This window comes from Medicago sativa, chromosome 7 (genome assembly GCF_051527215.1).
Source record: "Medicago sativa cultivar Bolivia chromosome 7, Bolivia_mono, whole genome shotgun sequence".
Taxonomy (NCBI): Eukaryota; Viridiplantae; Streptophyta; class Magnoliopsida; order Fabales; family Fabaceae; genus Medicago; species Medicago sativa.
Window position 1 is genome coordinate 33,730,475 of NC_140755.1, and position 144,179 is coordinate 33,874,653.

At 35.1% G+C, this 144,179-nt stretch overlaps 9 protein-coding genes, 5 long non-coding RNA genes and 4 pseudogenes across 25 annotated transcripts; 9 read left to right on the forward strand and 9 right to left on the reverse strand.

The window, feature by feature from the left end:
* Positions 1-14,569: 14,569 nt before the first annotated feature.
* Positions 14,570-16,994, reverse strand: LOC146905792 (uncharacterized). Of its 2 annotated transcripts, XR_015018674.1 has the most exons (4): positions 16,937-16,985; positions 16,784-16,835; positions 16,050-16,218; positions 14,570-14,757 (listed from the first exon to the last, which is right to left on the reverse strand). It is a non-coding gene; the product is annotated as an uncharacterized LOC146905792 (long non-coding RNA). The 2 variants fall into 2 exon arrangements; XR_015018673.1 differs by having other exon boundaries at positions 16,784-16,994.
* Positions 16,995-20,755: 3,761 nt separating this feature from the next.
* On the reverse strand, positions 20,756-23,529 carry LOC146905793 (uncharacterized). Of its 2 annotated transcripts, none has more exons than XR_015018675.1 (4): positions 23,135-23,529; positions 22,982-23,033; positions 22,248-22,368; positions 20,756-20,955 (listed from the first exon to the last, which is right to left on the reverse strand). It is a non-coding gene; the product is annotated as an uncharacterized LOC146905793 (long non-coding RNA). The 2 variants fall into 2 exon arrangements; XR_015018676.1 differs by having other exon boundaries at positions 22,248-22,416.
* An 8,070-nt stretch (positions 23,530-31,599) lies between these two features.
* Positions 31,600-47,163, forward strand: LOC146905794 (nuclear pore complex protein NUP1-like). Of its 2 annotated transcripts, none has more exons than XM_085731054.1 (8): positions 31,600-31,929; positions 33,391-33,449; positions 33,987-34,153; positions 35,117-35,327; positions 36,568-36,873; positions 36,963-37,040; positions 37,828-38,499; positions 46,470-47,163. In XM_085731054.1, the coding sequence occupies exons 1-8, from the start codon at positions 31,677-31,679 to the stop codon at positions 46,911-46,913; spliced, it is 2,190 nt and encodes a 729-aa protein (XP_085587180.1). In that variant the 5' UTR covers positions 31,600-31,676; the 3' UTR covers positions 46,914-47,163. The 2 variants fall into 2 exon arrangements, with proteins under 2 accessions (XP_085587180.1, XP_085587179.1); XM_085731053.1 differs by lacking the exon at positions 46,470-47,163 and adding an exon at positions 39,363-39,961.
* LOC146905795 (FBD-associated F-box protein At5g56370-like) lies at positions 41,329-47,163 on the forward strand. Of its 5 annotated transcripts, none has more exons than XR_015020692.1 (5): positions 41,329-42,083; positions 42,176-42,316; positions 42,400-42,681; positions 45,650-45,729; positions 46,470-46,558. XR_015020692.1 is itself a non-coding variant. In XM_085731058.1 (5 exons), the coding sequence occupies exons 1-3, from the start codon at positions 41,379-41,381 to the stop codon at positions 42,670-42,672; spliced, it is 1,119 nt and encodes a 372-aa protein (XP_085587184.1). In that variant the 5' UTR covers positions 41,329-41,378; the 3' UTR covers positions 42,673-42,681; positions 45,226-45,253; positions 45,650-45,730. The 5 variants fall into 5 exon arrangements, 4 of the variants coding, with proteins under 4 accessions (XP_085587184.1, XP_085587181.1, XP_085587183.1 ...); XM_085731058.1 differs by lacking the exon at positions 46,470-46,558 and adding an exon at positions 45,226-45,253 and having other exon boundaries at positions 45,650-45,730; XM_085731055.1 differs by lacking the exon at positions 45,650-45,729 and having other exon boundaries at positions 46,470-47,163.
* A 1,324-nt stretch (positions 47,164-48,487) lies between these two features.
* LOC146905796 (FBD-associated F-box protein At5g56370-like) lies at positions 48,488-52,882 on the forward strand. The gene is made up of 4 exons (XM_085726371.1): positions 48,488-49,304; positions 49,391-49,531; positions 49,615-49,896; positions 52,659-52,882. Exons 1-3 carry the CDS (start codon positions 48,570-48,572, stop codon positions 49,885-49,887), a joined length of 1,149 nt encoding a protein of 382 aa, XP_085582497.1. The 5' UTR covers positions 48,488-48,569; the 3' UTR covers positions 49,888-49,896; positions 52,659-52,882.
* A 2,364-nt stretch (positions 52,883-55,246) lies between these two features.
* LOC146905797 (uncharacterized) lies at positions 55,247-59,720 on the reverse strand (annotated as a pseudogene).
* Positions 59,721-59,952: 232 nt separating this feature from the next.
* LOC146905798 (uncharacterized) lies at positions 59,953-61,528 on the forward strand (annotated as a pseudogene).
* A 4,734-nt stretch (positions 61,529-66,262) lies between these two features.
* Positions 66,263-68,911, reverse strand: LOC146905799 (uncharacterized). The gene is made up of 2 exons (XR_015018718.1): positions 68,174-68,911; positions 66,263-66,504 (listed from the first exon to the last, which is right to left on the reverse strand). It is a non-coding gene; the product is annotated as an uncharacterized LOC146905799 (long non-coding RNA).
* A 6,790-nt stretch (positions 68,912-75,701) lies between these two features.
* Positions 75,702-77,875, reverse strand: LOC146905800 (uncharacterized). Its single transcript, XR_015019242.1, has 2 exons — positions 77,637-77,875; positions 75,702-75,943 (listed from the first exon to the last, which is right to left on the reverse strand). It is a non-coding gene; the product is annotated as an uncharacterized LOC146905800 (long non-coding RNA).
* Positions 77,876-89,337: 11,462 nt separating this feature from the next.
* LOC146905801 (uncharacterized) lies at positions 89,338-90,285 on the reverse strand. Its single transcript, XM_085728643.1, has one exon. The coding sequence runs from the start codon at positions 90,283-90,285 to the stop codon at positions 89,338-89,340; it is 948 nt and encodes a 315-aa protein (XP_085584769.1).
* A 3,379-nt stretch (positions 90,286-93,664) lies between these two features.
* Positions 93,665-95,567, forward strand: LOC146905802 (uncharacterized). The gene is made up of 4 exons (XM_085730032.1): positions 93,665-93,803; positions 94,801-94,866; positions 94,981-95,091; positions 95,229-95,567. Exons 1-4 carry the CDS (start codon positions 93,669-93,671, stop codon positions 95,376-95,378), a joined length of 462 nt encoding a protein of 153 aa, XP_085586158.1. The 5' UTR covers positions 93,665-93,668; the 3' UTR covers positions 95,379-95,567.
* A 3,341-nt stretch (positions 95,568-98,908) lies between these two features.
* LOC146905803 (uncharacterized) lies at positions 98,909-100,017 on the forward strand (annotated as a pseudogene).
* Positions 100,018-117,969: 17,952 nt separating this feature from the next.
* Positions 117,970-120,693, reverse strand: LOC146905804 (FBD-associated F-box protein At5g56370-like; annotated as a pseudogene). The gene is made up of 4 exons (XR_015020138.1): positions 120,688-120,693; positions 118,955-119,535; positions 118,673-118,810; positions 117,970-118,495 (listed from the first exon to the last, which is right to left on the reverse strand). The product of XR_015020138.1 is annotated as an FBD-associated F-box protein At5g56370-like (transcript).
* A 78-nt stretch (positions 120,694-120,771) lies between these two features.
* On the forward strand, positions 120,772-123,245 carry LOC146905805 (DENN domain and WD repeat-containing protein SCD1-like). Its single transcript, XM_085726056.1, has 3 exons — positions 120,772-121,412; positions 121,488-121,581; positions 122,300-123,245. The coding sequence occupies exons 1-3, from the start codon at positions 121,239-121,241 to the stop codon at positions 122,311-122,313; spliced, it is 282 nt and encodes a 93-aa protein (XP_085582182.1). The 5' UTR covers positions 120,772-121,238; the 3' UTR covers positions 122,314-123,245.
* Positions 123,246-125,073: 1,828 nt separating this feature from the next.
* Positions 125,074-126,414, reverse strand: LOC146905806 (uncharacterized). The gene is made up of 2 exons (XR_015018810.1): positions 126,315-126,414; positions 125,074-126,121 (listed from the first exon to the last, which is right to left on the reverse strand). It is a non-coding gene; the product is annotated as an uncharacterized LOC146905806 (long non-coding RNA).
* A 6,119-nt stretch (positions 126,415-132,533) lies between these two features.
* Positions 132,534-134,826, reverse strand: LOC146905807 (putative magnesium transporter NIPA8). The gene is made up of 6 exons (XM_085728644.1): positions 134,808-134,826; positions 133,667-133,728; positions 133,232-133,317; positions 133,051-133,124; positions 132,747-132,824; positions 132,534-132,666 (listed from the first exon to the last, which is right to left on the reverse strand). The coding sequence occupies exons 1-5, from the start codon at positions 134,824-134,826 to the stop codon at positions 132,769-132,771; spliced, it is 297 nt and encodes a 98-aa protein (XP_085584770.1). The 3' UTR covers positions 132,534-132,666; positions 132,747-132,768.
* On the forward strand, positions 134,661-142,171 carry LOC146905808 (F-box/FBD/LRR-repeat protein At4g26340-like). 4 transcript variants are annotated; one of them, XR_015020693.1, is made up of 5 exons: positions 134,661-135,563; positions 135,651-135,797; positions 135,894-136,177; positions 139,646-139,710; positions 142,034-142,094. XR_015020693.1 is itself a non-coding variant. In XM_085731062.1 (4 exons), exons 1-3 carry the CDS (start codon positions 134,841-134,843, stop codon positions 136,170-136,172), a joined length of 1,149 nt encoding a protein of 382 aa, XP_085587188.1. In that variant the 5' UTR covers positions 134,661-134,840; the 3' UTR covers positions 136,173-136,177; positions 142,034-142,171. The 4 variants fall into 4 exon arrangements, 3 of the variants coding, with proteins under 3 accessions (XP_085587188.1, XP_085587186.1, XP_085587187.1); XM_085731062.1 differs by lacking the exon at positions 139,646-139,710 and having other exon boundaries at positions 142,034-142,171; XM_085731060.1 differs by lacking the exon at positions 142,034-142,094 and having other exon boundaries at positions 139,576-140,001.
* LOC146905809 (F-box/FBD/LRR-repeat protein At4g26340-like) lies at positions 140,976-143,953 on the forward strand. The gene is made up of 4 exons (XM_085731063.1): positions 140,976-141,948; positions 142,034-142,174; positions 142,262-142,543; positions 143,669-143,953. Exons 1-3 carry the CDS (start codon positions 141,232-141,234, stop codon positions 142,532-142,534), a joined length of 1,131 nt encoding a protein of 376 aa, XP_085587189.1. The 5' UTR covers positions 140,976-141,231; the 3' UTR covers positions 142,535-142,543; positions 143,669-143,953.
* Positions 143,954-144,179: the final 226 nt, after the last annotated feature.

A 144,179-nucleotide genomic window follows, 5' to 3' on the forward strand; every position in this document is an offset into this window, starting at 1 on the left:
ACTGTGGGCATATAGGACAGCCTTTAAGACTCATCTTGGGTTTTCACCCTATCAGTTAGTCTATGGGAAGGCATGTCATCTTCCAGTCGACCTAGAACATAAAGCTTATTGGGCCATTAAGGCCTTAAATTTTGATCAAGTAGCCGCTGGTAAGAAAAGAATTTTGAAACTTAATGAACTTGAGGAGATGAGGCTTAGAGCGTATGAAAATGCGCTCATCTATAAAGCCAGGACAAAAAGGTATCATGACAAAAACTTAGTGCCTAGGGATATTAACTGTGGACAACTAGTTTTGTTGTATAATTCCAGGTTGAAGTTGTTTCCTGGGAAGCTCAAGTCAAAATGGTCTGGACCATTCTTGGTCAAAAGCGTGTCACCATATGGAGCTGTTGAACTAATGACACCTGAAGGAGATCGAAGTTTCAAAGTGAATGGACAAAGAGTTAAACCATACATAGGTGGCGACATACCAAAAGAAAGGGTGGGACTCATTCTTAAGGACCTCTAAAGAGCCTTAGCAGTCAAGCTAGTGACGATAAAGAAGCGCTGAGTGGGAGGCAACCCACTAGATTTACGTTGTTTTCTTTTGATGTATTTTCTTTATTTCCTTTTTATGTCGAAGTCCATTGAACTTATTTCCCTATTGTAATTGCTCCTGCACTTGTTTATTATTAATGAATTTGTTTTGTTTCATGTGACCTATTCCAGTTTAGTAACAGTTGTTTGATGAAATGGTATTCCAAAAGTTCTAAAGGAGGGGTGACTTGATTCAAAGGCGAAGTGTACGGCGTTGCTAGGTAGTCACATACTCCCAGAAATCTCAGCCATAAGGTTCATTGCCAAATTTTGTTTTTCAATTTACTTATATTTAGATTAGTTTTCCATGCAACTACATTTCTAGAACTTGCATTGTTTCTCTATTATTGATTGGTCTTTGTCAATTACACACTGAGGCAAAAGTGCTTGGTCCTGTGCGCCTTTTTGAAGCCTACCCTGTTTTAATTTGTTGAATTTATCCTTTCTTAACCAATTGTGAGCCGGTAGGATTAAAACTTTTTGTTCGGTGACAAACTACATTACAAGCCTAGAGACTTTTAGGACTTGTCCCTTAATGTATTTTCTGAGTTAAGGCATTGTAGAATGTTGCTAAAGATTAAGTTTGTGGTTGCTATTGGAATTTGCAACCAACTAAGTTTGGGGTGGGGGTACTAGAGAATAAGAGAACAAAAATGAAAGAAATATGAAATTGCCATGCAAAATATACACAAAAATGGTGTATGAAAAAAAAAATGAAAATGAATGCTGAAAAAAGGGACAAAACATTGAAAATCCGAGTAACTTCAAACTCGATTGTCCCTAAATGTTAAAAATATTCTCTAGTACCTTTGCATTGATTGTATTTCCACAAGGTGAATGATTAAAGGATTGAATTTTGTGCTTTAACTTCCGTAGGAATGCCTAACTCAAATTTTGTGTAGCCTACTTATCCAAATATATCCCACCTTTCACCTAAGCCCCGTTATAACCCTAAAGACCTCAAAAGTGTGTAATGATATTGACTTTGATTGATGTTTAGAAACTTTTCAAGCGTATGGTAATATGTAGACCTGCATGTCGACTGGTAGAACCCTGTTTCAATTTGATGCGAGGAGTTGTGAATTGATGGATGCGAACAAGTCAAACTAGCTCATCTTTAGCTAGAAGGAGAATGAACTTTTGGGTACTATCGTTTTGTCAGGTAACTGTTATTTTACTGTCGTTTGTCACTGTTGCAAGCAAATTCCTTGAGGACAAGGAATGGTTTAAGTTTGGGGTTGTGATGACATGCTGTCATTACGTAATATTTAGGACTTATTGTGACATTTTGATAGAGTTCTCATGCAATTTATACTGTTCTTGAGTGCAAAAAGCTGAAATATTGAAGTCTATTTGAAGCAATCGTGCCACGCCAATTTCAAGCCGTGCTGCGATTTTTGAAGCGAAATTACAACCTCCCTGTTTGAGGGAAATCACGGCACGCCTATATACATGGCGCGGCGCGATTTTGATGGGTCAGGCCCATGACTTCTATAAATACTGCACTAATCCTGAAGAACAAGAGGACGATTTTTGGAGAGCAAAGTGCGATTTTGAGACATCGGAGACGGCTAGAAGGGCGATTTCTTCAACCTTTTACCAATTCATGTATGTTTTAATTATTTCATTGATTATGCTATTTGTAAACTCGATTATAAGTAGCTAAATCTCTTAGAGATTAGATCCGAGATGAATCTTTGTAACCCTAATTGACACATGTTGCTGTGAAACTCTATTTTGTTTATGAATTCAATTCTAGTTTATTCAATTCAATTGTTCTTAATGCTTTTTATATCTTGATCACATATAACTTGATTTCGTGAGAATGAATGACCACTGACCATGGCTTTCGACTTAGACCTAATTGAATTGTTCTAATAAACAGGGTTAGTCTAGGAATAGATAATCGTTTGTTAGTGATAATAGGTTAACGTTCGGTAAAACCTTCAAGAATTATTAGACCACCTAAGGAATTAGGGGCTGTAGTTTAAGAAGAGGGTCCTAACTCAAGGGATTGATTAGGGCTATTTTGTTAATCATCGTAAATTAGAGGAGGATTCATAACAAATAGGTGCAGTAGACCAATTAGGGGAACTTAGAGGATTCGACGGATCTGATCTCATCTCTCTCCATATTTTCTTAACAAATCTTTATTTTCTGTTTCTTGATTTAATTAAAATCAAACCAAATCTACTGCCTAGTGGCAAAACAAAATAAATTTTATACATCCTATTTTTATAACGCAATTGAATTATTGAAGTTAAAAACAGTCCTCGTGGGATCGATATTTTTACTACTTCGATAGTATTTGGTGCACTTGCCAAACGTCTATCAAAACCTTCAAAGATTATTAGACCACCTAAGGGATAAGGGGCTGTAGTTTGAGAAGAGGGTCCTAACTCAAGGGATTGATTAAGACTATTTTGTTAACTATCGTGGAACTAGAAAATCATTCATAAGAATAGGTGCGATATACAAATTAGGGGAACATAGATGATTCGAAAGACCTGATCTCATCTCTCTCTTATTCTTTACAACCAATCTTTGTTTTCTGTCATTAATTTAATGCAATCAAACCAATCAACTCCCTAGTGGCATAACAAAATAACCTTTATTCATCCTATTTAATAACGTACTAGAATTGTTGAGATTAAAAACAGTCCTTGTGGGAATGATAATTTTACTACTTCGATATTTTTGGTACACTTGCCAATTGTCTATCAAGTTTTTGGAGCCGTTGTCGGGGGGGACTGTTGATCTATTTCAAGAAGGCAATTGCGTAATAATTTAGGATTTCTGCAATTTATTTTCTGTTAAAAAAATTCTTTTATTGTTTCAGTATTCATTAATTACTTTGTATCGAGCAGTGCTTCTAAGGTATTTTGTTGTTTATGCGAGGTAGACGGAGTTCAGACGATCTAGAATAAGATCCTGAAATTGAAAGGACTGCAAGAGCCAATTGGAAAGTTTTCTGGTTGTCGAAGTCAGTTCCACCGAGTGCACAAGAACCGATACAAAGTCCGACATTTACTGAAGCTGAAACAATCTCTTCTCCTAAATCTAGCACTATGGGAGAACCACAAGAAAGACCGAAGTTGGGAGACTATGGGTTAGCTAATCCCTGTGGTCGCCAAACTCATATTTTTCAACCTGCTAATCTTGTGGCTTTTGATAACAAGACATCTATTCAGAATGGGTTGAAGGAGAGACAGTTTGACGGGACCGATGCTATAAGTCCTTATGAGCACTTGAATCATTCTTGCATACATCATACTCAGATATTTCATAGAACTTTGTTTTCCTTGTTATCTATTTTTCAAACTACTTTGTATAACTAACATGAAAAAACTAACAAGAGATGGACGATCCCAACGACAATGTGGAATGTTGGTTTAGGTGTGACTGGCGGCTAGTGTTCTTTGTTAGTATAAATAAAATAGAGTGTGAGTTATGAGATGAGATGATGATGGGAGAAAGTAATACATCAAGGAGTATTTTGTGTTGGACTTCAATTTGTAGCATAATCATAAATGTGTGTGAGAGGGGATAATATTACTTAAATGAAGAGTGAGGCTAGCATTGGTTCGGTTCATCGGTTCACTAGATATCAAAATTAAAATCCGAGAACCGAACAAAACTAGATCAGTTTAAGTTGGTTTGGTTTGGTTTTGAACCGAACCAAACAAGGTCGGATACTTTTTTGGTTTTGTTCGGTTTGAATTTTCAGTTTCATCGGTTTTGTCCGAACCACTTAAACCCCTAAGAGTGTATATTTTCATTAAAAGACGAGGCAGTCCCTGTTAGCACAGTTGATATGGTCCAAAACGTGTCACGATTTGAGGAAACCCTAATTCAGCTGTTTAATATTCAAAGGAAAACGTGTCACAATTTACTTAAAACGTGACGTGATTTTGGACGAATTTATGTGCCTATTTCAGCTGAAGTTTATTCTAAAGACAAGGGTTAATAATTTAGAAGAGCAAAGTGCAATTTTGAGACTACAAGACGGCTAGAAGAGCGATTTCTTCAACCTTTTACCAGTTCATGTATGTATTGATTCCTATATTGATTATGCTATTTGTAAACTCGATTATGAGTAGCTAAATCTCTTAGAGATTAGGTTTGAGATGATTCTTTGTAACCCAAATTGATCCATGTTGATGTGAAACTCTATTTATTGTGAATGACAATCTAGTTTTTATTCAATTCAATTGTTCTTTATGCTTTTTATATCCTGATCAAATATAAATATGATTTAGTGAGAACGAATGACTACTGACCATAGCTTTCGACTTAGACCTAATTGAATTGTTCTAATAAACATGGTTACTTTAGGAATGGATAATCGTTTGTTAGTGATATTAGGTTAACGTGCTTAAACCTTCAAAGATTATTAGACCACCTAAGGGATTAGGGGTTGTAATTTGAGAAGAGCGTTCTAACTCAAGGGATTGTTTAGGACTATTTTGTTAACTATCGTGGAACTAGAAAATCATTCTTAAGAATAGGTGCGATATACAAATTAGGGGAACATAGATGATTCGAAAGACCTGATCTCATCTCTCTCTTATTCTTTACAACCAATCTTTGTTTTCTGTCCTTACTTTTATGCAATCAAACCAATCAACTCCCTAGTGGCAAAACAAAATAACCTTTATACATCCTATTTAATAACGTACTAGAATTGTTGAGATTTAAAACAGTCCTTGTGGGAACAATAATTTTACTACTTCGATATTTTTGGTACACTTGCCAATTGTCTATCAAGTTTTTGGAGCCGTTGTCGGGGGGGACTGTTGATCTATTTCAAGAAGGCAATTGCGTAATAATTTAGGATTTCTGCAATTTATTTTCTGTTAAAAAAATTCTTTTATTGTTTCAGTATTCATTAATTACTTTGTATCGAGCAGTGCTTCTAAGGTATTTTGTTGTTTATGCGAGGTAGACGGAGTTCAGACGATCTAGAATACGATCCTGAAATTGAAAGGACTGCAAGAGCCAATTGGAAATTTTTCCGGTTGTCGAAGTCAGTTCCACCGAGTGCATGAGAACCGATACCAAGTCCGACATTTACTGAAGCTGAAACAATCTCTTCTCCTAAATCTAGCACTATGGGATAACCACAAGAAAGACCGAAGTTGGGAAACTATGGGTTAGCTAATCCCCGTGGTCGCCTAACTCATACTTTCAACCTGCTAATCTTGTGGCTTTTGATATCAAGACATCTATTCAGAATGGGTTGAAGGAGAGACAGTTTGATGGGACCGATGCTATAAGTCCTTATGAGCACTTGAGTCATTCTTGCATACACCATACTCAAATATTTCATAGAACTTTGTTTTCCTTGTTACCTATTTTTCAAACTACTTTGTATAACTAACATGAAAAAACAAACAAGAGATGGACGATCTCAACGACAATGTGGAACTAGATGGTTATCGTGGAACTAGAAAATCATTCTTAAGAATAGGTGCGATATACAAATTAGGGGAACATAGATGATTCGAAAGACCTAATCTCATCTCTCTCTTATTCTTTACAACCAATCTTTGTTTTCTGTCCTTACTTTTATGCAATCAAACCAATCAACTCCCTAGTGGCAAAACAAAATAACCTTTATACATCCTATTTAATAACGTACTAGAATTGTTGAGATTAAAAACAGTCCTTGTGGGAACGATAATTTTACTACTTCGATATTTTTGGTACACTTGCCAATTGTCTATCAAGTTTTTGGAGCCGTTCTCGGCTCGGGGACTGTTGATCTATTTCAACAAGGCAATTACGTCATAATTTAGGATTTCTACAATTTATTTTTTGTTAAAATAAATTCTTTTATTGTTTCAGTATTCATTAATTACTTAGTATCGTGCAGTGCTACTAAGGTATTTTGTTGTTATGCGAGGTAGACGGAGTTCAGACGATCTAGAATACGATGCTGAAATTGAAAGGACTGCAAGATCCAATTGGAAAGTTTTTCGGTTGTCAAAGTCAGTTCCACCGAGTGCACGAGAACCGATACCAAGTCCGACATTTACTGAATTTGATACAATCTCTTCTCCTAAATCTAGCACTATGGGAGAACCACAAGAAAGACCGAAGTTGGGAGACTATGGGTTAGCTAATCCCCGTGGTCGCCTAACTCATACTTTTCAACCTGTTAATCTTGTGGCTTTTGATATCAAGACATCTATTCAGAATGAGTTGAAGGAGAGACAGTTTGACGGGACCGATGCTATAAGTCCTTATGAGCACTTGAGTCATTCTTGCTTACACCATACTCAAATATTTCAAAGAACTTTGTTTTCCTTGTTATCTATTTTTCAAACTACTTTGTATAACTAACATGAAAAAACTAACAAGAGATGGACGATCCCAACGACAATGTGGAATGTTGGTTTAGGTGTGACTGGCGGCTAGTGTTCTTTGTTAGTATAAATAAAATAGAGTGTGAGTTATGAGATGAGATGATGATGGGAGAAAGTAATACATCAAGGAGTATTTTGTGTTGGACTTCAATTTGTAGCATAATCATAAATGTGTGTGAGAGGGGATAATATTACTTAAATGAAGAGTGAGGCTAGCATTGGTTCGGTTCATCGGTTCACTAGATATCAAAATTAAAATCCGAGAACCGAACAAAACTAGATCAGTTTAAGTTGGTTTGGTTTGGTTTTGAACCGAACCAAACAAGGTCGGATACTTTTTTGGTTTTGTTCGGTTTGAATTTTCAGTTTCATCGGTTTTGTCCGAACCACTTAAACCCCTAAGAGTGTATATTTTCATTAAAAGACGAGGCAGTCCCTGTTAGCACAGTTGATATGGTCCAAAACGTGTCACGATTTGAGGAAACCCTAATTCAGCTGTTTAATATTCAAAGGAAAACGTGTCACAATTTACTTAAAACGTGACGTGATTTTGGGCGAATTTATGTGCCTATTTCAGCTGAAGTTTATTCTAAAGACAAGGGTTACGATTTTAGAAGAGCAAAGTGCGATTTTGAGACTACAAGACGGCTAGAAGAGCGATTTCTTCAACCTTTTACCAGTTCATGTATGTATTGATTCCTATATTGATTATGCTATTTGTAAACTCGATTATGAGTAGCTAAATCTCTTAGAGATTAGGTCTGAGATGATTCTTTGTAACCCAAATTGATCCATGTTGATGTGAAACTCTATTTATTGTGAATGACAATCTAGTTTTTATTCAATTCAATTGTTTTTATGCTTTTTATATCCTGATCAAATATAAATATGATTTATTGAGAACGAATGACTACTGACCATAGCTTTCGACTTAGACCTAATTGAATTGTTCTAATAAACATGGTTACTTTAGGAATGGATAATCGTTTGTTAGTGATATTAGGTTAACGTGCTTAAACCTTCAAAGATTATTAGACCACCTAAGGGATTAGGGGTTGTAATTTGAGAAGAGGGTTCTAACTCAAGGGATTGTTTAGGACTATTTTGTTAACTATCGTGGAACTAGAAAATCATTCTTAAGAATAGGTGCGATATACAAATTAGGGGAACATAGATGATTCGAAAGACCTGATCTCATCTCTCTCTTATTCTTTACAACCAATCTTTGTTTTCTGTCCTTACTTTTATGCAATCAAACCAATCAACTCCCTAGTGGCAAAACAAAATAACCTTTATACATCCTATTTAATAACGTACTAGAATTGTTGAGATTAAAAACAGTCCTTGTGGGAACAATAATTTTACTACTTCGATATTTTTGGTACACTTGCCAATTGTCTATCAAGTTTTTGGAGCCGTTGTCGGTGGGGACTGTTGATCTATTTCAAGAAGGCAATTGCGTAATAATTTAGGATTTCTGCAATTTATTTTCTGTTAAAAAAATTCTTTTATTGTTTCAGTATTCATTAATTACTTTGTATCGAGCAGTGCTTCTAAGGTATTTTGTTGTTTATGCGAGGTAGACGGAGTTCAGACGATCTAGAATACGATCCTGAAATTGAAAGGACTGCAAGAGCCAATTGGAAATTTTTCCGGTTGTCGAAGTCAGTTCCACCGAGTGCACGAGAACCGATACCAAGTCCGACATTTACTGAAGCTGAAACAATCTCTTCTCTTAAATCTAGCACTATGGGATAACCACAAGAAAGACCGAAGTTGGGAAACTATGGGTTAGCTAATCCCCGTGGTCGCCTAACTCATACTTTTCAACCTGCTAATCTTGTGGCTTTTGATATCAAGACATCTATTCAGAATGGGTTGAAGGAGAGACAGTTTGACGGGACCGATGCTATAAGTCCTTATGAGCACTTGAGTCATTCTTGCATACACCATACTCAAATATTTCATAGAACTTTGTTTTCCTTGTTACCTATTTTTCAAACTACTTTGTATAACTAACATGAAAAAACAAACAAGAGATGGACGATCTCAACGACAATGTGGAACTAGATGGTTATCGTGGAACTAGAAAATCATTCTTAAGAATAGGTGCGATATACAAATTAGGGGAACATAGATGATTCGAAAGACCTAATCTCATCTCTCTCTTATTCTTTACAACCAATCTTTGTTTTCTGTCCTTACTTTTATGCAATCAAACCAATCAACTCCCTAGTGGCAAAACAAAATAACCTTTATACATCCTATTTAATAACGTACTAGAATTGTTGAGATTAAAAACAGTCCTTGTGGGAACGATAATTTTACTACTTCGATATTTTTGGTACACTTGCCAATTGTCTATCAAGTTTTTGGAGCCGTTCTCGGCTCGGGGACTGTTGATCTATTTCAACAAGGCAATTACGTCATAATTTAGGATTTCTGCAATTTATTTTTTGTTAAAATAAATTCTTTTATTGTTTCAGTATTCATTAATTACTTAGTATCGTGCAGTGCTACTAAGGTATTTTATTGTTATGCGAGGTAGACGGAGTTCAGACGATCTAGAATACGATGCTGAAATTGAAAGGACTGCAAGATCCAATTGGAAAGTTTTTCGGTTGTCAAAGTCAGTTCCACCGAGTGCACGAGAACCGATACCAAGTCCGACATTTACTGAATTTGATACAATCTCTTCTCCTAAATCTAGCACTATGGGAGAACCACAAGAAAGACCGAAGTTGGGAGACTATGGGTTAGCTAATCCCCTTGGTCGCCTAACTCATACTTTTCAACCTGTTAATCTTGTGGCTTTTGATATGAAGACATCTATTCAGAATGAGTTGAAGGAGAGACAGTTTGACGGGACCGATGCTATAAGTCCTTATGAGCACTTGAGTCATTCTTGCTTACACCATACTCAAATATTTCAAAGAACTTTGTTTTCCTTGTTATCTATTTTTCAAACTACTTTGTATAACTAACATGAAAAAACTAACAAGAGATGGACGATCCCAACGACAATGTGGAATGTTGGTTTAGGTGTGACTGGCGGCTAGTGTTCTTTGTTAGTATAAATAAAATAGAGTGTGAGTTATGAGATGAGATGATGATGGGAGAAAGTAATACATCAAGGAGTATTTTGTGTTGGACTTCAATTTGTAGCATAATCATAAATGTGTGTGAGAGGGGATAATATTACTTAAATGAAGAGTGAGGCTAGCATTGGTTCGGTTCATCGGTTCACTAGATATCAAAATTAAAATCCGAGAACCGAACAAAACTAGATCAGTTTAAGTTGGTTTGGTTTGGTTTTGAACCGAACCAAACAAGGTCGGATACTTTTTCGATTTTGTTCGGTTTGAATTTTCAGTTTCATCGGTTTTGTCCGAACCATTTAAACCCCTAAGAGTGTATATTTTAATTAAAAGACGAGGCAATCCCTATTAGCACAGTTGATATGGTCCAAAACATGTCACGATTTGAGGAAACCCTAATTCAACTGTTTAATATTCAAAGGAAAACTTGTCACAATTTACTTAAAAAGTGACACGATTTTGGGTGAATTTATGTGCCTATTTAAGCTGAAGTTTATTCCAACGACGAGGGTTGCGATTTCAGAAGAGCAAAGTGCGATTTTGAGACTACAAGACAGCTAGAACAGCGATTTCTTCAACCATTTACCAGTTCATGTATGTATTGATTCCTATATTGATTATGCTATTTGTAAACTCGATTATGAGTAGCTAAATCTCTTAGAGATTAGGTCTGAGATGATTCTTTGTAACCCGAATTGATCCATGTTGTTGTGAAACTCTATTTATTGTGTATGACAATCTAGTTTTTATTTAATTCAATTGTTCTTTATGCTTTTTATATCCTGATCAAATATAAATATGATTTAGTGAGAACGAATGACTACTGACCATAACTTTTGACTTAGACCTAATTGAATTGTTCTAATAAACATGATTAGTCTAGGAATGGATAATCGTTTGTTAGTGATATTAGGTTAACGTGCTTACACCTTCAAAGATTATTAGGCCACCTAAGGGATTATGGGCTGTAGTTTGAGAAGAGGGTCCTAACTTTAGGGATTGATTAGAACTATTTTGTTAACTATCGTGGAACTAGAAAATCATTCATAAGAATAGGTGCAGTATACCAATTAGGGGAACATTGATGATTCGAAAGACCTAATCCCATCTCTATCTTATTATTTACAACCAATCTTTATTTTCTGTCATTAATTTTAAGCAATCAAATCAATCAACTACATAGTGGCAAAACAAAATAACCTTTATACATCCTATTCAATAATGTACTAGAATTGTTGAGATTAAAAACAGTCCTTGTGGGAACGATAATTATACTACTTCGATACTGTTGATCTATTTCAACAAGGCAATTACGTCATAATTTAGGATTTCTGCAATTTATTTTCTGTTAAAATAAATTCTTTTATTGTTTCAGTATTCATTAATTACTTAGTATCATGCAGTGCTACTAAGGTATTTTGTCGTTATGCGAGGTAGACGGAGTTCAGAAGATCTAGAATACGATGCTGAAATTGAAAGGACTGCAAGAGCCAATTGGAAAGTTTTTCGGTTGTCAAAGTCAGTTCCACCGAGTGCACGAGAACCGATACCATGTCCTACATTTACTGAAACTGAAACAATCTCTTCTCCTAAATCTAGCACTATGGGAGAACCACAAGAAAGACCGAAGTTGGGAGACTATGGGTTAGCTAATCCCCTTGGTCGCCTAACTCATACTTTTCAACCTGCTAATCTTGTGGCTTTTGATATCAAGACATCTATTCAGAATGGGTTGAAGGAGAGACAGTTTGACGGGACCGATGCTATAAGTCCTAATGAGCACTTGAGTCATTCTTGCATACACCATACTCAAATATTTCATAGAACTTTGTTTTCCTTGTTACCTATTTTTCAAACTACTTTGTATAACTAACATGAAAAAACTAACAAGAGATGGATGATCCCATCGACAATGTGGAATGTTAGTTTAGGTGTGACTGGCGGCTAGTGTTCTTTTTTAGTATAAATAAAATAGAGTGTGAGTTATGAGATGAGATGATGATGGGAGAAAGTAATATATTAAGGACTATTTTATGTTGGACTTTAATTTTTAGCATAATCATAACTGTGTGTGAGAAGGGATAATATTACTTAAATGAAAAGTGAGGCTAGCATTGGTTCGGTTCATCGGTTCACTGGATATCAAAATTAAAATCCGAGAACCGAACAAAACTAGATCAGTTTAAGTTGGTTTGGTTTGGTTTTGAACCGATCCAAACAAGGTCGGATACTTTTTCGATTTGGTTCGGTTTGAATTTTCAGTTTCATAGGTTTTGTCCGAACCACTTAAACCCCTAAGAGTGTATATTTTAATTAAAAGAGGAGGCAGTCCCTGTTAGCACAGTTGATATGGTCCAAAACGTGTCACGATTTGAGGAAACCCTAATTCAACTGTTTAATATTCAAAGGAAAACGTGTCACAATTTACTTAAAACATGACGTGATTTTGGGCGAATTTATGTGCCTATATCAGCTGAAGATTATTCCAAAGACAAGGGTTACGATTTTAGAAGAGCAAAGTGCGATTTTAAGACTACAAGACGGCTAGAAGAGCGATTTCTTCAACCTTTTACCAGTTCATGTATGTATTGATTCCTATATTGATTATGCTATTTGTAAACTCGATTATGAGTAGCTAAATCTCTTAGAGATTAGGTCTGAGATGATTCTTTGTAACCCGAATTGATCCATGTTGCTGTGAAACTCTATTTATTGTGTATGACAATCTAGTTTTTATTCAATTCAATTGTTCTTTATGCTTTTTATATCCTGATCAAATATAAATATGATTTAGTGAGAACGAATGACTACTGACCATAACTTTCGACTTAGACCTAATTGAATTGTTCTAATAAACATGATTAGTCTAGGAATGGATAATCGTTTGTTAGTGATATTAGGTTAAGGTGCTTACACATTCAAAGATTATTAGGCCACCTAAGGGATTAGGGGCTGTAGTTTGAGAAGAGGGTCCTAACTTTAAGGATTGATTAGAACTATTTTGTTAACTATCGTGGAACTAGAAAATCATTCATAAGAACAGGTGCAGTATACCAATTAGGGGAACATTGATGATTCGAAAGACCTAATCCCATCTCTATCTTATTCTTTACAACCAATCTTTATTTTCTGTCATTACTTTTAAGCAATCAAATCAATCAACTGCATAGTGGCAAAACAAAATAACCTTTATACATCCTATTCAATAAGGTACTAGAATTGTTGAGATTAAAAACAGTCCTTGTGGGAACGATAATTTTTCTACTTCGATAGTTTTGGTACACTTGCCAATTGTCTATCAAGTTTTTGGAGCCGTTCTCGGGGACTGTTGATCTATTTCAACAAGGCAATTACGTCATAATTTAGGATTTCTGCAATTTATTTTCTGTTAAAATAAATTCTTTTATTGTTTCAGTATTCATTAATTACTTAGTATCGTGCGGTGCTACTAAGGTATTTTGTCGTTATGCGAGGTAGACAGAGTTCAGACGATCTAGAATACGATGCTGAAATTGAAAGGACTGCAAGAGCCAATTGGAAAGTTTTTCGGTTATCAAAGTCAGTTCCACCGAGTGCACGAGAACCGATACCAAGTCCGACATTTACTGAAGCTGAAACAATCTCTTCTCCTAAATCTAGCACTATGGGAGAACCACAAGAAATACCGAAGTTGGGAGACTATGGGTTAGCTAATCCCCGTGGTCGCCTAACTCATACTTTTCAACCTGCTAATCTTGTGGCTTTTGATATCATGACATCTATTCTGAATGGGTTGAAGGAGAGACAGTTTGACGGGACCGATGCTATAAGTCCTAATGAGCACTTGAGTCATTCTTGCATACACCATACTCAAATATTTCATAGAACTTTGTTTTCCTTGTTACCTATTTTTCAAACTACTTTGTATAACTAACATGAAAAAACTAACAAGAGATGGACGATCCCAGCGACAATGTGGAATGTTAGTTTAGGTGTGACTGGCGGCTAGTGTTCTTTTTTAGTATAAATAAAATGGAGTGTGAGTTATGAGATGAGATGATGATGGGAGAAAGTAATATATTAAGGAGTATTTTATGTTGGACTTTAATTTTTAGCATAATCATAACTGTGTGTGAGAAGGGATAATATTACTAAAATGAAGAGTGAGGCTAGCATTGGTTCGGTTCATCGGTTCACTGGATATCAAAATTAAAATCCGAGAACCGAACAAAACTAGATCAGTTTAAGTTGGTTTGGTTTGGTTTTGAACCGATCCAAACAAGGTCGGATACTTTTTCGATTTGGTTCGGTTTGAATTTTCAGTTTCATAGGTTTTGTCCGAACCACTTAAACCCCTAAGAGTGTATATTTTAATTAAAAGAGGAGGCAGTCCCTGTTAGCACAGTTGATATGGTCCAAAACGTGTCACGATTTGAGGAAACCCTAATTCAACTGTTTAATATTCAAAGGAAAACGTGTCACAATTTACTTAAAACATGTAACACCCATACTAGAAATTACCTAGGATATCTAGTATGCTCATTAAACTTGGCATTGGATACATTAAAATTACAATAATAAAATTTCTTCCGAACATATCATAAAACTACTTGTCTATACATTTAAAATAATACCACTGACGTGTACAACATACATGCAATGAAAAGTAAACATAATTGTCCAGCTTCTTTCTCTACTTCATCACGAACTGCCTTGCTTGCGATCCACCTGTGTCTCTGAAATAAAATAAAAGGGATTGGGGTGAGACGGGATGTCTCAGTGAGTTCCACCTATCCTAGACTGTAGGCAATCTCAGGGAACCTAGGATCGCCATCTGTCTCTAAACTCAACCATTTTTGGGTTTATGCAATTTATCATGCATAACTGAGCGATCGGGGAATAACTAGGATCGCTGTCTAAAAGACTGATATAATCCTGATACTAATACTCAACTCATAATCATAATTATAATCATAATGTCTGTCATATTATGTTAGAAATGTTAGCGTTGAACAAACAATATTATCTGAGTTGATTTTACGGAATAAACCCAGGTGGAGTAACCCCGGAATTTATTCCACTCTGACCGGTAATAATTTCCAACTGGCGGGAACCCAACTGACGGGGATACCGGACTCCTCTTATTGTCATGGGGTCATCCTTACGGATAGTGCCCGTTCCAACTGGCGGGAACCTTTCGTATCCAACTGGCGGGAATAGCGAAAGCCATGACTTATAAATTATTTAATATTATAAACTGAACTGATTCTCTGATAACTGAGTTAATCCTCAACTCCACTACTGACGGGGAGCTAAAGAGGAATAACTTATCTTAACTGATTTTCTTATAATGATAACATCCTGAATCTGATAATAAAGACGTAGTGATTCCGTCTTTATTCTGAAATTAATTCTGATACTAACCTATTCAGGTTCTAGGCATATCGTTGTCATATGCCATTCCTAAAAGGTTATAAGATTTCCCCATATCCTGATAAATTAAATTCGACTAATTAAGTCGAACTTCCATACTTAGAATTCTACCCATGAATAATTTGTTTCAATGGCTATTTTACTCTAAACATTCCTTTACACAAATAAATATACACTATGGTAGTGTATGATTAGAGGATATGCATAATACAATTTCGGCTACATATTCGGCAATAATGAGAATTGGAGTCTTAGCCAAACCAAACCATCATATCACTTTAAAAGTATAATTTATATTAGCTAAGAGTCGAAATAAAGTAATAAAATTCAACAATTCTCACTTTCCGGAATGTTAGCCGAAATTGCATATTTATTCATACTCACGTAAAACTTATCATAATAATTTTCCTCTAACTCCTACATTACCATAAGCATATTTATCAACATAAAAACTATTTTAGAGTACACTAGCAAGGGTGTGAACCTTAATCAAAATGTCACTAAATTATGTTCTAATGTACCAAATTATGTTCTATTATTCTAAAGTCATAATTTTAACTACCCAAAGGGAAGTTTCTAACTAAAAGGAACTCACCGTGAATCATTCCTGCAAATTGCAAGCAACTTATCCCAAAATCTGCAGCTCTGCTATCTCCAAAACTCTATAATCACTTTCCCAAAATAGCTTATGCCTTAGCTTATAGGTCTTGCCCCTTCTGAAACAATTCAAACCACTCGTGACATAGCCTTACTTCATCAACCAGCTTACATCCGATAAAATTTCATTTCAGTCCCTGTACCAGAAGTTCGCCGTTTGGCTACTTAAGCACTTCGAAAACAGCTTAATTATCATTTAAGCACTTTCAACATTACTAAAACATCTTATCATTTTTCCATTACTCATATGTCAATCAAACATATATCTCATAAGCTGTTCTTCAGAAAATAATACTTGAAACAACTTAACTTCCAACTTAAGTTATTCTTCAACGGCTTAACTAGCAACTTATAACTTCTATCACATATATTTCGACCCAACCTTTAACACAGAAGTTCCAACATGTATTATTAGCCCTATGAACCACTTATACAGTAATTTGAACTCACAACTTAGTCATTTAAGGCATTTTGCTCAAAACAGCTTAACTGACAGCTTATGACCTCTAAACAATTCAATTTCTGCTCAAATTTTCCAGAATCAAATCAAACATGTATACACATCTCCTATCCCATTTCTACAGCAATCCTAACATGTTTATCCCAAAAATCAGTTATGGAAGCTTTTGGAAAACTTGGTCACAATTCAAGCCATTAATCACTTGTACTTACACTCAATTTCAACTTTCAGCCCTTTCCTCAATCTTGACACTTCTCTTTGCATCTACACATCAACAAGAACCATGTTCAAGATCTATGGCAACATACAAGCATTACAACCCAAGATTGTAAGAAAAGCTCCAAAGTTAACACAACCATACATACCTATCCCATTCAAGCTTGGATGTTGTTTTTGTAATGGATTTGCATTGAAAAATGGAGGAATGGATGAGAGAACCGTGAGAGAGCTAGAAGGTGGGAGTAGAAAAATTATGATATTTTTAGGGAAAGAAGAATGTAGAAAGTGTGAGAAAATATTGACCTTTAGCCAATTTTAAAAAAAATCTTGAGTGACAAGATTACCAAAATACCCTTCAAGTGAAAAAGACATAATTATCCTCCGTTAATTCGTAACCATTTAATTTCTCATGTCCGTTGAAATAGTAATACGAGAAACTTACCAAATATCGTCGATTTCTCAATAAGTAATTAATCCTTTGAAAATTATTTCCGTTCGGACATGTAACTGATACAACAATTTATTTAAAATTACGTGGGATATTACACTCTACCCCCCTTAAAGAAATTTCGTCCTCGAAATTTAGAGTTTACCTGATAATAAGTACATATAATTCCTCTATACTTTCGATCTTAGACTTCCACATACGTCTGTTACCAACTGATTCTCTTTATCCGACTAAATTATCGGTTTCCCTTGTTACATAAAGTCTTCCGACTACCTAGCCATAGATACAACTGACTTGAATTAATATGTTAAATCGATTTCAGGACATATTTGCCGATCTCATATGTCGAAAAGATTCGATAATAACCTTCTTATCTGTGATTTGTGGAATACATTATACACATTCCGAACATAGTGGATTGTAAAGCTAACCAATGCATCTGATATCTTTCGAGTAAATTCCTTGTTCCACATACTCTTTATAAATTGTCTTAGGTTACTCCTACTTGTTTACCTTTACTGAATTCTTGAAAAATCTCATACGTTTACTAAAGTAACACTTCTATCGACTTCGTCAACTTTTATCTTGTCTTGGACGAATATGACCTTTGAGTGATCTTTCATGCTATGTCTGATCCCAATAAAATTTTATGTCTGAACTATGCCCCAAATAACGAGGTCTTCTAATGATAATCATATCATACGCTGTATAAGATCGTCCTTACTCTGAGCAATATCTGACGTCAAGTTTATTTCATCGAAAGTAAGAATTGTTCCAACTTTCTCCGTTAATCAATACATAAATAGGTAAATGTTACTTCTGATGTCTGTTATGTTTTATATGAATAAACTCAACATTGTGCTACCTCTAACATCTGTTGGAAGTACTAACTGACGAGTACAATCCATAAATCAGATTTAAATACATAGTGTACTAACTGGCGAGTACATTAAATATATAAATCTTATATGAGAATGGTGCACTGACTGGCGAGTACACAATACACGAGGCAGTACAACTGATAGCTTAATACATAACATATATTTGTAGTCATTCAACTTTGCTTCTTCTATATCAGAATTTAAATCAATCACGATACACCTTGATCATATTAGGATGAGTAAAAAGTATCATCATAGATCTTCTCTTGAACTTATATGTTCAAAATATACATTTCATTCTTGAACAATATTGTTATAGCTGTTACTCTAGGGAATGTCTTATCATCTTTTTCTTAATTCCATACTCATAACCTGAACATGCGTAGTCCCATTTGTGTGATATCAATCTTTTCTTTACCTCAAAAATATGGAGTTGAGATTCCTAAACTTCAAGACTAAAATTGCATTCAAGCATTTGCATTCATATTCTGAGTAGTATCTGTTCCCTCAGATACATGTTAATATACCTGATATTCCATGATAGTATTTCAAACCAAAATAAAAATAAAATCTTCAAGATACAAAATTTATATCTTTGCCTCATACATGACTCCTTTTAACTAATCTGATACTTCTAAGTCATTCTTCAAAATCACGGCGTCGATTAACCGGGTTACATACTATAGGTGATTCCAATTTCTTATATTTAATAAGGTAGGAACACCTTCATCCTACTCTTACTACTTGAAATTTTCATATCTGTGAATTATGCGGTTTGGAAAATTGTTTAATTCGTCTCTTAAGATTTCCCATGAATATCTCATTCAAAGTCTTAAACTTTTGCACATTATGTTACTTCTTGCTGATTAATATCTCGTTGCGCTACTCTGATTTATTAGTTCACTTCGCTTAGGCGTACTGCTCCAACCATACTGTAAATTTCTCCATCTCATTACTACATGTTATGAACATGGGGCTAACTTTACACTTCTTGCTATTTCGAGCACCGACTTATAATCACTGACGAGTCATTTTCAAATACTGCAATTTTTTTTTCTTTAAACTTGCACTACATACTTGTTCTCGCAAAGTGTTCCTTGAATGATTCTCACATTCACATTATTTATGAACTAAAACATACTTGAATATTCGAGGCTTATTTCCATTTAGTTTGTTCTTGTATGTATTGACAGATACACTTACGATCTCCTCTGTAATAACTTCGACTCCCAAAATTCGATGTAGTTAACAAAATCATTCTTTTGGTTTTCAAGACATTTGCATCAGAAAAATCATCAGATAAAAATGTTTAATTCCTCAATACTTTACTTCATTCTTAACTCTTTTACACTAGCGACAATTTTTTCCTGTAGCAGAACCTTAAAATAATTTTCAAATTCAAAAATCTTGATTTAATCTTTAACACATCAACCTATTGTATTCATGCGTTAATACATTCTTGTCCTCGACATTCCGTTGAATGAGCTTGACATCATTCGTCCATTAGTTCACCGAACTTCCGCAATTTATTATTATTAAATCTTTATTTTCCGTTTAGATCGAAAATTTACATTTGTCTCTGACCATTACCTGGATCTCTTTCCACTTACTGTTATACTTGTATTTCTTAGTTCGAAGAACAACTTAATATCATTATAAATGCAAGAGGTCTTATTCAATTTCCTTAGCGTACAATCCTTATTAGTTTAACTTTTCTGCAATTCCTTGCTAAAAAATGCATCCAATTCGTGCTCTAATCCGTAAGGATCTTTCCACTACTATTTATTCATCTTTCTTGACTCTTATGCGGTATAGCATCTTCACTTTCTAATTCATAAATCTAGCACTTTAGATTCGGGAGGTTTGACTAATCCGACATAGTTTATCTAACTTACGTCGTCCATTCATTGCTCACATCGGGGTTTCCTTGTCTGCTCCAAAATAATTTACTTATTCCTTAATTAGTTCACCTAACAGTTCAAGCATCAAAATCCAGCTCGTTTCGGCATTCAAGTCTTTCACTTCTCACATACTCTACACCCACCGAGAGTTTCTGAATTCCATTGTTCATCAGATAATTTTCTCATATCAAGTTCATCTTCTGATCCTGCAGTTCTAGTTACGCCTTTAGAAATACTCATTTCTTCTATACCTTACTTATGCCTCTTATATTGCGGCTCCTGTCAAAGTTGCAATTATCCCTTAGTCACCCTGAATATCTTACTTCAAAGGTATCCACATAAAAAGTGTCGTTCAACAATACATAGTACTCCGTCTTAATCTTAACATTTCCCTTATGTGCTTGAAGAATCTTCAGCTTCAAAGTTTAGCAACCACCATTAGGCATCAAATACTTCCATAGCAAAATTCCCTATAAACCTGACACCCTGACTTTCCTTCTTCTTATGCTTCATTCCTCCTAGGTCCTATTCAGCTCTCAGACATTCGTTCTAACTGTCATATACTAGATTGAGTTGATCAGGCTCAGGTAGATATGACATTTAGAATAAACATCCGGAACCCAATGGTCCCACTGCATTTTATTGAATTCTAATGACCCAAGGCACGATCTGAATCGACCTGCTCTGATACCAAATTGTAACACCCATACTAGAAATTACCTAGGATATCTAGTATGCTCGTTAAACTTGGCATTGGATACATTAAAATTACAATAATAAAATTTCTTCCGAACATATCATAAAACTACTTGTCTATACATTTAAAATAATACCACTGACGTGTACAACATACATGCAATGAAAAGTCAACATAATTGTCCAGCTTCTTTCTCTACTTCATCACGAACTGCCTTGCTTGCGATCCACCTGTGTCTCTGAAATAAAATAAAAGGGATTGGGGTGAGACGGGATGTCTCAGTGAGTTCCACCTATCCTAGACTGTAGGCAATCTCAGGGAACCTAGGATCGCCATCTGTCTCTAAACTCAACCATTTTTGGGTTTATGCAATTTATCATGCATAACTGAGCGATCGGGGAATAACTAGGATCGCTGTCTAAAAGACTGATATAATCCTGATACTAATACTCAACTCATAATCATAATTATAATCATAATGTCTGTCATATTATGTTAGAAATGTTAGCGTTGAACAAACAATATTATCTGAGTTGATTTTACGGAATAAACCCAGGTGGAGTAACCCCGGAATTTATTCCACTCTGACCGGTAATAATTTCCAACTGGCGGGAACCCAACTGACGGGGATACCGGACTCCTCTTATTGTCATGGGGTCATCCTTACGGATAGTGCCCGTTCCAACTGGCGGGAACCTTTCGTATCCAACTGGCGGGAATAGCGAAAGCCATGACTTATAAATTATTTAATATTATAAACTGAACTGATTCTCTGATAACTGAGTTAATCCTCAACTCCACTACTGACGGGGAGCTAAAGAGGAATAACTTATCTTAACTGATTTTCTTATAATGATAACATCCTGAATCTGATAATAAAGACGTAGTGATTCCGTCTTTATTCTGAAATTAATTCTGATACTAACCTATTCAGGTTCTAGGCATATCGTTGTCATATGCCATTCCTAAAAGGTTATAAGATTTCCCCATATCCTGATAAATTAAATTCGACTAATTAAGTCGAACTTCCATACTTAGAATTCTACCCATGAATAATTTGTTTCAATGGCTATTTTACTCTAAACATTCCTTTACACAAATAAATATACACTATGGTAGTGTATGATTAGAGGATATGCATAATACAATTTCGGCTACATATTCGGCAATAATGAGAATTGGAGTCTTAGCCAAACCAAACCATCATATCACTTTAAAAGTATAATTTATATTAGCTAAGAGTCGAAATAAAGTAATAAAATTCAACAATTCTCACTTTCCGGAATGTTAGCCGAAATTGCATATTTATTCATACTCACGTAAAACTTATCATAATAATTTTCCTCTAACTCCTACATTACCATAAGCATATTTATCAACATAAAAACTATTTTAGAGTACACTAGCAAGGGTGTGAACCTTAATCAAAATGTCACTAAATTATGTTCTAATGTACCAAATTATGTTCTATTATTCTAAAGTCATAATTTTAACTACCCAAAGGGAAGTTTCTAACTAAAAGGAACTCACCGTGAATCATTCCTGCAAATTGCAAGCAACTTATCCCAAAATCTGCAGCTCTGCTATCTCCAAAACTCTATAATCACTTTCCCAAAATAGCTTATGCCTTAGCTTATAGGTCTTGCCCCTTCTGAAACAATTCAAACCACTCGTGACATAGCCTTACTTCATCAACCAGCTTACATCCGATAAAATTTCATTTCAGTCCCTGTACCAGAAGTTCGCCGTTTGGCTACTTAAGCACTTCGAAAACAGCTTAATTATCATTTAAGCACTTTCAACATTACTAAAACATCTTATCATTTTTCCATTACTCATATGTCAATCAAACATATATCTCATAAGCTGTTCTTCAGAAAATAATACTTGAAACAACTTAACTTCCAACTTAAGTTATTCTTCAACGGCTTAACTAGCAACTTATAACTTCTATCACATATATTTCGACCCAACCTTTAACACAGAAGTTCCAACATGTATTATTAGCCCTATGAACCACTTATACAGTAATTTGAACTCACAACTTAGTCATTTAAGGCATTTTGCTCAAAACAGCTTAACTGACAGCTTATGACCTCTAAACAATTCAATTTCTGCTCAAATTTTCCAGAATCAAATCAAACATGTATACACATCTCCTATCCCATTTCTACAGCAATCCTAACATGTTTATCCCAAAAATCAGTTATGGAAGCTTTTGGAAAACTTGGTCACAATTCAAGCCATTAATCACTTGTACTTACACTCAATTTCAACTTTCAGCCCTTTCCTCAATCTTGACACTTCTCTTTGCATCTACACATCAACAAGAACCAGGTTCAAGATCTATGGCAACATACAAGCATTACAACCCAAGATTGTAAGAAAAGCTCCAAAGTTAACACAACCATACATACCTATCCCATTCAAGCTTGGATGTTGTTTTTGTAATGGATTTGCATTGAAGAATGGAGGAATGGATGAGAGAACCGTGAGAGAGCTAGAAGGTGGGAGTAGAAAAATTATGATATTTTTAGGGAAAGAAGAATGTAGAAAGTGTGAGAAAATATTGACCTTTAGCCAATTTTAAAAAAAATCTTGAGTGACAAGATTACCAAAATACCCTTCAAGTGAAAAAGACATAATTATCCTCCGTTAATTCGTAACCATTTAATTTCTCATGTCCGTTGAAATAGTAATACGAGAAACTTACCAAATATCGTCGATTTCTCAATAAGTAATTAATCCTTTGAAAATTATTTCCGTTCGGACATGTAACTGATACAACAATTTATTTAAAATTACGTGGGATATTACAAAACATGACGTGATTTTGGGCGAATTTATGTGCCTATTTCAGCTGAAGATTATTCCAAAGACAAGGGTTACGATTTTAGAAGAGCAAAGTGCGATTTTAAGACTACAAGACGGCTAGAAGAGCGATTTCTTCAACCTTTTACCAGTTCATGTATGTATTGATTCCTATATTGATTATGCTATTTGTAAACTCGATTATGAGTAGCTAAATCTCTTAGAGATTAGGTCTGAGATGATTCTTTGTAACCCGAATTGATCCATGTTGCTGTGAAACTCTATTTATTGTGTATGACAATCTAGTTTTTATTCAATTCAATTGTTCTTTATGCTTTTTATATCCTGATCAAATATAAATATGATTTAGTGAGAACGAATGACTACTGACCATAACTTTCGACTTAGACCTAATTGAATTGTTCTAATAAACATGATTAGTCTAGGAATGGATAATCGTTTGTTAGTGATATTAGGTTAACGTGCTTACACATTCAAAGATTATTAGGCCACCTAAGGGATTAGGGGCTGTAGTTTGAGAAGAGGGTCCTAACTTTAGGGATTGATTAGAACTATTTTGTTAACTATCGTGGAACTAGAAAATCATTCATAAGAACAGGTGCAGTATACCAATTAGGGGAACATTGATGATTCGAAAGACCTAATCCCATCTCTATCTTATTCTTTACAACCAATCTTTATTTTCTGTCATTACTTTTAAGCAATCAAATCAATCAATTGCATAGTGGCAAAACAAAATAACCTTTATACATCCTATTCAATAAGGTACTAGAATTGTTGAGATTAAAAACAGTCCTTGTGGGAACGATAATTTTTCTACTTCGATAGTTTTGGTACACTTGCCAATTGTCTATCAAGTTTTTGGAGTCGTTCTCGGGGACTGTTGATCTATTTCAACAAGGCAATTACGTCATAATTTAGGATTTCTGCATTTTATTTTCTGTTAAAATAAATTCTTTTATTGTTTCAGTATTCATTAATTACTTAGTATCGTGCAGTGCTACTAAGGTATTTTGTCGTTATGCGAGGTAGACAGAGTTCAGACGATCTAGAATACGATGCTGAAATTGAAAGGACTGCAAGAGCCAATTGGAAAGTTTTTCGGTTATCAAAGTCAGTTCCACCGAGTGCACGAGAACCGATACCAAGTCCGACATTTACTGAAACTGAAACAATCTCTTCTCCTAAATCTAGCACTATGGGAGAACCACAAGAAAGACCGAAGTTGGGAGACTATGGGTTAGCTAATCCCCTTGGTCGCCTAACTCATACTTTTAAACCTGCTAATCTTGTGGCTTTTGATATCAAGACATCTATTCAGAATGGGTTGAAGGAGAGACAGTTTGACGGGACCGATGCTATAAGTCCTAATGAGCACTTGAGTCATTCTTGCATACACCATACTCAAATATTTCATAGAACTTTGTTTTCCTTGTTACCTATTTTTCAAACTACTTTGTATAACTAACATGAAAAAACTAACAAGAGATGGACGATCCCAACGACAATGTGGAATGTTGGTTTAGGTGTGACTGGCGGCTAGTGTTCTTTATTAGTATAAATAAAATAGAGTGTGAGTTATGAGATGAGATGATGATGGGAGAAAGTAATATATTAAGGAGTATTTTATGTTGGACTTTAATTTTTAGCATAATCATAAATGTGTGTGAGAAGGGATAATATTACTAAAATGAAGAGTGAGGCTAGCATTGGTTCGGTTCATCGGTTCACTGGATATCAAAATTAAAATCCGAGAACCGAACAAAACTAGATCAGTTTAAGTTGGTTTGGTTTGGTTTTGAACCGATCCAAACAAGGTCGGATACTTTTTCGATTTGGTTCGGTTTGAATTTTCAGTTTCATAGGTTTTGTCCGAACCACTTAAACCCCTAAGAGTGTACATTTTAATTAAAAGAGGAGGCAGTCCCTGTTAGCACAGTTGATATGGTCCAAAACGTGTCACGATTTGAGGAAACCCTAATTCAGCTGTTTAATATTCAAAGGAAAACGTGTCACAATTTACTTAAAACATGACGTGATTTTTGGCAAATTTATGTGCCTATTTCAGCTGAAGATTATTCCAAAGACAAGGGTTACGATTTTAGAAGAGCAAAGTGCGATTTTAAGACTACAAGACGGCTAGAAGAGCGATTTCTTCAACCTTTTACCAGTTCATGTATGTATTGATTCCTATATTGATTATGCTATTTGTAAACTCGATTATGAGTAGCTAAATCTCTTAGAGATTAGGTCTGAGATGATTCTTTGTAACCCGAATTGATCCATGTTGCTGTGAAACTCTATTTATTGTGTATGACAATCTAGTTTTTATTCAATTCAATTGTTCTTTATGCTTTTTATATCCTGATCAAATATAAATATGATTTAGTGAGAACGAATGACTACTGACCATAACTTTTGACTTAGACCTAATTGAATTGTTCTAATAAACATGATTAGTCTAGGAAAGGATAATCGTTTGTTAGTGATATTAGGTTAACGTGCTTACACCTTCAAAGATTATTAGGCCACCTAAGGGATTAGGGGCTGTAGTTTGAGAAGAGGGTCCTAACTTTAGGGATTGATTAGAACTATTTTGTTAACTATCGTGGAACTAGAAAATCATTCATAAGAATAGGTGCAGTATACCAATTAGGGGAACATTGATGATTCGAAAGACCTAATCCCATCTCTATCTTATTCTTTACAACCAATCTTTATTTTCTGTCATTACTTTTAAGCAATCAAATCAATCAACTGCATAGTGGCAAAACAAAATAACCTTTATACATCCTATTCAATAAGGTACTAGAATTGTTGAGATTAAAAACAGTCCTTGTGGGAACGATAATTTTACTACTTCGATATTTTTGGTACACTTGCCAATTGTCTATCAAGTTTTTGGAGCCGTTTTCGGGGACTGTTGATCTATTTCAACAAGGGAATTACGTCATAATTTAGGATTTCTGCAATTTATTTTCTGTTAAAATAAATTCTTTTATTGTTTCAGTATTCATTAATTACTTAGTATCGTGCAGTGCTACTAAGGTATTTTGTCGTTATGCGAGGTAGACGGAGTTCAGACGATCTAGAATACGATGCTGAAATTGAAAGGAGTGCAAGAGCCAATTGGAAAGTTTTTCGGTTGTCAAAGTCAGTTCCACCGAGTGGACGAGAACCGATACCAAGTCTGACATTTACTGAAACTGAAACAATCTCTTCTCTTAAATCTAGCACTATGGGAGAACCACAAGAAAGACCGAAGTTGGGAGACTATGGGTTAGCTAATCCCCGTGGTCGCCTAACTCATACTTTTCAACCTGCTAATCTTGTGGCTTTTGATATCAAGACATCTATTCAGAATGGGTTGAAGGAGAGACAGTTTGACGGGACCGATGCCATAAGTCCTTATGAGCCTTGAGTCATTCTTGCTTACACCATACTCAAATATTTCATAGAACTTTGATTTCCTTGTTATCTATTTTTCAAACTACTTTGTATAACTAACATGAAAAAACTAACAAGAGTTGGACGATCCCAACGACAATGTGGAATGTTGGTTTAGGTGTGACTGGCGGCTAGTGTTCTTTGTTAGTATAAATAAAATAGAGTGTGAGTTATGAGATGAGATGATGATGGGAGAAAGTAATATATCAAGGAGTATTTTATGTTGGACTTTAATTTGTAGCATAATCATATATGTGTGTGAGAGGGGATAATATTACTTAAATGAAGAGTGAGGCTAGCATTGGTTCGGTTCATCGGTTCACTGGATATCAAAATTAAAATCCGAGAACCGAACAAAACTAGATCAGTTTAAGTTGGTTTGGTTTGGTTTTGAACCGAACCAAACAAGGTCGGATACTTGTTCGGTTTTGTTCGGTTTGAATTTTCAGTTTCATCGGTTTTGTCCGAACCATTTAAACCCCAAAGAGTGTATATTTTAATTAAAAGACGAGGCAGTCCCTGTTAGCACAGATGATATGGTCCAAAACATGTCACGATTTGAGGAAACCCTAATTCAGCTGTTTAATATTCAAAGGAAAACGTGTCACAATTTACTTAAAACATGACGCGATTTTGGGCGAATTTATGTGCCTATTTCAGCTGAAGATTATTCTAAAGACAAGGGTTACGATTTTAGAAAAGCAAAGTGCGATTTTAAGACTACAAGACGGCTAGAAGAGCGATTTCTTCAACCTTTTACCAGTTCATGTATGTATTGATTCCTATATTGATTATGCTATATGTAAACTCGATTATGAGTAGCTAAATCTCTTAGAGATTAGGTCTGAGATGATTCTTTGTAACCCGAATTGATCCATGTTGATGTGAAACTCTATTTATTGTGAATGACAATCTAGTTTTTATTCAATTCAATTGTTCTTTATGCTTTTTATATCCTGATCAAATATAAATATGATTTAGTGAGAACGAATGACTACTGACCATAGCTTTCGACTTAGACCTAATTGAATTGTTCTAATAAACATGGTTACTTTAGGAATGGATAATCATTTGTTAGTGATATTAGGTTAACGTGCTTAAACCTTCAAAGATTATTAGACCACCTAAGGGATTAGGGGTTGTAATTTGAGAAGAGGGTCCTAACTCAAGGGATTGATTAGGCCTATTTTGTTAACTACGGTGGAACTAGAAAATCATTCTTAAGAATAGGTGCGATATACAAATTAGGGGAACATAAATGATTCGAAAGACCTGATCTCATCTCTCTCTTATTCTTTACAACCAATCTTTGTTTTCTGTCCTTACTTTTATGCAATCAAACCAATCAACTCCCTAGTGGCAACACAAAATAACCATTATACATCCTATTTAATAACGTACTAGAATTGTTGAGATTAAAAACAGTCCTTGTGGGAACGATAATTTTACTACTTCGATATTTTTGGTACTCTTGCCAATTGTCTATCAAGTTTTTGGAGCCGTTCTCGGGGACCGTTGATCTATTTGAACAAGGGAATTACGTCATAATTTAGGATTTCTGCAATTTATTTTCTGTTAAAATAAATTCTTTTATTGTTTCAGTATTCATTAATTACTTAGTATCGTGCAGTGCTACTAAGGTATTTTGTCGTTATGCGAGGTAGACGGAGTTCAGACGATCTAGAATACGAAGCTGAAATTGAAAGGACTGCAAGAGCCAATTGGAAAGTTTTTCGGTTGTCAAAGTCAGTTCCACCGAGTGCACGAGAACCGATACCAAGTCTGACATTTACTAAAACTGAAACAATCTCTTCTCCTAAATCTAGCACTATGGGAGAACCACAAGAAATACCGAAGTTGGGAGACTATGGGTTAGCTAATCCCCGTGGTCGCCTAACTCATACTTTTCAACCTGCTAATCTTGTGGCTTTTGATATCAAGACATCTATTTAGAATGGGTTGAAGGAGAGACAGTTTGACGGGACCGGTGCTATAAGTCCTTATGAGCACTTGAGTCATTTTTGCTTACACCATACTCAAATATTTCATAGAACTTTGTTTTCCTTGTTATCTATTTTTCAAACTACTTTGTATAACTAACATGAAAAAACTAACAAGAGATGGACGATCCCAACGACAATGTGGAATGTTGGTTTAGGTGTGACTGGCGGCTAGTGTTCTTTGTTAGTATAAATAAAATAGAGTGTGAGTTATGAGATGAGATGATGATGGGAGAAAGTAATATATCAAGGAGTATTTTATGTTGGACTTTAATTTGTAGCATAATCATAAATGTGTGTGAGAGGGGATAATATTACTTCAATGAAGAGTGAGGCTAGCATTGGTTCGGTTCATCGGTTCACTGGATATCAAAATTAAAATCCGAGAACCGAACAAAACTAGATCAGTTTAAGTTGGTTTGGTTTGGTTTTGAACTGAACCAAACAAGGTCGGATACTTGTTCGGTTTTGTTCGGTTTGAATTTTCAGTTTCATCGGTCTTGTCCGAACCATTTAAACCCCTACGAGTGTATATTTTAATTAAAAGATGAGGCAGTCCCTGTTAGCACAGATGATATAGTCCAAAACATGTCACGATTTGAGGAAACCCTAATTCAGCTGTTTAATATTCAAAGGAAAACATGTCACAATTTACTTAAAACATGACACGATTTTGGGCGAATTTATGTGCCTATTTAAGCTGAAGTTTATTCCAAAGACAAGGGTTGCGATTTTAGAAGAGCAAAGTGCGATTTTGAGACTACAAGACGGCTAGACCAGCGATTTCTTCAACCTTTTACCAGTTCATGTATGTATTGATTCCTATATTGATTATGCTATTTGTAAACTCGATTATGAGTAGCTAAATCTCTTAGAGATTAGGTCTGAGATGATTCTTTGTAACCCGAATTGATCCATGTTGCTGTGAAACTCTATTTATTGTGAATGACAATCTAGTTTTTATTCAATTCAATTGTTCTTTATGCTTTTTATATCCTGATCAAATATAAATATGATTTAGTGAGAACGAATGACTACTGACCATAACTTTCGACTTAGACCTAATTGAATTGTTCTAATAAACATGATTAGTCTAGGAATGGATAATCGGTTGTTAGTGATATTAGGTTAACATACTTACACCTTCAAAGATTATTAGGCCACCTAAGGGATTAGGGGCTGTAGTTTGAGATGAGGGTCCTAACTTTAGGGATTGATTAGGACTATTTTGTTAACTATCGTGGAACTAGAAAATCATTCATAAGAATAGGTGCAGTATACCAATTAGGGGAACATTGATGATTCGAAAGACCTAATCCCATCTCTATCTTATTCTTTACAACCAATCTTTATTTTCTGTCATTACTTTTAAGCAATCAAATCAATCAACTGCATAGTGGCAAAACAAAATAACATTTATACATCCTATTCAATAAGGTACTAGAATTGTTGAGATTAAAAACAGTCCTTGTGGGAACGATAATTTTACTACTTCGATAGTTTTTGGTACACTTGTCAATTTTCTATTACTTCATTAGTTCAATTTGTTTCAGTTTTTTACTGTTTTTCAAAAAAGAAACTGAACTAAACTAGTCGGTTTGGTTCTGTTTGGATCGGTTCAGTTGGTCGGTTTGTTTGAAAATACAGTTAAAAAATCCATATTTTCATAAATTTGTATTTCATGCATACAACATACTCAAATATTTCTTTTACCTTTGTTTTCCATGTTCTCTGTTTTTGAAACTACTTTGTATAACTTATATGAAAAAACTAACAAGACCTGGACGATCCCAATGACGGTGAGGAACGTTGTGTTAGGTGTGACTGACAGTCAATGTTCTTTTTTAGTAGAAACAAAATAGAATGAGTGATGAGATGAGATGATGATGAGAGAAAGTGAATGAATCAAGGAGTATTTTATGGTGGACTTTAATTTTGAGCTGAATCATAATTGTGTGTGAAGAGGGATAATATTACTAAAATAGGGAGTGAGGTTAACATGGATTCAGTTCATCGGTTCTTTGGATCTCAAAATTAAAAACTGAGAACCGAACTAAACTAGATTGGTTTAAGTTGGTTCAATTCGATTTTGAACCCAACCAAACAAGATCAAATACTTTTTCAGTTTTGTTCGGTTTGGATTTTCGGTTTTATCGATTTTATCCGAACCACTTACACCCTTTAATAGAAGTGAAGAGTGTATATCCTTATTTATTAATTTTGTTACGTCTGCAGCAACTTAACCTAATTTTTCCCCGCTCATTTGCTTTATTAGGTTTGCAATTATTTAACCTAACAAATTCCATCTAAAAAAATGCATTGCACACCAATTCCATTCTTATCCGTTTGCCTTTTTTTAGAAGAAAATATTTTCTACCATATCAATGATCTTGCGAGTTAAAAATTATTTATAGGTCTCTGTTATTGTCAAGAAAACCCGTGCGACGCACGGATCAAAAGTCTAGTTTTAATTAAAAGAGGAGGTCATCTCTAACTTGAAATGATCGATGAAATTTAAGTAAAAAAATATTACTTTTATCTTTATTTGATTGAATGCATAATTTCTAAGATAAAATTCTGATCCACTACTCGACTTTGGAAGTGGGTTGAGTTCCATCGTTGATATCTTTATCTTGCTTCTCGATTTTAACTTTTTCCCCTTTCAACTGTTTATTATTCTATGGATCAAATCACACCGTTGCCGTCAACCGCACCGGAGCAAAGAGGCGCCGGCGGCAAACATCGAAAGCCACCGCCGAGAAAGCCACCAGCCAGTCCTTACGCCCGTCCAGCATCGAACCGCCGATGGATTTCGAAGCTCGTTGATCCTGCCTACCGCATCATCGCTGATGGAGCCACTCGTTTTCTTCCTTCATTCTTCTCCGCGACTGATTCCGCTACTAACCCCCCCTCTTCCATTGAAGATGATCAAGGTTCGTTTCTCTTTTCGTGTTCTATTATTCTTCAGACGCAATTAACCTATATCTCTATGAATTACAAAAAGTAATTAAGCAATGTGAGTGGTTTAACTTCAGATTAATGACATAATTAGTTTGCCTAAGCCTAACAAGTGTTGTTTATGCGAGGGAGAGAGTTAAGTAGCTATGGTTAGAGGATGATGAATTAATTGATGCAGAGTTATAGAGTTTGAACTTAGAAGTCCTAATTTATTAGTGGCAGTTTCTATTTTACATAATCGTAACAAGAACAGTATATGAAAGCGCTGTTTGGTAGATGATAGCTTATAGTGGATAGCTGATGGCAGATAAGTTAGTTGATTGAATTTGTAGTGTTTGGTAAAACTAGAGCTTGAACTAGCTTATTAGTATGAAATGATGTAAATAAGATATATTCAATTTTTTTTTCAATTAAGGCTACATGATAAGCTATAAGCTATAAGCTATATTAATTGAGAAAAAAAATGATAAGCTAGAAGCTTTAAGCTATAAGCTACTTGAATTAGGACCCGTTTGGATTAGGTGTATTTTGAGCTTATGCAAACAAATAATGTTTTATGTATTATTCATAAGTTTGTAAATGTAGTTTATGAAAAAACAGTTTATAAAGAAACGATTTTCGTTAGTGAGAACTTATAAATTAACATATAAGCTTATTTATTTGCATAAGCCGTTTTTCATAAGCTAAAAATAAGCCTAATTCAAACAGGCCCTTAGCTTATCAAAAAATGCTACAAGCTAGTAAAAATAAGCTATAAGCTCATGAGAAAATTACGGTTACCAAATAGGTCTTTTTTAGCCAAATGAGCTTATAAGACACAATCTATAAGTTATAAGCTCAAATATGTGACTTGCCAAAAAAACCCCGAAGCCTAATTTAAGTATTTGTAAAAATGGCGTTTGATTTTAACTTATGCATTTAATGATTAACATATTAGCGGCTGATGTTTCTATAGATTTCAATGGAAGTCCTTCATTTTACTAACTAAAGCTTAGTAGAGGGGCAAATGTAACGGCAATCATTTTAGCTTAATGCGAACGAATAGTTGTAGGTATGGCAAATCTTTGATGTTTGTTTTAAAATGGGTGTAATGATAAGGTGCCATGAAGTTTGTGGCTTTCAAGAAGTGACATATTAAAAGAGATAGTATTCTTGCTTTTCTCTGAAGCTACTTACTATTCTATTTCCCGAGCGTTTCATCCTGCTTTGTCTAAATTTGTATTTTATCAGTGTAAAGAGATAGTCCGGTGCTTGATACACGTTAAATATTATTTATGCTTTTTATGCTTTCAACTTATAGACACAACAAGCCCTTCAGTTGTGGAGTTAAATATTTAGCCTATTGTCAATGTGTTAGATATATAATTTCAGGTACTGATTATTATTGATATTGGCGATACACTCATATTCCCGACCATTTTATTGAATTGTGACAGGTAAATTGGGAACCAGTGAACAGCACAATGAAAATAATCTGCTCAAAAGCAATTTACATGTAAGAAATGTTTTTGCTTCTTCTCTATTAGTGTATAGTTTTAGTTTAGTGCTTAGTATGTTGCAGTTGTGATTACGTACAACATAGAACCATTCTATAACTACCCTATTTTGTATATTATTTCTAACAACATTTTTTAGGTTGGCCACTGGTGCTGTTATTCAGGATTAGTAACTATGCTATACAATATAAATTGCCTCTAAACAAATTCGAGTAGTTACGTTCATAAGTTATTCTTCTAAGCAGATACAAATTAATGCTCCATTTGCACTTTTGTAATGATATGGCCTTATCCATTAATGTCACATGACTGATTATAATTTATCTGGATTTTCATATCATATGCTCTTGTGACGAGCCCTTTTAGCCTTGTTCTTCATTTTCTTCATCCTAAAGTTTTGTTTGTTTGAATCTGTCTGTTTCAATGAATAACTTCTTTTTTTTTTTTATCCATCTCACTTTCTCTATTTCATGTCTCAATTCTTGGTATTGAATTTAATTGTTTTCCTATTATCAAATATGCTTATTTATTCGCAGCTCCCACAATCTGAATTGTCTAAAATGGCAAGCATCGGTGATGGTAGCAGTAAGCAAAACAGCAGTTTTGACTTTGTTCTGCCTAGGCGTGTTGAGAAAGGAGAGCAACATGAGAATTATAAGCTTTCAGATATAGAGCAACTGGTGAAACGAACAAAATTCACTAGGTACATTAATTAACTTCATAATAACTATAGTAGTTTTTTCTCCGCCTTGCTGAGTGACTCATTTACCAATTTTATTATTGAAGTTGGTAATGCTGTAAGATCAGATTGTTCATCCGTGTGGCTTAGAACTTACACAAGGTTCTTTTAATTTGATATACAATTTTTATAGAGATGAACCCCGTTTGTTATTCTTATGTTTCTTGCCAACGTTAGTTGCTTTGGGATGGAATTAAAAAAAAAATTATCATCGTCTGTCTTCTTTTTCTCCTCATGTGGATATCCTAGAGCACAGAAAAGTCTCGTTTGGATATTACTTGCATAGTTTTTGATATTTTCAAGCATGCCTCTCTTATTGGTGTTTGAAATATTTAAGCCACGCCTAGGCATTGGCTTAACAAAATAAAAGCTAATACTGAGCCTTTTAGTCTCAGTGATTTAAGTTCAAATTTGTGACGATTTTTTTTATACATGTGTCAAAACTTAATGTGTAGTTTGATAAAAATATAAAGGGTATATGTGTGTGTGTGTATGTGTGTGTGGAAGGCTTGGGATAGAGGGAAACAAGGGTTAATTTTTCAATCTTGGATTGACTTAAAGTGTATAAAAATGAATGAAGGTCGTTCCCCGTGAGCATAGCTCGGTTGGTAGGGACATCGCATAATATATGCAGGGGTTAGGGTTCAAACCCCGGATTTCCCACTTATTCACCTTAAAAAGGTGAATTTCTAGCTACTAGGCTACTCGACCAAAAAAATAATAATGAATGAAGGTTAATTGGACGGTTACCCTTAGATGTTAATATTTCTTTTTATTCTGTTGAAAAGAATATCCAAATAGGAGAATATTTTTACTTAAAAATGAAACAAGTATCCCCCTTTCCTTTTGAAACGTCACATCATGATGAAAACCATTTGTTGTTTGCTTTCTCCAGACCATCTAAATATCTTTAATCTTCTTATGTAGAGATGAATTCAATCGTATGGTGGAGATTTTGAATTCAAGAGAAATCGACGTTTCGAATGTTGAAGAAGGAAAGGAACATGCAAATTTGATTTCTAGACAAGATGATCGGGGGCTTGTAGCGGCACACAAGCTTCCAAAGGTTTTCAATGAACGAAGGCACGAAGAATCAAATGCAGCCATACGGGGTAGCTCAACACCTAGCATGTCAAAAGTGTGTGAGCATTGCATGTACTTGTTTGAACTATTCTCATTTACTAATATTCATGATAAATTCTTTGCCAATATGTGCTATTTTCTTAGGGCTAAATTGTATCTACAATCTATTAGATATCAATGGTAGAGTTGGGCAAGAGAAAGGAGAGAGGAGAGAGAATGTGTAGCATCGATACTTCAAAAATAAAGCTGTTATTGTTGGAAATCATTGTGCAGATAGATTATATTGGTTTGGAAACAATTTCAATTGATTTTCTTGGGGGAATCTTATCCCAGATTTTATTGGGATAGAAAGCAATAGGTTGTCCACCCAATTACAGATTTAAGTAGCTTATTCAATTTGTTTTCTTGGCTTCGGTTTATCTCTCCGTCCTGTCCCCACCTTCGTGGTCACATGTATTCTTTTCTATTAATTTTCAATAAAAAATTAAGCTGTAAATCATTGCTAGGGTTCTAGGTGCCAACAAAGTTAAGATCTATTTAATTCTCTCTAACATTCTGCACTTTCATTTTCTTTCACATTTCATATTTTCCTTCAGTTTCTCACCATTACCAAATCCTAATGTTTCAAATTCAATCATTCATGAAAGGGTTAAACATATAGAGGTTGATTGCTGTCACTTGAGGAAGGATTCTCTTAAGTGTCATTTCTTTTGCAAATTCTATGAATCAGCTTAAAGACATGTTGACTAAGTCCTATCGAGATACTGGGATAGCATACATGGGTTACAAGCTAGATCCATCTTGTCAAAGCTCTCGTTTGAGGAGGAGTTTTGACTTTAATTATAATTACCATTTCTACATTTTTTTTTTTATTGTTATTATTCTGTCCTCTTGTTAGAATTTTATTGTTACCAACGATAGCACCCAATAATTAGTTTGTTCCAAAAGCTCAGGAATCACGGTATTATTTCTCCTTGCACACACACACATACACAGTTATGTGTAATTGACAGTGAAATCTTCAAACTCAAATCTGTCTTGTCTTAAGAAAGAAATATGGGGTTTGACATTCCCTGAAAGCCGTATTATATATTAGGATGCATTTGAATTGTAAAATGTTTTTGTACACAATTCCGAGTAAATAGACGGTGAAATGTTCGGATTCAAATTTGACTTATCTTAAGGAAGAAAGATTGAGCTTCACAGTACAATATTAGGATGCATTTGAATTGTAGAACATGTAATCATTTTAGGGTTAGTTTTGCTGTATATCAGTCTAATTAACAACTCTACAGGGTCAAGATGAAATTGGAGCTTCACCAATTGAGATTGCTAGAACATTTATGGGTTCCCGAGCATCTGAAGCAGGCCCCAGTTCTAAAAACATGATTCAAACTGTCGAAAGCACAATGCTCCTTACTGATGAAGCTGCAATAAAATCATATGATCCATCACCATCAAAAAAGTCACCAACAGGCTGGCCAGGTGCTTTTGTGCAGCATGCTTACACAACACCACAAAGTCAGGGAAGCAAATATGGATTTCTTAATCATGCACGGACTCCTTATTCCAAAACTCTACTACCAAAGTCTAAGTCCAAGGTTTGTTTTTTCAGATGTAACATATCTTGTACTTCAATGCTCAAATTGCATCTAAATTTTTTTTGTTTTTTTGTTTTCTTTTTCTCCAGTTGATTCATACCCAAGGCAATTACAGCCACATTTCATCAACTCCTCTCCGTCATTCACAAACAAGTCTGTATCTGAAGGTAGGTCTCAATGTTTTGTTATTGCGATTCTATTTGACTTATTGTATGTTTATTCCTTTAACACCCCGTAAATTGCTAATATTGAAATTCGTATGTAACAGTCTTAATGGTTATAGGTTAGAATATAAGTTGCTTATGTTAAGCGTTAAGAGATTGTAGACAAATGATATTGACAGATTTTTATTTAAACGATTAATGGGTGTAGAAGATTAGTTTTTGGTTAGCATATCACATTTCAAAACTTAACTTGCTACAAACTTGATTGTACGAGCCAAATATCTAAAATTTCCTGCTTTGACTTTAGCATGTGTTGGGAAAATGGAGACGATGCAATTTTATTTGGCATCCTATTGTTTGTAAAGACCATTATTTTTTCACTTATAATATTGTTTGTAAAGACCATGATTTTTTCACTTATTAATTTGGTTATTGCCTACAAACTATAAATTAAAGATTTTGTAGATATATTCTAATAATGAAAGTTGAAACTTTTCATATCTCAAGTAAAGGGCATCTAAAACCTCGAAAATTTGATCATGAAAGTGGGATTTTTTGTGCTTTTTTCTGAATCTGACAAGTTTTCTCAAAATAATTTAACTTTTTTTAATCAAGTTCATCTCAAGTTTCGGTCATTATGTTTATTTGAGATTTTATTATTTAACTATCTTGTATTTGAATTTGGTTCATTCCTTTAGTTTCAATATTTTGTTTAATTCTTTAAAATGGTTGATTACTTTTTCCCTTCTGCTGGTAATTGGTTACTAACATAATTATATAATAAACAAAGGACAAATCTGAAGTTGGTGCATCTGAAAGTGGATATGGGTCTGTTGGACCTATTCGTCGAACTAGGCATAAGGTTGGTGTACAATCAACTTCACAGAGACCGGCATATTCATCTATGTGTTCTTCACAGAGAGAAAATTCCAGTTTTATTGAATGTTCAACTCCTACTGTTGCAACAAGAATGGGTCTGGGCGGGATGAGCAGCAGTCGTAAGCTATTGGGCTTTGAGCGCAGTGTTCCAACAGTACCCATGCATACTAGTTTGATGGCTAAGAAGATATTGGAGCATATTGATAGAAACATTCCCACTCCTATGGAGAATTCTGCTGAGCTGAAGCTAGCAACTAAATTGAATAATGCTGAATCTTCGGTTAATACAAGTACTGTCTTTTCAAATGTTGACAATGGCTTGGTTAAACTAAAAGATGTTAGCCCTAGTAAGTACAATGAGTTTGGTGGAATGGATTCAATTCTAAGAAATGAAGATGAAGGGAACTGCAATGTTGATATTCAACCTAGGGAGAGTACTGATAAATCTGTTGACATCACAAAAGAAGGGACTTTGACATCTGACCTGAATGTTCACAGAAGCATCCCCAGACTCGCTAATGATGCAAGGACTACACAAAATTTTGGTAGTTCTCAAATGTTTTCAGCGAAGTCTACTGACAAGGTACTCTATTTTATGGCCATTAATGTGTTTACATGTAGTTTTGTCCTAAATTTGTGTCACAAGGCTGAGGGGAAACAAATTGTTAGTCTGTTTCAAAGAAAAAAAAAAACGATTTTGGGTCTAAATTACATGTAGTTTTATGTACCCTGTAGTATTATAATAAAGCAAAATTGGATAGTTAACCAATGGTAGAAAAGGAATTAAGTTGCAACAGTCTTACCTACATGGAGAGAATGGCAGGATAGTGGGAAAGGCATCCAGAAATAAAGGTTTTGCTGGGAAGTTATATTGTAGTAGCCAATTTACTAATTATGTATAGATTTAAATATTATGGTCCTTGTAAAATATAATTATTTATTTAATATCTTGAAAACTTTGTTATGAAGTGTTCCCTATAATGTATAAACACACCTTCTTTGTTTGAGTCCATTTGAGTTTTGAACATACACCAAATAATACCAGGACTAAATGCAAAAAATATTGCATGGACTAAAACATATTAAAAGAATACCAAAGTAAACAAAATGAATAATGAGAAACTATCAAGAAGGATCTAGAGATTAATGAATTGGGGAAAGACATGGTTTTTTTATAGAACATTATGGTGTCGTTTGATTCATGTAGCCGACTCCACTTAGTGGGATAAGGCTTTGGTTGTTGTTGTTGTAAACAAAAGAATATACATTACATCGATCAGTTTGTTATAATGAATTTTACAGGGACTAAGACGATAAACTAGATATATAAGGGATAAAAATGCATCTAAATTGTTTTTTTTATATATATTATATTATTATCACAATACATATGTTTTTGACCTACTATTTCATGAACGTAATGTTTTTGATGTACTAACTGTGCAGGATGTTTTAATGGCTCTCCCAAGTGTTGGTCAGTATCCTTTAGTAAATCAAGAAAAGAAGACCGTCGCTAATAATGCCGCTAGTAAACCAGTTTTAGCTCCAATTTCCATCAAGAAGCCTGAATCAAAATGGGCCTTAGCATCAGATAACAGCTCGGGATTTACCTTCCCTGTTACAGCAACCTCGTCTGTATTCTCTGAACCGCCAACACCATCCATCATGCCATTATTATTCTCTACTAGTAATCAGCAACAATTAGAAGAAACATCTAACCAATTGTCATACAGTTTTGGAGTTAAAAAGTCGAATCCAGCAGTAGTATTTTCCTTCCCTTCCACAAGCAATACAGTTGATAATGATGCTGGAGTCATAAAGTATAACTTTGGTTCAATCAATACGGCAAGGCTATCGTTTTCATTTGAAAAAACTGCTGTCAACTGTTGAGTAAAACGAACAAATGAGGTTCCAAAGGTTGTCCCTGCTAATTTTTTTCCTCTAATTTCTTTATTTATACCCTTCAACAGGCTACAAGCAGGTTTTGTACTTTAGCTTTCGTTTTGTTTTAAGGTGAATATGAGGAAAATGAAGTCGTTTTGACACGGGGCATTGCAACCTTGATCCATGCATTGTGCTTTTTTTCTACTAGAGAAGTACATTTTTTTTTTCTTCTACAAATAGATATAAAATTAATTTTCTAATGTTTTTACACGTACATCCAGTTAAATAATGCCAAATACATCCAGCTAAATCACGCCAAATAAATCTGTGAAGATATTTATTGAACTAACCTTAAAATTATTATACACCAGTGTTGTAGATTATATATTGTTCGGTTATATGTATAATACTCGTTAATATCTCAGAAATAATAAAGTAAAAATGAACTATTTTTATTTTAATTTTTTTTTTTTTTATAAAAATGAACTACTAACATCTACATAAAATATAAAATAAATAAATACTTGATCTGTCCGGTGAGAACGATTGAGTAGCTACGGTGGCAGAGAACGCTCCGATGTGACGGTAATGACTTCCGGAATGGTGGCGATGAGTCTTTGCGGTCGAACGAAGGGTGCTTGCAGGCATGTTAGCACTCCAACGCTTAAGCCAGTAATGGAACTAAAAAAGTGTGTGTAAGAAGTGTTGCGAAAAGTGATGTGTACCTTGAGGGTGAAGCAAGTTCACCCTTATAAAGGCGTGCCGTGAGCGTAACTGTCTCCGTGAGATGCGGCGTATGACTAGTGCAGTTATGGGACACATGTATCGTGATCCCTAGTGGAGGCATACTTCTGTGTGGCACGGTACACGCGAGTTGGCGTTCTCCTTTGAGAGCGGAGTCTTAAGGCGGTGTATCTTAAGCCACATGTAACCGCGCGAGTGGTCTTGTGACCATTCCAAAACAATACTAGTTATGTAATTTGCAATATTAATCAATAATATATATTTTATAATGAATATAATGGGCACATGTATGAAATGAAATATTTTCATATATATAAAATTGATTTTAATCAAATAATCACTTAAAATTTTATATATCAATTTATTTTTTAAAACAATGAATTATCTATTAAAATATTGGTTAAAATAAGTTTATGTGAGAATACAAGTGCTCGTTGGGATTAGGACAAACTTTAAACTCAAAGAGCGTTTATAGAAGTACTTACAAATCATCCACTAAAGACATCAAATGATGCTTATATTTTTCAATGACACTAACCATATAACAAGAGTATTTCTATCCTAAGCAACTTTGCATATGTTAAGAAGTTCAAAATGGTTCTTTAAAAAAAAGTTCAAAGTAATAAATTTGTATTGGAGCTGTGTATTTTATATTAAGTATATAAATTTTGTAAGAAATAATAGTTTTTTTAAAGAAATAAATATTCCTTGTTTTTTCAATAAAAAGTTGCTACTCACCATATGAAATATTCATTGATGTATGTTGTAAATCAGTGCACGCTGCCTCTCATCCTCCTCACGCCCAAACCCTAACTTTCATTCTCACCATCTGAAATGTCCTCCCATCGCTCGATTCCAACTGTAGACAGAATCAGCGCCCTTCCAGATTCCGTTATCTGCCACATTCTCTCTTTTCTCCCTACCAAAAGATGGAACCCTTTGTGGCTCTCACTCCTCACTCTCGACTTCGACGACCATGGCTTTGCAGATTTCGCTACTTTCCGACATTTTGTCTATTATGCCATGCTCGCCCGTGACCCCACCTTGCCCCTTCAATCTTTCCGTCTCAAATGTGGTGCCTCTAGGGGATGGGACCCACTGGATATCAATCGATTGGTTCGCGCTGCTGTGCAAAGAGGAACTCAGAATTTCATCCTGGATTTGAGTAAAACTCGTGGAGAATTTCATTTCAATAACAAATTAGGTTCTACAATTTCCACAATTTTCAATTCTAGAAACCTTGTGGTTCTTAAGTTGAAAGCATTAGTGGTGAATGTTCTTCCTCAAATCGATTTTCCCCTACTCAAAACTCTCCATTTGGAAAGGGTTGCGATGCTAAAAGATTTTGATAAGCTTATCGAGGGGTGTCCCATTCTAGAAGAGTTGGAAATAACTTCTTTGCTATGTATTCTTTTGAAAGATGGTATTGGAGAGTTTAAACACTTGCCCAATTTGGTCAGAGCAAACATTTCTCAATTTGTTCCACGAAATATTCAATTTGCTTGGATTTGCAATGCAAAGTTTTTGCGTTTAGAAGTGGTATGACTATCACTACTCATCACTAGCTAGGCCTAGAGTTACATTAAGTTGAAGCTTATTTCTAATGTTTCTCTTTGTAACCCATGCAACAGCGTAGCGAGCATCAAGTTCACACTTTTCATAACTTAACTCACATGGAGCTTATATTCAAATCAAATTGGCGTACCAAATGGGAGTGGTTGCTAGAAATGTTGAAGAATTGCCCTAAACTTCAAAATCTTACCCTTCACAAGGTTGTAATTATGTCAATGATGATGATTTTTTTTTGTAGCTCTACTTTCAACTAATTTAATTTTTTTTATGCTGATTTTGACAGCTTTATGGACATGGTATTGATGACGATGATTGGAATGAACCACAAATTGTTCCAAAATGTCTTTCTTCTCAACTAAGAACATGCTCGCTTATAGATTACAAAGGCATGAAGTGTGAGCTTCAGTTTGCAGAGTATGTTTTGAAGAATGCCAACTTACTGCGCACAATGACAGTTAGTGCCTTTCCAGGGGATTTAACTTCAAAGTACCAAATGCTAATGGATTTATCTTTGTGTCCACGGGGCTCTCCGACATGTAAACTTTCATTCATTTGATTGAAGAAGGTTAGGACACGTCTACTTTAATTCCTATTTTCTAATGTTATATTAGATTCTAGATATGCAATAATATCAATGTGATGGTTTGAAATACATGCACTTTGTTTCATTAGCTAGGTCTCTGTCATATATTTTTGTACTTGCAAAAAGTACAATAATCGTATTAGGGTTTGTATTGTATTGGTCATGCCTTTAGAAGGCTCTCAAGGGTTGTATTTATAGCCCTCTATGGGACTGATTAGTGATTACTTAGGCAGCAAGTAATAGGGGTATTTTGGTATTTAGGTGTGTTCTAGAGGTTTCTAGAAGCCATAAGAGGCGGCGCCCGCCCTGGGGAGGGCGCACCTTGGGACTTTGGGCCTTTCTGAAGGGCACTGAGTCCTCTGAGAGGGTCTAAAAGCCCTTCTGGAGGTCCTTAGGAATACATTGACGGTCCAATTTTCAAATAAGTTTTTTGAATCTAGCTCCTCCAAACCTGTGAAATTTCCTTCCTTGCTGATAATTGTTTTTGTTTTAAGTTATATCCATGCTTATTGCTGTCAGGCAGTTGTTTACTAAATACTGATATGACGCAGAACTTGAACCATCACTAAGTTCATATTGAAATTTGATTGCATGCATGTTGTTGAAGCTGTAAACAGTCACCAACAGTACGACAATGCATTAGGTAGTCTTTTGAATGAGTGTAGGGAGCTTTTGTTAGCTAGTACCAACTTTCAGGTAAGTTTTATTAGGCGACAAGCCAATTGAATTGCTCACTCTCTAATGTAGGGAGATTTTGTTAGCTAGTACCGACTTTTGTTAACTGTTCTTTCTAGTCCGTGTTTTTTATTACTTGTCACACTTTATTGAGACTATTATTATGAATGGAATGTTCTAAGCCTCTCTAAGTTAAAAATATGTTTGTCAAGTATGTCTTTTCGCTCGCTCACACGGGGGCATAGGTTGTGTGTTGTCAAAAGCAGCCGCGCCGGCCGCTATAGCGGAGCGGAAAAATCAAGACCACCGCACCAGGCCACATCGGTGCGTTTCAGGCCGCGTCGGCACGTGTCAGAAGGGAAAGCGGCCAAAGCGGACCTATAAATAGTAAAACAATAACTTGTACTAGTTGTATATAATTGGTATTAGCCATTTCGATTTTGCTGTCCCTTTTATTTCATATTATGAATATTTCATGAAATTTTGAGTAATGTTTAAGGTATTTTAGTATTTTTTTTTTTTTTTTGAATAGTATGGTATCTGGTATTAAATTTATTAGTGGCCGCACCACCGAAATAGCGCCCGCTACGTGCCCCGCTCCCGCACCGCGCCAATTATTGGGTTGGTCGCGCCGTGCTGCATTTTCGCATTGACATCAGATGTTCACCTGAATACACAACTAAAGATTTAAAATGTAGTTCTACGACTCTATGCTAATGCTATAAAAGTAATTTTTTTATCTTTTTACATAATTAAGGTTTGCAATTGACACATGTGCATGTGCCTTGTACGCTGATTAATGAACATGTTTATTGTGGACATATGGAATGGAAGTCACTGATATTATAGTTTGCAATTGCAACTACACAAACTAACTAGTTGAATGTGAGCGAGCTTACAATGGAAAATTGACAATGTGGTCTTAGTTTGTTTTAAAGTCTGAGAGTCAAGTTCAATACAGTGTTTTTGAATGTCGGCCATGGTGGATATTGGTGGCTATTTTTGGGCTCGCTCCCATGGTAAATATCGGCTGATGTTGTAGGTTTTTCCGCCATAATCCTCTATGACGGCACCACAGGGCAGCCAGTATGGTAATCCTCTATGACGGCACCACAAGGCGGCCGGTATGGTGGGATTTTGGCTCTCCGCCATCCACCATCGGCAACACTTGGTCAATATCAGTCTCATTGCGGTAGCATTACAATTTTTTTTACTAGGAACTTGTCAAGTTTTGTGTAACTAGATGCATCCACTTGCTTAACTAATTTAATGGCCTAAAACAGTTGAGGGTTGGTTTTGTATCCACTTATGTGAGTGTTGGATGACAATGAAATTTTCTTCTTTACTAGGCTTGTTTCTTTATTGTGATATACTAATATGACTTTTATTCTTTTATTGACATTTTGTTTAATAAAATTTGTGTGCAATTGAGCTTTTGCTAGGCCTATGCTAGTATAGGGTATGGGATGTAGAATAAATGGGTAAGTTGCAGCATAATGAAATGCCTTTGTGCATGCCTGCAAGTGACAACTAATAGAGGCAGAAACAAGAGGGAATTAATTAAGTTTATGGGAGTTCGTTAAATGCTAAGAGAAGTGTGAACAAGGCCTATGCTAGAAATATAGGAAGTATAGGATAAGGCTATGTTTGGGGGAAATATAGGTAAGGTGGAAGTTTGTTGAAATACATAAGTGTCTTGTAAAAGGACTGTTGCTGGGAAGCTGTGTGTGTGTTGGAAATGTTATCAAACAAGGTAGTTTTAGCTTCTGATGTGGCACTAGCAAGCATTTTTTGTCAGAATGTTCTCTAAATCAAATATATGAATTTTTTTTATCATGCGAGGCACAAAAGAAAATAACCAGGTTCCAATAAGTTCATAGTAATTGCAATTTTCAACATTAAGTAACTTTCAGCAGAAATTAGGATCATTGAATGCTTTGCCGTAGAAAAATGAATGTTTGACTATAGAAAAAGGTACAACAGCTCAACGAAATAGCTATATGGCAATGACTTGAAATTAATGAGTGATTTTTTGTCGGTGTTAGTCCTTTTTTTTTTTGTAGATATTACACCGACGTATATTTTGGGTCGAAATTGTAACGCCAATATATAAGTAACATTATGTAATTTATATTGATATATATGATAATATGACTTTTATGTGGTGAAACTAATGGAATACTTATTTATTCGTTATTAATGTTTACGCATTTGATTTATTCATTATTACATTTCATTTAATTTTGTTCTAATCTATGATTTTTTTTTCTCAAAGCTTTTGTCAAGTGAAACATGTCTGAGGTTGCAAAAATTGAAGGGCGTGTTAGGTTCTCTGCGTTTAAAATGACGATAAAGGTAATGATAACGCCGACCGACTCTCGATGATTTGAAGGCACAACTTAACACTTATTTTGAGCATCTTGGTGAAAATCAATATACACGTCACTTGTTTGGTCAAATGCCATGCATAGACCTAGGAGAAGATAGAGATGAATAGGCATGGAAAACAGCATGCTGTATGCCTTCTTATTGAAGACGATAGCGACGTCGAATTTATGTTTCGGAATATGGTGGAAAATATAATTATTTATTTAATATCTTGAAAACTTTGTTATGAAGTGTTCCCTATAATGTATAAACACACCTTCTTTGTTTGAGTCCATTTGAGTTTTGAACATACACCAAATAATACCAGGACTAAATGCAAAAAATATTGCATGGACTAAAACATATTAAAAGAATACCAAAGTAAACAAAATGAATAATGAGAAACTATCAAGAAGGATCTAGAGATTAATGAATTGGGGAAAGACATGGTTTTTTATAAAACATTATGGCATCGTTTGATTCATGTAGCCGACTCCACTTAGTGGGATAAGGCTTTGGTTGTTGTTGTTGTAAACAAAAGAATATACATTACATCGATCAGTTTGTTATAATGAATTTTACAGGGACTAAGACGATAAACTAGATATATAAGGGATAAAAATGCATCTAAATTGTTTTTTTTTTGTATATTATATTATTATCACAATACATATGTTTTTGACCTCCTATTTCATGAACGTAATGTTTTTGATGTACTAACTGTGCAGGATGTTTTGATGGCTCTCCCAAGTGTTGGTCAGTATCCTTTAGTAAATCAAGAAAAGAAGACCGTCGCTAATAATGCCGCTAGTAAACCAGTTTTAGCTCCAATTTCCATCAAGAAGGTTGAATCAAAATGGGCCTTAGCATCAGATAACAGCTCGGGATTTACCTTCCCTGTTACAGCAACCTCATCTGTATTCTCTGAACCGCCAACACCATCCATCATGCCATTATTATTCTCTACTAGTAATCAGCAACAATTAGAAGAAACATCTAACCAATTGTCATACAGTTTTGGAGTTAAAAAGTCGAATCCAGCAGTAGTATTTTCCTTCCCTTCCACAAGCAATACAGTTGATAATGATGCTGGAGTCATAAAGTATAACTTTGGTTCAATCAATACGGCAAGGCTATCGTTTTCATTTGAAAAAACTGCTGTCAACTGTTGAGTAAAATGAACAGATGAGGTTCCAAAGATTGTCCCTGCTAATTGTTTTCCTCTAATTTCTTTATTTATACCCTTCAACAGGCTACAAGCAGGTTTTGTACTTTAGCTTTCGTTTTGTTTTAAGGTGAATATGAGGAAAATGAAGTCGTTTTGACACAGGGCATTGCAACCTTGATTCATGCATTGTGCTTTTTTTCTACTAGAGAAGTACATTTTTTTTTTCTACAAATAGATATAAAATTAATTTTCTATTGTTTTTACACGTAAATCCAGTTAAATAATGCCAAATACATCCAGCTAAATCACGCCAAATAAATCTGCGAAGATATTTATTGAACTAACCTTAAAATTATTATACACTAGTGTTGTAGATTATATATTGTTCGGTTATATTTATAATACTCGTTAAATTTATATATCTCAGAAATAATAAAGTAAAAATGAACTATTTTTATTTTAATTTTTTTATTTTATAAAAATGAACTACTAACGTCTACATAAAATATAAAATAAATAAATACTTGATCTGTCCGGTGAGAACGATTGAGTAGCTACGGTGGCAGAGAATGCTCCGTTGTGACGGTAATGACTTTCGGAATGGTGGCGATGAGTCTTCGCGGTGGAACGAAGGGTGCTTGCAGGCATGTTAGCACTCCAACGCTTAAGCCAGTAATGGAACTGAAAGTGTGTGTAAGAAGTGTTGCGAAAAGTGATGTGTACCTTGAGGGTGAAGCAAGTTCACCCTTATAAAGGCGTGCTGTGAGTGTAACCGTCTCCGTGAGATGCAGCGTATGACTAGTGCAGTTATGGGACACATGTATCGTGATCCCAACGTTGAGGCGTACTCCTGTGTAGCACGGTACACGCGAGTTGGCGTTCTCCTTTGAGAGCGGAGTCTTAAGGCGGTGTATCTTAAGCCACGTGCAACCGCGCGAGTGGTCTTGTGACCATTCCAAAACAATACTAGTTATGTAATTTGCAATATTAATCAAGAATATATATTTTATAATGAATATAATGGGCACATGTATGAAATGAAATATTTTCATATATATAAAATTGATTTTAATCAAATAATCACTTAAAATTTTCTATATCAATTTATTTTTTAAAACAATGAATTATCTATTAAAATATTGGTTACAATAAGTTTATGTGAGAATACAAGTGCTCACTAGGATTAGGACAAACTTTAAACTCAAAGAGCGTTTACAAAGGTACTTACCAATCATCCACTAAAGACATCAAAAGATGCTTATATTTTTCAATGACACTAATCATATGACAAGAGTTTTTTATCCTATGCAACTTTGCATATGTTAAGAAGTTCAAAATGGTTCTTTAAATAAAAGTTCAAAGTAATAAATTTGTATTGGAATTTGTCTATTTTATACACCCTCCGGTCATTATTATAAGCAAAAATCCACATTCTAGGTTCATTCAATAAATGATGTATATAATCTATATTAAAGTCTACATACATCATTTATTGAATGAATTTAAAATGTTTATTTTTGCTTATAATAGTGACCGGAGGATGTATTTGCTACTCACCATATGGAAATATTCATTGATCGTGTATGTTTATGTTGTAAATCAGTGCACGCCTCTCATCCTCCTCACGCTGAAACCCTATCTTTCATTCTCACCATCTGAAATGTCCTCCCCACGTTCAATTTCAACTGTAGACAGAATCAGCGCCCTTCCGGATTCCGTTATCATCCACATCCTCTCTTTTCTCCCTACCAAACTATCTGCCGCAACAAGCATCCTCTCCAAAAGATGGAATCCACTATGGCTCTCAGTTCCCACCCTTGATTTCGACGACCATGACTTTGCAGATTTCGCTACTTTCCGACATTTTGTTTATTATGCCATGCTCGCCCGTGACCCCACCTTGCCCCTTCGATCTTTCCGCCTCAAATGTGGTGCCTCTAGGGGATGGGACCCACTGGATATCAATCGATTGGTTCGCGCTGCTGTGCAAAGAGGAACTCAGAATTTCATCCTGGATTTGAGTAAAACTGTTAGAGCATTGCAAAACGAAAACAAATTAGGTCCTACAGTTTCCACAATTTTCAATTCTAGAAACCTTGTGGTTCTTAAGTTGAAAACATTACTAGTGAATGTTCTTCCTCAAATCGATTTTCCCCTACTCAAAACTCTCCATTTGAAAAAGGTTGCGATTCTAAAAGATTTTGATAAGCTTATCGAGGGGTGTCCCGTTCTAGAGGAGTTGGAAATAACTTCTTTACTATGTATGCATTTGAAAGATGGTATTGGAGAGTTTAAACACTTGCCCAATTTGGTCAGAGCAAACATTTCTGAATTTGTTTCACGAAATATTCAATTTGCTTGGATTTGCAATGCAAAGTTTTTGCGTTTAGAAGTGGTATGACTATCACTACTCATCACTAGCTAGAGTTACATTAAGTTGAAGCTTATTTCTAATGTTTCTCTTTGTAACCCATGCAACAGCGTAGCGAGCATCAAGTTCACACTTTTCATAACTTAACTCACATGGAGCTTATATTCAAATCAAATTGGCGTACCAAATGGAAGTGGTTGCTAGAAATGCTGAAGAATTGCCCTATACTTCAAAATCTTACCCTTCACAAGGTTGTATTTATGTCAATGATATTTTTTTGTAGCTCTACTTTCAACTAATTTAATTTTTTTTCTTTTTATGTGGATTTTGACAGCTTTATGAACATGGTATTGACGAGGATGATTGGAATGAACCACAAATTATTCCAAAATGTCTTTCCTCTCAACTAACAACATGCTCGCTTATAGATTACAAAGGCACGAAGTGTGAGCTTCAGTTTGCAGAGTATGTTTTGAAGAATGCCAACTTATTGCGCACAATGACCATTAGTGCCTATCCAGTGGATTTAACTTTAAGGCACCAAATGCTAATGGATTTATCTTTGTGTCCAAGGGGCTCTACTGCATGTAAACTTTCATTCATTTGATTGAAGAAGGTTAGGACACGTCTACTTTATTTCCTATTTTCTAATGTTAAATTAGATTCAAGATATGCAATAATACCAATGGATGGTTTGAAATACATGCACTTTGTTTCATTAGGTCTCTCTGTCATATTTTTAAATAGGTTTTATGATTCTGGCTCCTCCAAACATTTGTGAAACTTCCTTCCTTGCTGATAATTGTTTTTGTTCTTAGCTATATCCATGCTTATTACTGTCTGGCAGTTGTTCACTAAATACCTATATGATGCAGAACTTGAATCATCATTAATAAGTTCATATTGAAATTTGATTGCATGCATGTTGTTGAAGCTGTAAATATTAACATATAGTACAACAATGCATTAGGTAGTATTTTGAATAAGTGTAGGGAGCTTTTGTTAGCTAGTACCGACTTTCAGGTAAGTTTTATTAGGCGACTAGCCAATTGAGTTGCTCGTTCTCTAGTGAGGTCATCTTGATCTATTTCTAGTCCCTGTGTTCTCTATTGATACTATTATTATGAATGAAATGTATTATGGCTCTCTATGTCAAAAATAAATTTGTCAATTATGTCTTCTCTAATAGACTTAAAGGCGTAGATTGTGCACCTACATGAACAGCTAGTTCTATGACTCTATGCTAATGCTATAAAAGTAACTTTTTATCTTTTGGCATGATTAAGGTTTGCAATGGACAAATGTGTATTTTGGACTGATGACTTGACATGTTTATTTTGGACTTATGGAAACGAGTGACTGATATCATAGTTTGCAACTACGTAGACTAAGTAGTTGAATGTGAGTGTGCTTTCAATGGAAAATTGATAACGTGGTAATGGAAACCGTAAAATGAAGATAAGAAACTGTGTATTATTTGATGGAAAAGTGATGAGATCAAGGCTCTACAATTGTGGAAAATGGAAAAGAAAAGATAAACCAGAGTTCTAGAAATCAGGAACTATCTTTGATGCCTTTTTCCCACTATCCTTCCCTCCTACTTATAACAGATTATCGCTAGAAATCAGGAACTATCCTAACTGATTTTATTCCCTCCCCTTTCTTATATGCTTTCAGAAACTTCTAGAGAATGTGCACGTGAGACCAGCATTATGATTCAATGATTGGACCCTGTTTTATGCTTGTTGTACCCCATGCTCTATCACATGGTCTTATTTTGTTTTAAAGTTTGAGAGTCAAGTTCAATAGTGTGTTTTCGAATATCGGCCATGGAGGATATCGGTGGCGATTTTTGGGCTTGCCCCCATGGTAAATATCGGCTGATGTTCTAGGTTTTAATCCTCTATGACAGCACCACAAGGCAGGGCCGTCCCTGTGAAATTGGAGGCCCGGCTCTCTTATTATTAATAGGCCCCTAATTAATAGGCCCCTAAAAATACAATTTTTTAAAAGAAAAAATATATAATGTTTTATTTATTTATTTTTTTAGAATAACTATAATGTTTGTTGTTATAGCTTTGTGAAAGAAGTGAACTGAATTGGAAGGAGAAGAGAAAGTATTGATGACATAGAGACCTCAAATCCATTAAAATTATGCCCAAAAGGGATAAAAGAATAATACAATTAAAAAAATGACATTTGCCATAAATGGGAGTTGAACCGCAGACCAAAAGTAAAGCAGAACACCACCATAGTTTACCACTAGGCCACACCATTTGTTTTGTAAACATTTCTATGTTATGCCTATATATTAAAATTTCAATGCGTTATATTAAAAAAAAAATATTTTGGGCCCCAAAATTGGGGAGGCCCAGCTCTATAGAGCTGTTTGCACCTCCCCATGGCCGGCCCTGCCACAAGGCGGCCGATATGGTGGGATTTTGGCTCTCCGCCATGGTCCACCATCCACCATCGGCAACACTTGTTCAATATCAGTCTCATTAGTAGCATTTACTAGTGACCTGTCAAGTTTTGTTTAACTAGACGCATCAACTTGCTTAACTAATTTAATCAAGGACTACAACAGTTGAGGGTTGGTGTTGGATGACAATGAAATTTTCTTCTTTACTAGGCTTGTTTCGTTATTTCGATATACTAATATGACTTTTCTTCTTTTATTGACATTTTGTTTGATAAAATTTGTGTGCGATTGAGCTTTTGCTAGGCTTATGCTAGTATAGGGTATGGGATTCAGAATAAATGGGTAAGTTGCAGCATAATGAAATGCCTTTGTGCATGACTGGAAGTGACAACTTATAGAGGCAGAAACAAGAGGGAATTAATTTAATTTATGGGAGTTGTTAAATGCTATGAGCAGTGTGAATAAGGCCTATGCTAGAAATACATAAGTGTCTTGTAAAAGGACAGTTGCTGGGAAGCTGTGTGTGTGTTAGAAATGTTATCAAGCATGGTAGTTTTAGCTTCTGATGTGGTACTAGCAAACATTTTTCGTCAGAATGTTCTCTAAATCAAAATATATGAATTTTTTTGATCAAATGAGGCATTGCAATTTTCAACATTAAGTAACTTTCAGGAGAAATTAGGATCATTGAATGCTTTGCCGTAGAAAAAAGAATGTTTGACTATAGAAAAAGGAACAACAACTCAACGAAATAGCTATAGGGCAATGACTTGAAATTAAGTTATTCACAAGAGGAAAATTACAATATTTGGAACTGATTGTAGATGCAAGTGAGAACAAGAATGTCTTGATAACTGTTAATTGCGAGTTGATGATTGTGTTTTTAAATTTTTAGGAGGATAACTCGCTTTTGTTGATTTCTTAAGTTTATAAATGTTTTCACATCATTTATGCAGGTTGATGGTGAATTGGCAAGTGATGTGAAATTCAAGCAGAAGCTAAGGAGTCATCGACTTAATTATCGTTATGTTATGTTGTCGTGTTTGGCTGACTTTTGATATTTTTAGGTTTAAACTCACTTTTTACTCCCCCCTAAGAGCACCCACATCCATGCCACTCTACATGAGTGGTATAAATGGGCCCCACGTAATACTTTATATTACTTCACACTTTCCAATTATTTAAACCACTCAACTACATTTTCTAAATATCCATACCACTCTTACAAAACTTACAATGGGTCCCACTAATCTTACAATATATTTCAAATTATATTTTGCATTAATATATAAAATGTATAATCAATTGCATTAATATATAAAATGTATAATCAAAATATATAAAATGTATCTCACAATATACTCGAAATGAATTAAAATATCCAAAAAATCAATAAAATTAAATGAAAATATATTAAATAACGTACTACTTGACACAAATAAGTTATAAGAAAATACAATAAAAAACACATAAACGTTAAAATAAACTACTAGCACAAAATTTTAAAAAAAATACATAAACGTTAAAAAAAAAATACATGAACGTTTAAAATAATTTTTAGTTGTGGATATTCTCATGCCCAAAACGTTCCCATATATGTTCTATTAAGTCTTGTTGAAGTTGTCGATGAATTTGTTTATCGCGAACATTGTGTCTTCTACGCAAGAACTCTTGAAAATCATTATTAGAATCATCTGGTGGTGCAGTCGGGTCATTTCCTAGATGATCATAAGAATAATCAAAAGTTCCACCATATGTGCCACGTTCATCTTCAACAATCATGTTGTGTAATATGATGCACGTATCCATTATACGTTTTAGTGCATCCAAGTGCCAAGATCGAGCTGGGTTACGTATGATCGCAAATCGGGATTGGAGAACTCCAAACGCTCGTTCGATATCCTTTCGAGCGCCTTCTTGATGTTGGGCAAACAATTTTCTCTTATCCCCCTGTGGCATTGGGATGCTTTTCACAAATGTTGCCCATTCGGGATAAATGCCATCTGATAGTAATACCACATGTTGTATTCTGTACGATTAATTGAAAAGTGGACCTCAGGAGCTCGCCCCTGCATAACATTGTTGAAGACATCAGATTGGTTCAACACATTGATATCGTTATTTGAACCCGCTACCCCAAATAATGTGTGCCAAATCCATAAGTCTTGTGAAGCAACTGCTTCAAGCATAACAGTGGGTTTGCCATGATCACCTCGAACATATTGCCCTTTCCATGCAACTGGGCAATTTTTCCATTCCCAATGCATACAATCAATACTCCCTAGGATACCTGGAAAACCACGTGCCTCCCCCATCTGTAGTAGGCGTTCAATATCTTCGGTGGTTGGCTTTCTCAAGTATTGTGGCCCAAATACATTGATCACACCTCTTGTAAACTTATCAACACATTTTAGTGTCGTGGTTTCACCAATTCTCAAATATTCATCCACATTATCGGCAGATGCTCCATACGCCAACATACGAATAACGGCAGTGCATTTTTGTAGGGGTGAAATACTTGATCTACCAGTTGCGTCAAACCTCGGCTGAAAATATTCATCATGTTGACTAAGAGCTTCAACTATGCGAAGGAAGACATGTTTACGCATTCGGTACCTTCGACGAAACTGCTCATCCGTGTATACCGGAGCTTCTGAAAAATAATCATTGAATAACCGTGTATGTCCTTCTTCACGATTCCTCTCTATGTTCCTTCTTTGGCGTCTAGGCCTGCTTGAGCTTGCAAACTCTTCTTGCGGATTACTTTCAAAGTAAAGCCTCACAAGTTCTTCATCCATGCCATCATTCATATAATCCATGAACATTTTTGCAATATGAGATGGATTGGAAGGATCCATTTGAAGAGAAGTTTGATATTGAATGTGAATAAAAAGAAAAGTTAAGAATGTTTTTTTTTTTGTGAAGGGAATGAAGTTGGAAATGATTGTGAAGTTTGTGAATGAAAAAATGAAGTAGTTAAAACTAACTCTTTTTTTGAAGAAAGTTAAAACTAACTCTTATAACAAAGAAAAAAAAATGATAAAGGGAGTTAATATGTTGAAATAGTCCAACGGTCCTAATTTTAAATATGCAGCGGTAATAAAAAAAAATTTCACATACAAGTGCAACGGTAATATGAAGTAGTTGGTAACAATTATAATGGTAGATAAAATGTTCATTTATTGTTTGATTAATTTATAGAGAAAAATGCTTGAGAAAAAGAAAGAATTGGTCTAAAGATACGGTGGTAGAGTTTGGAAATGTAGCAAAGAAAAGACACCAACTATTATCTAATTATCCATGCCTTCCTGACACCAGTAGCTACACGTGAGCATAAATTGCCAAAAGACACCACCGATAATGGTGCTCTAAGTTTGCAAAAGTTGCAATTTTGGCCCCCTATTAAAAAAAATGGCAAAAGTGACCCCCATGTCTACCCCCTTTTGCAAAACGTCAATTTTGACTAAGTCAATGCCTGCGTGGCAGCTCACTTGACTGTGTGCCATGCCACGTGTGTAATTACTAATTTAATAAAATAAAAAAATGTCACGTAATCAATTAATCATTTATAAAATTAAATAAATGAAAAAAAAATTACAAAACCCATAAAATTCATAAATCTTCATCTTCTACACAAGCCCAGAAAATCATCTTCAACATCCACAAACTCATCTTCAAACAAACCCAAAAATTCATCTTCAACCACAAACAAAGCACTCTGGTTGAATTGAACAACAATGATTTCATCTAAACCTAATGAGTAAAATTATAAACAACAATAATAACATAAAGACAAAACCAAATCGATCGGAACAAAAACAAAAAGCGGAACAACAACAACTAAAACATGTTGACTCCCACAAGCTACAATCCCAAGCTTAATCTGCATAACTTCACTAGAGCAAGCACAAGAAACCCACACCCTAAAACAGATCCAATTCCAGAAACAAGCATCCCAACTCTCAAAGAGTATTGAACTGCGACGACGAGGTTTTCAGCGAGGTCGGTGGTGGGGATGCAGGACGGGTTTGTGTTGAGAGTGTTGAAGGGGTCGTTTGGGTTGAAGAAGAGGCCGATGAATATGCCGAGAGTGAAGAGGGAGTTTACGTTTGTGATTGCTGCTGTTATGTGCACATGACATTTCCTCTTCTTCTTCAATCCCTCATCTTAATTCATTCATTGTCTTTCCATTAACCCGTTAATTTTTCAATCCTTAATTAAACAAAGGGTTGTGTTAACCGGTGCCCCTGGGGCACTGGTTAAGGGAGCAAATATAGTACCTTTTGCATCGAAAACTGTGTAATCAATTTTTCAAAAGTCAAAAAATGATTTAAAGAAAGGGTGCAGCTTCAATGATTTGTGATTTTGTTGTGGGTTTGCAGCAGTTTCTGATGCCTAGTTTAACGGAAGGATTTAAAGAGGAAAGAAGGATTGGGAGAGAATAAGGGTGTGATATGTTTTGAGTTTGATAGAGGATGAAGTAGAGAGAGAGAAATTTAAGTGTTTGATTTGTAAGGGCTTGGTGAGCTTCTGGTTTTTAATTATGAAATGAGCTTCTGGGTTTGATGCCTTATGAAGATGATGATGATAATCCTCACACGTGCCTGCCCTTTTTTTTTGCCAATTTTTGTTTTTTTAATTAGTTAATTATACGCGTGGAATAAAAAAAATATTTTTTTTAAATAAATGTACAGGTGGCGTGCCACATATGGTTGACTTAGTCAAAATTGACGTTTTGCAAAAGGGGATAGACATGAGGGGTCACTTTTGCCATTTTTTTTAATAGGGGGCCAAAATTGCAACTTTTGCAAACTTAGAGGGCAAAAAGTGTGTTTAAGCCATATTTTTATTTGAGTTATTTTAGCATTGGATGTGATATTGAGCTTTAGGCTCTGTTTGGATTGATGGAACTGAGCGGAACGGAGCGGAATGGAATATAGCGGAACGGAACGGTTCCAATTTTTTTTTTTTTTTGACAAGAACAGAACGGTTCCATTGTTTGGGTATTTTATGAAGTGATGGAATAATGTTCCATTCCATTGATTGGAAAATAAATGGAATGGAACAAATTATGACTTTTTTATTCCATTTTTACCCTTATTTAAAAGGACTGTTATTATTTTTTTTTTTTTAGGGAAAAGAGACTATTATTATTATTATTATTATTATTATTATTATTATTATTATTATTATTATTATTATTATTATTATTATTATTATTATTATTATTATTATTATTATTAGTATTAGTATTATTATTAATATTATTATATAAAACATATTATTACTAAAATCTCATCACATTCTATTTTATAATATTTGAGAACTTGCAAAACAACAAGAGAACAAATTAAGATTATTACTTTTCTTTATAGAAAAATTAACATTGTTACTAAACGTGTATACACAGGTTTTTTTTGTTCTAATCAATAAAAGAAATTGAAATTCATTTCAAAAATTCAAGATGCATGTTTGACGAAGCATAGGTAGTTTAAAAGGAATATCGCTCGAAAACGGAATGATCATAAAGGGAATACACAATCAAAATAACATCAGCCCTCAACTAGAAAACAAACGTTTCAAATTAAAATATGTACAGTAAAATGTTTTAATTGAAAAAACTTCAAGTAGAGTGCATTTGAGAGCAATAACAAACAATGCAATGATAAAATGAAGAAGGGGTAAAAGGGTAATATTTGAGTTATAAATTCTCATTCCATTGCATACACCCTAAATTGGGTGGAATGAAAAATTGAAGGATTGAATGGTATGGGATGGAATGTGTTCCATTATGTACCACTCCATTCCATTCATTATTTGCAAATCCAAACAATGGAATATAACAACTTACCACTCCATTCCATCCCATTCCATCACTTACCACCAATCCAAACATAGCCTTAGATTCTATTTCTCTTGTTATTATATTCACACTTGACTAATTGATTTCTTTATATATAAATATAAACATATTTACAAACAAAATATAAAATATAAAAATAAAACTACAAATACTTTGGATATTCAGACCACAAATGTTAAATATTTCAAATACAAGTTTTGAATTTTGGATCATCATGGCTTTTTCGAAGCAACTCTTGCATGATACCACTTTAATTATGTATTGTAGTTTTTCCCATCTGGCTTACCATGCATTTGTCTTGAATCTTCATTAGTTACTATGGTTTGACTGGGATTCAAGTTACTATTCCTTTTTTTCATTAATCTTTAATGTGGATATTTACATTTCATACGGATTAAGGAGAAACGAAATTTGAGTATTTCAGTCATAGTGCTATTGATACAACGATATTCATTGCACAAACAATCTCTATATACATGTATTCTAAGCTGCATTTTGCTGATGTGTCCTTCTAAGAAAGCTCCCAATTTTTTTTTACTTTTGTTCTAAGATTGACACTTGCTCTAATGCATGCTCTCTTTTACATATTATTTTTTCAATATAATTTTTCATTCTAATTTTAAATTCCCATACAAGTTACGAATTAACTCTCTATTAAATTTACTCCTTCAAACAAAAACTCCCTATTAATTTGACTTTATGCATATTGCATAATTAATACATCATGGGTCTATTAGCTAGAAAAATAATCCATCGGTTACTTCTTTTTATTTTTTATGTTTGGAATCCTAAATGCCAGAAAAAAAAAAATTATAGTGCCGTATGACCCATTTTGGCAAAGACTATAAGGATTCCAACGTAATTGACACAATTGATTGAGCAATTGAAGAGATATTCGCTCATCTTTATAACGTCAATTTATCTTTTGATTTCAGTGTATATATAGTGTCCCTTTGGCAACAAAAAACCATATGTTGGGTTTTATTCTAGGTTTTCTTCCGGGGTGTTTGGCAATATTGGCATATATATTGTTCGGTTGATTTTCTCCATGATAGAATCAAAAGAAGAAGAAAAAAAGGTAGTACTATATAATTTGGATGTCTACTATGTATTTTTTTTTAAGCATGCTATGTATTTTTCTTTTTATAATAATCATAAGAAAAGTATTATTTTATTAAGATTTACTAACCTTTAGATCATTTTTTAAAAGTCAATATTGGGTGTTCCATGTAATTTTGTAGGTATTTTTATTTGAGTTTTTTTTTATTCTAAATTTACTTCTAAAAGATTTCAGCAAGAACCAACCGACCAAGACATGAAATTTGCATTTCCTCATTCAATTCATGGCTTTTATATAAAAGGTATTGTAATTTTTGAATTTTTTAATCGAGTCTTTTATATTTTGTTGACCATATGAAGATCAGTTGATTTTCCTTCTTAAAGCTTTCAACGGGAATTAGAAGAGAAAAAAGTGGAATTTCGTATGTTGATGACCAGTCTTCTAGGATGATGGGATAAATGTGCCTATGATGAAATGTGACATATCTTCTTTTTATTAAAAACAAAATGATGTATCACAAAACATATGCAGGGACGGATGCAAGCACAAGAGTGTGTAGGCTTGTGCCTGCACTAAATTTTGAGATTTTTTTTTTGTGGTAGAAATATAGTAATATATAGTTATAGTTGAAATGTTGATTATATGGCCCACACAAAAATACACAACACTTTTCTTTTGGCCCACACATAAACACAACATCACATACACAACCATTTCCAATTAAAAAATAAAAAAATAGTATAATTAAATAAAAGAAAGGAGTGGAAACGTGAGGGGTAAGACCCACATCCACACTTTATACAAACACACAGAACAAAACAAATTCAACAACCTCTTGTCTTCTCTCTCTCTCTCTCTCTCTCTCTCTCTCTCTCTCTCTCTCTCTCTCTCTCTCTCTCTCTCTCTCTCTCGTCATTTTTCAGCATTTTCTTGCCACCACCCTCCCTCACTCACAAATCCATTCTGAATCCGATTCCGCATCGTTTCCAATCTTATTGTGAAAAGAACACACTGATAACAGAGGACAACACCATCATACTTGCTGCACTCTGTTCCCTTCTTCAGTTTTCTACCACTGTTTTCTTCAACCTCCATAGTTAATCTTCTAATAGGTAAGCCCCCTTATTTTATATTTCGAATCTTATTCATTTGTAGTTTTTAATTTGTTTATTTCATTTATTGGTCTTGAATTTTTGTTTAATGGTGGAAATTCCATTGTTAGAGTTTGTTAGTATTTATTTGGGGTTATTCGTTATTGTACATGAGTTTGCTAAATGATCACAAAATTTTAATTGTGGTATTTTTATTTGATTTCTAGCACTAAGCAATGGAAACCACTCGTTCTATACTTGATGATCTAGGAGATTCCTTATTTGCTATTATGATTGATGAATCTCGAGATGTCGCAGTTATGGAGCAAATGGTTGTGGCTTTGCGCTATGTCAATAAGAAAGGGCAAGTTATTGAGTGTTTTCTTGGTCTTGTTCGTGTTACGGATACTAGTGCTTTATCATTGAAATCAGCTTTAGAGTCGGTGTTTGCAAAACATGGGCTGAGTTTGTCAAGAATACGTGGTCAAGGATATGATGGAGCAAGTAATATGCGAGGTGAATTCAATGGTCTCAAAAGCTTGATATTGAAGGAGAATTGTTCTGCATTCTATATTCATTGTTTTGCCCATCAACTCCAATTAGCTCTTGTATCATTAGCAGAGAAGAACACTGAAATTGCATCATTTTTTAATTTAGTTGGTAATTTATCTAATGTTGTTGGAGCAACATGTAAGCGTCGAGATGCTCTTCGTGAAAGTCAAGTTAAAAAGATGAAGGAAGCATTGCAAGAAGGAGAAATATCTAGTGGGAGTGGCTTGAATCAAGAAACTACAGTCAAGAAGGCGGGAGAAACTAGATGGAGCTCACATTAGGTACATTACTCAGTATTTTTTCTTTATACTCTTCTATGATTGATGTGCTTGAAATAATTGAGGAAGATGGAAAAAGCTCAGAGAAAAAGGGCGATGCAGTGCTCTTGTTGAAATATATGCAATCTTTTGAATTTGTTTTCATCTTGCACTTGATGAAAAAAGTTTTAGGGATTACTCATGAGTTATCTCAAGCATTACAAAGAAGTGATCAAGATATTGTAAATGCCATGAAATTAGTGAAAATGTCTAAATTAAAGTTACAAGCTATAAGGGATAATGGTTAGGACTCTTTGCTGAGTGATGTTTCATTATTTTGTGAACATCATGATGTTGTCATGCCAAATATGGATGATCCATTTCAATCTTATAAAAAGTCAAAGCGTAAATCAGAAAGAGTTTCTAATTTACATCATTTTCAAGTTAACTTTTTCTATCAAGTGATTGATTTGCAACTTCAAGAGTTGAATAATTGTTTTACTGAAGTGAATACCGAGTTGCTTCTTTGTGTAGCTTGTTTAAGTCCAAGAGATTCGTTTCTTGCATTTGATAAGGAGAAGTTGAATCGTTTAGCTCAATTTTATCCTTCAGAATTTTCTTGTGTTGAGTTGTTGGCAATAGATTCTCAACTTGAAAATTATTACTTGGATGTATGCTCTGATGATGCATTTTCAGAATTAGGAGGGATTGGTGATCTTTCCATAAAGCTAGTGGAGACAAGAAGACATATTGCTTACCCGTTGGTATATTTGCTTTTAGAGTTATCTTTGATATTACCTGTGGCAACTGCAATAGCTGAAAGGGCTTTCTCTGCTATGAATATTGTCAAGAATAGGATGCGAAATCGCAAGGGAGATGAATGGTTAAATAATTGTTTAGTTACTTATATAGATAGAGATACTTTTGTTGGTATTGATAATGAGAAAATCATTCAATGTTTCCAAAATATGGAGAAACGTAGAGGACAATTATGATGTATATTTATGCTATTAAAATTTAAAAATAATATATATATATATATATATATATATATATATATATATATATATATATATATATATATATATGTTTATTTAATGTTTCAAATTTATATATACGTGGTGCCCCCACTTTCCAAAATTCCTGGATCCGTCACTGAACATATGAAATATGAAATATTTTAAGAACCTCAAAAAACTATGTGATTAATTTTTTTTAACAATTATAAAACTCTCATTCTTTTAAAATATCATGTTTTTAACAAAATATAAATTGATATGATCATACTTACCATGATAAAAAAATATGATTGTTCGCTTTGTTTGAGTTAGGAAGATTTGAAGAAGAATGAAGGAGGATAATTTGTTTATCCCTTGATCAAATACATGCTGCTCCTAAGCCAAATGGGGCAATTTTTACCTCCACTTTGGTGAAACAGTATCGAGGTAACTGATCATACCATGTCATTTAATATTTAACTGACCCTCTCTATAACCACTCCATATGTGATATACTCCCTCCGGTCTCAAATGTAAGCAATTTTTCACTTTTTAGATTCATTCAATAAATGATGTATGTAGTCTATAATATGGACCACATACAACATTTATTAAATGAACCTAAAAAGTGAAAAGTTGCTTACGTTTGAGACTGGAGGGAGTATTTTTGTAGTTGAGCTTTTTGTTTCATCTTCAAGATCCACAACAATTTATATCAACATAGACACCCCTGAAGTTGCTGATCCAATTTGGTCGTCCAAGTCCGTCATTTTGCTAATGTTTAAATACTTAGGTTAATATTATGTTGCCTATTTTCTAATTATGTGATGTTGTTGCATCGTTGTAGGGGAAAAACCAGTGTTGTGAAAACAACTGAAGATTTGTCTTGTACTATTGTTGATGTGAACACTATATCTGAGCTTTTATCCATGGCAGTTTCAACAGTTAGTTAGGTCAACACTTGGTTAAATATTCTCTAAACCTAATTTTTTGATTTATCATAGTTTGTGTCATGCTTTCAATTTTTTGATTGTATTATTTTTCTTGACCTCATTGTAGAAAAATTGCAAGTGCCACTGAGACAGACTTCAATTGTGGGCATTTTACTAAAAAACTCGACTATCCAAAGATTAGGTGAGGTTATTTGGAGTAATTATCCCCCCCCCCCCCCCCCCCCCAGTTCTGATACATGTTTCGATACATGTTGCTTGAAGTAGTTACAATAAATCTCTATAGGTATTGTTTGAAGCTTCAAGTCAACGACTCTACGGAATCAACAATATTTGTATTGCTTGACGAAGTTGGTGAACAATTGGCACAACTGAAGCTAGATGCCCTCACCTTAAATTTAGAAAATGTGTGTCTTACATTCTATCTTAAATTTAATATGGTGTTTATCTGCATTTTTTTATTGAAATAACATTCCTCCATTGGAAGACTTTGATATATAATATCTCTTTTAGGCCCCTCTTTGTTATTTTCTATAGCATACTTTTTATTATCTCTAAAAAGAATTATTTTATCATTTCTCTCTTCTTAGATGAAGATTATATCATATACAATATAACTTACATCAAAGGGTGTTCAAGAACTAATATAAAAGTACCATTGAAGAATCCACTATGAAGAACATTTCAAAACCCATCATAAAGATTATATCAAATATCATATCTCAAAAAGGTGCTCATTGAAACTAAGTTCATGTATGGGAGAAAAACTATTAGAACGAGTCTCAAGTTCTTTTCTAGAGAAAGAAAACTTACAATATCTATTACAAAGAGAAATCAATGTCACACTTTTCTCAATTCAAATAGAAGAAAACAAGTGATCCAATATTTTTTATTTTGAAGGAAAACATATATTGACAAATATACTAAGACGTCAATAAGACAAGACTGTTAAATTGCACTTCTATTGATTTCTAATTTCTATATACATGTGAGTGACACATTATCTATGCCAACAACAATTTTTTATCCAACACTTTATATACAGTATTCACTCAACGAGGAAAAAAATTAAAAAAATTTCAAAATCATTTTTTAAAGTCAGAAAATAATTCAACATGGTAAACAAAACTGTTATTTTCAATAAAAAAAAAAAACTATCTAAAACGTTTTAATCAGACCCGTGCAACGCACGGGTTATATACCTAGTTATTGTATATTCTTTTATGTTTGTAGGCTCAAAGGATGAAATTTTCACTCCACATACGGTACTAATGGATAAAAAGGTATTCTTAATAAATTTTTGCAACAGTGTTAAATTGTTGTATGACATGTTTTAGGGTCATGTTAACTTGGGCACATGTTAAGCAACTCAAAAGTAGAAATTATTTCTTAAATTTTGTGCATTCAATTAGTTAAAAGTCAAAAAGTTAAATTCAAATACATTAATTATAACAAAACATTTCTATTTTTACTTCTTAACTTGTGTCTTGAGGGCACAAGTTAACATTAGCCCATGTTTTAATAGCCTTTTAATGTGGATGCGATGGTCTTGGCATTCGATCTAAATCTAAAAGGCATTAAAACATTCAATTCAGAAATTTTACCTGTAAAATTGAGTGCAAACATTTTATTAAACGCATATTTGAGGACTCAACTATGTTTTATCCGTAAATAGAGCTGGAAATGAGTCGAGTCGAACTTGTCTGAGTTCGACTCGACTCGACAAGAATCAGCTCGGCTCGAAACTCAACTCGAGTTCAATACAAACATTTTTTTTAACTCGAGTTCGGCTCGTTTAACGTTCACGAACAACTCGGTTAGGCTCGTTAGGTTCAACTCGTTTGCTCAAGTGCCATAATTCAAAAGTTTTTTTTTTTTGTTTTTGTCAAAAATGTATATCTTGGACATTTAAATTTAATTTTTTATTTTAGAAAAACAAAAAATTCAACTAAAATAAAACCTTTGACCACGTTGGTCTCAAGGAAAAAAGTAGTAGCACTTGCTCATTACTACTGTAGCAGTTAGTAAACATGCACGTCTATTTTATATCTCCTCCTCTTGTCTAATGTTGTTAATCTCCCCGATGTGGGACTAATCTTGGCACACATATGTTTTGTTGAAAGCCCTCACGACTTGTTATTAGCTTCTTTTCTTTCTATCTTTTATTACCATTATTGTTAATTGTTAATATTTTTTTAGGTATATTGTTAATTTTTAATTAATAAATTTTTGATATCTAAGCTTGTACTCTATTAATATTTACCAAACTAATACATATATTATCGAGCTAGCTAATGAATCAATCGAGTCGGACTATATACAACTCAAGTTCAGCTCATTTATCTAACGAACTTAGTTTTCAACTCAAGTTCAGCTCATTTGGTTCATGACCAAGTTCAACGAGATAATTGTCGAATCGAGTTTCGAACTATTGTCGAGTTGGCTCGGTTCATTGTCAGCCCTATCCGTAAATATTAGTTATTTGTTTGGATGTTAATTTGGATCTTAATGGTTGTTTGGGTGTTAATATTGAAGATTATAATGAATGCATTTTTTAATCACATTGAATTTCTTGCACTTTGAATATGTTACTATCTGTTCTCCTCTTTTCACTTTGAATCTCCTCACCAGTGCATTTAATGTCCTCTCTCTTGTTTCTACCGAAGCCTCTAGCTATAGTTTTTTTATGATGTTTGGTTTATTCATATCTTTTATATTGCTTTAGGTTAGAACATGTTTGTCTGGCTTTTCATTTTTGATTAGACTATGTTAAAGCACCCCTAGTGAACATCTTGTGTCTATTTCATTTATGTCTCTTGTCTGCATGAATCGACTCATTTCTGTTTGAGTCGTCTCAAAAAAGCTTCTAACTTTGAGTGAGTCGATTCACTCTGTATATGAATCGATTCAAGTTTGAATCGTATCATTTCTTCATGAGTCGTATCATCAAACTCTATGACTCTCTCTGAATCGATTCATCATTACCTTGAATTGATTCAATCATCTATCTGGGCAGCTTGAATCGTTTCATACATCTCTTGACTTGCATCAATCTTCATAGATTTTCCTTCATCTGGATTTAATCTTTTTATGTCTGAATCGATTCACAAGTTAAATGAATCGATTCAATCTGTTGTTTTTGTGTGAAAATTTAGTCTTAAAGAAGGAGAGAAAATTGACCGGAAGCAATGGCAAGAGAAATTTCATCAATAGCAAGCATCCCCCCATTGACAAGTGACGACTTTTCCAATTTCAATGCCTTTGTTGTACTCGATCAAGCAACAAATACCAAAACTTTAAACAGAGAAAATCTTCGCCAATAGGTAAACCCAACAAAATATGGATGTTTCTGGTTCAATAATGTATGACCAAGACTGCCTCATTCAACCACGATTCCGACACATTCACCCCCACAAACATTCTCTTATGGAAATTGACCTTCAATCTCGAAATTACTTCAAACAAAATAAGCACCACTTTCATAGTTCTAACGTTAACCCATTTTTTATTTTTTATTTTTGCGAAAAGAAGATTATCGTCTGTGAACTGCACATAAGAAATAGTAACAAATGTGGTATTACCAATGTTGTACCTTTTCAACAAACCAACTACTGTTGATGCATTTAACATAATATTAAGCCACTTTGCCGCTAGTAAGTAAAAAAAAAGAAGGGGAAACCCTATCTCTAGATGAAACTTATGTTTCAGGCTTCCAATGATAAGCACCGATTCCGTTGCAGTAGATACATATTCTATAATCCGCTTTCTCCACAAATGTAACACCCATACTAAACGTATCTAGAAAGTTTAGCACGTGCGTTATTTTTAGTATTGGATACATTAAAATTACAACATAAAAACTTCGAATGAATATTATACATCAATACATGTTCGTATAAAACGTTACAACACCTTTTGTTTACAATAATAACAATTGCAACCTTGAAATCCATATCCATTCCTCAGCGTGTACGAACGAGCACTTGATGAGATATCCATCCGGCAACTAACTTGACGTCCGACCTGTTTATCTGAAACAAAATAGGATTGGGATGAGACATAATGTCTCAGTGAGCTCCACCTAATCCTAGGCTAAAGGCAACCTCAAGGGAAACCTACGGTCACCATGTGTCTACTTTACAACCTGACGGTTGATTATACGTATGTGGGGACTTGCATGCTTAGACGGTTGTGCATACTAGGACCGTCATAAACCATCTTACTTGTTGTAGGTTTACTATAATCTTATGTGTCATGGTGGTCGAGAGAACCTAAGACCACTATGCCATGATACGAAAAACGAATCAAGGTCTTCATGTAACATGTTCATGTCACAATCCTAAGCCGGACGATTAGGGAAACCTAAGAACGTCTTCGGCATCACATTCTTTACTTATCCTAGTCATGACTTGTACTTAACATATCATACATGAGTTCATTCATGAACATAATCATATCATACATAATCGCATCTAAGTTCATTATTTATTATGTTAGCGTTGAACAAACATTCTTATCTTGATTCATTTTACGGAGAGCCCCGGGTGGAGTAACCCCGAGTACAATCCCTTACATGACCGATGTAGGTACATCGGACTCCCTCGGTGTCATGTGGGTCCCTTGCGGCTTGAACCGTTCCCCTTAAGTCGAGAACCTCCCGTATCCCCCTGACGTGGATAACAAGAGACACGAACACCGCCATGCGGTTATTACATAGTCATGCGGTTTCGGTGACATGCGGGTCCCTTACGGCTTGAATCGTTCTCATAATGAGAACCCCTTGTATCCCCCTGGTGTGGATAACAAGAGACATGCCACCTACTTATACTTGTCATTAATTTAGGTTAAACCTATTCATGCTTAAAGCTTACCTCGGAACCTTGATCGTTCGATTAGCGGTAAGTGTTCATACTTGCTCATACTTGTACGTTCTTAATCATGTTGAGAGATTAACTAATCAAACCACAACTAACATGCTTACTAACTTATTCTTGTTCATGTGCGAATACATAATTCGCGTCCTATCATTCTAGGTATTCATGCTAACTTGCTAGTTCTCGACGACTATGTCGAGGTTCTAGTTTTCCCTTGCTTAATGATTTGCTTGCTACCCGATTCTTATCGTTTCATCTCTTGTTTGCCATGCTTTACTATTCTTACCAAACACTTGCTTCATTTATAAAGGGGTTTCCTTTCAAAGATTAACATTTAGGATCTTGGATTGAGGGGTTTATCTTATAAAAAGACTGCACAAGAAAATCCGGTACGAAAAACACCGAATCTGCCCGAAACGAGCAAGCAGCACCTGAAGGCACCACTTGCTCGCCTAGGCGAGTAAAAAGCATGGGGGAGGCGAGCAGCTGCTCGCCATGGCGAGTAGGAGGCGAGCAGGACCCCCTGTTCGACCTTCCAGCTCGCTGTGGCGAGTAATAGCTCGCCGTAGCGAGTTATGACAGTCCAGCCACCTCAAAACTGATATTTTTGACTCAAAAACCTCAACCCAAGCATATCCAAGTGTTATATGACCCTTAGAATCATTAGGAACCTTTAAAACATGAATTCAGCAAGTGTTCACAAGTTAAGCAAGTATGGCATACAATTGGGGTAATAATTTCTATGTATAAACTTTAAATAACTATATGTTTTCTTGCAAGCATAATTCACATAATCCCAAGGGTGGGAACTATCTAAGGAACTCACCTTGCAAGTTCTTAAAGCAATTTCCAAGCCTCAAGCTCAAGCAAGCATCTTTTCCCTTCACCACAAACCATAGTTTACTTCCTTGCTTCCAAAGCTTTAAATCATCCAAGAACACAATCCACACTCTAGCTTATGCTCAATCTTCTACTAATTTCTTCCAATTGTCATACATACCATAAACAACCTCAAACCCTAGCTCTTGGTTCATCAATCCAATCTTCCAATCAACTCACTCTTTTGCTCTTGACCATGAGATTACCAAAATGATTACTTAATTCCAAGCTTCAAAGCATCATCATCTTCTAGCATCAACAAACCCTAACTTCATAATCTATTTTTAATGGAGAGAAGAAGAGAAAGACAACTCAAACCAAGCTTCAAAACAAACCCAAGTCCCTAACTTCTTGATTCCCAACTCATGAAGGCTAGAACAACTCCATGTTTCAAGTTCCAACTTTGCCAAACCAAAACCCTAGCCTCTTGATTCTTTCCTTGAGATGATATAGTTGGAAAAACAAGCTCAATAGAAGCTTCTTCTTGTTCCTAATTCTTGTAAGTACCATGATTTAAGCTTATTCCATGATAGAAAGAAATTTTGGAAGATTTGTGGAGAGAAAGAGGAAGAGGGCGATGGAGAGGAGAAAGAGGGAGAGGATATTCTTTTTCCCACCAAGAGAGAGAAAGAATGAGATAAAATGAGATATTTTGGGACAATTAACAAATAAATATCCTTTTGTGTGAAATTACCATGATGCCCTTGCCTTTAAACGTGTTAAATCCGACTCTGATATTTATTACGTAATGAGCTGACGTCACATAATAAATATTTTCCATTAAACTTATTGAGCATAAACTTTCATCCTCTGACACGATCGACTGGTAATATTCCGATACTGACAGGCGGGATATTACATTCTACCCCCCTTAAAAAATTTCGTCCTCAAAATTTAGAGATCACTTAACACATAACGAGTTCAAATATAACATCTTGAAATAATCCTTACATCGTCGGAATCATTCTTCTCACGATTAAGAGTTATCCCAGAAAGTGGTGATTTGAAGCTTACCTTGCTACACATACATATTATCATTAACTTGAACACTCAGGATTGGCCTTGCAGTGCTTAATTGCATCATAATTATCTTATCGTGTAACCACTTGGCTCATACATACTTTTTCTTATGGAACTTGAGACATGTATCTCTTACTTACATTACTTACTAAACGATTCCATGAATTTCTCTTCAGAGCCTTAGGAAAATGTTCCGATCTCAACATGATCTCATTGCACTCGAATCCATCGGTAACTCATATAACTTGATATGGATAAGCGATTTTAAATTTTTCCATTATACTGGACATTCAATATCCGGTCTCTTAGTTCACCTGCTCTTGAACTTTCTGACTAAAACCATTTGCACTTGAATATCCTTAGCATATACTTGTACGTCTCAGACACCCTTTTTGAGAACATTGCTATCCATGTCGTCAAACTTTATTTTCCTTTGTGCATTACATACTTTCAAATGCCCAAACTGTTAGATAATAACGATACTTGTTCTATCTCTTTACTTTAAGAAATCTTATAAACATTGGTATACGGATTCTTGGAATGAATATATGTATTTCCTTTTTTTAAAGAAAACATTTTGAATCTATGTTCGGAAAAAGGTCGAATCTCGCCCAAGCTCGCCACTGACGAGTTGGTTTGGAAGTCCTCACGTCTTAAGTGAACTCACTCACTTATGGCGTGTGTCATCGGTTTCAGAAAATGAAAATATCATGTTTTTAAAATAATTCGTTTCCAAGTCCCTTAATACCCATTTTCACTTTAAAAGTTGGAAAAATCCTGGTTTGGCACCATTCAAGCAAGTATCGTCATCGTTTCACAATCATGGCATCGGAGAGTATGAATCTCATCATACATAACTCATGAATCATAATCCCTTACGTGATAAAATTCTTTAGCATTCGGAAGTGAATTCTTTTCTATTCCATTAACCATTCTTGCACGAGCTTGATATTACCAATAAACAACTTGATTACTTTATTATAGCGACTTCAACCTCTCCTAATTTAATTAGGTGAAAACACATCCATATATCTTTACCTTATCCATCTATGTCTGCAAAAGTCTCGTTACTTAATCGACGTTTTGAGTACTGTTCGCCCGTCTCATAATGATTCTCGTTAAGCTTCTTTACTATTAATACTTATCCGGTTCACTTCTGTTGCGCCACTCTGATTTCCACCCGGTTGGTTTTAACCAATACTTTATTCTATTGAGACGAGTGACACTTCTCATTCCTTTTCTTACGATTTATCATTATCCTGAACTCTTCTAAAGACCATTCATGTGACATCCAATGCTGCAACTTGCTCTTCATAAGGCCTTGTTATCTTCGTTTCTCGCATGCTATGCTTTGCTTAATCTTACCAATGCTAGCTTGTTAATTTTCTTCCTGAAGAAAACTTCATAAATTTGCAAACGGATCATTGGTGTTGATGTTTCTTTATTATATATATATAAAATTGAATTTTGGGTCTTGGTCGTTACCATAAAAATCGTGGAATGAGTTGATAACACAAAAATGCCATCAAATCTTGTTCCAAGTGTTCAAATTATTTTTCATGTGTTGTAACCGACCGGTACCTACAAAACTTCCATTTAAAAAAAAAATTTATGAACACCAATACCAATCATCCATATGCATATATTTTTTTTTCTAAAATCTTATAAACTTTGCAAATATTAGAATTTGTCATAATAACGAGCCTTAGTAAATTAATTAAGCAAACCATAGATTCGAGGGGTAATTAATACTCCACAAAACCTGTAAATCTTGTGTCTAACATAACTCTTCACGACCTTAACTTCTTACTTCATGTCTTCACGTCCATAACATTCATTCCATATATCGGGTCCTCTAAGCTCTTGGTCTAAACTCCTTTAAACTCTTGACACATTAATCTCCAAAGTTACTTTACACTGAATCGATTCCGTTAATGGTTGTTCATGCTCTTTTCCCTTTGAAAACTTTAGGGTGTAATGTGCATTCATTACTTGATGTTATAAAAAGTGTTATTGCAAAAAGGTTGTGAAGACAACTCTCCAATAGTCATTGCGGACCCTAGAGGCGAACTGACAGTTTTCGAAAAACTGAAAATTTCGCCTCATATTCGCTATCAGTGAACTCATCTAAAGTAATTTCGCTATTAGCGAAAATTTCACTATTGGCGAGTTTCTTCATCTCAGTTCTCCAAAAATATATATATATTTTGTACAAAATCTTATTTCTCAAGCCATCCAATGCACATTATCCATTCTTAACATCATTAAAACATTCATATCTTATGCACGACAACATCAACATCATTCGATTGTCGAAATTGACCTTCAATCTCGAAATTACTTCAAACAAAATAAGCACCGCTTTCATAGTTCTAACGTTAACCCATTTTTTATTTTTTATTTTTGCGAAAAGAAGATTATCGTCTGTGAACTGCACATAAGAAATAGTAACAAATCTGGTATTACCAATGTTGTACCTTTTCAACAAACCAACTACTACTGATGCATTTAACATAATATTAAGCCACTTTGCCGCTAGTAAGTAAAAAAAAAGAAGGGGAAACCCTATCTCTAGATGAAACATATGTTTCAGGCTTCCAATGATAAGCACCGATTCCGTTGCAGTAGATACATATTCTATAATCCGCTTTCTCCACAAATGTAACACCCATACTAAACGTATCTAGAAAGTTTAGCACGTGCGTTATTTTTAGTATTGGATACATTAAAATTACAACATAAAAACTTCGAATGAATATTATACATCAATACATGTTCGTATAAAATGTTACAACACCTTTTGTTTACAATAATAACAATTGCAACCTTGAAATCCATATCCATTCCTCAGCGTGTATGAACGAGCACTTGATGAGATATCCATCCGGCAACTAACTTGACGTCCGACCTGTTTATCTGAAACAAAATAGGATTGGGATGAGACATAATGTCTCAGTGAGCTCCACCTAATCCTAGGCTAAAGGCAACCTCAAGGGAAACCTACGATCACCATGTGTCTACTTTACAACCTGACGGTTGACTATACGTGTGTGGGGACTTGCATGCTTAGACGGTTGTGCATACTAGGACCGTCATAAACCATCTTACTTGTTGTAGGTTTACTATAATCTTATGTGTCATGGTGGTCGAGGGAACCTAAGACCACTATGCCATGATACGAAAAACGAATCAAGGTCTTCATGTAACATGTTCATGTCACAATCCTAAGCCGGACGATTAGGGAAACCTAAGAACGTCTTCGGCATCACATTCTTTACTTATCCTAGTCATGACTTGTACTTAACATATCATACATGAGTTCATTCATGAACATAATCATATCATACATAATCGCATCTAAGTTCATTATTTATTATGTTAGCGTTGAACAAACATTCTTATCTTGATTCATTTTACGGAGAGCCCCGGGTGGAGTAACCCCGAGTACAATCCCTTACATGACCGATGTACGTACATCGGACTCCCTCGGTGTCGTGCGGGTCCCTTGCGGCTTGAACCGTTCCCCTTAAGTCGAGAACCTCCCATATCCCCCTGACGTGGATAACAAGAGACACGAACACCGCCATGCGGTTATTACATAGTCATTGCACTCGAATCCATCGGTAACTCATATAACTTGATATGGATAAGCGATTTTAAATTTTTCCATTATACTGGACATTCAATATCCGGTCTCTTAGTTCACCTGCTCTTGAACTTTCTGACTAAAACCATTTGCACTTGAATATCCTTAGCATATACTTGTACGTCTCAGACACCCTTTTTGAGAACATTGCTATCCATGTCGTCAAACTTTATTTTCCTTTGTGCATTACATACTTTCAAATGCCCATACTGTTAGATAATAACGATACTTGTTCTATCTCTTTACTTTTAGAAATCTTATAATCATTGGTATACGGATTCTTGGAATGAATATATGTATTTCCTTTTTTTAAAGAAAACATTTTGAATCTATGTTCGGAAAAAGGTCGAATCTCGCCCAAGCTCGCCACTGACGAGTTGGTTTGGAAGTCCTCACGTCTTAAGTGAACTCACTCACTTATGGCGTGTGTCATCGGTTTCAGAAAATGAAAATATCATGTTTTTAAAATAATTCGTTTCCAAGTCCCTTAATACCCATTTTCACTTTAAAAGTTGGAAAAATCCTGGTTTGGCACCATTCAAGCAAGTATCGTCATCGTTTCACAATCATGGCATCGGAGAGTATGAATCTCATCATACATAACTCATGAATCATAATCCCTTACGTGATAAAATTCTTTAGCATTCGGAAGTGAATTCTTTTCTATTCCATTAACCATTCTTGCACGAGCTTGATATTACCAATAAACAACTTGATTACTTTATTATAGCGACTTCAACCTCTCCTAATTTAATTAGGTGAAAACACATCCATATATCTTTACCTTATCCATCTATGTCTGCAAAAGTCTCGTTACTTAATCGACGTTTTGAGTACTGTTCGCCCGTCTCATAATGATTCTCGTTAAGCTTCTTTACTATTAATACTTATCCGGTTCACTTCCGTTGCGCCACTCTGATTTCCACCCGGTTGGTTTTAACCAATACTTTATTCTATTGAGACGAGTGACACTTCTCATTCCTTTTCTTACGATTTATCATTATCCTGAACTCTTCTAAAGACCATTCATGTGACATCCAATGCTGCAACTTGCTCCTCACAAGGCCTTGTTATCTTCGTTTCTCGCATGCTATGCTTTGCTTAATCTTACCAATGCTAGCTTGTTAATTTTCTTCCTGAAGAAAACTTTATAAATTTGCAAACGGATCATTGGTGTTGATGTTTCTTTATTATATATATATATATATATATATATATATAAAATTGAATTTTGGGTCTTGGTCGTTACCATAAAAATCGTGGAACGAGTTGATAACACAAAAATGCCATCAAATCTTGTTCCGAGTGTTCAAATTATTTTTCATGTGTTGTAACCGACCGGTACCTACAAAACTTCCATTTAAAAAAAAAATTATGAACACCAATACCAATCATCCATATGCATATATTTTTTTTTCTAAAATCTTATAAACTTTGCAAATATTAGAATTTGTCATAATAACGAGCCTTAGTAAATTAATTAAGCAAATCATAGATTCGAGGGGTAATTAATACTCCACAAAACCTGTAAATCTTGTGATCTAACATAACTCTTCACGACCTTAACTTCTTACTTCATGTCTTCACGTCCATAACATTCATTCCATATATCGGGTCCTCTAAGCTCTTGGTCTAAACTCCTTTAAACTCTTGAAACATTAATCTCCAAAGTTACTTTACACTGAATCGATTCCGTTAATGGTTGTTCATGCTCTTTTCCCTTTGAAAACTTTAGGATGTAATGTGCATTCATTACTTGATGTTATAAAAAGTGTTATTGCAAAAAGGTTGTGAAGACAACTCTCCAATAGTCACTGCGGACCCTAGAGGCGAACTGACAGTTTTCGAAAAACTGAAAAGTTCGCCTCATATTCGCTATCAGTGAACTCATCTAAAGTAATTTCGCTATTAGCGAAAATTTCACTATTGGCGAGTTTCTTCATCTCAGTTCTCCAAAAATATATATATATTTTGTACAAAATCTTATTTCTCAAGCCATCCAATGCACATTATCCATTCTTAACATCATTAAAACATTCATATCTTATGCACGACAACATCAACATCATTCGATTCTATTCTCGGCACATCAGAAATTATTGCCTTAATCTTGATATCATAAAATATCCACATAAAATCTTAACTTAATTTGCTGCGAACGATTTGACTTGTTTCTCTGCCGACTCGCTCAACATTCCAACATTAGAGCCTTATCCTATCTGGCATTCAAATATTTAGCTTCATTCACCTACCTTTAACCCTGAGAACTTCCAAATTTCATCAACATACGTCAACTTCTTCTTATCTTACAACCTTGTACTTACATTCCAGAAGTATATAATTCCTTTCTATAACACAGTCCTGCTCCAACAACAACTCTTACCGGAACTTCCGGTCACCCTTAGACATTTCCAAATTCTTCACTTTCGGTATACAAATTATCTTTAACAACTTCCCCAACGTTGTCGGATCAATCCATCTTAACTTTACCTTGCTTTCCCGGAGAAATCAACTTAAACTGATAAGCTCACCGGCCACCATTTGGCATGATTAGACTCTTACTATTTTTACTTTGAGTTTCTACATTCTCAAATCATCTTCATCACATACTTCGTTCCTCCTGGTCCTATTTAGCTCTCAGGCATCCGTTCTAACCGTCGAGTGTTAAATTGAGTTGATCAGGCTCATCTAACATCAACAATTAAAACATTTACCTGGAACTCAATGGTCCCACTTCCTTAGTTGTAACTTAATGACCCAAGGCACGGTCTGAATCGACCTGCTCTGATACCAAATGTAACACCCATACTAAACGTATCTAGAAAGTTTAGCACGTGCGTTATTTTTAGTATTGGATACATTAAAATTACAACATAAAAACTTCGAATGAATATTATACATCAATACATGTTCGTATAAAACGTTACAACACCTTTTGTTTACAATAATAACAATTGCAACCTTGAAATCCATATCCATTCCTCAGTGTGTACGAACGAGCACTTGATGAGATATCCATCCGGCAACTAACTTGACGTCCGACCTGTTTATCTGAAACAAAATAGGATTGGGATGAGACATAATGTCTCAGTGAGCTCCACCTAATCCTAGGCTAAAGGCAACCACAAGGGAAGGCTAAAGGCAACCACAAGGGAAACCTACGGTCACCATGTGTCTACTTTACAACCTGACGGTTGACTATACGTGTGTGGGGACTTGCATGCTTAGACGGTTGTGCATACTAGGACCGTCATAAACCATCTTACTTGTTGTAGGTTTACTATAATCTTATGTGTCATGGTGGTCGAGGGAACCTAAGACCACTATGCCATGATACTAAAAACGAATCAAGGTCTTCATGTAACATGTTCGTGTCACAATCCTAAGCCGGACGATTAGGGAAACCTAAGAACGTCTTCGGCATCACATTCCTTACTTATCCTAGTCATGACTTGTACTTAACATATCATACATGAGTTCATTCATGAACATAATCATATCATACATAATCGCATCTAAGTTCATTGTTTATTATGTTAGCGTTGAACAAACATTCTTATCTTGATTCATTTTACGGAGAGCCCCGGGTGGAGTAACCCCGAGTACAATCCCTTACATGACCGATGTACGTACATCGGACACCCTCGGTGTCGTGCGGGTCCTTTGCGGCTTGAACCATTCCCCTTAAGTCGAGAACCTCCCGTATCCCCCTGACGTGGATAACAAGAGACACGAACACCGCCATGCGGTTATTACATAGTCTTGCGGTTTCGGTGACATGCGGGTCCCTTACGGCTTGAATCGTTCTCATAATGAGAACCCCTTGTATCCCCCTGGTGTGGATAACAAGAGACATGACACCTACTTATACTTGTCATTAATTTAGGTTAAACCTATTCATGCTTAAAGCTTACCTCGGAACCTTGATCGATTCGATTAGCGGTAAGTGTTCATACTTGCTCATACTTGTACGTTCTTAATCATGTTGAGAGATTAACTAATCAAACCACAACTAACATGCTTACTAACTTATTCTTGTTCATGTGCGAATACATAATTCGCGTCCTATCATTCTAGGTATTCATGCTAACTTGCTAGTTCTCGACGACTATGTCGAGGTTCTAGTTTTCCCTTGCTTAATGATTTGCTTGCTACCCGATTCTTATCGTTTCATCTCTTGTTTGCCATGCTTTACTATTCTTACCAAACACTTGCTTCATTTATAAAGGGGTTTCCTTTCAAAGATTAACATTTAGGATCTTGGATTGAGGGGTTTATCTTATAAAAAGACTGCACAAGAAAATCCGGTACGAAAAACACCGAATCTGCCCGAAACGAGCAAGCAACACCTGAAGGCACCACTTGCTCGCCTAGGCGAGTAAAAAGCATGGGGGAGGCGAGCAGCTGCTCGCCATGGCGAGTAGGAGGCGAGCAGGACCCCCTGTTCGACCTTCCAGCTCGCTGTGGCGAGTAATAGCTCGCCGTAGCGAGTTATGACAGTCCAGCCACCTCAAAACTGATATTTTTGACTCAAAAACCTCAACCCAAGCATATCCAAGTGTTATATGACCCTTAGAATCATTAGGAACCTTTAAAACATGAATTCAGCAAGTGTTCACAAGTTAAGCAAGTATGGCATACAATTGGGGTAATAATTTCTATGTATAAACTTTAAATAACTATATGTTTTCTTGCAAGCATAATTCACATAATCCCAAGGGTGGGAACTATCTAAGGAACTCACCTTGCAAGTTCTTAAAGCAATTTCCAAGCCTCAAGCTCAAGCAAGCATCTTTTCCCTTCACCACAAACCCTAGTTTACTTCCTTGCTTCCAAAGCTTTAAATCATCCAAAAACACAATCCACACTCTAGCTTATGCTCAATCTTCTACTAATTTCTTCCAATTGTCATACATACCATAAACAACCTCAAACCCTAGCTCTTGGTTCATCAATCCAATCTTCCAATCAACTCGCTCTTTTGCTCTTGACCATGAGATTACCAAAATGATTACTTAATTCCAAGCTTCAAAGCATCATCATCTTCTAGTATCAACAAACCCTAACTTCATAATCTATTTTTGATGGAGAGAAGAAGAGAAAGACAACTCAAACCAAGCTTCAAAACAAACCCAAGTCCCTAACTTCTTGATTCCCAACTCATGAAGGCTAGAACAACTCCATGTTTCAAGTTCCAACTTTGCCAAACCAAAACCCTAGCCTCTTGATTCTTTCCTTGAGATGATATAGTTGGAAAAACAAGCTCAATAGAAGCTTCTTCTTGTTCCTAATTCTTGTAAGTACCATGATTTAAGCTTATTCCATGATAGAAAGAAATTTTGGAAGATTTGTGGAGAGAAAGAGGAAGAGGGCGATGGAGAGGAGAAAGAGGGAGAGGATATTCTTTTTCCCACCAAGAGAGAGAAAGAATGAGATAAAATGAGATATTTTGGGACAATTAACAAATAAATATCCTTTTGTGTGAAATTACCATTATGCCCTTGCCTTTAAACGTGTTAAATCCGACTCTGATATTTATTACGTAATGAGCTGACGTCACATAATAAATATTTTCCATTAAACTTATTGAGCATAAACTTTCATCCTTTGACACGATCGACTGGTAATATTCCGATACTGACAGGCGGGATATTACATTAAAACTGAAAAATTCATCTTCACCATAACAATTTCTAAATATGACCAATCAACTGAATCCTACGTTTTTTCATAGTCAACCTTAAAAAGAAGCATGTCCTTTTTTAGCTTTTGCGTTTAATCAACCACCTCATAAGCAATAAGAGTACTATCCATAATTTGTCTACCCTTAATAAAAGTTGACTGAACATCAGAGATGACACTCCCGATTACATTCCGTAGCCGGATAGCCAACACCTTCTCCAAAATTTTATACAAACACCCCATTTAATCTTTGAGGACGCTGCACCTTCGAGGTCAATACAATAAATGTGAAATTCAGCCCTTTCCTGAATTTGCCATTTCTATGAAAGTCTAACAAAAACTTCATCATATCACCTTTAATTTCACCTTAATTTTTTTTTTTATAAAACCTAAATTCACACCATCAAGACCTGAGCTTTTGAAACTGTCACAATCCCATGCTGCAAGCTGCAAGCTTCACCTCGTCGTTACTGAAAGGTAATTAGGTCGCCCCTGTCAGCTCCAGTTAGCTTCTTAAAATAGAATTCTTTCTTAAACGTTGACGTACTCAAATGGAAGCTATCACTAAAGAAATCGAGAATATAGTTAAAGAATTAACATGCCTCTTATACTAAGGTAGTTAACAATAAAAAATACTTTACAAAGGTAAAAATACAAAATGTGTCATTTTAAAGGATTAATCAAAATTTTATTTTTGAGAACAAAGGATTAATCAAATATATAATCATGTTTTTTACAAAAAATATATGTTAATGGGTATTTAATCAATAACCACCATATATGCTTAATTTTCAAACTTGTTTTGAATGTCTTTAAAAATTAAGAAAACATAATAAAAATTAATAAAATTAATTTTAATAATAAAATTAATTTGTTTTTTACAAAAAATATATGTTAATGGGTATTTAATCAATAACCACCATATATACTTAATTTTCAAACTTGTTTTGAATGTCTTTAAAAATTAAGAAAACATAATAAAAATTAATAAAATTAATTTTAATAATAAAATTAATTTTAATGTTAATATTTTCGTTTGATGGCCGGGGTTTGAACCCTGGACCTTGCATATCATATGCATTGTCCATACCAACTGAGTAAGCTCATGAGGACGTTTTTATTGCATTACAACTATTATGATATAAAACCAAATTCTGATTTTTTTTTGAGCAAAATACTAAATACATACTATACGATACTTTTTTTTGTTTGTTTTTACAATTCTACTTACCTTCTTTAGCATAAACATGACACTTTGCATAAATATAATACAATTATTTCTTGGTAAAAAAAAACAGAAAGCGTTTATTTCTGAATTTTCTTACCAAAGTCGTTTATCATAAATTGTATGCTTATATTACCTAATAATATATATATATATATATATATATATATATATATATATATATTATCACTTTTTTTTTAAGAAAAAAATGAATATATTAACACTGACACCGTAATTGTCACAACACAAGGTGTTCCGAAACAATCACGGAAAGAATACAGTCAAGACAAACATACACAACAGTCAGTCGGTGCCCATACATAAGAGCGGGTTCGACCACCAACTATGAGTACCAAAGCTAAAAACAACATTACTAGCTTTCAACCGCCACAATGAATAGGATTTAACTTTATCTAACATTTGTGATAGAGAGCTTTGTTGGTTCCTAAATAACCTGTCATTCCGATCATTCCAAATAATCCAAACACATAGGAGCCAAATAAGGTGAAAAAATGATCTCCACGATTTCAAACGACCAGCATAATGGATAAATTGCGGTAAATGGTCTGAGATAACCTGAGATTCAACCCCTTCAACTATGAGTCATGCCCGTACTAGCGACCAAAGCGCACTATAATACGGACAAGTCAGAAACAAATGCTTCATGTCCTCAACATGCTCACACCCGGCACAACACAGTTGCGAGTCCACTGAAATGATCCCGCGATTTGCCAAATTCTCTTTAGTAGGAAGACGATCCTTCATGAGGCGCCACACAAAAATAGATATTTTAAGAGGTACCTGTTTATGCCAAATTAACTCTGAATTTTGATGTAAATGGGGTTGTTCTTGCGCTGTCAGTAAGCCATACACACCACGGACCGAGTACCCACCAATCTGGTCCGGTAACCAAAGCCACCTATCAGAAGAAGAGTCCTGCAAAGTAACCGTAAGAAAAATCTCCCTACACTCTTCCACCAATTCCTCCTACAACGCCCACAGACTACAACGCCACTGCCATGCCTCCCCACCAACCTCCACACCTAACTCGAACATGTTTCTCACCGTGACTGGCTTGTTGACAGCCAAGTCATATAGGCGTCTAAAACACACACACAACGGAACATTTCCGCACCAACTATCGCGCCAAAAATCAGTATTGGCTCCATCCCCCACCCTCGTACAAACATACGACGCAAACGATCCCTCCCCACCCTCGCCTATCCCATCTCTAATCCTCACAATCTCCCGCCACCAAGAAGAACAACTCCGACCCCCATCCTCCAAACCTCCACACCATACCTAGCCACTAACACCTTACGCCATAATCCTTCACTCTCTACTAACAACCTCTAACACCATTTCCCCAACAAAGCGACATTAAACTCCCTCCTCCTTACTCCCAACCCTCCATACTCCTTCCTCAGACATAGAGAATTCCACAGCTAATCCAAGTAATTTTTCTTTTATCCTCACTCCCCCCCCCCCCCCCCCCCCCCTCCCCCAAAAAAAAAGAAATTTTTATTTAACAAAAATTCAATGGAAGAGACAGGAAGTGCAGTCACGACAGATTTGAGAAGGATCAACCTACCACCAAAGGAAAGGAACCGACTATGCAAACCAGACAATCTAGACTTAATTCGATTAACAACAGGCTCCCAAAATAATAACCGACGCTGATCGCCTTCAATCGGAAGACCCAAATAGAGAAACACAACTTTACCCACTTTGCAACCCAACATAGAAGCCGCTTCATACAACCAAGAGGCATTAATATTGACCCCAACCAGAGAACTTTTATGCAAATTTACCTTCAAACCTAACATAGCCTCAAACAAAACCAAACCAGCTCGCATTGCACGCACATTAGCCCAACTTTTATTTCCAATTAATAGTGTATCATCTGCAAACTGTAAATGCGACACAACCACTTGCTCTGCGCCACCCACCCTGTACCCCGTGAAAATTCCCGCATAAGACAAAGCTTTCATCAAAACATTGGAACCTTCTGCTGCCAATAGAAACAAAAAGGGGGAAAAAGGGTCACCCTGACGTAAGCCCCGTTCCAGGTTAAACTCATCAGTAGGACTCCCATTCACTAAAACTGAAGCAGTAGCAGTACTGACACACTCTCTTAGCCATTTTCGCCATAACGTCGGAAAAGCCATACTTCCCATAACCTCATCAAGGTACCCCCACTCAACAGAGTCATACGCCTTTTCAAAGTCCACTTTAAACATCAATAGCTCTTTATTCGATTTACGAGCCTCATCAACCACCTCATTAGCTATCAGGATTCCATCAAGAATTTGTCTATTTTTTACAAATGCGGATTGCACCTCAGACACTACACTGCCAATCACCTGTCTCAACCTGTTTGCTAAATTTTTTGCCATAATTTTATAAAGACTACCCACCAATGAAATGGGCCGAAAATCATTCAAAGACTGGGGACTCTCAATTTTAGGAATGAGTGCAAGGAACGTAGAATTTATACCTTTCGACAATTTCCCATTCCTATGGAATTCTGAAGTAAACCGCAAAATATCATCTTTCATCTCATACAAAAAATTCTTAATGAACCCAAAGTTGATTCCATCCGGGCCCGGACTCTTAAAACTATCACAGTCCTACACCGCCGCCTTAACTTCATCTGCAGAAAGCTGTCGAAATTGCAAATTGCCCAGTGTAGGCCGCACTACATGATCTGACCGGAAGTGATTCTTAAAATGCCTAAAAACTGCTTGACGGACAGGGTTGACACCCTCCACCACCGCCCCATTCACCAAAATCGAAGTTAGGGAATTATGTCGACGTCTATCTGCCAGAACCGAATGAAAATTTTTGGAATTTGCTTCACTGTCACGGAGCCAATTTAATCTCGCTTGTTGCCAACAAATGTTAGTATTAAGACGCGCAAAGAGTGAATATCCGTTGAAGTACTGTGTAATTCATTAAGCTCTTCTTCCGACAAATCTGTCTCCTCCCCTTTACCATCAAGCGCTGCCTGCCTCATTTTCAACCCATCAATCCTCGCTGGTAAATTACGCGTATGAGAACCATGCCGCTCTTCAGAGCCACTTTGATCATTTTCAATTTTTCTTTGAGGACATACCCTCCCCACCCATGAACTTCAAATGAGCTCCATTTTTCACGAACAAAATTATCGTAACCAGGCATGTCTTGCCAACATTTCAATAACCGCGTTGGTCTCGGTCCCCAATTCTGATCATCGACTGACAATAAAATTGGGCAATGACCAGAAAGACCTCTTAAATGAGCCACCTGCAAACAATTAGGCCAAAGAAGACACCACTCTTCAGATAGGAGAAACCTGTCCAACCTACTCATCGAACGACCATCTCCCTTGAACCACGTAAACTTTCGACCATTCAAAGGTAAATCAATTAGAACACATTCGTCAATAAACTCGTTAAAAGAAGAAAAATCATTGACAGCATGAGAACTCCGCACAGAGCGCCTTTCTTCTAAGGACCGAACAGAATTAAAATCCCCACACAGACAAACATTACAGTTACCCAATGGATGCACACGCGCTCCTAGAGAGACCCACAAAGACTGTTTAGCTCTCTGATGACAAGGATCATACACATTGAACAGATAAAACTCCTCATTTGATTTAATAAATCTGCCATGAATCATCAAAAAGTGGTCCCCGCGACCCGAGACCCACACCTCCACCTCTGAAGTATCCCAAACATTAAACATACCACCTGACGCCCCCACAGACGGGCTATAAGAATAATCATGACTCGATTGCCCCAAATTGATGTACATAAAAAATCATCTATCAACTGCATTTTAGTTTCTTGAAGACACAACACGAAAGGCATCTTTTCCTTCACCAATTCCTTAACTTCCTTACGCTTCTCCAACCCACCTAACCCTCGCACATTCCACGACAACAACCCCATCGTACACACCCTCACCCCGACGGCCACACCCCCACCACCTAACACCCTCCAACAACCGAACTCCCTCTCTCACTCGCATCACACTTATTTAACTCCCTCTTCCCATTCCCTGCTCTAGAAAGAACACTACACATATTATGATTGTCCCGTTCAAAAAGTAACCCAATGACCTTCCCAATTCCCCACACATCCTCAGCCGCCTCCTTCTCTTTACCATGTCTAACAGACTGCTTCCTCTTCCTAGCTCTTTTTTTCAAAGTACTCAACACAACACATCTATCTTATCACTTTTCTATGCTTATATTACCTGATAATATATATATATATATATATATATATATATATATATATATATATATATATATATTATCACTTTTTTTTTAAGAAACAAAAATGAATTATATTAACACTGAAACCGTAATTGTCACAACACAAGGTGTTTCGAAACAATCACGAAAAGAATACAGTCAAGACAAACATACACAACAGTCAGTCGGTGCCCATACATAAGAGCGGGTTCGACCACCAACTACGAGTACCAAAGCTAAAAACAACATTACTAGCTTTCAACCGCCACAATGAATAGGATTTAACTTTATCTAACATTTGTGGTAGAGAGCTTTCTTTGTTCCTAAATAACCTGTCATTCCGATCATTCCAAATAATCCAAACACATAGGAGCCAAATAAGGTGAAAAAATGATCTCCACGATTTCAAACGACCAGCATAATGGATAAATTGCGGTAAATGCTCTGAGATAACCTGAGATTCAACCCCTTCAACTATGAGTCATGCCCGCACTAGCGACCAAAGCGCACCATAATACGGACAGGTAAGAAACAAATGATTCACGTCCTCAACATGCTCACACCCGGCACAACACAGTTGCGAGTCCACTGAAATGATCCCGCGATTTGCCAAATTCTCTTTAGTAGGAAGACGATCCTTCATGAGGCACCACACAAAAATAGATACTTTAAGAGGTACCTGTTTATGCCAAATTAACTCTGAATTTTGATGTAAATGGGGTTGTTCTTACGCTGTCAGTAAGCCATACACACCACGGACCGAGTACCCACCAATCTGGTCCGGTAACCAAAGCCACCTATCAGAAGAAGAGTCCTGCAAAGTAACCGTAAGAAAAATCTCCCTACACTCCTCCACCAATTTCTCCTCCCACGCCCACAGACTACAACGCCACTGCCATGCCTCCCCACCAACCTCCACACCTAACTCGAACATGTTTCTCACCGTGACTGGCTTGTTGACAGCCTAGTCATATAGGCGTCTAAAACACACACACAACGGAACATTTCCGCACCAACTATCGCGCCAAAAATCAGTATTGGCTCCATCCCCTACCCTCGTACAAACATACGACGCAAACGATCCCTCCCCACCCTCGCCTATCCCATCTCTAATCCTCACAATCTCCCGCCACCAAGAAGAACAACTCCGGCCCCCATCCTCCAAACCTCCACACCGTACCTAGCCACTAACACCTTACGCCATAACCCTTCACTCTCTACTAACAACCTCCAACACCATTTCCCCAACAAAGCGACATTAAACTCCCTCCTCCTTACTCCCAAACCTCCATACTCCTTCCTCAGACATAGAGAATTCCACAGCTAATCCAAGTAATTTTTATTTTATCCTCACTCCCCCCACCCCATCCTCCAAACCTCCACACCATACCTAGCCACTAACACCTTACGCCATAACCCTTCACTCTCTACTAACAACCTCCAACACCATTTCCCCAACAAAGCGACATTAAACTCCCTCCTCCTTACTCCCAACCCTCCATACTCCTTCCTCAGACATAGGGAATTCCACAGCTAATCCAAGTAATTTTTCTTTTATCCTCACTCCCCCCCCCCCCCCCCCCCCCCAAAAAAAAAGAAATTTTTATTTAACAAAAATTCAATGGAAGAGACAGGAAGTGCAGTCACGACAGATTTGAGAAGGATCAACCTACCACCAAAGGAAAGGAACCGACTATGCAAACCAGACAATCTAGACTTAATTCGATTAACAACAGGCTCCCAAAATAATAACCGACGCTGATCGCCTCCAATCGGAAGACCCAAATAGGGAAACACAACTTTACCCACTTTGCAACCCAACATAGAAGCCGCTTCATACAACCAAGAGGCATTAATATTGACCCCAACCAGAGAACTTTTATGGAAATTTACCTTCAAACCTAACATAGCCTCAAACAAAACCAAACCAGCTCGCATTGCACACACATTAGCCCAACTTTTATTTCCAATTAATAGTGTATCATCAGCAAACTGTAAATGCGACACAACCACTTGCTCTGCGCCACCCACCCTGTACCCCGTGAAAATTCCCGCATCGGACAAGGCTTTCATCAAAACATTGAAACCTTCTGCTGCCAATAGAAACAAAAAGGGGGAAAAAGGGTCACCCTGACGTAAGCCCCGTTCCAGGTTAAACTCATCAGTAGGACTCCCATTCACTAAAACTGAAGCAGTAGCAGTACTGACACACTCTCTTAGCCATTTTTGCCATAACGTCGGAAAAGCCATACTTCCCATAACCTCATCAAGGTACCCCCACTCAACAGAGTCATACGCCTTTTCAAAGTCCACTTTAAACATCAATAGCTCTTTATTCAATTTATGAGCCTCATCAACCACCTCATTAGCTATCAGGATTCCATCAAGAATTTGTCTATTTTTTACAAAGGCAGATTACACCTTAGACACTACACTGCCAATCACCTGTTTCAACCTGTTTGCTAAAGTTTTTGCCATAATTTTATAAAGACTACCCACCAATGAAATGGGCCGAAAATCATTCAAAGACTGGGGACTCTCAATTTTAGGAATGAGTGCAAGGAACGTAGAATTTATACCTTTCGACAATTTCCCATTCCTATGGAATTCTGAAGTAAACCGCAAAATATCATCTTTCATCTCATGCAAAAAATTCTTAATGAACCCAAAGTTGATTCCATCCGGGCCCGGACTCTTAAAACTATCACAATATTCCTACACCGCCGCCTTAACTTCATCTGCAGAAAGCTGTCGAAATTGCAAATTGCCCAGTGTAGGCCGCACTACATGATCTGACCGGAAGTGATTCTTAAAATGCCTAAAAACTGCTTGACGGACAGGGTTGACACCCTCCACCACCGCCCCATTCACCAAAATCGAAGTTAGGGAATTATGTCGACGTCTATCTGCCAGAACCGAATGAAATTTTTTGGAATTTGCTTCACCGTCACGGAGCCAATTTAATCTCGCTTGTTGCCAACAAATGTTAGTATTATGACGCGCAAAGAGTGAATATCCGTTGAAGTACTATGTAATTCATTAAGCTCTTCTTCTGACAAATCTGTCTCCTCCCCTTTACCATCAAGGGCTGCCTGCCTCATTTTCAACCCATCAATCCTCGCTGGTAAATTAAGCGTATGAGAACCATGCCGCTCTTCAGAGCCACTTTGATCATTTTCAATTTTTCTTTGAGGACATACCCTCCCCACCCATGAACTTCAAATGAGCTCCATTTTTCACGAACAAAATTATCGTAACCAGGCATGTCCTGCCAACATTTCAATAACCGCGTTGGTCTCGGTCCCCAATTCTGATCATCGACTGACAATAAAATTGGGCAATGATCAGAAAGACCTCTTAAATGAGCCACCTGCAAACAATTAGGCCAAAGAAGACACCACTCTTCAGATAGGAGAAACTTGTCCAACCTACCCATCGAACGACCATCTCCCTTGAACAACGTAAACTTTCGACCATTCAAAGGTAAATCAATTAGAACACATTCATCAATAAACTCGTTAAAAGAAGCAAAATCATTGACAACATGAGAACTCCGCACAGAGCGCCTTTCTTCTAAGGACCGAACAAAATTAAAATCCCCACAGCGACAAACATTATAGTTACCCAATGAATGCACACGCGCTGCTAGAGAGACCCACAAAGACTGTTTAGCTCTCTGATCACAAGGAGCATACACATTGAACAGATAAAACTCCTCATTTGATTTAATAAATCTGCCATGAATCATCAAAAAGTGGTCCCCGCGAACCGAGACCCACACCTCCACCTCTGAAGTATCCCAAACATTAAACATACCACCTGACGCCCCCACAGACGGGCTATAAGAATAATCATGACTCGATTGCCCCAAATTGACGTACATAAAAAATCATCTATCAACTGCATTTTAGTTTCTTGAAGACACAACACGAAAGGCATCTTTTCCTTCACCAATTCCTTAACTTCCTTACGCTTCTCCAACCCACCTAACCCTCGTACATTCCACGACAACAACCTCATCGCACACACCCTCACCCCGACGGCCACACCCCCACCACCTAACACCCTCCAACAACCGAACTCCCTCTCTCACTCGCATCATACTTATTTAACTCCCTCTTCCCATTCCCTGCTCTAGAAAGAACACTAAACATATTATGATTGTCCCCTTCAAAAAGTAACCCAATGACCTTCCCAATTCCCCACACATCCTCAGCTGCCTCCTTCTCTTTACCATGTAAAACCACCCAATGATTCCACTCTTTATTAACAGACTCAGAAGATGAGGCTTCGTCAGAAGTACCTTGAGATATTTCTTCACTAACTGATTGAGGTCTAACAGATTGCTTCCTCTTCCTAGCTCTTTTTTTCAAAGTACTCAACACAACACATCTATCTTTGCTAGACAAACGCGCCACCTTCGTTTAGTACCAACTCCTTCTGCCAGACTATTCTTTCCTTTCCGCTTTCCCGCCTTGAAAACCCTTCTTTTAGCCGCAAAAATAATACCGGTCTCACCATGATGGTCCTTCAACCACTCTACGCTCCATGGGCCAGACACTACTGACTTTCCACAAAAGGGGGGCCTGACAAAACCGGTCCATGCCCATTAACCTCTTTCTGAACCACAACAAGCGGTCCTTTCTCAACTCCCACATTGCAAACAACTACATATTTGTTCCCCTCTTCTGACATGGTTTCATCATGTATCGTATTCACATCATCCATAAATACCTCAACGTGAGTAACGATAGGACTCAACACCGCTACCACTGGTACACTCTGCGATGTCACATCGTCAAAAACTCTTTCTGTTTGAGTTTGCGGTCCCAAAACTGACACGGCCGCAGGAATGTTTGATTGTATATCTTCAACTGTTTTATCAACTTCCTTTGCCATATTATCTGTAAATATTTCCTCTTCCGCCAACTCCTTTACAATTTTGTCCACAAAAGTATCCATATTTTTACAAGCTTCTGGATTAGCTTGTGCCTCCTCAATATCTAACTGAGACTTCTGATCTTCATTATCATAAAAAAGGCACGCATCCTCTCCAATATTAAGTCCTCACTCCTCAATAATCTTTATTTCCACCAAAATTCCATCTATCACCAATTTCTCAACACAAGAAACAATATCCAAAGATGGTGTTGAGATCAGGACACGAGCATAATCAAATCTTCCTCTGTCCAAAGTCATATCATCCATTCGAAGATAAGCCCCACACTCAAACACACATAATTTAAAAAAAAAAATCTCATGCCAATCCTGAATCGGAATACCATACAGTCTCTGCTATGCTCCCCTTCGAAAAGGAACCACTTCTTTATCCCAACGAACAATATTTGAGAATATAAGGACAAAAAAATCTTTTGCGTCCTCTAACAAAGATGAAGTTTCCTTTTTTGACGTACTACGTAAGAAAACTCTATCCGCGCCCATAGGAATAATATCTAAGTCCACATAGCCAACATCCTCGACTCGATTTTGAACCACAGTTATTTCCTCTCCGTTAATCACTTTTGCCACCACCCCTGAACGAGCCCATTGCACGTCGTTCCCATTTGATCGATACATCTGGACCAACTTCCTTACAACCGGTTGATCCCTTTCACCCACCTGCACCTCGGCCTCCCCCGTCACCCTCTCCACGTCCACCTTCTTATTAACAACATCAGCCACCTTAACTCCCTTCCCTCGGCCTCTCTTCACCACGCCCTCCCTCACCGGAACACCCACCTGTCCTACCGTCACAATTTTTCCTACCTCGTGCAATTGCTTCTTCCCGTCACCCCCCACACCAGTATTCATAATAATTTCTCCCTCACTAGCTTTCTTCTTAAGCACGACACCACCCCTAACACCACTCGACTTCCCCATCTCACTCTTTCCTTCGTTCTCCCTTGCAACCTTACCTTCCTCTACAAAAATGCGATCAAAACGAGCAACTCTCGCCCTAACACGGAAATTACCAAAGCAAACAGCATTCACAACCTTTAACAATTTACCAACATCACTAACCTTAGAAAAATGAACAAAACCATAATATTCCCCATTAACATTCCTTCTACTCGGAACTACCACCTCCTCCAGCAAACCACAAACCTCAAAACCTTTACGCAGATAAAAAATTGACAATTGTGGTGGAAAATTAGTAAAATAGAAGGTAACAAACCGTTTATACTGAGAAAAGGCTTGCTGGAGAGAAGTCGTTCGCTTGCTTCCCCTTTTCATCATCACCATCACCCAACCTGATCAGGTCTCCACCAACAACCTCTCGCCGCCGAACCTGCTGTCCATGTGGTGATCGCAAGTTATGCACCACCGCTCCTCTAGATGTTCTGTGCCGGTCATCGCTGTTCCAGTCAGTTGAAACCCTAAACCTAGATTGTCTGTTACCATAGTCATCCCATTCTCCCTGCTGCCAGTTTCGTTGCTGTCCGTCCCAGCCGCTGAAATCCTGTCCATGTGCTTTCCGTCATCGCCGTCTCACGTCATGCCAACCGTCCCCATCTGAATCCCGTTCCCCCCAATTCGTCCTCTCCTCCGGCGATAAGGAACGCCGGTGTGGTTGGTCGTGGCGGTGTCATGACGGACCACCTCTCTTGAACACTCTGTCGCTCTTCCTCATCTCTCTCCACGGTGTTGTATTATTGTCTTATTCCAATACTTAATTAAAAAGAAAGAAAAAATAGAGAAAAAAGTAAAATTTTCATCCATGCTTATCACGATACCACCCAAGGGGGTAAGTCATAATGTGTTGATTCCTTATGCAGATTATTACTTTATTTTTTATATGAAAAAGCAAATATATTATTATTATTATTATTATCATAAAACCAAAAGTATATTATTATGACCATCATCGTCATATATAAACACACAAAACTCACTTGTTGAATCGGTTGATAAATTAGAAGCATTCAAACGTAAATACGTATCTATAATTCGAAATAATAATAAAAATAGAAAAAACAACTGAATGGAAAGAAAAAAAACTGAAGGAGGAAGTGTGACAAATGTTTTTTTTTTAACAAAAACTGTTTGGTGGGACAAAAGATGGTGCCCCAAACAATAAAAATAGATTATCAACAAGCATTTCCAAAGACTTTAACTTATTTTAAAGGAAAAAGACTTTGAATTTGCTTCTCGAAAATATTGAAATTAAAAAAAAAATACTTGTTTTGTTAACGACAAATGTTAGTATGTTAATTGTTATTTAGTTTTTTTCCCCTTATAATGACTTCAATTATGAACCTTCAATTTTTTAACCCAGCCTACCCTAAAAAAAAAATTCTTGCTTGAAGTTTTTTTAGGACTTTGATCCTCAAGAATGTTGAAATTGAAAAAAAAAAACAAAAAAACGTTGAAATTTAAAATAGACACCTTTCGATGCTTTTCGAGGACTTAATTTGTTCCCAAACGAAATGTCAATAACCATTTGAAAACTCACACACAAGTGAATAAGTTAGGATTCAAACCCCAATCACAATGCCATGTTTAGCAATTTTGATATTTTTGTCGGTTGAAATATGACTTTTGAACTAAATGCTTGACTTTATAACCTCAAGAAACGAAGTTCTATCCCATCCTCGACAATTGTAAACTGGACATTAATTTCACCTATATAAAAGTGTTTCAATATTTTTTTTACATATTAAGATTTTTTTTAGGGAATATTAAGAAATTATTTTATGCATGGTTAGTATTTTAAAACTCTAAGAATGCAACAATGTTAATTAAATTATTTTGAGGGAAGACTTTGTCATCCATTGCAGTCCTACCTCACTCGAGATATTAATATTTACAATTGTACGCAGAGAATACCTCGTTCACAATCAAAAAATGTTTTACAATAGAGAGAAGGTTGATAACGGACATGGGGGACACATTGTGACAAAATATTAAATATTAGTCAGAAGCTAGGCATTCAAAGTTTATTACCAGTATTAAGTGCATGTACCATGAAACTAATTTCTAAAAAGTATTTTGACAGGAATTTAAAATAATATATAAGCCTAGTAGAGACCCTCAAATTTTCTCTATAAATTGAAGCTCTCTATAGTGTCATTTTTCCTTTCATATTTCCTATAGAGAAGAGAGAGTATAGTGCGAGAGAAACCATCAGTGTGATTGACAGGTAGTGATCATCATCAGTTTTTGGTTGTTTAGCATCCATCAGTTCTCGTATCTGCTCATTTATTTAGGTATATATTCTTGAACTATTATTTTCATATATGAATTTAATCTTCTTATAAAATTTGCATGAAATAATCACTGGATATGAATCTAGTAATATTGTATGCAATTAATCTGCTTTACACGACCACCTGATTCTATTCACTTGTCTTTTTCAAGGTTTGGTTTGGTTTTTGCATGTTTTTTTTTCTGTTAGTTTTGTGTATGTGTGCATTTGTTTTTGTTATCCCCCGTGTTTGATTATTTGATCAACTAATTGATTGGCCGATCAATCTTATTTTCAAAACCTTAATCTTTAGTCTATGAATTTATTTTGTCTATATGATTTTGATTTTTTTTGAATTTGGGCCTTCACACTATGCGAAAATAAATTTAATATTTCTTATCTTTGAACAGATTTTGTATGTTCGAAATTTTATGCTCGCGTACTCTTATACTTAATCGGATCTATTACATATATTTCTATCAAAAAAAATATTATGTGTTTTCAAAATTTTACACACACCCAAACATATCTCCTATGTGATTTTATGTAACAACAAGTATGCAAACTATTTTTATGAGGAAACATGAATGCAAACATCACCCATTAGCCTTTTCAACTTAGATTGTTTTAAAAAACAATTTATTTAATATAAAAATACTATTTTTTACTAAATGAAAGAGACTATTATTTTAGATAGTTGATATAAAATATTTTTTACTTTAAATATTGTTTTGCATTCAGTTACAACAATATTCTTGACTCTAAATGGCAGTTTTAATTACAATTATTTTTTTCAATTCCCAAAGTTACATAAACTAACTTCTTATTATAATCAGAAAACTAAGTAAAAAATTATAATAAAAATACAATTTTTTAATTCTTACTTTTTAAAATGTTATGTTATTTTAATATTATCATCTTAACGACAAAGGATAGTGACACAATTTTTTTTTGAAATAATAGGATAGAGACACATGTTAATACCATGTTTTTATATAATATTCATACTTTGAATCGAAAACATGTTTATTAAACAGTGTGCAAATCCCCGTGAGTTTAACTCAGTTGTTAGGGATATTGCATATTATATACAGGGGTTGGGTTCGAACCCCAGACACTCCACTTATCCACAATTAAATTGTGTGAGCTCTAGCCACTATGTAATTTGACAAAAAAAAAAAAAAACGTGCAACACACACTATCTCTTGATAAAAAAATCTAAGCAAAATAATAGAGTGCAAAAACATCATTTTATATTTCTAACCTTTTGACTAATAACTATGTTTACATTCCAGCAACACGACAATCATCTATTTTCAATTACTTTCATTTTAACAAATTATTATCCATGTCTACTGTTAACGTTAGTATCTTGTGTTATGCCTATGTTTATGTTGATATATAGCTGTTGTTATTGCGTGCATGTAGGTAGGAAGAAAAAATGGCCCATCAAGGGAGGCCTGGTACTTCTGCATCACCACCAACAAACCCTCCTCGTCGGGTGCGGACAATGCAGACAATATCAGCGAATCCAGTTCGTGATCTTTGGGCAGCAAGGAATAGGCTCACAGAAGAGGTATATATACTTTCTTAATTACATGTAAATATTTTTGGTTAAGGATAGTTATCAATTAATTTACTATGAACAATGCGCTTAATTTTCAAATATTCTTGATTTATTTACCATTGATTCTTAGTCGAAACTAATAAGTGATAGTAACATTTAATTTGTAGTTACATAGTGTGTTGCTATATGTATGGATGTGAAAATGTAATATTGCATTGAATTGAAAATAATGATAAGTGTGTTTTATTGATATAATTACATTGTTAGAAATCTATCTTAACTGGTATGTTTCTTATCCAAGATATTTTTACCTGATCTAATTGTTAAGAGTCTATTTTTGTAAGAATGAAATATAAGTGGTGGATACGTAGGTCACACAACAAGCTAATTTTGTAAGTAAGAATGAAATATAAGTGGTGGATACGTAGGTCACACAACAAGCTAATTCTGTAAAGATGAATTAGATCGAAAATTAAATATGTTAAGAGTTCAGTTTAAGATCTGTCAGGAGAAAATGTTTATAAGTGGTGGGTATAGAGTTATGTTTAACCTAAATACTAATATTATTTATTTAGGTTACGGATTGAATACTAATTTGTAGTGGTCTAGTGTTACTATTCTGCAATCATGTACATATTTAATATTACAATGAATTAGAAATGATGAAAAGTGTATACGTTAGCTTAGTTGTTACAAATTTAAAAGCATGAGATTGTAGTTTGTTTTTGTGTTTTTTTTTTCTTTCCATTTCTTCTTTATCAAAAAAAAAAGTTGTTACAAATTTATCATAGATTTTTTTTTGTTGAAGGAATTTATCATAGAAATCTTAATTGATATGTTTATTAATTTAGCATTCATGAGTAAAATCTGGTATTTGGGTATATAATGTAGCAAATTTTTAGCTCCCTACAACACATTTATCTTATATTGATTTAAAGTCTTTAGTGGTGGGGAATTAGGAACGACATATTCTTTACTAAAGAAAATTCACATTACTTCATTTTAGTTGTTGGCAAGGGACTTGCAAAATGAATCTCAAGAAAGCACTGATGATTCAGAGAGTAGTGACGAGGTAAATGTTATGTAATTAATTATTAATTTACAAGTAATAATTTTTTTTTTGAGGGGATGTACAAGTAATACATGTCTTCTTTTTTCATGTATTTTGCAAATATATGTCACACAGGAAATGCGAGGGCTTACAGAGCAGGAAATCCTCAGGCACATCCAACAAAAGACTTACCAGTTCTGCCCTAATGAAACAAGCACCCATAACCAAACCTGTACCATATGCCAGGTGAGACCAATTACATGTTTCACAATTTATCTTAATATAAAAAGTGACACCTCTATTCTAATTACGAGCTGAATATTAAAATCCTAATATATGAGCACATGTTCAATCATAATCTACCAATTTTTTGTGTTTATTAGGAAGACTATGTGGAGGGGGAGAAGATTGGTAGACTTGATTGTATGGATATATTTCATCTTGACTGCATCAAACAATGGTTGGAGCTGAGGAATGTTTGTCCAATCTGTAAGGAGACAGCTCTGGAAATTGATGAAGATGAGGATGCATGACTGCTTGATGTTGCCTCAAAACTTTATTTTGTTATCAGTATTAAGAATGTCTCTTCGGATGATGTTTTCTTATCCTGCTTTATCTCTTTTTAATAATTGACGGATTTTTTTTATGATGTAATTTGGTTTACATGATGAAAAGTCATCTCAAACAGTATACATTTTACCGTTTTGTTTGAATCAGTTGCATTATAAGTGAGTTATAAACATCACTTAGACAGTAATATTGCTCACCTCTTTTTTATATTGTTATCTTATGTTATCAACTCTTTTATGTGATCAAGTTTGTTACAAAAGATTTTCTATCATTTTTACTTTACATTGCTGAACTTGAAATACCTTCTTGTTTATATTATCAAATGTGATGAAGAGTCATATTTCATGAAAAATGGATGTTGAGCAACATACAAATGAGATGATATTGTATATCCAATATCTTAAAATTTTGGATAAAGATGTAGTAATGAAACCACTTGTGTGGTTGTTTATATTCTAATATGTTGATCCAGACTCTCCTCATGATCCAATGGTTATATTAGAATTGATGCTTTGATTAAAGTGTATGTGAAAGCAAAAGCTTTCTCTGTTTGAGGGGGAACTATACTCAGATGAACGGATGAACCCACACCGAAGATTATTGGCATGTCAAGTGAGTTATGTGTTTTACACTGGATTGAAAAGTAAATGTTGATATATTAGTGAGATGGTCCATAAACCTCATTCTTTTAGGTTTTAAATGAAGATACAATGTACAAACAACTTGTGTGATTGTTCTTAACTTGTTCTTTAGGCTCCTCTCAAAATATTTATTTATTTATTCTAAAATAGATTAATGTGTAGTGCATATATATTTAATTATTAAGGGATGAGGTTGTAATTCAAGTATCTCATAGGGGAGGGGAGTATAAATTTTACTTTTCAAGGAAAGGGAGTGTCATTCAAACTTCTCTTATGAAAGGGGAGTGTAATTTACTCTAAAAAAAATTGGAAAATATTGATGCATTTACACTACACAAGAAAAATGTTGTCTTATGAGGAACAAACATTTTTTTTGAAATGTATGATATTCCTCATATAACCGCAAGAAATGAAGTTCAATTTCACATGACAAAGTAGTCAAATGATCATCAATGTCACCTAATTAAAAATAATTTACCCTTTCCCAATTATTATTTTTTGAATATTTATATATTAAGATATTGTTTTATGAATGTTTAATATTTTAAAATTATAAGTGCTATTACATGTATTTGACTGATTTATATGGTATATGATTATTTTTTTCTTAATATTTTTTTGGTCAATCATTTCTCCTAATATTAAAAAGGTAACGGTTATATGAGAAATAAAAAAGTATTTTTTCGGTCAAGATTTATTTTTTAAAATTTTAAAATTATAAATGCATTTTTTAAGGAAAAATTATAAATGCTATTATATGTATTTGACTGATTTATATGGTATGATTTTTTTTTTCCTAATATTTTTTTTGTCAATTTGTTTTTTCCTAATATTAAAAAGGTAACAGTTATATGAGAAATAAAAAAGTATTTTTTCCGTCAAGATTTATTTTTTTACTATTTCCTAATATTAAAAAACGTAACAGTTATATGAGATAAAAAAAGTAGTTCTTTGGTCAAGAAAAAAAAGTTTTAAAATAGAGAGATTTTTTTATTATTAGGGGGGATGTATTTAGATAAATATTAGTCATTTGCCAGCCGTGTGTATATAGAATGAAATTGAATTTATATAAAATATAAAAAAATGAATTAAAATAAGCTCTCTCTAGTGTCATTCTTGCCTTTCATATTGCTTATAGAGAAAAGAGTAGAGTGTGAGAGATACAATCAGTGTTGTGATTGAGCAGTAGTAGTCACCAACTTTTGAACTATCATATTCATCTATGAAATCAATTATTGGATATGAATATAATAATATTACAATAGTGTATGTATATATGTGTCACACCACCACCTGATTCTGTTCATTTTTGTGTTTTAAGGTTGAGTTTGGTTTATGCATGTTTGTTATTGTTGTTAATCTATTTTTTTTAATCTTGTGTATATGTGCATATGTTTATGTTATGCCCCTTCTTCTTTGATTTCTTGATCAGCTAATTGATTGGCCATTTAATCTTATTTTCAAACCCTTAATTTTTTTCCACGAATATACTTTGGTGTGATTTTGATGTTCTACAATTTGGGCTTTTACTTGTGAAAATAAATTTAAAATTCTTAGATTCACACAATATTGTATGTTCGAAATTTTATGCACACCTACTCTTATACTTATTCTCATTATAATCAGAAAACTAAGTCAAAAAGAATTATAATTCGAAAACAATATTTTTATTTTGGATTTTTAAAATTATCATGATGAAAGAGGATAGACACAAAGGATATCATGTTTTTATATACTTCAGATAAAAAATATTTGGTGACATATTAGTGTTCAACACGACAGTCATCTATATATGTGATTACGTTCATTTTATCAAATGATTATTGGTGTCTACATATCACCGTTAGCGCTATGACAATATCATATGCCTATGTTTGTGTTGATATATGTGTATATATATAATTGTTATTGTGACCTACATGCAGGCAAGAAGCTAGAATGGCACAACAATTTTGTTTAGGAAATTGGCTAAGAGAGGAGAGTAGCCCAAATCACGAAGCAAGGCAATTGAGATATATGAGGGCTTATGCCCTGGAATGCTTGTTGTTGCATTGTCTTTGAGTCTATGCATCATCATTAAAGTTGAGGGCTTATGCCCTCGAATGCTTAGTCATTCATCATTAAAGTTGAGGGCTTATGCCCTGGAATGCTTAGTCATTCACCATTAAAGTTGAGGGCTTATGCCCTGGAATGCTTAGTCATTCACCACGTTGAGAGCCTATGCTCTATAAGTTGAGGGCTTATGCCCTGATTGGTACCACATGCATATTAAGTTGTCAAGTTGATGAAGTTGTCGTTGCATAAGTTGTCGTTGCATGAGTTGTCGATGTTATTGTCATGTTGTCGAGTTGCCATTATATTTAATGATTTGTTTAATGAGTAATTATGCGAAGTATCTATGTTGTATAATTGTTGTTTAACATTGTTAAAATTGTTGATATTTATGTTGATAAATTCTGTTGAAGAATTATATGCTTATTATTATTGAATGTGAAATCTCACCCCTTCTGCTTGAAAATGTTGCTCTTCGTATGGGCAACTTGCAGGTAACCAAGGTTAAGTCGCGGTCGTGAGTGGACTCCTCACAAGTGTGTCCTAGGTTCTCTGATACGTAACGGGATGGGAATTTTGTTATTACTTTTCTGTTCCTTACGTATTATTTAAGAAGTTTTCAAGAATTATTATTGAATTAAGATTTATGAGATTTTATGTTGAGGCCCTTGTGCCAAAGATTATTTAAGATGTTGAAATAATTCCGCTGCGAAGTTTTGAATATTACGTTGTTGGATTTTTGAAGGATAAACAATTAATTATTCCTTTTATGATTTTGCGAAAAGTGTGACATTCCGTTTATGTTGAAAAACTCTGATTTTTTATTAAGAAATTTTTATGTTGGGAAAACGGGGTGTTACAACTACCAAAGAAGTGGAGCTGCTGCAGGAAATAGTAGTAATGCTAATTCCATTTCATAATTCTATCAAGGAATTAACAAAACCACCACCACTACATGTGGTCCTAGCAACGACGATGATCCACGTCATGCTAATTTATTGTTAAAGAGAAGCAGATCACCAAATGCATTAAATAGAGGTGAAACTTATGCTCAAGGTTCACAGGGTGATGAAAGTTCTAGTAGAAGACGCACTCTTCCTTCTTCTTTGTCATCATCTTCATCAACATCTTGGAGGGACTTTGACAACATGATGAACGAAGTTGCTCTTGCACGTGCAGGACCAAGTACCTATGGTACTACTTCTGCTACTTGGTCTCCACTTTATAGTCCTCCTCGTGGTACAATAGGTCTTTTTGAAGATGATCGTCCAATTCCATATCATAATGCACCTCCTTCTGATTTTCTCACTGAGCCTCTCGATATTCCTATCATGTTACGTCGTCAAGAGAATCCTAGGACAAACTTCAACATAGAAGACACGATCCTTCTCTTGTCTTTAGATCCTCCTCTGCATCATTTCTATATCTCTCTACAACAACAGGTGGAGCAAGAGGTTCTTCTTCTCGAAGCACAAGCCGAAGGCAGAATAACAACAATAACGTGGACATCTTTGATCTTATTCATGAACAACGAATGGATGAAGCATATGGTGAAAACATGATAAATGTTCAACAACATGTATGGTTATTGCCAGGAGGCCGTGTAAATCAATTTAGTGTTCCGAATATTAATCTTGGGATGCCTAGTAGTTTTATACCACCACGACAACCGCCTCCGCCTTCAGATCCATCATTGAGTAATTACAGGCTAAATCCTCCTCCACCTTCTCCTAGATCGAGGTTTAGTACTGTTGAACAAACTGGTGAGTATATGCAGACCAATTCAACATTCGCAAGATCAGAGAGTCCATCTCGTCCTCGCGGTAATAACCGCATTTTCATTTCAACTTCTAATGAACTTAGGGAAGAGAGGAATGCTCTCAGGGATGAGGTATATATACTTTCTTAATAACTTGAGATTATTTTTGGTTGTTCATTAGTATAAATGAATTTAGTGTTTAATAATGTGCTTCACTTTCAAATATTCTGGATTTATTTTGCATGATTAATTGTTAGTTGAAGTTTTTTTTTTAAGGAAGTTAGTTGAAGTTAATAAGTGATAGTATTTAATTTGTAATTATATAGTGTGTTGCCATATGTATAGATGTGGAGTTTTAATATTGCAATGAATTGGAAATGATGATAAGTGTGTTGTATTGATATAAACTATAATTAAGCTGATAGAAATTCATCCTAGAAATCTATCTTGATTGATATGTTTCTTCTTAAAAAAACTGGTTACCTCATTTAATTGTCAGGAGTCCAACAACATGCGAGAAATAGGTTGAAAAAAATGTGTATAAGTGATTTTTTTTTGAAAGAGTGTACAATGATAGATATGTAGCTCTCCTTACACATTAATTTTGCAAAGATGAATTAGACCAAAAATTGAATTTAAGATGGTATTAAAGCCTAGCTTAAGATCTATTGTGCCCCTTCAACATTTTGTTGTTGTTGTTGTTGTTGTTTTTTATGTTGTGTCAATGTCTATTCGATCGGTCACCACTACTTGGTCACCTGAGTCACACATTAAATGTCTAGTTATTAGTGTGAGGAGGTGTGTCAATAGTTTCATATTGAACAAAATATGACATGTCAATCTATTTATAGTGGTGGGTATTAAATCATGTTTAATCCAAATTCTAAAATTAGTTATTTATTTTATGAATTGGATATTGTTTTGTAGTGATCTAGTGAGCAACGGGGTTTCGTTCGCGATCGTAACATATCAGATTGTGTTATTCTTGCTTCCGAGGCTATCAGCTCAATTGAGAAACGACAATATGGGGGAAATATTGCTCTTAAGGTTGACATCTCCAAGGCATTCGACACATTGGATTGGAATTTTTAATTATGGTGCTGAATAATTTTGGTTTTTCTTCCACTTTTATTATTTGGATACTGGCTATTCTTCAATCAGCACGGTTATGTATTTTGGTCAATGGCAAGGCGGTTGTATTCTTTTCTTGCACTCGAGGGGTTCGTCAGGGTGATCCTCTTTCACCCCTTTTATTTTGTCTGGTAGAAGAAGTTCTCAGTAGGGCGATTTCTGCATCCAGAGAAAAAGGCCGGATCATTCCAATGTCATGTTGTCGTGGCATTTATTTTCCTACTCATATTTTGTACGCTGACGATATCATGATTTTTTGCACAGGTTTGAAGACTAATATTCGGGAGCTTCTTAATATTTTTAAAAAATATTTGGAGGTCTCTGGCCAAGTGATAAACAATGCAAAAAGTCATTTTTATACTGGTTATATGTCTGTTTCTCGTACAAACATGATTGCTAATTTGTTAGGTTTCAATGTTGGAGTTGTGCCTTTTATGTATCTTGGCTGCTTTATTTTTCAAGGGAAGCCGAAGGTTATTCATTTCAGATCAATTACAGACAAAATTAAGAATAAACTGGAAGGGTTCTGTTCTTTCAATCATGGGTAGAGTGCAGCTGGTTAAATCTATTGTTCATGGGATGCTTGTTTATTCTTTTCATATATATTTATGGCCTAAAAGATTGCTTAGATTGCTTGATTCCTGGATAAAAAAATTTCATTTGGAGCGGTGATGTTTTAATGCGGAAGGTGGTCACAGTTTCGTGGAGTATTATGTGTCGGTCATGGGCTGAAGGTGGGTTGAATATCAAGCCTACACGTTTAATTAATGAGGCTCTAATTCTGAAATTTGTTTGGGGTCTTCGAACAAAGGAAAATCAATGGACTTCCCTTTTCAAGCACAGATACTTCACTCACGGTCACCCAAATATGCGCTATTGCAAATCATCCATCTGGTCCGTAATTAAATCACAAATTGCTATTGTATTGGATAACTCGATTTCGGTTGTTGGTGATTTTCCGGTAGTGCAAGAGTTTCCAGAAGTTTTTACGGACGACATTACCGAGTTGCCGCCAGAGAGGGAAGTTGAGTTTGCAATTTATTTGGTACCGGGAACGAGTCATGTTTCGATTGCGCCGTATCGGATGTCTGCAACAGAGTTGGGTGAATTGAAGCAGTAGTTGGAAGAGTTGCTTGAGAGGCAGTTTATCAGGCCGAATGTTTCTCCGTGGGGTGCTCCGACAGTTGAATAAGGTGAAGATTAAGAATCGGTATCTGCTTCCGAGGATTGATGATTTGATGGATCAGTTAGTTGGTGCGGAAGTGCTCAGCAAGATTGCTTTGAGGTCAGGATATCATCAGATTAGAGTAAAGGCGAAAGGTATAACCAAAATTGCGTTCCGAACGAGGTATGGACACTGTGAGTATTCTGTGATGCCATTTGGAGTATCTAATGCACCAGGTGTCTTCATGGAATATATGAATAGTATATTTCATCCTTTTTTGGACCGTTTTGTGGTGGTGTTTATCGATGATATTTTGGTGTATTCGAAGTCTGAAGAAGAGCATGCTGAGCATTTGAGGATTGTGTTAGGTGTCTTGAAGGAGAAGAAGTTGTTTGCTAAGTTGTCGAAGTGTGAGTTTTGGTTGCGGGAAGTGAGTTTCCTTGGTCAAGTGATTTCTAAGGGTGGTATTGTCGTGGATCCGTCGAAGGTTGATGCAGTGTTGCAGTGGGAATTGCCTAAGTCTGTTTTTGAAGTTGAAAGCTTTCTTGGGTTAGCAGGTTATTATCGGAGGTTCATTGAGGGATTCTCTAAGTTGTCGTTGCCATTGACGTAGTTGACTCAGAAAGGACAAACTTATGTTTGGGATGCTAAGTGTGAGAAGTGTTTCCAAGAGTTGAAGAAGAGGTTGACTTCAGCTCCAGTGTTGATTTTGCCGAATCCAAAGGAATCGTTTGTTTTGTATTGCGATGCTTCTAAGGTGGGTCTTAGTGGTGTGCTTATGTAGAATCGTCAGGTTGTGGCTGATGCTTTGAGGCAGTTGAAAGTGCATGAGAAGAATTATCCGACCCATGACTTGGAATTGGCGATCGTTGTGTATGTGTTGAAGATTTGGAGGCATTATATGTATGGTTATAAGTTTGAGGTGTTCAGTGACCACAAGAGTTTGAAGTAATTGTTTAACCAGAAAGAGCTGAATATGAGGCAAAGAAGATGGTTGGAGTACCTTAAGGATTTTGATTTTCAGTTGAGTTATCATCCTGGAAAGGCGAATGTTGTTGCGGATGCTTTGAGTAGGAAGTCATTGCATATGTATGCTTTGATGGTGAAAGAGTTGGAATTGATTGAGCAGTTTCGAGACTTGAGTTTGGTTAGTGAGTTGACACCAGATGGTGTGAGGATGGGATTGTTGAAGCTGACGAGAAATATTTTGGAAGAGATCAAGAATGGGCAAAAGGAAGATTTGGAACTTGTTGATCGTGTGGTGTTGGTTAACCAAGGTAAGGGTGGAGACTTCAGATTGGGTGAGAACGGTGTTTTGATGTTTCGTGATCGTGTTTGTGTATCAGATGTTCTTGAGCTTAAGAGACGGATTTTGGAAGAAGGTCATAGAAGTAGTTTGAGTATTCATCCAGGAGCGACTAAGATGTATCAGGATTTGAAGAGGTTGTTTTGGTGGCATATGGAATGAAGAAGGATATCGCGGAATTTGTTTATGCTTGTTTGGTTTGTCAGAAGTCTAAGATTGAACATCAGAAACCGTCAGGTTTGATGCAACCGTTGTTTGTGCCAGAGTGGAAGTTGGATAGTATCTCGATGGATTTTGTCGGAGCGTTGCCGAAGACTGTGAAGGGTTTCGATTCGATTTGGGTGATTCTTGATCGGTTGACGAAGTCAGCACATTTTGTTCCTATCAAGACCGGTATGTCTATAGCGCAGCTGGCTGAGATCTACATTGAGCAGATTGTTAGATTGCATGGTATTCCTTCTAGTATTGTGTCAGATCGGGATCCGAGGTTTACTTCTAAGTTTTAGAAGAGTTTGCAAGCTGCTTTGGGGGCTAAGTTGAGGTTGAGTTATGCTTATCATCCCCTGACTGATGGTCAGACGGAGAGGACTATTTAGAGTTTGGAAGATTTGTTGAGAGCTTGTGTGTTGGAGCATGGTGTTAGTTGGGTCGAAAGTCTACCGTGGATTGAGTTTACTTACAACAACAGTTTTCATTCTAGTATCGGAATGACACCGTTTGAAGCTTTGTATGGTCGAAGGTGTAGAACACCGTTGTGTTAGTATGAGTCAGGTGAAAGTGCTTTGTTAGGACCGAAAGTTGTGCAAGAGACTACAGAAAAGGTTAAGATGATTCAAGAAAAGATGAGAGCGTCTCAGAGTAGGCAGAAGAGTTATCATGATAAGAGGAGGAAGGACATTGAGTTTCAGGTTGGTGATCATGTGTTTTTTAGGGTGAATCATGTAACCGGTGATGGTCGTGCTTTGAAGTGTCGGAAGTTAACTCCTCGTTTTGTTGGACCGTTTGAGATTATTGAGAAGGTTGGGGTTGTAGCGCATCGAATTGCGTTACCACCATCTTTGTCAAATCTTCATGATGTGTTTCATGTGTCTCAGTTGCGGAAGTATGTGTATGATGCGTCTCATGTGATTCAAGTGGATGATTTGGAAGTAAGAGATAATTTGACCGTTGAGACTTGGCTAGTTAGGATTGAGGATCGGGAGGTGAAGCGTTTGCATGGCAAGGAGATCGTTTTGGTTAAAGTGATTTGGGTTGGACCAACTGGTGAGACTGCCACTTGGGAATCGGAGAGTAGGATGAAGGTTTCGTATCCAGAGTTGTTTCCGTTAGGTAATTTTCGAGGGCGAAAATTCTTTTTAGTGGGGGAGAGTTGTAACAGCCCAATTTTTCGCTAGATTTGTTTTATTATTTATTTAATTATTTTTATGTGTGTTTATATGTGCTCCTATGTGATTAATTGCCTCTGTGTGTATTTTGGTTGGGAATCATAGAATTCGGTGTTAGAAGGGTATTTTAGTCATTTTGGACTTAAGGGCATTTTAGCCATTTTGTGAGTAAGGGTAATTTAGTAATCTTGATGAGGATTATTTTTAGTGCTTAGTGAGAGCCATTATTATTTTATTAAGTTACTAGAGAGTGTAGTAATTTATTCATAACCGTTAGGTGACCGTTATTACTACATTTTACCGTTAAGTGGGTAGAAACATTTTGAATTGGTTTAGTGAATGGGTTAGGCCCATTAAGACATCGTGAGTTGAGCCCAATTATATAAACTCTAGTGTTTAGAGGAAATAGGGTTACATAATCATTTTCACATTTTGAGATAAGAGGTAGAGAGAAAGACAAGAGAAGAAAGGGTTTGAAGAGGAAAGCTAGAGAGAGCTAGAGGAGGATAGAGATTCAAGTTTTTGGGAGCTAAAGTGAAGCCTTAGTTGGCGATTGTGAAGAATTAAGGTAAGGGGGTTAGAATTCAATCATAATTAATAGTTGTTGTTCTTCCCTAATTCTTTGCATAATTGCTTATTTGGGTTAAGTGATTAATTTGATTTTAGATGTAGAAATTCGTGCTTAATTTTGATGATACGATTATATGCATGAATTGAATGATAATTGTGTTGTTGTTGTTGAATTGGTATGTCAAAATGGGTTTATATGAATATGACATGTTCTTGAGTGAAATTGGTGAAGAATTAAGTTGTGGTTGTTTAATTGTGGATGATTTCATGATTAGATGTTGTTGTTGTTGTTGTTGTTGTTAGATGTGTTGTTGATGAATTGATGCAATGGGTATCATTGAAATGATGAATTGTTGATGAGATTTGTTGTTGTTGTTGAAAGTTGTGGAAGTTTGGTGAATTGGTGAATATTGTTAAAATGAAGTTGTGATCTCAAAACTTGTGCATGTTTAAGTGCTTTGAAGTGTATGTGACCTATAAACATCTTTGAGATTAAGTTTTGGGGTTTGGAAAGATCAAAATTGAGATTTTGGGTGAAAAAGGGTTGGAACCCGTAACTGATTTTTGACAGAACTGAAGCAGGACGCTTAAGCGTGCAGACCTAGTAGTGGGAATGCATTGAACTAGTACTTATCCCCAGGTACTAGGTTCGATTCCCACGGGAGACAAAAACACTATTAGGGGGTAGTGATTAAGCTTGTGAGTAATAGTGCCGGGGGTCATAAGGCGAGGCCGGTGCCACTGAGGTGTGCATGCGGGACCCACCCTACATGGCTGTTACAAGTAGAGTATCGTATCCACAAGGATTGTCCTTTCGTCCGAACAATTCTAGTTACCTATTTTTATAATTATCTTAGGTAGACTATACAAATGATGAGGCTGTTGGGAGTTTCTTAAATAGGTAGGGCACCACCTGACCCAATGGGCATCATCCACTGGGTACCTAATTAGGCCTTTCCCTCCGTTGGCTAACTGCACCTGCTGATCGCACGGTGATCGTTACGTGCGGGGTCTTGCTAATTCAAAGGTAATTGAAACATAAACTTAAATTGGCTTTCCAGTGTTTCCCAAGGCAATGAAGGCCAAGGTTCCCTTAGGTCTGCCCATCTATGAATCTTAGGACACTCATAGAACTCTCTCTCTCTACACTTAGTAGTTCTACAAACAGACAACCCAAATCTATGTCTACCTTACTAAGGGTTTCAAGAGAATGGTCTTACTAGGTTATAGCCTTAAGTTGGACAACTAGGTGCTTGTTTCCCTAATTACTAACCAGTTAATTCCTAGCTTCAGTGATGCTCCACATGACCGAATGGGTATCATCCACTGGGTACCTACGTCTAGGGTCAAAAATTCCTATGGTATCTTTGGCTAATTAATAATCACTTACTTCCTAGACAAATGGTTATCAGTAAAGGGATATAAATATCAAGATATAAGCATCCGGTTAGTGATAGAAATATGAGGTCATGTCACAGCCTAAGTACCTAATATAAGGTTGCAGCTCTCACAGAAATAAAACTATAATCTAATAAAACTTAATATCGAACAAAAGAATAAATAAATGAAATAAACGACATATTATGTTAAATAAATATACAAAAAAAAAAAAAATACAGACGTTCATCTTAGAACACTAACCTAAAAGGATTTAGTTACACATGGTAACTAAAACCAAATTACTAAAGATAAAAAAAAATACCATAGAAAATCAAGGAGTAGATAGAAACTTTCCCGAAGCTCCAGAGCCTTCCTCTTGAACTGCTCCAGTTCTGAACGAGAAATTCTAAATGAGGAAACTTGGTATTTATAGTGAGAGTTTCTACCTGGGTTTTGGCTAAAAGTGCGGCTTTACCCATTTCGGAAGCATGAAAATACAGTTGTGCCCCGACTTTTTGCATGCACGGGGCGCATAGCAAATGCATGTGGCACATAGTGCATTTCCCCATGCATGCCTTAGACGCATTTCAAATGCCCTAGGCGCATTTGTATATATTTCGAGCCCATTCTCCGATTTTCTGTCGTTTTTAGGTCTTCGTCTTCAAATAACTTGCCTCAGTACTTTGGGAACATAATTCTTCCCACTTGTAAGTTTTCTGAGGCCTCTTGAATATTTATTCTTTTCTCTTAAGTCTTCACAATTCTTCGGTTGTTCTTGATTTGCTGATTTGCATGATTTCTTCATGAATTACTTCAAAAACCCCCTCAAATTGCTATGTTTCGGCAAAACTAGAATTACAGACCAGAATATAGAAAACATTAAAAAAAGTCCCAAAATCATAGGCAATCGTTCTAATACTCCTCCTTTTTGATGCTATTTCCTACTAAAATAAGCTGAAAAACATGCTAAGAATAATGTAAGATGACCTGTCATCACAACCCCAAACTTAGACTGTTGCTTGTCCTTAAGTAACGAAAGATGACCTGTCATCACAACCCCAAACTTAACTGTCGGTGCAATGTGGACTATAGGAAAAAATCATGTCCTGAACTTGTTCAGATTATATAATTTGAACTCTCCCTCACCTTATAAAGTGGCAAATTTAATATAGTCTTGAGCTAGTTAGGATTATATAAACCGAAAAATTATGGGATAAGTTCGGTTTATATAATCTGAACTAGATCAGAGTTTGGATGGTTACTTGCTCAGCAACAGTTAGTCATTAAACACATTTTTTAAAAGGTATTTATTGGACAGACCATGTTTTACCATGTTTTTTTTATCGTACTTAATGATCCGTTACACTATATGCACCATCCTTTACAAATTCATCTTTATAAATATCCATCAATTCTTCACAATTTCTCATTCCATCATATCGCATTCTCTCTTTCTCTTTTCTTCTACAATGTGTTTCTATCATTGGACTTTCATACAAGAAGGTTACTCTAGATTTTTAGGGATTGAATGAATGGGCAAAAGACATGGTGGTACCATGCAAATTTGCACCATTTGTTTGGGTGTCAAGTTGACCTATCTAGATGTATGGTTGACCATCAAAGTCTACTTTGCCCTAGAGAGGAAAAAAAAACTTACCCCCGCATCCTTCCCCCTCCATCTTCTTCTCTTTCCCCCTTTTCCCCTCCATCTTCTTGTACCACATGTTTAGCTTTAGGTGTTTAATTAACTTGTGTAATAAGCTTCAATGAAAATGTAAATTTACTATGAAAGATATGATATATTAATAAAATGATATTCATTTCTTGTTTCTTTTCATTTTTTTCTCTTTTAATTTTAGTCGTTTTCTATTATTTGTTTCTAATATATATGCAATGTTGTTCTGTAATTCAAGGTTTCATCTAGTTTTGGATTCTATATGACGGATAGCGTTCAAGTTTTACTTTTCGAGCAAAGGGTAATTTGGGACAAAAATAGGGCGCGTGAGAAACCAGTAGGGTGGAAAAAGTAATGGCCATATTAAAATCACATCTAATATTTCAAGGCCCATGCCCATAGTCCCTAACCCTAAAATTGAGCCCTCTCTCTTATTACTCCGAATATAAAGAAGTGTTGTAGACGGTTTATTTTTTCTCACCCATTCACTCATCTTCTTTGTTTTTCTTGATTAGATCTAGTTTTTTATTTTATTTTATTTTCTCCTCATATCTAACCCTTCTTCACGCTCCTTAAAAAAAATAAAAAATCTCTTCTTCAGGTTATTTGATTTTAATTTCTTGTGCTACTAGGTATTCTTTATTTTATCAGAAACATATTAACGTCTCTATGAGTCGACCAATTACATATGAAATTTTGTCAACAAGTTTTATGAACAAACTAAATATTCAAGTTGCATCATTTGAACACATTTTATACCCAATTTACTAATGTCAACATTGGTTTCAACAATATTTGAGATCTGATAACTTAACAAGGGCACTCTACGTTCAATTTTGGGTCAAGTCAATTTCTGTCAAAATTTCATAACACATGATGACGATGAAGGTGGAGATGACATTGAAGACGAAGATCTTGTAATTCAATTAATCATGAATCATACAGATCCAATCGACAAAATACCAAAGGTATATCGTTAATACTATATCTCTGGTTAAACTTTACTTGATTATAAATTGAATTTCAGCTTTAAATTTAATAATTGATCATGTTTTTCTTCCTTCAATTTATATTTTATTATTTTTTAATTTATGAATTATTTTTTTGTTCATAATTTATGAAAATTTTATTTTGAATATTGAATAGACGATTATTTATTTATTTATTTTTTAATTTAGGATTAGATTTAGCTTGCCTAATTTATGGTTTATGTGTTTCTGAAAGGTTTAATTACACTTTTGACCCCCTAAGTATCACAAACTTGCGATTTTGGCCCCCTGATAAAAACAATAACAACCCAGCCTCATAAGTGATTCCCCTTTTGTAGTCAAAATTGGCTTGGGGAGCCAGAACTGCAAAAGGGGCTAGACTTAGGGGGCTGGGTTGTTATTGTTTTTGTTTTGGGGCCAAAATCAGAAGTTCGTGATACTTATAGGACCAAAAGTGTAATTAAATCTAATATAAATTATATATGATAAATATAATTTTGCGTGGCCATTTTTTTATTGTTCAAATTATACATACCGAACATTTTGTATCACTGTGAACAAGAATTTGGATTTTCCATCATCAATTGCTATATCAGTAGTTTCTCCAGGTTGAATGGATTCACAAATTCTTGGATCCTCTTCGTCGTCCTCAAAAGCTTCTTTCTTTGAAGTTGATGACTTTTTTCCACGTTTCTTTGGGGGCTCACTTTTTAGGGAAGTTGAGAGATATGAAGCTGCCCCTACTGCTGAGAAAATAGCTGAAGTGTAATGAGAAACCATGGACAAGGATGCAACAAAAGAGCATGATGAATCATATTACAAGGTACTTAACATTTAACCTTAACTGTTTCCATTGTTGTTGTTATTCTTTCATTAATAAGTTTTCCAAATGTACTTCCTTAACATCTAAGAATTTGTAATGTTTTTAGGTAGTACCTATTCAACTCTTCATTCTTAAAATCAGAGGACAAAAGGTCTTGAAACAGGTAACAAATGCGCGAGAGATGCCCAAATTATAGATGACACAAACTCGAAATAAGAAGTACCAATACTGCTAGTTTTTTTTTTTTTTTGGTAGATAGACGAAATGGCAAAGTCATTATAAACTCACACACACAAGTGGAGGTACCGGGGTTCGAACCCCGGTCATGGCATCCGGCCTAACAATTTCGGCATTTTGCCAGTTGAGCTAGGACTTCTGGATTCAATACTGCTAGTTCTAATAAGGTACGATAGTAAACAAAGTTTGAATCAGAATTTAATGCACTATTTGTTTGTTAATCAAAGTTTCTGTTGCCATTAATTATTCCTTTTAATTTAGACCCTTTAATTTTTTTATTTAGGTGCCTGAACCGCAAGACGTTCGTAATGCATAGGTTGGACGTAAAAGAATCAAGGTCTGGTGGCCATTGGACAAGATGTAAGAATCTAAATATTAGCAATTTTCGTAATGGTAACACAATCATATCAGTTAATAAAAATATATATCATAACGCATCAAAACTAGTCTTACAATTTATATATCCTAAATTTGTTATCAACAAAATAGAGAGTATGAAAAGAGAATCATTGTCATAAGTAGGATGAGAGAATTAACCCATTTGGGGTTGACCTAGTGGTTGGTTTGGGATCTTGGAGTGTGCTCCTCTCAAGGTCTCAGGTTCGATTCCCTCTAGTACTAATTTCGGTGGGCAAGTCCACTAGCTTAGAATGGGGCCAACGCAAGTGGGCGGTGAGATTGGTCCTCTCGAATTAGTCGATCCTCGGATCGGATACCGAGTTTTGAAAAAAATAGTAGGATAAGAGAATTCAAAAACAAGATCATTTATTAAGATGAAGATGGTGGTTGTTGATTCCATAGAACAATGAGTAGCCTAAACTCTTCATCCCTCTTCTTCTTCAAATACATTAATTGTCATAGAACTTTTTTTTTTTCCTTGCCAAACACACAAGTTCTTCTTGATTCTTCAAGTATTCCTTTTCTAACAAAACCATTTCATGGTTACTTTCTTTTTTCCTTTTTCTATAACCGTTTCTTTAGCTTCTTACTGAACAACCATATCGGAGTGAAACTGAAGACCTTGTAGTTTAACGATTACATTGTTGTAGTCTTTCACATGATTACAATCGTCAATAGATATGAAAAAAAAACATCAATATTTTCTTCAGATTTCTCGCAATCATGTGCATAATTTTCAGCAGGAACATCAGAAGAAGAAAAAAATTCTAAAGGAAGGAGTATCCTCAAGATGGGGACGAAATCCAGGCTGACCACAAACATAAATACCGTTTTTGTTAGCTTTTCCTACACGAGTTTTACAATTCCTTGAGCTCAAACTTCTCTTCTGCTTCACAATCTTCTTAACAAAATCTCCATGACCCAACATCGATTGCTTCCACCACTTTACATACGCATGGTAACATATGCATCAAACAGTCATGGTGCAAAATACAAATTTTTATCAGACATGAGCCTAGAGTAGTTTTTCAAAGCAATATACTTTGTATCGTTTAACCTAGCTACATAACTCGGAATATCTTGGTCAATTCCAAATTGTATAGACACTCTATGTGGAAGATATTGCTCTATAGGCTTAAATCCAACAAGCTCAAATCTCTCAAGCATATAGAAAATCAAAGTATTATTTTTTATATATCCAAATCCTTCTAAAATGGTACCCAAATTTCGTTATTTGGATAAAAAAAATTCCACATTTCTCAGGACATCTAGCATATGGACGCCAAAGAAAATCATTGACACTTCAGTTTAATGCAAACTTAACATTGTCAATTTGCAAGGCCTGAACCTTATTCAACCTAAACAGTAAAGGGTCTATGCGGTTGATCAACATGGGTTGTGGTTGCAAGTTTGTGAACCTCTCCCGCACCCAAACTTGTGCCAATTAAAAAGGTGATAGAAGAGAAAATTAAACCGGAAATATATCATCACCAACAAGATATTTTGACAGATCAATAATTTTTTTTCTTAAATAAGTTAAATCCTTATTTATGCTAGCCAAAACAACTGCCACAAAAGCAATTGGATTTCCTCTAGCAAGATTACACCAACAGAAAACAAACAACTTTTCACCATTTTTTGTATGAAGAAAAACAAAAATTGACAACCAAGTAGAAAGGAAGGATTCATGTTCAATTCCATCATATTTTCTCGGCAAGCCTTCTCATGCATAGTCTCATATACATAATGATTGAACAATCATTGGAGGATAACATCATGGAGGTGAAGGAAGATTTCGTGCTTTCAGCAACTGGTGATAGTGAACCAACTCATTGAACAACACATTTACTCAAACCTATTGCAAATTCCATTGATTAACCAACTCTTAAAAGAAAGCAAATTGATCCTTGAAAGAGGGCAACTTACAAATAAGAATGAAGGTCACACTTACACATCATTATGGATGGATATGTTCATCGATAAAGGTAGTGAAATTGAAAAATTATTGATTAATACTAAAATTGATGTTGTCTCTAAGCAACAGACCCAGTCCTTTGCCATGAACATCTTCTTGAATGGTACCTTGAAACAATTAGATAGGATATTTTCTGTGCATGATTAATATGATAGTTCTCTCCTCAACACAATTTGTAGATCACTTGGGGAATATACCCTTTATTGTAACTCTTTATATAGAGGATGAAAGACAAAGAATGTTAAAAGTGGCAAGTATAACAATTTTTTACTTTTTATTTTATTTACTTGACTAAATGGAAAATATAACCATTAGGAAAATAATTTTTGTGCAATAATTAATAGATTCCTTATTTTACTTATACTGATTTTTCCACCTTTAACATTCTTAGCCTTTCATCCTCTATATAAGAAATTGTTATAATCTTTGACAAGAAACTATGATAGAATTGAACATGAAGCCTTCCTTGCTACTTGGTAGTCAATATTTGTTTTTCCTCATAGAAAAATGGTGAAACGTTATTTGTTTTCTATTGCTATTAGTCTTGCTAGAAGAAATCGAATTACTTTGCCGCCAACTGTTTTGGCTAGCATAAATAAGGATTTAACTTTATTTACGAAAACAATTATTGATCTGTCAAAATATCTTGTTGGTGATGATATATTTCCTGTTGAATTTACTTTTCTATCACCTTTTTACTTGGTTCAAGTTTGGGTTGGGCGAGGCTCACAAACTTGCAACCACAACCCATGTTGATCAACCACATAGAACATTTATTGTTTAGGTGGCATAAGGTTCTGGCCTTGAAAGTTGACAATGTTAAGTTGGCATTAGGCACAACTGTCGATGATTTTCTTTAGCGTCCATATGTCAGATATCTTGAGAAGTGTGCAATTTTTCGTTTTCTACATGCTTGAGAGTTTCTAAGCTTATTGGATTTGATTCTATAGAGCTATATCTTCCACATAGAGTTTCTATGCAATTTGGAATTGACCAAGATGTTTCAAGTTATGTGGCTAGGTTCAACGATACAGAGTATATTGCTTGGAAAAACTACTCTAGGCCCATGTCTGATAAAAATTTGTATTTTCCACCAAGACTGTTCGAGGCAGATGTTACCATGCGTTATGTAAAGTGGTGGAAGTAATTGGTGCTAGGTAATGGAGATTTCGTTATGAAGATTGTGAAGCGGAAGTGAAGTATGAATTCAAGGAAACGTAAAACTCGTGTAGGAAAAGCTAACAAAAGCGGTATTCATGTTGGTGGTCAGCCTAGATTTCATCCCAATCTTGAGGATACTCTTGCCTTTAGAATTTTTTTCTGATGATCCTCCTGAAAATTCTGCACATGATTGTGCAAAAGTTGAAGAAAATATTGATGCTTCTTCTATATCTTGAGGATTGTAATCCTGTGAAAGAGTCCAACAATGTAATTGGTTAACAACAAGAATATTTTTTATTGTTATTTTTAATCCTCTGTAAGTATAATATATCTATAGCAAACAAAATGATGCAGGATTTCATACTAGTAATAGAAAAAAAGCATGGAAAAGTCCTTATTTCATAATTCCCAGTAGTTGAAAAGTCCAACATGACGAACTTTATTATCTCTCCAGTTGAGTCTGTAGAGTAGGAAAGACATTTGAGTTTAGCATGATATGCAGTACAAATGCAGATAGTGGACACAATACCGACATTCATATGTAGTCAACAATAAATTAATTATTTGAGAAAATGGAACTGATCGAAACAATATTTGTCAGTGTCGTGTTCATTTTAAGAAGTATTTAATTTGGATTCTTATTGAGAACTTTTAATGGACCAGTAAAGGTACAACTTCATCAAGGAATTTCATAAAAGCTATTCAACTACAACACCCAAGAGTAAAATCTATAAATATTTATGTTGATGCAAATCCAATTTGGATGATGATTCCATACCACATAACAAAGTCCTAATGGAAATGGGTCAAGACATAGAAAAGAAGAGCTACTTCCTTAAACTAATGAACTTTTAACTATGATAATATTGTTAATCCGAGTGAGATTTCACAAGTTCTTCCAGGACAACATCCTCTATCTGTTCTTGCTCCTTATCGTTGTCTGGTTGTTACAAAAGTTCTTGAATTTATTCAACAAGCGGTTGCAGCAGCTACTGATGGACAAGAAGCGTCGTTTATTACTTGCTTAACGAAGATCCAAAGGAAGAAGTTGAATAAATCTTATAAAACCCGTTCTAAGGGTCCTTCTTTGAATTCAACCCAATGAAGATTTTCTATTCGAATATACGGGGAATTGGCAATCCTGAATCTAGAATTTATTTTAAACTTTTTTTATGATACTCATCGTCCCAATTTGATGTTTATAGCTGAGCCAATGGTGAGTTTTGCTCACATTCCCTAGATGTTTTAGAGAAGTGTTATTTTTACTAATTTTTGTGTGAATAATCGACATTCCATTCTTCCTTCTCTTTGGGAGTTATGGGGGGATGATTTGGTGGCAAATGTCATTTTTGTCTCTCATCAATGCATTGCTTTGGAGATTAATTGTCATAATAATAATTTTATTGTAATGGCCATTTATGCAAATAATGTAGTTTGCTGTGGTATTTTTAGTGATCATAGTGGAACTTTTTTGGGTTGTTTCTCGCCCAATATAGAGGCCTTTTTGGTCATGGAAGCTAAGTTTTTTGGTTTCATTATTGCAATGGAAATGGCTGCAGCTCGTAATTGGCTGGAAAGTGGTTCTAAAAGCGCGCTCTTGGCCTTGAAGAATCCCTCAATTTAATAAATTGTATTGTCTCACAAGTTCATGAACAAACTAAATTTCCAAGTTGTGTCATTTTATATCCGATTTAACGATGTCAACACTGTTTTCAAAAATTTCCTTGATCTGATAAATTAAATAAGACGTTTATGTGTTCAATTATGGGTTAGGTCAGTTCTTGTTTGATTTTCATGATACTTTATGAAGATGAATGTAATGGTGAAATTGAAGATGAAGATCTTATCATTAAAATAGTTATCAAACATACAAATCAAATCTACGAATTACCAAAGGCATACCGTCAATACTAAACCTTTGTTTATATTTTCATTTATTGAATGGTTATGTTTTTCTCATGTAAATTATATTTTAATATATTTTTTTATTTATGAACTTTATATTTGTAATAACATAATTCTCTTTTTAGAAAAAAACTGGTTTTATTAGTTTGACATTTTTTTTCATTTCTTTGGTATGGTGGAGATTTAAGCAAATACAATTATTTTCTCAGAGTTTATTGAAAATGATTCTTCTGGGTTTTTATAACTTTTAATAAAATTTGTATTGTTTTTGTTATGTTTTTATATGTTGTTACCATAGGAACTTAAAAGTCGAAAACTTGTTGATATCGTATAACTCAACCAGATTAAATTTTTTTGATTCACAAGAACGTATCAACCTATTAAAGAGTTCACACGATGAATATGGAAAACTAAACCTGCACAATATATGAGGTGAAAATCAGCAACATGTTTCATTCATTTGAGTGCAACAAACTAAAAAAGATTTTTCATAACTTTGACAAATAGATTTTATCTCTTGTATTGTACCTAAGTGTTATCGTACCTTCTTGTATGGCCTGGTCAACTGCCACTTCTTTCATGTAAAGATCTTCTAGTTGTTCAACCTAAAGAACCGCTTCTGACATCAGTTGCAAGGGATGAAGCAAGGTGGTTGGAGGGGAAATAGATAATGCTCTAGCTTTTTCTAGGGAATGTTTGTAATCGATTTAGGTTTGACATTGGAGTTCCAAGCCTACTATGATTTTCTAGAATTCCATTTGTAGGCCTGAGTTTGGGTAAACTTGTATTTTCAATCATTTTCAATGCGAATCAAGTCGGTGTTTAGGTTAGTTCACAATTTGAAGGTCGATTTCAACTTGGATCGTTATGAGGCTTTACGTGTCAGCTCTTCCATTTCCTTCTTGATACACTCCAAATCTACCTTCCATCCTTTCTTCAATCTCTTTTTGTATTTTAAGCATATCCATTCTGAGTAAACTTGTTTGAATACAACTTTGATTGATCATATATGAACCCTGTAATGGAGGTTACAAGCAACGTGCTTGTAATAATCTTTAAAGATGAGATAATTACTTGAAAGGATCTCAACGCAAGCATTATCTTGTTGGGAATCTTCGGATGAAATGGGGGAAGGTTATTGAATGATCCTATTCAAAACAACTTTGTTTTAAGTGAAGCTACCTCCTCCATCTTGGTGGATATTTATTTATGCATTTGGGCTAGGATTTGTTCTAAATATGATAAAATATGAGTTGTACATATTTTATAGTCTAATACATTATTTAGTCGTCACTTAGAAGAAATTAGAAGTTTTTTACTCTTCACCTTGTATATAAGCACTTCTCTGTCACATTTGTTACAGTTTAATAGAAACAGAATTCCCATTTGATAATTCATCAATTTCTCTGATTCAGAATGATTCATATGAGCAAGGCTCAATTTTCTGTTACAATCTTCATCCCCAAATTCACTCTTCACATGGTATCAAAGCCTTCGAGGTTCTGAATCACACACACTGTTTTTTTCCCCATTCTTTCTTTGTGCTGTATCAATTCTTGATTCTGATCTTCATCTTGTTCTTGATTCCGATCTTCATCTTGTTCCTGATTCTTCACGATGTCTTCAAGTGATGACGAATTGATTAGCAGTAGTCGTTCAGGAAGCGTTCGTCCTTCTAGAAATTGCCGCCGCAAGGATCATCAATCTGATATGTTGAATCCGTTCAACATGCATCCGAGGGATAATCCTGGTCCTAGGATTGTTTCGCCACCGTTAATCAGCAACAATTATCATTCTTGGTCGCATGCTATGAAGACCGCTCTTTAATCCAAGAACAAAATTAGGTTTATCGATGGAACCTTACTATAACAATTGCACACTCCTACCTATGTTTATGCATCAGATCATAATTTATCATACAACTTCTTACAAAATGGATCAACGTAGACAAACAAAAATAGGTAAGCAAATGCTAGATTATTTAAGGAACACTTTTCCATGACCATCAAATCAGAATTTAGCATACAACTAGTCACAAAATGGATTAACATAGCTATGAATTCATAAACAAATGAAAATAAAAATAGGTAAGCAAGTACTAGATTGTTTAAGCTACAATTTTCCTCAACTTATGCACCATAGACAAAGTTAATGACCATCAAAGTTCTAGTTCAAACCACCAAAACTAGCAATTGCATCGCAGAAGCTAATTAGCTAACTAAATGACAGGAATGAAAGAGTATCATGAATCATGATAAACTGTAAGCTCGCACGTTGAAGAGGCCCTTGGGTATGAGGATAATGTTCTTTCTATTTCAGGATGCACACCATTCCAGATTTTCATGGTTTGTAAAACTCTTGCATTCTTCAGAATATACCTTGCTAGTTTAAGCTCTTCTGGTAGGCCTAATAAATTGAAAAGATTGCAAGTTTTAAGGTGTAATGAAAGGCATGGCGGAACAGAATCTGGGGCCACCCAACTTTCTATGTCATCCTCTCTAAACCAATGTACCTCGTCTAAGTCAGCCTGTTAATAATGCACATAAAATAAAAAATAAAACATAAAGGTGTGTGTTAAAAGTCCGCACCGGATGACACAATGAAATTTATCAGCTCACATGTCGATTTTGTACGGTTGAGTTATGCCTAACCTAACTTTTAAATGGTGCAACAAATAAATCAGATATTATTATCCTTAACAAACCTGATCAATGTCCAACTTTTGAAGCTTAGGGCAGTGGTTGAGAACTTCTACTACAAATTGCCAACTATAATCATGACAAAGAAGCTCCAGTTGGGTCAAATTATGAAATGTAGGAATCAAATCATCAAGGTAAAGCACCTAGTTCAAATATGTAGAAAGATAAATAGTTAGAAATCAATGTAAAATTCTCACACAAAAAATAAAAAGGAAATTACAAAATACTCCACATAACAATCACATTGTTCTGTTCCATTCCTTTATCAGTAAATATCATAAACAAACCTCGTTAATTTCAAAGCGCAGAGAAGGTACATTGCGAACTGCTTCAAACAGAAATAACAATGAGCGCAATCAATATCAGCTTTGGCCAAATTACTTAAGCAAAAGCTCTTCCACTCGTTACAAGTTAGATAATCCTTAACATCAAATGTTACATCATATGTGCGAAAATCTTCAAGAATTGGACATCCCCTTAGAAATGACATGAAATCTCGAAGTTTAGGGAACCAAATATATTCCAAATAAAGGGTTTTAAGAGAAGGAAGTAAAACAGAAGAAAAACCCTCGTCCACACTAAAACCCGAAAGCTTGAGAACCACAAGGGTTCTGCAAGTGAGAATCCTAACATGTAATTTAGGTAACCCCCTTGTTTCAACACGGAGACGAAGATATTCAACTCCGCATTGAAGCACAAAGTTGACCCATCTGGTGATATTGTTAACGGGGTAGTGAATATAGAGACGTAGATGATGATCTTATGTAAGATCAAGGTGGAAAGTATTAATGGGAAGTGCAGCGTCTCGAGAGAGTAGAACGGACGATACGAAATCGTTAAAGTCGAAGTTGGAGTCTTGGTCTGTTTTCTTTTTTCAAGGAGTAGAGAAAGTTTTATTTTTAACGTCGAAAAAAAAAAGTTTTATTTTTGTTAACCTCTTGTTTTTAAAGACTTGTTGAAAAGAAGTTATTATAACACACTATCTTCCACAACTTTAATTTATTTTAAAGAGATGGATAGAGGAAGAGATGAGAGAGAGAAATCTTAATAGAAATAACAATTTTAAGAAATCTCATGCTTTCGTGAAACACTTTTTCATCGTAAAATTTCATGAAAAAATACATTAAAATCCAATTATTTAAATAATTTTTTGAAATTTGAATGATTTTGAATATTACGAGACTTTTTTTAAAGAGTTTTGATTGAATAAGACTTTTATTAATAACAAAAAATTTGATTGAATAACACAACTTTTTAAGTTACAAAGAGTTTTAATTGAATATCACAAGACTTTTTATTACAAAAAATTCTTTTAAAATCTTTTAGGCTTTGTTTGAGAGTTTAGGATATGTTTGTTTCAAGGGAAAGAAAGTGGTGAGGAGAGAAAGGTGAGGGAAATAAAGTCTTTCTTTTGTTTGGAACTCCCTAAAATGGTTAAGGAAAGAAAGAATTTTTGTGGGACCCACGTTGACAACTTTTCCACCCACATTTGAACGGAATGCTTGAAGAATACTAGTGTTTTGTTCAAAATGTCCAAAATGCCCCTATTTTTATTCTTTATTCATTTTACTATATCAATTGTTGTCTTTTTTCATTTATTTTTTTCAATACAACGCTAACTTCTTTTCTTCTTTTTTTTGGAAATAATTTACTGCACAACGTTGGTTAGCACATGTGGTTGTTTTATGCCACATTTTATTTTTTCACTAAAACTATAGACAATTAGTTTATATATACTAACATATTATTTTTGTTAAGGGTATTAATGTCAATTACTAAATTTAGGTTTTTCTTTCCTCCAACTTTCTATTCCACTTTCTCTTGTACCAAACAACCAAAACAATCCTCTTACTTTCTACTCTCTTTCTTTCCTTAGACAATCTTTCCTTTCTCATTCTTTCCTTTCACTTTCTTTGTGCATCCAAACAAAGCCTTAGAGAGAGGGTAAGAGAGGACTTTGGGGGAGGGGGTGAGAAATATAGAGGAAATTGCTTTTTTTAAGGAGTGGTGATACACATACCACCATAGGTGGCATACCACTCCTACACCCACATAAAAAAATGACATGTGGTATAGTGGGCCCCACAATCCATTAATTGTCCCTCTCTTCTCTTTTCCTTCATCCCTCTATTCTCTTTTCCTTTTCCATCGATCTCTCTCACTTCTCTCTATCTCACCACCACCACTCCCTCTTTCTTTCTCGTCTGCCACCACCACCGAATCCTCTCCTGCTGATGCAGGGTGAAATCATTATTACACATATTTCTTTTGTAACAATTTCTTGCACAAACACAAACTTTATTTCACATCTATTCCATCCATTCAATTCAATCCCTCATCGGAAAGAAAAAGCTTCAGCACCTAAAAAATGCTTAACAACCAAAACTCCCTCAAATTCACAAATTCAACTTAAAATAACGTACAAATTCACATTCACATTGAAATTCATAATTCACAGAAACCGAAAGCAAAGTAGATCTTGAAGCACCCTCTTCTTTCTCGATTCCATACAGGGGAAAGAGGAGAAGAAGATATCGCAATCACAATTCTTCGATTCATCATCATCCAAAAATGTCTCAAATCTTTGAATACTTCGTTGTATGCGGAATCGGTCCTGAGATTCGATCCATTGATGGAAACAAAGGCTACCACGGCCCTGGTTGGATGTATCTTCCTTTTCTTCTCGATCAATTTCAACCTTCTACTCACTCTCTCTATCCTCCTCCACCTCCTCAGCTTCCAACTGTAAACATCTTCTTCCTATGCTTTCACTTTTTCGAGTTTAGATGATGTAATAATGCGAGTGATTGTTGATTGTAGTGTGTTCTTCCGGCTGGTGTTGAGTTCCATGCTTCAGGATTTGATCCGAACGATCCTTCCACGTTTCCGCGGAGTTATCCTATTGTTTTGACCGGTATGATTCTGTACTTGCATTTTCTATTCAACTTAAATTGCTACTTGATTTTGGTGTATGTGGAAGTTAGACATTGTTTATAGAAGCTTTCTGTATAGATTAAATGGTTTAAATAACTTAGGCCCTATATGGATTATGGATAACCAACGTAATTAAGTGTTTATAGCATAAACACTTGTGTATAAGCTATTTCTATAACAATAGATAAGATAAAGTCAAACCAATATCTTATAAGCTAAGTAGTTGTTTTCACAAGCTATCTCAAAGAGTCTGACAAATGCTTATACCAGCAGATAAGCTCCAATAAGCCAATTCAAGCAGACACCTAGTTACTTGGTCGTGAACCTTAGGAACGAGGTCATGGTATACGGTTATTGTATGATTAGAGATTGTTAGTATATTGATCCATTCTTATACTGAGAAGTGTGGTATTAGTTGACATGTTCACTATAGGTTAAAATAATCAGGTTGTTTGTTTGATATATTTCGCAATGAATGAATTCAACAGTAAATAGCCATGAAGTGTGTTGTTATTGATGGGAATTTTACCAGAGGAAAATTAGTAACGTACAAGTTATGAAAGGATAAGTGAATTTCCAGTAGTGATAGTCTCTTGGTGTTACTCAATTTTATCTCAGTTGTTCGGTGATTTGTCATTTAGACTGTATATTCAACTCAGTTGTAAAATGGTTGTTTAGTCTGTGTTTTCTTGTGGAAGGTATTCACTTCTAACTCTTGCATCAGAGGCCATTTGTCACCTAATCTATCCATTCCGATGGCAGATATTCAATCCTTTACTTATGTATTCCAGTCTGGAGTTTTATCGCAGCACCACCTTTAATGTTATGACTGATTGCTCATGGTCTTTTTTTTCTTCCTTTAATCACTATATCTAACTAAATGTTTAAGCAAACGTCCTCAAATAGATAAATTATGGCCCCCCTTCCCCAGTAAATTTTTTATCGCGTGGGTAAATGTCTGTTTAGCAGTCCCACTTAAAGTTTTCTATTCCGCTTCTTTATGCATATCACATTTGATTGTAATTTATCATGCTATTTTCCTAAAATGCTGACACCTTTTGTTGACCTGCTTCTAATGTTTGTTTTTTTTTCTTTCTCTCAAGCATGTATACATTCCATTGCTGTTTTACAGTGGAGTAGATTATATTGATGCTCCTACACCATATATGATGGGACTTCATTCAGGTGTTGATACCACTGGTCTAACAATGGATGGTGTAAGTCTGCACTTCTCTTGTATGGAATGCTCAATTACAATGTTAGTTGTACTCACATGGATAATCATTTAAACACTCATCTTCTTGATAGTATCACACAATTGTCTTCAGTTTTTAATCGACAAAGTAAAGTTCACGGCAATAGTGGGTGATATGATATTAAGTCTTGACTTAGGGAAATATTCAACAATCATTCATTCTTATGAAATTTTGAGTACATGGATTGATTGTAAGGTTGGGTAACTTGTCCTTTGTCATGATTCATTCTTATGATATTTTGAGTACATGAAATTTTCTTTCCGTACGTTTCTGTTATCTTCATTCTGTGTAATTGATCCATTAGAGATCTTCTTTCACATCAATATTATTGAAACTTTCCACTGCAATTTTAAGTTCATTACACTTGATGTCTTTATATTTTGCAGCATCTGAACAAATATGGATTAATTTAAGCCATTAGCATTTAAGTTATTTTCAATCAACTGATTATAGCTTATTTTGAAGGAGTTAATTGCTTTTAATAAAAATTAAGACATCAATAATTGTCCCATGAGTTATCTCTTTTGAACGAAATTATTTACATCTGGGAAATATAAACTAGCCAAATATATGGTCTGTATGACCACATTTTTACAAATACGTGACCACTATTTTTTCCTAAATTAGAACTTGTCCGTCCTTAGGCATGATAAACTTGCCGATTGTAAAACAGGTTATTTATGGTTGGAAATGCTTTTAGTGTAGTGATCAAATGAGATCATGCGTTCGGTTCGCCTAAAATGATATTATTTACATCTGGGAAAGAAAAACTAGCCAAATATATGGTCTGTATGACCACATTTTTACAAATACGTGACCACTATTTTTTTCATAAATTGGAACTTGTCCGTCTTTAGGCGTGATAAACTCGCCGATTGTAAAACAGGTTATTTATGGTTGGAAATGCTTTTAGTGCAGTGATCAAATGAGATTATGCGTTCGATTCGCCTAAAACGAAATTATTTACATCTGGGAAATATAAACTAGCCAAATATATGGCATGTATGACCACATTTTTACAAATACATGACCACTATTTTTTCAGAAATTAGAACTTGTCCGTCTTTAGGCGTGATAAACTCGTAAATTGTAAAATAAGTTATTTATTGTTGGAATTGCTTTTAGTGTAGTGATCAAATTAGATTATGTGTTTGATTCGCATAAAACAAGATTATTTATACATGGGAAATATAAACTAGCCTAATATATGTTTTGTGTGACCACATATTTTAAGGTGCGTGACCACTATTTTTTCAGAAATTAGAACTTGTCCGTCTTTAGGTGTGATAAACTTGCAGATTGTAAAAGAAGTTATTTATCGTTTGAAAGGCTTTTAATGTAGTGATCAAATGAGATCATGCGTTCTATTTGCCTAAAACGAAATTATTTACATCTGGGAAATATAAACTAGCCAAATATATGATATGTATGACCACATTTTTACAAATACGTGACCACTATTTTTTCATAAATTAGAACTTGTTCGTCCTTAGGCGTGATAGACTTGCCGATTGTAAAACAGGTTATTTATGGTTGGAAATGCTTTTAGTGCAGTGATCAAATGAGATTATGCGTTCGATTCACCTAAAACGATATTATTTACACCTGGGAAAGAAAAACTAGCCAAATATATGGTCTGTATGACCACATTTTTACATATGCGTGACCACTATTTTTTCGTAAATTAGAATGTCTCACTGACTATTGGCTTGAATTGCTTTTTTTTTTTTTTGCACATGTAAGTTACAGATAACCAAATAAACGAACAATATAACCATAATTTGTCAAAGGCGTAACCATTTTTTCGTAAATTAGTATGTCTCACGACTAGTTTTAAACACATGAAAGAGAAAAAAAAACATGGTTACGCCTTTGTAAAATTGTGGTTACACACTTCAAATATTTGGTTATACATAATTTTCCTGTGAAAACAATATTATTTTAAGGCGAGTTATCACTGAAATATCAAAAGTGATAAAATGTAGTGAAAACAATATCATTTTAAGGCATTTTAAGGCAATATATGTATTCGAGTTTAAACTATTTACTCATTGTTTAATGATAATAAAGTGAGGTGAATGATCTTCGTTGTTTGACAGACTTTAGGAAAACTATCCAAAAATGATATGCATTTAACCATTTTTTAACAAAGGTGTAACCACATTTTATTTTCATGATCAAATTGTCTTTATCACTATTTCACATGATATTAAGAGTTCAAGAAACATAGAATCTATATCTTTTGATATTTCAGTGATAAATTTCCCATTGATTTACAATAAATAAGGAATGTTTACAATACCTTAATATTACACATCCAAGTCAAAACATTACAAAGAAATCTGTCAATTATCAAAGAATCACTCATTCTTTCTTGAGCCACTATATCATGTTATGGTCCTTCCCATACACTTTTCATCTTTTCTTCTAGTACAACCAATCCCTCCTCTTTGTTAAACTGGTAATACAAGACCTTGACTTTCATGATTCCAAGATCTTTCTTATCTTTCACCATGGGTATATCAAGTCATGACAATTAACAACAACCTAAATCGAAGCTTCTTTTCAGTTTGTACTTCCAGATCAAGGGGTAATATTATAATTCCATTCCCAATCGTTTATATTGCTCAATGTCATCATTAAAAACCTGAAGTGTTAGTTATTGAGTCTTCTTGCAATCAACTAATTTTTTTGATCCCAAACAACAAACACATTACTAATCATTATCAAATGCAAAATAAAATAAAATATGCCACAAAACAACTCCAAAAATGAAAAATTACATACGGGTCCAATTTATACCAACAACAATCACATTAATATATGTACCTTGTTCCAAGAAACTTATAGAAACTGCTATTCAATTTCATACCAATGATCATCAATTGCAGAAATAGGAAAACTGAAATCCTCTAAAACATACATGTAGTACTTATAACATGAGTTATATGTGAATAATTTTCTATATTTGACAAACTTCTTCATTCCAATTAGTCTCCTCATCCACGTCATTATTTTCACCATTTCATCAAAGTAGATGTAGATTTTTCATAAATTTTCAGCGATAGTTTGATTTTAACTTCTTCGAGTCTCAGTGGCAAGGAGAGGCAATACATGTATATGTATAAATAGACGTGAAATTACCTAATATTCCTGAAAATATATAAATCATGTACAGATTGAGAAGAATGTCCATGCTATTTGAAACATGGGAACAATAAGAATTGCATCGAACAAGGACAGTCCTTCATTCAACCTAGTCATCTGCAAAATTGGAAAAGTTTATCAGATCAAAACATCTTTTTTTGGTGGTGGCCGGGGTTTGAACCCCGGACCTTGCATATTTTATGCATTGTCCATACCATCTGAGCTAAGCTCATGAGGACATCAGTTCAAAACATCTGCAAACATTGATGAAGGTCCTAAGATTTTTTTTTTACCGAAAACTAGTCCTTACCCAAAATCCAGCAGTACTGAGAAATAAAAGAAGCATGGAATACGTGAACCAGCTGTGCAGCTGATAGCCATTGGACATAGCCAGTCGTAAGAGGTTAGAACTGCCAAAATGAAGCTGCCATTAGGAATAAAGTACACAGTCATTGTTATTGCGTCATGAACTACTAAGCACTGACACGGACACCAAGACACTGACACATCCGTAAAAATTTGAAAAATTAATGAATTAAATGTAATCACGTCACTACAAGAAAACTGTGATTTAGCGTCGGCCAGAAACCCACTCTAATAGGGCTAAAACCGACGCTAATCCTGATATAGCGTCGGATTAGCGTCGGGGTCGAGGGCAGGCTAAAAAACTCGAAGCTACTGGGTAGCGTCTGCTGTTTGCACTCCGAGGCTACCGTAGCGTCGGTTATGCCGAGTTTAAATTCGACTCTACAATTAGCCGAGGCTAATATTTCAACATCTTAAAAGTCAACCAAATCATGTAGAGTGAGCCAAACCGACGCTAAAAGATTCATTTAGAGTCGGACATGCAAACTCTAATGTCCACATTTCAGTAGTCAATGAAATTTTATAGAGTCGGCCACACCGAGGCTAAAGTCAAAACTCAAAAGTCAAATTAAATATAGAGTCAGAATGGCCAACGCTATATAATTTACTAATAAAAATATGATTTCGTTCCCTTTATTCCCCTATTGTGCTAATAAACCAGTTAACACATCATAGCTAACACCATTATCTACCAATTGTAGTATCATAAAATCAAATGTCTAATTGAGCACTTAGAAAGAGAATTTTTTATCACAAATGTTTACATTATCCACCAATTACACTTAGGGGGTTTGAACAAATGTTTATCGCATACACAATCATAATCCTAAATCAAAGATATCAAGTGATTCTTTGAGCAGATGTAATTTCAAGCAACACTAAGATTTAGATAGACCCACATTCGGAATGCAGAATCATTGGCCAAAATTCGATTGAAAGGTAGCATGCAGCCATAGAAAGTTGCTTTGCCGAAAGGCTAGCTTGAATTATCACATTGAAACCACCTATTGCAGGCCACATATCATAACTGAAACAACTACATTAACCTAAAAGAAAATTAAATAATGTACATAGTGAATACATATCGTATTGCATAAAGGTAGACATTGATCGTATTGCATAAAGACAGAAATCTTAGAAATAGCCACACATGTAACTTGTAAGAATCCACATTTTCATTTGTTGGTTTTCAATTTGCAGTATCCCCAGTTCTCTAGTTTGTGTTCCATTAGAAAGAACAAAGATTAAAAGATAGGAATCTAATTCACAAACAGAACCTACCTTTGGTTCCAATTTGCAAAGTATTAAGATTTTATTTTTTACTTTCTTTCACCAGAAACAATGTAGAAAGCTTTTTTTTATTACTTGTTTTCCTAAACCTGAAATAATAACCGCAGTTATTAGAATGAATTTTTAGCAAATATTAAAAGCAAATATGATAAGAAGCATGAAACCCAATAACCTCAACAAAAAGTGGAAAAAGAGAGAACATAACTAGAATTAGAAATATGTGTATTGTAAGATACTAATAACCATGTTTTTTATAGTGTGCTATCTCAATCTCCACGACTGATGAAGACGATTTTGATGTCTTAGCAACTGCTCCAATCGCATCCTGCAAATACACAGGAATATTGTTATCATATTAGTATTTCACAAAACACTTGTGAAGATTAAATGATATTGAAAAGTTTGGAAAGATTTTTGGAAACAAAAATACAAGACAATTAAGTTCTGATAGATTAGGATCAGCTAAAAGATGAATTAAGAAAATAAAATCTGTTCTAATATTGAAACAAATGATATACATAATCAATCACAACCTGCAAATAAGTAGAATTTAACTTTATGTGCGCGCTTAAACTTTATACACTTAAACATGTTCATGTGACTAACCAGGGAAATGGATAATATGGTGTAGAGAAATATGAGATAGTTAATACAAAAATAACAGAACCTCAATGTATATTGGAAGAAATTTAAATGCTCCGAAATATATCAGCATTACAACGATACACTAATATTCGCTCAAGACTGAACCAAAATAACAGAACCGAAACATGCTCACACAAACTTAGAGAGATTCGTTCAGACCATATATAGATTGATAGGAGAGTTCCTGATAGTTGAATGAATGAAAATGGTATGGTCTTATAGCATCTATTTATACTAGTTTTGGAAATTGATGAGTCAAAAGAATTTTGTCGTGGCATCCCTCAATTGATCCAACGGAAAAGCATATAAGGAGGTGTTAATACTTGATGATTGTTTCAATTGTATGACCACAAGCATGCTTAGCCACCAATGGCATCACAAGCTCACCTGTGCTCTTTTTTCTGGGTTATCACCAATCTCAGTCAGAGCACACTTCTTATATCAAACATCACCATTATCTTGGTTTATGTTAATGACTTGGTTCTCTCTGGAAATTACTTAAATGAGATACAATGTGGCAAGAGTTTTATCACCAAAACTTACATGGAATCAAAAAAAAGCACTCGACAACCTCTTTGGCTAGTTTAGATCATTAGCAGCTTTATCTAACTGCTTCGTACCATCACCAGCTCTGTTGGGCATGAACCTAACAAAAACAAATTTAAATCAAAAACTTCAAATAAGTTATTACAATTTAAAAACTACAAAAGGCATAAACTTCCACACAATTACCAAATCAAATATAAATAAATAATTTATATAAAATTATACTTTTTAAAATTAATAATGCACTATCATATATTATGAGAACTTTGTATCGAGACCGTTTCTTTTCCAATAACTAAAGTAATTTATTAACTAAATAACATGTCTGTTACAACATCAACATAGACACACTCTACTCGTCTTACACTATCATGTGCTAGACGCCTGGACCAAAGATGATACAATGTGTCAGACATTTGTGCTTAGTATTATAAATTTTTGAGAACAATGAAATCAAACGCTACTAACTTATAATTGTTTTGAAGACATCAAAATCAAAGGTTACTTGCTAACTTATAATGGTTAAGTTCTCTAGTATAATTTTTGTCAAAAACAAATTGAAGTATTTGAGCTTATTACTTTAATTTCAGTTCGGTTCACTTTAAAAACAACAAACTAGTTCACCAAATCATGACACCAGTTCAGTTTGGTCCGAACCACTAACATGTTTTCTACCATTGTACTTTAACAGTTTGAAAGCTCTTTCCTCCTAATTTTAGCGTCTTAGCCTGTTTCTAAACTTCGGGTCATATTTGTGCTCTAATGTATATCTTTGATTAATTTTATGAATTATTAGCATATTTACCCTTGCTTACTTTTCAGACCATATCTTGGGCTGCGATAATTGGAATGAAGCATGCGAGTATTCGTCAGAAAGCTGAGACGAAGACCTACAAATCTCATGTTGATCTCGAAACCCAGTTCGGACATCCTAATGGTCAAAATTGTGAATTACTGAACCAGTAAAGTTGACTGCGAGTCACTAAGCATTAGGTTCATATGAATTTCATGAAAGTTTAATGTTATTGAATTTCAATGTATATCAGATTCACAATAATCTCAAGATATATGATATATTCACTATCCAAATGTCATCGAGGCATACCAAAATTGCAGCTGCCAACTTACAACAAATGTTCCCAAACCATGTACTCAACTTCTTGTCCATCTTTACCCTGCAAGAGAAGGGTTCCAACACAGAGATGATTTTTAACGTTTACAAACACAGATGTCAAAGTAAATGTTATCTATACTATTTAACTACAAGGAAATAACAGAAAATGTACATTTCCATTGAAGAAAAAATACAACAGAAATATAATAGTTGATAAAACAAATCTATACATGCAACCATCTCAACCATTTATTGACAGAAGCATCTGGTTCTAAGTATTTTTTTAAATTTAATCATGAAGTTCCACGCCAGACTTCAACTAGAAACATGAAGTTCAACTAGAACCATTTCTAGTTAATCATGAAGTTCTCACTACAAAACATATGAATAAGATACTAGTAATTGTTTGTTTCTCCATATATAAAATAGAGAACATATTTTTGATAATTTCCATTAAACCGTGATTCATTTATACACTTTTACTTTGATAGTAGTATCTTTGAATTGCTCAAGATGCTTTCAAAACATATAGCTGAAATAAGAAAGGAAGAGATGAATGTACCTCTCAAGAATCCCGGGCTTTGGAAGTTCCTGTTGAATCTTCTTGGTGTCAACCAAAGTATAAGATACTAAAGGGTATTTGACAGAAGAAGAATGTTCCATCAGTAGCCTAGCTTTCCATTCCTACATGTTGAGTAAATTATGCCCAAACCATGAAAAGTCAAAACTCACTGTTAGGATAGAAGACTCACTAACACTACAAGTTATATCAAGAAATAAAGTTATGGCATAAAGATAATCCATGGAATAGAAAGATTGAGTTAAGAGTAAATCGTTTCATGTTAGTTTTAAAAAAGTAATCTAACAATAAAAAAAAGATATATTGTGTAAGTCTTTACATAGTGAAATCATGCAAAACCCAAGCGGTATGGAGCACAAGACCAATCAACAATTAATATTACAATTGTAACAACCGCAGCCATTAGGTGGAAATAAAGAAGCAGTGGCTGTTGTGTCTAAATGTCGTCACCCTAGTGTCGCCATTTCTCTTTTTCCTTGTAGTGAGTCTTCTCCCGCTTCATGTTCAGAACTTCAATCAGACTTGTAAATGTTTCTTGGTCAGGCCTAACCACAAAAATACACAAAGTCTAAAGTGTGTATGCACAGATATCGTTTTAGCTACTTACATCTACAATTATCTTTCATATAAACCTTGAGTCAATCTGAAAAGATTGCAATACCGGAGTGAAACAAACACACAATATATTTCCAATAAACATGGTTTAAAATATAATAACATTAACTCTGCAACAAAGTTATTATGTTTAAGCTAAGTAGATGCCAAGTATTTTTACATAATCCTAGTAATTGGTTATGTCTAACCAATGAGCAGGTGTACGGAAAAAAAAAAGAAAAAAAATTACAGAAGATGGATTAGGGAAAAAAACAAACCATAGAATGACATACTAAACACAATTACTAAATGAATTAATATCATATTCTTTCATTCTCATTGGAATGACAGTAACAATAAGGATTTGAACACTAAAATTACTAATACAATTACAGTAATTTCATATTCCTTTCATTCTCATTGAAAAGACAAACACAATTACTAGGATAAAATTTATAGTGAAGACACTCCCAAACACAACAAAAAACAGAGAAAGAAAATACAAAATCCAAAATCCCCTTTGACATCAACCCTAAAAATAGATGGATAGATGGTTAACAAACCGGAGTATGGTAGCTGAACCGTTGAATATAGAAGAACGAATCGTCGTTTGGGGATAGAGAGAGGGAGATCCGACGGTTGGATGAGAGAGAGGGAGAGAGGTGGGAACAACTGTATGAACAGAGGGAGATCTGAGGGGTTAACGAGTGATGAAGGAGAGTGGCAAGAATCGAAGGAGGGTGGTTCACAAGGAGGGTTACGATTTATGTGGGTGGTAGGTGAATTAGTGATTGAATCTGGGTTATGAAAAGTGTGTGGGTTTTGCGTTTCTGGATGTGTGGAGGAGACTGAAAGTGAAAGGGGTTGAGTGGATATTTTTTTGACAGTAATTGAATTTTTTGTTGAGTAAGTATGAGTGAAAAAAAAAGAGAAAATAATCTTAGATTTTTTTTTAGTGAATATTAACAAAGGGAAAAACGTATGGGAATATATTTAGTGTAAATTTTTTGTTGACTTTAGTAAAAAAGAGGTAATAATAATTTTTTGAGAAATTAAATTTATATCATAAAAAATTGTAGAGTCGGCCTATCAAACTCTAAATCTGTTCGCAAAAGTTATATGTGGGTCCATTAACATGTAGCCTGGGCTTGGCCGACTCTATCTTTTACCAAAAACAAAGAAAAAATTATAATTGAAGTAGCGTAAGTCTAGCCGACTCTAAGCAGACGCTATTAGCGTCGGTGTCGGGGGCCGACGCAAAAATTCGAGGCTAAAATGCTGTTTTCTTGTAGTGCGTGTCGGTGTGGTGTAAACGTGTCGGACACCGGACACACTTTCCATCGAAAGTGTCAGTACTGCAAAGGTCATGAAGCATGACAGCGTCTCAGAGTAGCAGACGGCGATTTGGCGAACAACACTGAGCATGAACCTATAGCCCCTGAAACCACAACATATGAAAATGGCAATAGCATACCCCAAATGGGTTTGAGGTCATGTCCTGATATAGCAAGCAGAAGTTCACCTCGCCTGAAAATTTCACATTTTAATCAAAAAGAAAGAAATTGTTTAATTGAACTAATAACAAATAATTAAATCTTAGTCATTACTTGTAAACGGTGTGATGCAAGACTACAGAAGGAACGCGACATTGGTATATTTCTCTGTCAGCTGCTCTGGAGTATATACTGAAACACAAGCAGACCGTCACATTAATTAGTTTGCACCATTGAAATGAACATTTTTTCGCTTAATAATATTGACATTTTTTTTTTATTGTACCAAAAAAAAAAAAAATATTGACATTTTTTCTGAAGGTTAATATGGCTACCAGCTTAATTAACATATGAACATTGATTTCACAAGGAAACATAGAATCAATGTTTTGACTGAACTATGAAATATGTTACATACCAGGTGATTGGTGATTTCCAAACGCAACTAGAAAAACATTTCCAAGAACAATGAAAGTTGTGGCAACCAAAACCCTGTTTAAAAGACAATTATTAATTTAAGCCACAAGAACTTACATTGGTAGAACAATTTTGGTGAAAAGGAAAAATGAAACAGTAATCTCAATACAAATTTGACATACTTGACTGTCACCATTTTGTTCAACACAAAGTAAGCGAATACGAAGTTAGATACAAACTGAACAGATCCCAGAGCTGCAAGAAGCGACTGCGGAGAAGATAGAAGAATAGGTAATCAGAAGGAAAGGCATTACATTGCATGCATCAAATGAACTTCTTTTTAACGCTATGAAGCACTGACACGGACATCGGACACGACAATGACACGTCGACACCATAGTATTTTAAGAAAATGACATAACTGAATCTGAATGTAATCACATGTGTCAGTGTCGTGTCACTAAACATGCCTTCGATCAGAAGATTCGATGCTACAAAGTTTTAAAGTTTCATTAAATATATTTCAACAAAACAAAATAATGTAAAACTACTGCACACTACAATCATAAAATTACATATGTTGGGAAAAATATCCAATAAGTATCGTGGAAACATACCTGAGCAGCATAGCCAAAGGAAATGAAATTAAGGCAATTTCCAAGAAAGAAAAATAGGATACCTGCATATCAAAATTTATACAACAAAAAACAAGAATCAGGAACATGGTTAAAATGTGTGCAAAATCCACATAATAGGCTTAATTTCATTCTTGGAAATTGCCTTAATTTCATTTCCTTCTTAAGTTTACATAATAGGCTTCAGAGTATATAATAGGCTTCAGAGTCACCTTTCCAAAATTTGTAAACTTATTTCAAAGCAAATTTCGGTCTTTACCAGGTTTGGGTATAGGGTTTAACAACTAATTTCAAAACAAATTTCAATTTTGGAAAAATCTTTGTGGTTGGTGTTTCATGACTAGAGACATCTTCGACCACATCTTCTTTTGCTTTACCCCATAATTCATATAAAACTCATCTTCCTATTAGTGTTACCGATATCGGTCTTAACAATATAAAACATTCAAAATCAAAATTTACTAAATTCATAACTATTAATTACTTATCAGTGTTTATCCAATTTTTGAGAGCAATCACCAAAATCCACAAACCTTAAATACAAAGCCACATCATAAAATGGAATAAAAAAAATTAAGATAAAGTTCACCTTCAACATAGAGATTCAGTTTCCGACCGGATTCCGACGATGTGATCTCCAACGATGATAGAATAGGGTCATGACAGATAGAGGGAACAGGGTCACACGAAGATTATGATGCAGCCTGGTTGTGAGGAGACAATGACAGACAAGAGAGGCGGCGGTTGGAGGAGGTCGTAGTTGTTGAGGGAAAAGGAGAGATGGAAGAATGAGCTTAGAGAGATAGAAAGAGGAGAAGAATGAGCTTATGTGAAGGAAACTACCAAACTATCCCTTATCACGTGAATTTACCAAACCACCCCTGCCACATCAGCGGGTGTACCAAAAGGGTATACCAAAAGAGTGGTTCACCAATCTTTTTCCTTTTTTAAGCGCTCACGCCTTCACCAGTCAGGCAGTCCCTCCCGAAAACCTAACTCACATAACCCTCTCTCTCTTACTCTCTACAATCAAATCAAATACACACAAGTTTTATGACATTTTCTATCGATTGTTTGTTGAATTGAACGTCTCCTCTGGTTCTCATCTTTCTCACGCACAAACACTCTGCTTTGATTCTCATTCTCATAAACTTCAATGTCATTGCTACGTTCAATCCCAACTGTAGACAGAATCAGCAACCTACCCGACTCCGTTATCATCCACATCCTCTCTTTTCTCCCCACCAAACAATCTGCCGCAACAAGCATCCTCTCCAAACGATGGAAACCATTGTGGCTCTCCGTTCTCACTCTCGATTTCGATGACAGAAACTTTGCAGATTTTAACACTTTTCGACATTTTGTCTACTCTGTCATGCTCTCCAGAAACATCTCGCTGCCCCTCCGATCGTTCCGTCTCAAATGTGGCAGATCTTCTGGCTTCAACCCACATGATGTTAATAGATTTATTGATGCTGCTGTGCAACGTGGAATTCAGAATCTCAACCTTGACATAGGTTTCTTTAAGTTACCTACCTGTGTTTTCAGTTGCAGTAACCTCACTGTTCTTAAGTTGATGTCGCTAACAATACATCATTTGTCCGATGTCAATTTTCCCTTGCTCAAAACTCTTCATTTGGATTCAATCGATTTTCTTGGAGTTACTGATGGCTTTCTTATTCTTAGGCTTTTCAATGGGTGTCCCATTTTAGAGGATTTGAAAACAAAAAATTTATTTGTGCGTGCTTCTGTGATGCGTACTGTTAAGGCTGGCGAGTTTAGCGGCTTACTCAAATTGGTCAGAGTAAATATTATCAACTTAAATCTCAACATTCCATTTCATTGGGTTCGCAATGCAAAGTTTCTACGTGCAAAGCAGGTATGAGTATTATAGCTTCTGCCTAATAACATTATGTTATAACAATTTTGGCTGATTTCTAATGTTTGTTTTTTGCAAATCATGCAGACGCGCCCTTATGATGGCCAAGTTCCCACCTTTCCTAATTTGACTCACATGGAGATTGTATTTAAATTGACAAATCATTGGCTTGGGAAGTGGTTGACCAAAGTGCTCCAAAACTGTCCTAAGCTTCAAAATCTTACTATTCATGAGGTATTATTTGTCGATGCTAAATGTAGATAATCTACTTAATTTTACATCCATCATTTTGATTAATTTTTCCAAAAAAAATTGTTTATTGTTTGATAGGATTCTAGTTATGAGGATGAAATTGACGATGACGATTGGATGGACCCACCGATCGTTCCAGATTGTCTTTCATCTCAGCTTAAAACATGCTCGCTTATAGCTTTTAAAGGCATGAAGTCTGAGCTACAGTTTGTAGAGTACATTTTGAAGAATGCAAAAGCACTGCACACCATGAAAATTAGTGTCTCGCCAGTGGATTTGACTACAAAGCTCCAGATACTAACAAAATTATCTCTGTGTCCAAGGGGATCTGCTATGTGTAAACTCTCCTTTGATTGAGAAAGGTTAGGGCATCTCTACTTTAGTTTCTACTTACTCCTGTTATATTAGATTGTAGATTCTTGATATGCATTAGTAGCATTGAATGATTTGAGATACATGAAATCTATTTCATTCGGTCCTCTATGTCATGTTTTCAAATATGTATTGATCCTAGCTCCCACCAACCTTTGTGAAATTTTCATTGTTACTGATAATTGTTTGTGTTTTGAGTTATATTGATGTTTATCACTGTCTGGTAGTTCACTAAATATAGATGTAATGTACAACCATTCAAGGGCATATGTTGTGTTTCACATGCATGGCTAAAGATTAAACATGTTAGTCTAATTGGCTCCATGCTAATGCTGTAAAAGTATTGTCTTTTGACGAAATCAATGTTTGCAGTTAATGCATGGGTATTTAACTCGTATAGTGAACATGCTTATTGCGGAATTATGGAAAGGAGTAATGAATATCATAATTTGCAACTACATTAACTAGTTGAGTGTGAGTGTGCATTCAATGGAAAACGGATAGTATGATTACCTTTTAGAATTTATCTTTAGCAGCAACAACAACAGCCAAGCCTTATCTCACTAAGTGGGGTCGGCTTTATGGATCAAGTTACGCCAGAATTTTATCTTTAGCAACATGTTAATTTTTTATTTTAACTTAATACATCCACTTGCATAACTAATTTAACCATGTCCTACGGCAATTGCGGCTTGGCAGTTTCCTTTTAAGTTTCATTCATGTGTTGATTGATTGGTGTTTAAGATAACATGGTTGCTAGCTAATTACATTTCTTGTGATTGATAACTTGTGTGCCTTGTTTCAAATTGATAATTGCAACTAAAGTTCATTTTGGATTAGATATCTAGTATAAGATGTAAAGGCGGTGCCTTGACGCAACGGTAAAGTTGTTGGCATGTGATTGAAAGGTCATAGGTTCAAGTCCTGGAAACAGCCTCTTGTGTAAAAAGTAGGGTAAGGCTGCGGACAATACACCAATCGGTAGGACCCCTTCCCGGACCCTGCGTATGCAAGAGCTTTAGTGCATCAAGGATTTTGGTTATTTCTGGATTTTCTGCATAATTATGCAGAAAAATATGTGTGAACAAGTTTGTTATTAGCTTAGGCACATGGTGAGTTTATAGAATTTTAAAGGAAGCAAAGTATTAAAAAAGGGTCTTGAATCTTGATAGTGAAGATTAAAACTAATTAAAACGTGGGATTATGACTATTTAATACAAACCATGCCAATTCAAGTTCTTATGCAGATAACAAATAAGCTTCAAGAATGGTTGTGACCAACGGTGATTATGAGAAAAATGTATAGCCAATTTCAATTTATAGAGTATTGAGTGAGGAATTTAGGGGTTGAAAGGCATAAGATGCTAGGCTTGTTCCTCACCCGCTAGTTTTTGAACAATTAATAAAAACAAAATTTAGACGTTACAAAAAGTTGACTCTCAATAGGTCACATGAAAGTGGTCCTTAATATTGTGCATAACGGACCAAGAGGTCACATGGTTAATTTGTTTGAACTCTCTTTAGCAAAAATTAACCAAATGGTGGGACCCCTTCCCGGACCCTGCATATGCGGGAGCTCTAGTGCACCGGGTTTCCCTTTTCTCTTTTGCAAAAAAAGCGTCAAAACTAAAATTGAGTAGAGCAGACCGCACATATATATAGGGATGTCCCATTTTTTGTGTAAAAAGTAAGGTAGCTAGCTACAGTTAACGTGTGTGTGTGTGTGTCTGTATGTATGTTGTTTCCATGTGCTGGCCTCATCTTAGCAGTTAAATGAATTTTTGATTTATTTATTATTTGAATATCTTCAATATACCATGTTCAGTCTAATCAATTCATTGCACATTCATGATTGTAGACACATTTTATTTCATTTACTGCACCTACTATGTTCAAACTGTTATGGATCGTCTAATCAATCCAATTCCCACATTTCCATCTTTAATCGTGTTCAAATACCATGTTAAATGAGCTTATATCTCACTATCAAAATGCAACTCACAAGAGGAGGGTGTGTCCAACCACATATATACATCCAATGACAATGTGGGACTCCAAAGAACTTCAATATTGTTGGATATTTTAGAGTATTTCTAAAGTTTTAATACTAGGTCCCACATTGCTTATTATGAGAAACCTTAAAGATTTTTACTTATCTATATAAACCCTCCGCTTATTGAGAAACCTTTTTGCTTAAACCTTAATCCTTTTTAAGAAACCTTTAACCTTTTTATTTATCTATATTTCAAAAGTTTTAACACTAAGTCCCACCACATGGCCTTATTTATATTCATGTTTGTCTGTAGAAAACAAATACCTCATGTTGAAATAAGATCTTTTGGAGATATTGCACTAGTTTTTCTGCAGGAAAATTTTGAAAACCAGTTCTGTTTGAATTAATCATGCATTTTTATATAATGATATCTAGAAAAGCTAAATACAGGCATTGTGTTCACATTTATGTTAGGATGTTGCCTATTATGTTTCGTTCATGTGTTGATTGCTAGCTATCTTACATTCTTGTGATGGATACCTTGTTTGCCTTGGTTCAAATGGATGATACCGTGTGTGCCCTATATAGTATAGGATGTAGAATTCAAAACTTTGGTTAAATTGCTAAGTGGTCCCTAAGCATCCACATGCTATGTATTGGATTAAGGAATCAAATGAAGGTGATCATTAGGTTTTTCTAAGGATTTTGGGTACATATGGGCATTCTGCATCATTATGCAGAAAAATATGTTAACAAGTTTGTTACTATTAGATAGAAAGAAAGAAAAAAAGTGACAATATTACATATTTAAAGGGAATTGAGAGGCCTAAATGATGAAATGTAAAATTCAATCAAGTAGATCCATCTTATCCTTTGTCCTATTTTATTTTATTGGAAGTTGAAATGCTTTTGAAGTTTATATGCTATTTCTTGGATTTGATGCACCCTTAGCACCATGAAACAAAATAAAGTGCTCAATCTTTCTACTATGCTTATTTTTTTAAAGGTGACAATATGTTTTAATGTTGGTTAAAATTATTTACTTAATTTGTGCTGTGTTTCCTATCGCTGAATCAAGTCTATCTGAATCGATCTTATGTATTTCCTATCGCTGTACAAAATATTTGCGACATCTCAAGCCATGTATGATGGCCAATGTATTTTTAGCTTTGCAGACGGTCTGTAGTGTGACCTGTTTTTGCTGTAACTGTCACATTCTCTTTCAGTCTCATTTGAAAGAAGAAGAAAAAAATTCTTTTTGCTCATATTTAATTTCGGATGGAGTACTTTTTATACCATTATTCTAACATACTGTAATTTGTACCTATAGTTATAAGAAAACTACATTTAATCTTTCTTGTGGTGCCTAATATGATGTTCTTTCTTTGTACCAAGTGAGACTAGACTGGAATTATGGAAATGAAATTTTTTTTTTACGTGGATGTGGTTGGTTCTGAATTGGCAGCCTGCTGTGTGCGAAACTGCCTTCACGCCTTGGAAAAATGCTGGAGTCACCTTGCTGCTCATATGGTCTGTCAAATACTGCTATATCAATTAGCTCTTGTATTTTGTTCTATTCTGTTTTGTTGTTGATTTTAGTTCAAATACTACTATGTTCGTTTTGGTATATGCTTCCCTTAGTTGTAAAATTATTTGCCTATTAAGAAGCTAAAGCTTAGATGGAAGCAACTTTTGGCTCCAGTTTACAAGTTTTAAGTCCTACGAGGATTCAACAATAGAAGCCAATTTGTATAAATATTTAAGATTGACTATTATGACTTCCTGGTACCATTCAAATATGCATATATTTTTCAGTTTTAATATCTGTGCAAAATAATAGTATACGTTTTATTTTCAATTTCTTCTCATATTAAGTTCATTCTTTGCAATTTGAATGTGTGTATTGATGGTTGAATTTTATTATAAGATTCTATATTGAACTTCTCAATTCATATTTGAATCTTTATTTCCTTTCATTGCCTTAGTTTTATCATCATTATCAAACACGATTCAATAGTCGGAATCAGTTTTAACTTACGCTTTCGCAAAATCTTTTAAAATCGTAAAACACTATTCACCCCCTTCTAACGCACTTCCTTTATCGTCATATATACTAACATGGATAACAGGCTAGGTTGAGTAGGTTTGGGCCCAAAACCCCAATCCGGTCCAAATCGCGGTTGTTGGATTGAGGCCCAAATCTACCCATTTTCTTATGCGGATTGGGCGGGTGACGAGTTAATCGGGTTGTTGGTTTGCGAATCGGTTTAAGCGGGTACCTTCTCATATTAAAAAAAAAAATCAAAGAGCAAAGCAAATCTAGAAAGAAATAATAAGAAATTCAGATATGTATCAAGAAAATTGGTATGATTAAGGATTCGCATCAATTGTAGATATCCATCTTATCAAACCATCAAAAATGAAGACTTGAAAAAAGATACAACATCAAATTCAGAGTTTTGACAGGGGAAAGATGATGATAGATGGAGAAGGAACAATAGAGTCACAGTCTCACGGATATCTTGAACTGCTTAGGAAAATGATTTCGAAGGAAATGATAATAATAAATTTAATCGAAAAATAATAAATGGAAATTTTCATATTTTAACAATAATAAATTATAATTATAATTAAATCATAATCCACTTGAGAGAATCCATTCTCCTCTCATATTAACTACTATCAATATTGTGCATTCATTTACGGGTGGGTTCTGGCACCGATGGGCCTAATATTTCGATTCGCACCCGCCCGTTTAAACCTGAATAAAACCGATTCAGGCCACATTTTAACCTGTGCGTCCAATTTAAACTACCCGATGGACCAAAATTGAACTAGGGTTTTGCAGGTTTGGGCAGTTCACTAGTATTTTTCCACCTCTACCTATTCCGCCGCATCTTCCATTCCCTTCCCCCTTCATCAAAGCACCGCTTATTTTCCTTCCTTTTCAGTTCGAATCCTCCTTCTCCAAGTTCTTGTTTCCTCACAACACCCTCTCGTTCTTTTTTTGTTTTTTTTAACTTGTAATCCCATTGATTCTCACTATCTGTTATGTCTTCCAAGCGTCGTTTAAGTCCAAATGGGGACAGAATCAGCGCATTGCCCGACTCCGTGATCTGCCACATCCTCTCATTTCTCCCTACCAAACAATCTGCAGCCACAAGCATCCTCTCCAAGAGATGGTACCCATTGTGGCTCTCACTACTCACTCTCTATTTTGACGACCGAAACTTTACTGATTTCTCCTCTTTTCGACATTTTGTATACTCCGTCATGCTCATGCGTGACCCCACATTGCCCATCCAATCATTCCGCCTCAAATGTGGTACTTCCCCGGGATGCAATCTACATGATATCAATCAATTTATTTGGGCTGTTGTGCAAAGAGGAATTCAGAATCTCATCTTAGACTTGTTGGGAACTGATAGACCATTTAGTATTAGATTAAGTTCTACAATTTCTCGAAACCTCGTGGTTCTTAAGTTGAAGAATATAGTTGTGGAGGTTCTTCCTCAAGTCTATTTTCCCCTACTCAAGGCTCTCCATTTGAAAAAGGTTATCTTTAAAAGAGATTTGAATAAGCTTATGGAGGGGTGTCCCATTCTAGAGGAATTGCATCTAACTTCTGTAGTATGCATGTCTTTGAAAATCAGTAATGGAGAATTTAAATACCTACCCAGTTTGGTTACAGCTAACATTTATAAATGTATAAAATGGAATATTTCATTTGCTTGGATTTGTAATGCAAAGTTTCTGCGTGTACAACTGGTATGTCTATCACTGCTCTACCTAAAGTTACAATAAGTTGAACTTGATTTATAATAGTTAATGTTTGTCTTTGTAACTCACGCAGGATGAACAGCAACAAGTTCACACTTTTCATAACTTAACTCACATGGAGCTTATATTTGAATCAAATTGGCGTACCAAATGGAATTGGTTGGTACAAGTGCTCCAAAATTGCCCTAAGCTTCAAAATCTTACCCTTTACAAGGTTTTCCTTATGTCAATCATGATTTATTTTTATTTTTTTTAACTCTACTTTGATCTAATTTATATTTTTTTCTGTGGTGTTTGACAGCTTTATGGACATGGTAGTGATGAGGACGACTGGGAAGAACCACAAATAGTTCCCAAATGTCTTTATTCTCAACTAAGAACATGCTCGCTTATAGATTACAAAGGCACGAAGTGTGAGCTTCAGTTTGCAGAGTATGTTTTGAAGAATGCCAACTTACTGCGCACAGTGACAATTAATGCCTCTTCTGAGGATTTAACTAAAAAGTACCAAATGCTAATGGATTTATCTGTGTGTCCAAGGGGCTCTCCTATGTGTAAACTTTCATTCATTTGATTGAAGAAGGTTAGGACACATCTACTTTAATTCCTATTTTATAATGTTATATTAGATTCTAGATATGCAATAACATCAATGGATGGTTTGAAATACATGCATTTGTTTCATTAGGTCTGTTATCCATTTTCCTTCCTTGCTGATAATTGATTTTGTTTTTATTATATCCATGCTTATTACTGGCAGGCAGTTGTTTACTAAATATTTATATGAGGCATGTTGATGAAGCTGTAAACATTAACTAATAAGTGTAGGGAGCTTTTGTTAGCTAGTACCGACTTTATCAGATATGTTTTATTAGGCGACAAGACAATTGAGTTTCTCATTCTCTAATGAGGGCATCTCGATCTCTTTCTAGACCGTGTTTTTTATTATTTGTCACTCTGTATTGAGACTATTATTACGAATGAAATGTACAATGGCTCTCTAAGTCAATTATGTCTTTTCTCTCACCCACACAAAGGCATAGGTTGTGCATCTGCATCTGCATGAACTTGACTCTGCTAATAATGCTACAAAAGTAACTTTTTTTGTCTCTTGACAAAATTATGGTTTGCAATTGACATGTGTTCACGTGCCTTGTACACTGATGACTGAACATGTTTATTGTGGACGGATTTCCTGCAGTGGAAATCTCTATGGTTTACCCACTTGTTTAACTAATTTAATCAAGGCCTACAACAGTTAATGCTTGGTTTCGTTTCCAATTATGTGTATGTGTTCGATTGTTTCGTGATAAGTTGCCTCCCCCATGTTTTGAATAAGTCTAATAGAAATGTTATCAGTTAGGGTAGTATTAGCTTCTGATGTGGTACTGGCAAGCATTTTTTGTAAGAATATTTCTAAACCAATATAATTACAAAATTTTGATCCAAAGAGGCACATAACCAGGTTCCAAATTCATAGTAATTTCAATTTTCAACAGTAAGTAACTTTCAGCAAAAATTAGAAAAAGAAATGACAGCTCAACGAAATAGCTATAGGACAATGACTTGAAATTGAGCCTATTCACAAAGAAGCTAATTAAAATATTTGGAACTGATTGTAGATGCAAGTGAGAACAAGAATAGGTATCATTAGACAAATGTTGTAATGTGATGATTGTATTTAAATGTTTTCACATCATTTATGCAGGTTGATGGTGAATTGGCAAGTGAATATGAAATTCAAGCAGAAGTTAAGGAGTCGTCAACATGCTGCTTTAATATTAGATAATTTTCTTCTTTTTTTAAGAATAGATAATTTTAATTATCGTTATGTTATCTTGTTGTGGTTGGCTGACTTTTGATATTTTTATTTGAGTTATTTTAGGATTGGATATGACATTGAGGTTTAGACTATATTTCTTTTGTTGTTATATTCACAATTGACTAAGTGATTTCTTTAGTTTTAAATTGTTTAATTAGACCAATTTTACCATGTTTTGTTTTCTTTCATACCTGTATGTTTTGAACGCTTTCAAAAAATCAAATGGTGTTAGATACCTCTTTCTATTTAGTACTAGCATGGATACCCGTTCTAAGAGCGGGCTAGAATTTAGTCTTATTTGAGGGAGAAAATGTTGTGATGTATCAAGTGACAGTTACACTCCAACATTGAATAGAATAGTGAAGGTCGAGAAACATACTAGTACTAGATAGAAAGA

Bases quoted from the DNA above. Each gene is read 5' to 3' on its own strand.
- LOC146905794 (XM_085731054.1), top strand. From the start codon at position 31,677: ATGGATCAAATCACACCGTTGCCGTCAACCGCACCGGAGCAAAGAGGC. The intron at 31,930-33,390 runs GTTCGTTTCTCT...GAATTGTGACAG, and splicing joins TTCCATTGAAGATGATCAAG to GTAAATTGGGAACCAGTGAA. The intron at 34,154-35,116 runs GTACATTAATTA...CTTCTTATGTAG, and splicing joins AAACGAACAAAATTCACTAG to AGATGAATTCAATCGTATGG.
- LOC146905795 (XM_085731055.1), top strand. From the start codon at position 41,379: ATGTCCTCCCATCGCTCGATTCCAACTGTAGACAGAATCAGCGCCCTT. The intron at 42,084-42,175 runs GTATGACTATCA...CCCATGCAACAG, and splicing joins AGTTTTTGCGTTTAGAAGTG to CGTAGCGAGCATCAAGTTCA. The intron at 42,317-42,399 runs GTTGTAATTATG...TGATTTTGACAG, and splicing joins AAAATCTTACCCTTCACAAG to CTTTATGGACATGGTATTGA.
- LOC146905796 (XM_085726371.1), top strand. From the start codon at position 48,570: ATGTCCTCCCCACGTTCAATTTCAACTGTAGACAGAATCAGCGCCCTT. The intron at 49,305-49,390 runs GTATGACTATCA...CCCATGCAACAG, and splicing joins AGTTTTTGCGTTTAGAAGTG to CGTAGCGAGCATCAAGTTCA. The intron at 49,532-49,614 runs GTTGTATTTATG...GGATTTTGACAG, and splicing joins AAAATCTTACCCTTCACAAG to CTTTATGAACATGGTATTGA.
- LOC146905801 (XM_085728643.1), bottom strand. From the start codon at position 90,285: ATGGTGATGATGAAAAGGGGAAGCAAGCGAACGACTTCTCTCCAGCAA.
- LOC146905802 (XM_085730032.1), top strand. From the start codon at position 93,669: ATGGCCCATCAAGGGAGGCCTGGTACTTCTGCATCACCACCAACAAAC. The intron at 93,804-94,800 runs GTATATATACTT...ACTTCATTTTAG, and splicing joins GGAATAGGCTCACAGAAGAG to TTGTTGGCAAGGGACTTGCA. The intron at 94,867-94,980 runs GTAAATGTTATG...TATGTCACACAG, and splicing joins ATTCAGAGAGTAGTGACGAG to GAAATGCGAGGGCTTACAGA.
- LOC146905805 (XM_085726056.1), top strand. From the start codon at position 121,239: ATGTCTCAAATCTTTGAATACTTCGTTGTATGCGGAATCGGTCCTGAG. The intron at 121,413-121,487 runs GTAAACATCTTC...TGTTGATTGTAG, and splicing joins CACCTCCTCAGCTTCCAACT to TGTGTTCTTCCGGCTGGTGT.
- LOC146905807 (XM_085728644.1), bottom strand. The intron at 133,318-133,666 runs GTATGTTTCCAC...TCTTCTCCGCAG, and splicing joins CCTTTGGCTATGCTGCTCAG to TCGCTTCTTGCAGCTCTGGG. The intron at 133,125-133,231 runs GTATGTCAAATT...TCTTTTAAACAG, and splicing joins AACAAAATGGTGACAGTCAA to GGTTTTGGTTGCCACAACTT.
- LOC146905808 (XM_085731062.1), top strand. From the start codon at position 134,841: ATGTCATTGCTACGTTCAATCCCAACTGTAGACAGAATCAGCAACCTA. The intron at 135,564-135,650 runs GTATGAGTATTA...CAAATCATGCAG, and splicing joins AGTTTCTACGTGCAAAGCAG to ACGCGCCCTTATGATGGCCA. The intron at 135,798-135,893 runs GTATTATTTGTC...ATTGTTTGATAG, and splicing joins AAAATCTTACTATTCATGAG to GATTCTAGTTATGAGGATGA.
- LOC146905809 (XM_085731063.1), top strand. From the start codon at position 141,232: ATGTCTTCCAAGCGTCGTTTAAGTCCAAATGGGGACAGAATCAGCGCA. The intron at 141,949-142,033 runs GTATGTCTATCA...TAACTCACGCAG, and splicing joins AGTTTCTGCGTGTACAACTG to GATGAACAGCAACAAGTTCA. The intron at 142,175-142,261 runs GTTTTCCTTATG...GGTGTTTGACAG, and splicing joins AAAATCTTACCCTTTACAAG to CTTTATGGACATGGTAGTGA.